This window comes from Lynx rufus, unplaced genomic scaffold, assembly GCF_022079265.1.
Source record: "Lynx rufus isolate CCGP_SWC_20201006 ecotype Redwood Valley unplaced genomic scaffold, mLynRuf1.p SCAF_8, whole genome shotgun sequence".
Classification (NCBI taxonomy): domain Eukaryota; kingdom Metazoa; phylum Chordata; class Mammalia; order Carnivora; family Felidae; genus Lynx; species Lynx rufus.
The window spans coordinates 16,292,114-16,420,195 of record NW_025814896.1 but is presented as its reverse complement, the minus strand read 5'-3'; the positions used below and the strand labels follow the sequence as shown (position 1 = coordinate 16,420,195).

Genomic DNA, 128,082 nt, shown 5'->3' with positions numbered 1-128,082 from the left:
ATTCTGGAAGATAGAGCAAATCTGAGTCCAGGGCTCACGCACAACCTCCAGTCCCCCTCTGCACCCCTGGGAACACCTTGCAAAGAGCGCAGAAAAGGCACCGATGGCTCCCTTTCTCTCTTCTCTGAGGGGCGAGGAGCCTGTCTTTATCTCTGAGACACAGGGTTGCTGATTATTTGGAATGAGGTTGTCTTAGCAGTAGTCAAAGATCATGATTTTTTAAAAATATCCCCTTTCCAAGCTTTCTTTCTCTGGTGTCCTCAGGGCCTGTGAGGCCAGACTTCAGAAAGCTCTTGGGGCAGAGTCAGGAGCAAAGGGCCTGCGTGGATTCCTAGCACTCAGGTTCCCACCAAACTCCAGTGAAAGGGACAAATAAATCTCCATGACATGAAGCTGTGGCCAGGATTAATGATTGGAAATCCCAACTGAGCCCAGGGTTAACAGGAGTATAGAGTAATTCTGGGAAAGGTAGGAGACACCAAGAACAGGAAGTGGGCGGGGCGTGGGGGGGGGTGGGGAGATGTAGAGATATGGAGAGGGGGAGGATAGAAATCACTTAAAAAGGAAGCCCAGAAGGCATTTGAGAACTACTGGACTATTATCTAACTTCAGACTTATCTGACATACTCCAAATCCCACGATGACTCAGGCCACTTGAAGTCACTGTGGAAGATTTGTCCTTGTTTCAGAAATGGACAGAACATGATGTCTCCCTTCATCCCAGCTGACTCCAGTTCTTACTGGTTCCTTCGCTGTTAAAGAGCCCCATCTGGGCCCACGTTTCACCCCCAGGCAGAAACACCCAGCCTCTGAGCTCACCAACACCGGCAGCTTGCCGAGCTGACGGGCAGCAAGTAGCAGTGGATAAAGACTGCATCGTCTAGGTGTTTGACTCACCATCCAGCCAGTGAATGGATTTGACTGACAGATTTTAAGAATGCCTCGCTGCCGGCCCGAGAGAGCTCTGCTTTTGCCACTTATCACCAAGGTCACTGGAGAATCACACGTTTCTTCCCAACTCTGCTCTCAAGGGGAGAGGGGAGAACCGCTCAAAGTGGAAGTTAGAGGGGTCTGAATTGCCCAAGTTAATACTCTTTGTAGTTAAACACTAGGCAAATCACCACAATCCTGTTCTACGACTGGGGGGCTGCTGTGTCCTACTGTGCTGTTCCACCTGATAAATTCAGCCACTGTTCATCCGTGCAGCTCCCTACGGTGGTTCCCTACCAAGGGTGGGTACACTTAAGATTTAAATTCAACTCCTGTTGAACTTAAAAACATAAACAGATTCCAGAGCCCTCTCCCCCAACCCCAAATCAATGATAGATTGTTCCGGGAAAAACCTCAGGTAGTTTTATTCTTTTTAAAACTCCTCAGATAAACCCTTATCAGTCAGTTAAGCGTCCAACTTCAGCTCAGGTCATGATCTTGCCTTTTTTGAGTTTGAGCCCCACGTCGGTCTCTGTGCTGACAGCTCAGAGCCTGGAGCCTGCTTTAGATTCTGTCTCTCTCCTCTCTCTCTCTGCCCCTCCCCTGCTTGGGCTCTCTCTCAAAAATAAATAAACATTAAATTAAAAAAAAAAAAAAACTCAGACGGATCTGACTCATTTCTGGTTAAGAACCACTGTATGGAGGCACCTGGGTGGCTCAGTTGGTTAAGCATCTGACTTCAGCTCAGGTCATGATCTCACGGTTTGTGAGTTCAAGCTCTTCATCAGGCTCCGTTGCTGATGGTGTGGAGCCTGCTTGGGATTCTCACTCTCCTCTCTCCCTGCCCCTTCCCCACATGCATGTGTGCTCTCGCTCTCAAAATCAATAAATAAACAACAACAAAAAAGAATCACTGTATGTTTTTAAATTAAGAAACTCTTTCTTAATAGCATTTACACATTCACGAATCCAGTACCCTATAGGTACTGGATAAGTATATGGTAGGTAGTTGTGGATTTGTGTTCAAATCCCAGTTCTGCCCCTCACAAGGTGTGACCTTGGCCCAGTTGTTAATTTCCCTAAGCCACAAACCCTTCAACTGTAAAAGTACCTGTCTCAAAGGATTATTAGTATTCAGGATAACAGTATCTTCCTTCTTTGGTTGGGTGAGGATTATGTAGGTTGGTATCTAAAAAGGCTTAGAACACACTAACACCTAATAAACGTTAGCTAATTAAAAATTATCCTCACATGATAAGTTGCTCTTCAAATAGAATGCTTAATAAGATAGTCACCAATGAGGTAAGAGAGTCACTGCCTAAATACCAAACCCCTTGACACTGAGGCATTCCTTACTCTACACAGTCCATGTTTACTCAACCTTGTCCTGTGGTTTGTCACTTTTCAAACTGATAAACCATGTTATTGGTAAAGGGACACTTTGATTTCTTAAAAGGTTAAGGAAATTTTTTGCCCAGTTTGGTATTGGCCTTAGGTGATTAGTGTTGAACTTCTCACGTTTTTGCCCCTCCCTTTAAGCCAAATGCATTTCAGGGAAAGGGCGACCTCTTGAGGCCATCCGTGTCTGTCAACAGATTGTCATCAGGAAAACCAAGTTCCTCAGACAGAAGGGAATTTACTAAACTTGGAATGAATTCTAAACTGCTTTTAAAGGTAGCTGTCCCGTTCTTGCTTTTCCCCAGGTCTTTCCGTGCTCCGTGGTTCTGTTCTTTGATCAGAGAGGGTAATCATTCGCTTCCTGTTTCCTTCTCACTTCGCAGGTGGGACTGCTTCCTAGAGAGCCTGGAGGGGAGGGACCCGAAAATCCAGAAGAGAGAGAGAGGGTCTGCACCCAGAAATCCACTGGAGTACTTCTCAGCTGCAGAAGCCCCGCCTCCCCAGACAAGGTTGCTGGCTGGGTTAGGTGCCTTCGCACATTCGGGCTCTTCCTCCAAAGTAAGTTGTTTGAAGGATTAGCTTCATTTCAAAAAAAAAAAAAAAAAAGCACGAACCCCGTACTAAGTGCCCGGCACTCTGGCCCATCCGTGTCTGCCCAGCGCCTGCACATTGTAGGTGCTCACCTTTCCTTCTGTGCACCACTTGGCAGCTTACAACTCTCTTCTTAGTTAAATGCTTCTTCACCTGGCTGATAGGCCTGCTCTCTCTGTTCTGCTCCTGCCTCACTGGCTGCTCCTACTTAGTCTCTGGCTAGTTCCTTTTCATTCTGCCGACTTCTCTACCGTGGGAATGTCCCAGAGCTCGGTCCTCTGTCTGGTTCTTCATCTACGTTCACTTCCTAGGCGGTCTCCTCCCGTCTGAGCTTTAAATGTCCATAGGCTAACGACTCCTAAATTTGTGTCTCCAGCCTATGCCTGCCTCTCTGCTGATCTCTAGTCGTAGGTCCACCACCAACTCAGCATGGCCACAGGGTGTCTCATAAGCACCTCGGAAGACAGGAGCAAAATCAGACTCCCGACCTCTCCCGTATCTGCTCCTCGAGCCAACTCCCCGCTTCTGAAATCCTTTAGAGTCCTTAATTCCAGTCTTTCTCTCACACCCTGTATCCAATCCACTGACAAATCCCCTCAGCTCTACCTCCACCATACTTCCAGAATACACCTTTTCCTCTGCACTGCCAAGCGTCCAAGCCACCGAAAGCCATTGCCTGATTTACTGCAGTAGCCTCCTGCCTCCTGGCCTCCTCTTGCCTTGCTCCCCTGGGTCCACACAGAGCAGCCAGTGCCCTCTGTAAAGGCCAGTCTGATACCTCTCCTCCAAACTCCTCTCGCCTCTCCTCACCTCTCCTCCAAACCACCCAATGGCTCCTCACCTCGTTCAGGAGTCACAGCCTTTAAAATGGCCTGCGAGGCCCTCTGTGATATGCCCCTGCCCCATGCTTCTGTGACCTTGCCTGCCTCAAGCCTCCTTGTCATCTTTGCTGTTCGTCAGGAATGCCCTTCCCCCAAATATCCACGAGGCTCACTCCCTCACTTTCTTCAGGTCTCAGCTCAAGTGTCACCCACCTCATCACAGGAGCTTCTCTGACCACCCAAATAAAAGAACAACCCTGCCCCCTCCCCAAGCTCTTATGATCTCGGAATCCTCCTCTCTCCACTGAGGGCAAGGGTGTAGTTCTGCTTACTGTTCAATTCCCAGCATTTAGTATCACGTGCCTGATGCTGTAGGCACTCTAGGAATATTTGCTGAATAAATGGGATGAATGAATGTTCTATTATTAAAGGCACATGGTCAGGATGCTTCTTTTCAAAACATGAGAGTAAAATCCCTCAATCCACGATCTCGGTGCATTCAAGAAAGATTGCTTCAGTAAACTGCACTTGCAGAAGGTCAAGTGTTCCAATGTGCGACACTCATGTGAAAGCTGGCCCAACTGGGTCTAAGCAGAGTAATTTTTAGCCTCAAGATTCATATTTTGAGAAGATTTTGACCGAGGTGTAAATACTTAAAATTGATTCCCATGAATCTGGAATGCTTAGCCTTCGTCCAAGTTTGGATTTCTTCAACAGGTTACTCAGCCACTGGAACTTTGTCCTGACACCACTCCTCATGACAGCTGTGAAAGGAAGGTGCATCTTTCTTCATTCCCTGGTGACTGTTCTGTTAGCATACAGAATTAAGTAAACAACCAGGTCACCTGATTGGAAAGCAGACTAAAAAGGACTTGAGACTTAAAGATGAGGAACCATCTTTATTCAAGTAACACGCTAAGCCCGATTTGCTCCACTCTCACCAGTACAGAAGGTAAAGCAAGACACAGGTTGTGGAGGTGAGGGGGTGGGTGGTAGACACCTTTACAATAGAAACTATAATGGCCTCAATTAGTGGTTCTCAAAGTATGGTCTAGGGATCTACTCTTTCAGGTCTGTGAGGTCAAAACTACTTTCATATTAACATGTTAACCGCCTTTTTCATGCCCATTCCCCCAAAAGTGTAGTACAGAATTTTTTAGAGGTCACACAACATGCAATGTTCACAAGAGGCTGAATGCAGAAGCAGATAGGAGACTAGCTGTCTTCTGTTAAGCCAAACATGAAAGAAATTTGCAAAAATGTAAAACACTGCCACTCTTCTAAGATATTTTGTTAATTTTTCAACTAAAAATGTTAACGTGTAATAAAACCACTACTTCTAAATCGAGTAATACATTATTTTTTTTAATTTCTTAGTTTGAATTTCTGACATGGTAAATATTTTTAAGTATAACCCACATGAACAAAATCTCTTTGGCATCCTTAATTTGTAAATGAGTCATGAGGCCCAAAGGTTTCACAACTGCTGCCTTAGGGATGTGGAACAGCATTCTTTCGGCTTATCATTATTAAGAAATCTCTCCGCTTCCAGGGCTATGATGGCAAGGTATCATGCTCCCTTGCTTGAACCATAGCCTTCAGATGTCACTAAACTCATGCTAAACTAGGAACGAGCAGAGATCTCCCACTACTTATGTTCAGGGCTTTTCCAGGCAATACCCTTCCCACCTCACACAAGTACCAATCACATATGTGTGAAACCCAGACCTCACATTCTTGAACCAATTCCAGTCAGTGGGATGTTTTAGTAAAGAAGAAAACTTGTTTCGTAATCTACATAAAAATGAAACAAACTTTCTGTTAACATGATGTTAAAATGGCTGGACAGAGTCTCACTAAATCTGATGGGAATGCTTAGGATGGTTTGAATTAGAATGTTAAGTTATGTGGGGGGCACCTGGGTGGCTCAGTTGAGCGTCTGACTTCGGCTCATGATCTCCCATGCCTGAGTTTGAACCCTGCATCTGGCTCTGTGCTGATAGCTCAGAGCCTAGAGCCTGCTTTAGATTCTGTCTCCCTCTCTCTCTGCCCTTCCCCTGCTCTCTCTCAAAAAAAAAAAAAAAAAAAAAGGCGTTAAAAAAAATCAAAACATATATATGTGTGTATATATATATATGTGTGTATATATATATATATATATATACACACACACACACATTATCTGGTATATGTAAAATCCACTTGGAAGCCACCTGAAAAAGTGGGATTCATCCTCCAGCTGAAACTCAGGATTGTTTTTTTTAAACCAAATTTTGGAAGGAATCTTGGGATGGCCAACCAGAAATACAGGATATATAGCACGTACAAAATAGTTTCAGGGTTGCTGCCAGGGAGGAGGGCAGTGCGAAGAGATCATATGCATCCAGATGATTTGAAACTGAGGTATGAGATCCACATTACAACTCACTGAAACATGCCTCACGTGTTAAAATGCCAGAGCTGGAGAAGATGCACGCTAGTTTCAAACGTTACACCCCCTCCTTCCACTGAAGCAGCCCGCTCCCTGCTGCTGCCTACCTGAGGAACACGAAGGTAACACAGCCTCCAGGAGCCAAGCGCCAGCAGGGGTGTTTTGGTGATGGTTAATGATTCTCTCAAACAATACAGGGCAGGCCAGCTAGTTTATTCATATTGAATCTAAACCTTAGGTCTCTGGCTTAACAATAACATTAACAAACCTTGAAAGACACAATCAACTTGTGTTAACTCAGAGATGGTTTAAACCAGTCATATAAATTCTAAGATTCTGGGCTGGCGACTACAGCATGACGAATGTTCGGTCCCGTTACGAAACGTTTCATTTTCCTTGGCTAAAAAATCTTAAAGAGATCTGAAAAATGCACTGCTTTACAAAGGCCTTTACCATGTAACCACTGCTACCAGTCAAGCAATTATGGTTTCTTCAACTCCCAGAAACTTTTCTAAATGAGAGGGGTTTTCCTTTGATCTGCTCGCCTTGGTGCGTATGTAAGAACGCAGGGAGTAAGTTTAAAGAATGAAGATGAACTGAGATGCCAAGAAAAGTTTTTATTGCAAGCACAGTGAGCAGAAGGAGACGTCTTCTCACACAACGTGGCCGCAAGGTCTGCCATTAACTAAATCTCTCTGACAACCCTTCATTGGTTTAAAGCATATTATGAGCTTCTTGCTATCAGGTGTACATCATTTCTGCCATGTGGGACATTTTCTTGGGAATATACAAGTAATATTCCATGTAGCCTGACAAGTCCTCAATGGTCACATCATCCACATAGACTCGAGCTTGCTCAGAACAGGAGCGGGGGGAGCCAGACAGAGTTCTGGTGTGGAGCGACTGAGAGTAGTCCTCAAGCATGGATCTTCGTTCTGGGGCCAAGGGAGGGACACTCTGCAGGCCTGAAAAGGAATAAACTTCCATGTCCTGCCATCTCTTACACTGGCACTCCTTGCCTAAGCATGCACATGGCTTGCCCTGGTTTAGCTTGGAAACGGATTGAAAGTCAGAGAGATCATTGGCCTTGAGACTTGCTTGGGAGACTTGGGTAGCATCAGAGGAGTCTTCCTTCTTACTCTCTGATGGGAGCCTGGGAACCGAAGTTCTCAAAGGCTCAGCAACTGCCCCTGTATGATTAGTATCGAGAGAAGTAGAGCATTCTCCTGCATTGAACTCTTTAGGGGTGGAAATTCCCAGCCCACTGCTGCTATCAGGGGAGTCAGTCTGGCTTTTGTGCTTGAGCTGGCTGCTGGAAGCAGAAGCTATTGTACTGCAATGTATAAACTTTGGAGGATGAAGGACGGGAGACTTAGAACGTCGACGGCGCTGGGTCCTCACTGCTCCTCGTGAAGACTTCCTTGAAGACCTAAGAGGAAAACAACGCACAAGATGTTGGGATACACAGCTCCCCTAAACAGATTCTTTGCGATAGCTGGAAATTTACCTCCTCTCCTCTGGAGTCTAGGGTCATAAGTTTCCCCCAAAGAGACGTGCTTACCTCCATCTTCAAGCTGCCTAAGTCGGCATCTCAAAAACTTCAACATCTCCCTATCAGCAAGCTACAGAAATAGGAGAGGTAAAGGGTAGTTTTTAATTGCATTTCTTGGGCCAAACACTGGGTGCAGAACACCTGCCGTGTCCCAACCCTTGGCCTGGGAACCTTTGGCCACTGGGTCTGGGAAAGCACTCTGCACCAAACCACTAAATGCTGTAAAGTCCAACTGTTGTGCTCTATGCCGTGAACGTAGCAGCTTCCGGACCACTGTGTGAGGCTGATGGTGCAAATGGCCACTGTGTCATGACTACCAAACAGAGCAGCAGATTTAGGATTCATTTTTTTTTTTTTATAAATTTTTTTTTTTTTAACGTTTATTTATTTTTTTAAAATTTTTTTTTTTTTTCAACGTTTATTTATTTTTGGGACAGAGAGAGACAGAGCATGAACGGGGGAGGGGCAGAGAGAGAGGGAGACACAGAATCTGAAACAGGCTCCAGGCTCTGAGCTGTCAGCACAGAGCCCGACGCGGGGCTCGAACTCACGGACGGCGAGATCATGACCTGAGCCGAAGTCAGCCGCTTAACCGACTGAGCCACCCAGGCGCCCCAGGATTCATTTTTTTTTTTTAATGTTTTTATTTATTTTTGAGACAGAGAGAGCATGAGCAGGGGAGGCGCAGAGACACAGGGAGACACAGAATCTGAAACAGGCTCCCGGCTCTGAGCGGTCAGCACAGAGTCCGACGTGGGGCCCGAACTCACGAACCAAACTGTGAGATCATGACCTGAGCCGAAGTCGAATGCTTAACAGGCTGAGCCACCCAGACGCCCCTTTATTTTTCTTTTAAGAGAGAAAGAGAGAGGGAGAGAGGATCCCAAGCAGGCTCCATGCTCAGCATAGAGCCTGACACGGGGCTCAGTCCCATGTCCCTGGGATCATGACCTGAGTGGAAATCAAGAATCTGACACTCAACAAACTGAGCCACCCAGGTGACCCAGGATTCATTTCTATCACTAGTAACAGCTGACAAACAGATTTAGACTCCCTCAAGTTTTCAGATAGTGGGAATTACCAGACATTCTATATAACTTTTAATAAAATATTTAAATAAGAGAACTGAGCAAAGGCAAAAAAAAAAAAAAAAAAAAAAGAGAGAGAGACTCAAAACCGCCAAGCAAAACTGACAACAGAACCAAAAAGAACTTTAAGAAATAAAAAAACTGTATTTGAAATTAAACTAACTGGATGGGCCAAGCAGCAGAATACATAGAGCTAAGGAAAGAAACAGCGAACTGGAAGATAAATCTGAATTATTCGTAACAGGACTGAACCAGCTGTGGTCTGCAGGTCAAATCTGGCCCCCAGCTGACTCGCACTGTGAGCCACGGAGACCAGGCAGGGACACAGTCCACCCTGTCCTCTGCTCCCTGTGCCTGCCTTCCCGGCCAGGAGATGTGTCACACCACTGCCTGGTCCCACGCTGGCCGCCATCTACATGCTGGGGCTCTGCTGTCAGTAACTGCTGGGCCCTGAGAGGTGGAATCTCAGTTCCAGTCTGGCTTGTGCTGGGCTCTCTGGAGGAAAGAGGGGCATGCTGGAATCCAGGTAACACTGGGGCACAGGATAAAACTGACTCCAGTATTGCCAGGCTAGTCATTTCACGCAGACACTAAGCAACTGAACACAAAGTATGTCCACCAGCCAGGACAGTGTGCATCAGGCAAATGGGGCAGGGCAGGAATTTTCTTGCTTATGTAAGTACCTACGTAGTATCCTTAGATCTCACCTCTTGGCCTCCAAAACCTGAAATATTTACTATCTGGTGCTTTACAAAAAAAGTTTGCCTACCCCTGACATGAGAGGTAGTAGAGGCTTGAAGACTTGGAAAAATGTAAAAGAAGTTAAAGAGATATGTAAGGGGTGCCTGGGTGGCTCAGTCATTTAAGCATCCGACTCTTGGTTTAGGTTCAGGTCATGATCTCGCTATCTGTATGTTCAAGCTCCACCCACATCACGCTCTGTGTTGGCAATGCAGGGCCTGCTTGGGATTCTCTCTGTCTCCCTCTCTCTCTGCCCCTCCCCCACTTGCGCTATCTCTGCCTCTCTCAAAATAAATAAATAAACTTTAAAAAAAAAAAGAGAGAGAACTATTGGGACCTCATCAAAATATAAAGCTTCTGCACTGCAAAGGAAACAATCAACAAAACTAAAAGGCAACCGACAGAATGGGAGAAAATATTTACAAATGACATATCGGATAAAGGGTTAGTATCCAAAATCTATAAAGAACTGACCAAACGCAACACCCAAAAAACAAATAATCCAGTGAAGAAATGGGCATAAGACACTTTTCCAAAGAAGACATCCAGATGGCCAACAGACACATGAAAAGATGCTCAACATCACTCATCATCAAGGAAATACAAATCAAAACCACAACGAGAGACCACTTCACACTGGTCGGAGTGACTAAAATGAACAACTTAGGAAACTATAGATGCTGGTGAGGATGTGGAGAAACCGGAACCCTCTTGCACTGTTGGTGGGAATGCAAACTGGTGCAGCCGCTCTAGAAAACAGTGTGGAGGATCCTCAAAAAATTAAAAATAGCACAACCCAGCAATAGCACTACTAGGAATTTATCCAAAGGATACAGGAGTGCTGATTCATACGGGCACATGTACCCCTTGTTTATAGCAGCGCTTTCAACAATAGCCAAATCGTGGAAAGAGCCCAAATGTCCATCAACTGATGAACAGATAAAGAAGATGTGGTTTATATGTACAATGGAATACAAGTTGGCAATGAGAAAGAATGAAATCCTGCCATTTGCAACAATGTGGATGGAACTAGAGGGTATTATGCTAAGTGAAGTCAGTCAGGAAAAGACACAGATCATGTTTTCACTCATATGTGGAACTTGAGAAACTTAACAGAAGACCATGGGAGAAGGGAGAGGGGAAAAATAGTTACAAACAAAGAGGGAGGCAAACCATAAGAGACTCTTAAATACAAAGAACAAACTGAGGGTTGATGGGGGGACAGGAGGGAGGAATGGGTGACAGGCACTGAAGAGAGCACTTTTGGGATGAGCAATGGGTGTTGTATGTAAGTGATGAATCATGGAAATCTACCCCCAAAACCAAGAGTACACTGTATATACACTGTATGTTAGCTAACTTGACAATAAATTATATATTAAAAAAAAGAGAGAGAGGGGCGCCTGGGTGGCTCAGTCGGTTGGGCATCCGACTTCAGCTCAGGTCACCATCTCGCGGTCCGTGAGTTCGAGCCCCGCATCAGGCTCTGGGCTGATGGCTCAGAGCCTGGAGCCTGCTTCCGATTCTGTGTCTCCCTCTCTCCCTGCCCCTCCCCTGTTCATGCTCTGTCTCTCTCTGTCTCAAAAATAAATAAAAAACGTTAAAAATAAAAAAAAAATTAAAAAAAATTAAAAAAAGAGAGAGAGACATAAGATAGAACAAGAAGTCTGGAGTCTCTGAAGGTAAGAATACAAAGCATGGGAGACAAGTGATTTTTGAAGAGATAATGGCTGAGAAATTTTCTGAATTGATGAAAGAAGAGATCTACAGATACAGGCAGCACCCTGAAACAGGACAAATAAAGAGCAATCCACATCTAGACACACTGTAACAAAACTGTAGACTCTCCAAAACTGTAACATTTTAAAAGCAGCCAGAGACTAGACAGATTATTTCCAGAAAGAACAACAGTAAGACTGAAAGTAGACTTTTCAACATCAACAATGAATATCTTCCAGTGCTAAGAAAAAATAACTCAGAACTACAGCTTCAGCAAATCAGGTGTGTCTTTCAAGAACAAGCATGAAAAAAAGATTTTCAGATAAATCAAAGCAAGGTATATTTACCAATAGAACCTGATGTTATACAACAGGGAAGAAGGGTGAGGGGGACACCATTCAAATTTATTCTATGGGTAGTTCTATAAGAGGCCCTATTTACTAACAGACCTTTGCTAAAGGAATTTCTGAAGGAAATACTTCAAAAGAAAGGCACCCTGTATGGAAGGTCTGAGTTGCAAGAATGGTGAGCAAAGAAACTGTAAATGAGATAAAACTAAGCAAACACTGCTTATTTAAATAATAAAACCTAATTTGTGAGATTAAAAAGAAGCAAGAAAACTAAAATATTGGGAAACTACACATGGACATCAGGAGGTCAAAATGAAAAGATTACAAGGAGGAGGATTAAAATATAGTTGGACCCTTGAATAAGACAGGTTTGAATTCCATGGACTCACTTATACATGGATTTTTTTACAGTACTTGTAAATGTATTTTTTATTCCTCATGATTTTCTTAGTAACATTTTGTTTTCTCTAGCTTACTTTAAGAATGCACTATATAATATATAAAATATCCAAAATATGTGTTAGTTGACGGTTTACGTTATCTGTAAGGCTTTGGGTCAACAGTGGGCTATTAGTAAAGTCTGGGGGAGTCAGAAGTGATACATGGATTTTTGACCTGCAGAGAGATTGGTGCCCCAACCCCCATGCTGTTCAAGGGTCACTGTAATAACTTTTGTCTTTGTTAAGTATGTATGGTGGAATTTCAAGGCGAATTACTAAAAGAATAGAAACACAGCATATAATTTGTAAGCCAGTAGAAGGAAAAGTGGTAGAGGGGGGAAAAAAACACCCATTTCAAACAATTTTTTAAAAGGTGAGAAGAGGGAAGGTATAGGAAGAGTAAAAAACTAACAAACACAAAAACAGAGAGCAGGACAAACAGCATAAAGTAAAATGGCAGAAACAAGTCTAAATTTATCAACAATCAAAATAAATAAATGCACTGAACTGAGCAGTTAAAAAGATTATCAGATTGAATAAAACAAAACAAAATAAGCCATATGTATATGAGACACACACATCTAAAATTTTAAAACACATAGTGGTTGAAAATAAAAGATTAAAAAAAGATGCAACAGGCAAATACCAACCAAAATATGACTGGATTAACTATATTAATTCTGGACAAAATAGACTTTAAACAAAAGCCATTAGGAGGAATTAAGAATGTCACTATATAATTAAAAATCTCAATTCATCAGGAAAGAAAACATTCTAAGCTGGTATGAACCTACAGTGTAAAAACCTAACAAAACAGCTTCAAGATACATAAAGCAAAAATACAGAATTTAAGGGGAAAATAGACAAATTCACTCCCATGGGGAAGATTTCAACATATATGTCTCAATTACTGATAGACTGAAAAAAACCTATTGAAAAAAAATTACTGGAAAAAGATTCAAATACATTTAAAAGCTTGATTTAATGGACATAAAGAAAACCCAAGAATGATGACAGAAGACCCATTCTACTCAAATACACATAGGACATTTAAAAAAACTGACTATGGACCAAGCCATATAGCAAGTCTTAGCAAATTCTCCATTAAGAACAGCTCTTCTCTAATCACTGGGTCTTGGGTTCTGTATCTAACATACTCTTTTCTGGATATTCAGGGAAGAAAGTCCAATACTAATTTAAAGTATTTGGGATCGGGGTGCCTGAATGGCCCAGTCGGTTAAGCATCTGACTGGCTCAGGTCATGATCTCGTGGTTGGTGAGTCTGAGCTCGGTGTTGGACTCTGTGCAGTTTGGAGCCTGGAGTCTGCTTCGGATTCTGGGTCTCCCTCTGTCTCTCTTCCCCTCCCCAGGTCACACTCTGTCTCTGTCTCTCAAAAATAAACAAACATTAAACTTAGAAAAAAAATAAAATAAAGGATTTGGGACAAACGCCATCTGCAGTAAGACGCTCTCACCCATGCCAACTGTCTTTCGATGCACATGTGGTTTTCAGTTTGGCATCATCTGCTGCTGTTCTGACCGATGCTCTGGCATTTGTGCCTTCTCCAACAGACAGAGATGCTATGGACCTGAAGAGGAGAACAAAGTTTACCGCTTACAAAAAACCGAAAGGAGGAGAACTTACTGCTGTCACCAACTTAAACACAACTTGTATTAATACCTTTCTTCCTTCTCATTTGGGTTTCTCAAAAAAGTGCTGCTTTTATAGCAAATTTTCCTCTAAAACCAAATTTAGGGGATGATAAAAGCCCACGGTTGCAAAATCACAAACCAAATAGTAATTCCTAAGTATGACTAGCAACAGGATATAAACAGACTTTTAGGCTGTTTATCTGGGGCAGATAAGGCCTTATGTCCACAGAGAATGCTCATGACACTGACCACTTATTGTAGGTAGAGGCCAATCAGAGCCAGGAAAACTAAGCTGACGGGCAAAACCTTCAGGGGACTAACTTAAAAATGAGTATTTTTCACAACCAATAAACTTGAAATATTACTGACAGTTCAATCTTTGCAGTTTAAAACTACACAAGTAATATGGGTTCCCAGTAAAGAAGATGAAAAAATTTGAAAGAAAATAATACCTATAATCTCACAACCCAGAGATTAAAAACATTAATATTTTGGTATAAATCCTTCCAGACCTTTTCAATGCACACACACATACATACACACTGGGCTCCTGCTACACATGCTGTGGTAGTAATAAAAATCCTTTAGAAGGAAATATTAATCTACTAAAGTAAAAAGATGTTCACTGAAATAATCTAAAATAAAAAGTAACTAGGAATAACTTAAATTCCCAGTAGAAAATAGAAAATACTACATTATATAAGTGATAACACATCTATTCAATGGAATATTAGGAATTTTAAAAAATTAGGTGTACAAAGAACTTCTAATGACAGGAGAATGCTAATAACATTAAGAGAAAATAGCGTAGATAAACAACTACACGTGTATTATGATCTCAACTATGTAAATATACTGTATGATATTACATACTGATGGTCTAGATGTTAACAATATAAACTGTGATTTTTACTTCCTTTTTGTTTTTGTGAATTTTTATAATAGAATGCATTATTTTATAATCAGATAAAAAAGATTATGTTGTTTTATAATATATATATATAGAAATTTGTCCTGATAAAACAAATACCATTGGGAATCAAAACCTGTTGAACAGGATAGTGCTAAATTCCTGGCAAGGCTTGGTTAGTTTATGAGTCAGGACCTCAGATGTCCCATTTGTAAATCAGCAACAATATGAAACAACTAGAAACATATGATACATTACACAAGTCCTATTCTGCTTAGTCATGGTAATGACTCACCCCTTCTACTCTTATTTGATTTTCTCAAATGTTCTCCATCGCTCCTTCCCTTTCTGTAATTTTACTCCAGGCAGATCACACACTACAAAGATATAATATTTGACCACAGGCTTGAAGAGAGATATCTTCAAAGGTTTTTGTTGTTTTTTTTTTTAAATGTTCCATGTCCCAGGTAATTTTTAGGGGTAATGAAATAGCTTAATTTTATGTTCTAACTTCCTAAAACACCAGGAAAGAAATCTGTGTATGAAGAGTAACTCATATGAATTGATATATTAAGGGATTTATAAGTATATGTGTGTGTGTACATTACCAGCATTATTCCTATACCAGATATCACAAAGGAACGTGACCATAATCTGGAACTCCGTGTTTCTCTGCTTTTTGTTTCCCAAAATGACTTAAAAGGTACTGTTCAATTTTAACGGCAGATGACCATATTGGAAAAGCTACTGGGTGGAGAAAGAGATTTATTTGAAGTGTCAGGGAAGCAAATGTGAGCACCTTTAGCAGTTCTTGTGCAAATCCATTAGCACAAATCTTCTCACTTGGCAGGCCAAACCCAAAACAAATAGTATTAGCAGTAAGCAAACAGCTCTAACAACAACAATTTCATTTTTACTGTGTGCCAAGTACTGTATACAACTTCATGTTGTCTTCAAAGCAGCATATAAAGGAAGCTTGTTAAAAGCACTGGTTCTGGAGACAAACTGTCTGGGTTCAAATCCTGACTCTACCACTTCTCACCAAAGTGACCTTTGGCAAGTGACCTATCATCTATAGCTCATCAGTAACCTGGAATAAGAGCAGAACCCATCTTCTAAGTCAGTAGTGAGGATTAAGTAACGTGTACAGATGCTTAAACCAGTGTCTAGGGCACAGTAGGTGAGTGATAAATCTCAGTGATTATTACTTGTTGGGAAGTGTTCTACTCTCAGCTTCCAGTGTTTATTTTCCATTGTGAAAAGAAATATTCCTTATCTATCAAAGATTTGAGATTTTTTTTCTGGCCTGGGGTGAAGAATGGGGATGAAAAGAGTCCGGCACAGAACATTTTGCAAAGAGTGAAATATTAACATTCAGACAGCAGCTGGTCTGCAGGTGCTCTAATTAGTTTGGCCAAAGAGTCCGAGATTATTGATCTCAGTGACAGAACCCTAATGAATAGAGGTTTCCATAGTGATAGGCTCAGCAATCAGAGCCCATGAAATCAAGAATGTCTGCAGATTTCTATCGAGCCAATTCACTTTTAGGAAAAAAAAAATTATGGTGATTCCCTAGAGACGTATGAGGAAATTCCCGATGGGACACTGCTTGATAATTTTGATGAAAGACAGAGGTGGGGAACCCTCCTCAAAGCTAAGGGAAACCAAAACACCCAACTTGGAGTACAAATGAGCTGCTATTTTTTCAAAATTTAACATTGAGTTTCTTTAAAAAAAAAAAAAAAAAGTTTCTTGTATAAGTAAAATAATGTTGTCCAAAATTAATTTGGTAGAATGTCACACCATTAATGTTTTTATCTTCTATGAATAATGAGAAATTTCAGAAGAAAACAAGATCTTCTTCAGAGGAAAAGGCTATTTAAATCGAGTAAACAATCCCCAAATAATATATTACATATTTAATTACCCTGAGGCATCCACTCTTAATTTCTTGAAAGCAGTCTGTAGACTCTCCTCCTCTCCATCCTTGGCTTCAGATTTCATTGTGAAAGTTTTTACGCTACTATGGATGTTGCTGTTAATACTAAAAAATAAAATAAAAATAAAATGAGCAAGATGAAAACAGGCAGGTTCAAAAGTATACCTTTTGTTAAAGTCTATATTCCTGATACTATTACTGCTTGTTGGGGGGGAAAAAGCAAATTTCTATTTCTAAAAGGAAAAGTTTCAGTATAGACAACAGGGGACTGTAGGTTTTATTTGTTAAGAAAAGAAAAATGAAATGATACAGAAACATATATTTATTAGAACAGATTTTTTTATTGTAGTTGACACGTTATATTAACAGTTTCAGGTGTACAACACAGTGATTCAACAATTCTGTATCTTACTCAATTATTATCATAGAATTTAAACTGTCCAAAAATACTTGATGCCAATATTCTATTACACAGTTTTGGAAACTACATCACCTGAAATCTGTTTAAGTACACTTTTTAACAGGAAAGTAAAAAATCTGGTTGTAGAGGTCTAGAAACCCACAAACAAAATGTCCTTTGCATCAGAAATATGGTAAAAGTGAAAACCTCAACCTATATAGCACTTCTGATTCTTTAAGATGATACTGAGTATTTGTGTAGTCCAACCCTAAGTATATCCCGTTAAGTGTAACTTCATGACACACAATAGCATTTCTCTAAAGCAATACTGACCCAGACATCAATATTCACATTCATTTAAGTATCCATATTCAGATATCAAGATGTTACCATTGTGAAAGCAGCATTACAAATATGTTTCAATGATTACTGATTATTCCAGACTACCAATAAGGCTGATCCCTTCATTTTTATTAGCTTTGAAGCATTTTAATTATTATACAAGAAAGAGAAAAAAAATGAACTATGCTTGCAACTCAAAAAGATAAATAGAACAAAGTTAGCCAAAAGATAAAGGTGGGAAATAAATATATATAATAAAAATAATAATTTATATATATGTAATTATAATAAAAAATAATTTATATGTATAAATTTATATGTATATTTATATGTATATGCATGTATACATATATATTTATATGTATGTCATTTTTCTGATATATATATATATATATACACACATATATACACATATACACACACATATATATGTATATAAATTATTTTTCTGTAGAGGCACCATTAAATGACCTCCACTTAATCAACCAGTTTGATTAGTGAGAATTCTCCATTCTTCCACCTTGATTTTTATATTTAAAGAAAGAAAAGGGGAACAGGGCCCAACCAAAGCAATAAGAGACACAACAGAGAAGTCTGTTAATAAATCCTTCGAAATCTAGTTTCCTGACTTTTTCACTCAAGACAATAAATTAGCTAATATCAAATCTGAACAAAAAAATAAACAAGTTAGTATCTATGAACATACCACAAAGATCAAAAAGAAAAAAAAGGTAAAACAAAAAAAGATGGCAGATTTGTGAATTAAAGGATTAACTTTACCTCTTCCTTATTTCTAACCTGCTAACCCCATCAAACCTCCCCCCACCCCCCAACCTCCCTACGGCGCTCTCAGAAGGAGCAGTGCCTCTCTGTGGACCCTTGTAACTTCTCTGATTCCTTATCTGCTCATTTCTCAGGAGTTTGAGGTTATTGTGAGACCTCTAATATTCCAAAGGTCAGGGTGTCATAATATGTTTGATATAATGTAATCATGTAGTGCCAGTGGTAGAATAAAGAAGCAAGAAATTAAGACTATTCCTTTCATTTCACTTTTTTATTTACTTACATGTAGAAGAAAGTATTTTAGGCAGATCTCTCTGGCGTATATTGAAAAGTCTCCAAAGAATTCAGCTAGCTTTTACTGTAACTTCTTAAGTCAAAAAATTTAAACACACTCCCCACATATTTGGCTGATTTATTTAATCAGTATATGAACTTGAGGAAACATTATCAATTCCCTATTTCACTGATTTCTAATTCTTTTGGATTTAGAGCAGGATCTTCCCCCAAATACGCAATAATATCCTACATATCTGGGGAGGGAGGTGAGCAAAGATCACAGATCCCAATATTTTTGAAGCTCCACAGAACCTAAAAGCGTGCTACTGTAGATTGTAAACAAATTCTTCCTGCTGGCAGAACTAAATTAAAGTTTGGCTTATAGTTTTCCTCAATTATTTTATGACCAGTCAGTCAATGCTCAGACTATTGGCCCTGACAGAATCAAACAATCTGAGACAGTCTCCCCATCTCCTAAGACCCCACACAAAACCTCTTCTAGGACTCTCTGGAAATCAGTACACATCACATCTAAATATACACTGCTGAATTCCACAGGCAGAAATGTATTCTGTCCACAAATATTTACAGAATTCCCACCATGTGCTTTAACACCAGACTAGATGTTAAAACAGAAGGATAACCTGACACATAACAGGGCTGTGAACGCCATTCCTGTAAGGACTGGACTCTCATTCCTGCCCTAACATTGTGCTAAAAAGCTCTGCACCCAGATATGTAATTTTTAATTATATAGTGCTAACTTAATTGCACTGCAGGTGACCTCTAGATGTTAATACAAACTTAGTTAACATTCTTGTCGACACACTAAAAGATTATTTGAAAATAAAAGTTGGCTATAGACTAAAATTTTAGGAATGAAGCTCTAAGCTATTTCCAATATTCTGACTAGGCATCTTTTCCCTAAGTTATATTAACCCAGAGCAAAAGTGAGTCTTAGACATGATCTTAAGAGCTAAATCAGAGCATGTTTGTAATTACAAAAGGCTCATAATGCTCCTCTGTATTCCTAGCTTCCCATTCACTCAAAACTAACGCCGGGACACTTATAATTGGTTTGGCCTTTTTTCATTAATATTAAATTTGTGAAGACATTCTTGCCGTTTTCACTGCGCTGACTTCTTGAAAACGGAACAATCCCCAAAGAGATCAAAGGCCTATTAGAAGTTACTTTGTATTGTTTTAAGTTAAATCACAAGGGGCAATTTAACTTTGCCTCGGATTTTCCCAAACCTTTCAAAAATGACAAATAAAAATTTTCTAAGTTCCTCCATCAAAAGGGCAAATTCCTGGTTTTCTCTGACTTTCAACGAATAGCATGTGTCACAATCTTATTTACATCTTGTAGTTTTAACCAAGACCTCTTTGAACCTCAAAGCCTAGGTCCAAACATCCAGGACCCTGAAAAGACCGGAGATCGATCAATAAAGGATCCCCGCGTAAGCGTGTCATCACAATGTTAAAGATTTAGAAACTTTCCCAGCCTCCGGGTAAGCGTGGAGTGCGGGAAATAAAACCCTGTACAGCAACTCCCTAAGACGCAAACAAGTCTCGGTAGAAACAATTGGCCCCCAGATCAAAACACACATCTCTCTCTACCCACTCTCTCACCCCTTACACTCTCGGTGCTAGAGTCAAAGCACGAGGTTAATTTTGTCTCCCTCCCCCCCGCCCCGAAACTGGGTCGGTCGCGATTAAACGCGATCTGGGGAAAGGTCAGAACTGGGGTGGAGGGGAGGCTCGGGAAGTGGGGAGCGAAGGCCCAAGCTATGTCCGCTCGGGATCTCCAGCTGGAAAGGTGCCCCTGCTGGATACTCCCCGAGCCAGGATGGGAGGCTGGAGTGGCGCCGAGGCGCAAGGGATGCAGGAGGAGGCGGGAGCTGAGCCGAAGAGGCAGCCAACGAGGCTGGGTCTCGGAAACAAGCAAGAAAGGGCGGGAAGGGGCAAAGGGCGGCCAAGGAAGGCGAAAAGGGGAAGCTACTGCCGGACGGGAGCGAGCGGAGGGGCGGGACGCTGCGGGGTCCACGGGGGCGCGGGAACGGGAGAGACAGCGGAGCTCGAGCCGGGCCAGGCCGCGGCGGCCAAGGGGGCGCGGAGAGGCCCAGGCCCGGCCGGGCCCAGGCAGTCAGCGCCGGGGGACGACGCGACGACAGGCGGGCGGGCCCAGAGGAAGCCGCCAGCGTCCAGGCCGGGCGACCAGGGCGAAACGGGGTGCCGCGGCCCCTCCCGATCACCTCCAGGTACTCACCTCCTCGCAGCTGGGGCACTCCGGGGATCCACTCCGTCGGTTCAGATCGTCTCTCCCCGATCTCTGCGCCTGACTGACCCGGATCCAAACCCGCGGAGGGGGCAGCCCGCGCCTCCGGGGTCGCACTGCGCCTGCGTCACTCAGGCACACGCCCCGCCTCCAGTTCATGCTCCACCTAGCCTAGTGACTCGGCAGCGCGGTAGGCGGTGGCTGCGCAAGCGCGAGGCGGCGGCCTAGCCTCTCAAACACCTCGCACCCGCCCCTCTCGGAAGCACGTGCATCTTACGTCATTTCCTGTTATTCTCTTCTCTGATTCCTCGGTCCTAGGAGGATTCGCTGGGGACCGCGTTTGGGGCGTGCCCGCTTCCTCCTCTGTCAGGTGAGTGAGTAGGCGCTGTTCTTCGCTGTCGCCCAGCAGCCTCACTTCCCGGGGTCTCCCTGCGCTTGGTGCTCGCCTTGGAGTCACGAAGGCAACGGAAATTCCGGTGCCTGAACCAGGGTGGGGAATCTTCGCGGCACCGGAGCCCCGCTGAGCTCTTGGCCTGAGTCTCCTTGGTGCTAAGGAACCGGACCGCCTGCGACATCTCCAGAGCTCGGACGATAGCCCTCGTGCCCTGGACATCTTTCAAGGCCTGCAGAGATGAGGGGAGGTATCAGACACGGCCAGGGCTATGGATGTGAGGCTGGAATTGGAATGGCTCTCGTGCCCCTGTTGTTTGACTTGAGACATCTGCTTTTACCTGGTTGGGCCTCGGTTTCTCCAACTGTTAAGTGAGGAGGAAGTTAGACTATATATCAGCGAATCTCTCTCTCTCTCTCTCCCGCCCTCCCCCTCTCTCCCCCCTCCCCCTCTCTCCCCCTCCTCTTTCTCTCCCTCTTTTTCAGGCATGGACTCCTTTAAAAATCTACTGAGAACTCGACGGAGAAATGCACACATACACACACACACAGACACTAAATTTTGCAAAAAGGTTTATAGGGCATTCACCCAAGTAAGTGATTTTTCAGGGATCTTTCCATTTGTATGACTCTGACAGTTGCTCAAATGAAAGGCAGAGAAGGGGTGATGTGTGCAACAGTTGCAACCACCCCCCGCCACCCCCCCCCACCACCGGGACTGGTTACACTGAAGCAGCTGTGCCTCTCTCATCACTCGCCATGGCACGGTTCCACGTCTGTATTTCCCTGGGCTTTGTGGAAAATATCGCTTTCCTGTATAAAATTGGCTAGAATTGGTTAGAATTGGTTGTGGCCCAGCACTAGGGTGAGGGTTGTTACCTGAACCAAAATGGGACCCTTCCACCCCCACGCACTGATCCTTAGGTATAGTCACCTAACTAGAGAGGCTGTGAGAAGTAGTTCAGTCTGTCCAGCTTAACCACAGCCAGACTTTGGAATGCCTGATCCACGTCTAGGAATTGAATCGACAGGTCATTGTACAAGGTTGTTGAGCATAAAGTGTGTAGTGGGCCTTGGGTATAACATTTTAAATTCTCCTTGTTCATACCAAAGGTTTAATAATTGACAGGGGATGAAAAAACTTGCTAACTGTAAAGTTCCAACATCAGGTCTAATGATGCTGATAATAATGGCTCCCCTGTACCATGCAGCAGCTATGTGCATATTCTCTCATTTAATATTCCTGGAATTTTATCCATCTTACAGATGAGGATGCCTGGGACTCAGATCACTTGTTCTAGCTCCCCTTGTCCTGTCACCCAGTGCTAGAAGTAACTGAGTCAGCATTTAATATGTCTCAAAAGCCTGTCTGTATACTGCTGTCCCTTTTTCAACATCTCTTAGGAAAGAAGAAAGGAGAGGGAAATGTGGTGCATTTTTTTCTCAGAAGTTGTGAGGTGAGTTGCATCAAGGCTAAATATGTGGTATTAAGCTATCATACGTGAGGACAAGAACTGTGTCTAGGTCAGTAATGAATCTCCAAAGCCAAACACAATTCCTGAGGTTAGTATGTGCTAAATACAATTTTGGTGAATTCTTCCTTCTACCTTAGTTCCATCCATTATGGCATTAAATACTAACAACCAAAAAAGTTTTAAGCGCTTCATGTAAGCATAGCTCCATCATAAAGTCAGATGCTTTCTGAGAATGTGGCTCATTACTCAGGGAGTATTTGGAAGGTGAGCGCCTCTTGGGAATACCAAAGTCTGTTAACTCACACCACTTGCTATGGCCTGAGATCTCAAGTCATTACATACAGGCCTGACTCATTGTGTGGTACCTCATGACCGAATGAGAGAAGCTACGAAACATGTGATCGAGGAAACAAAAAGCCAGATATGCCTCCTGTTTTAGCAACACAGGGTCTTTCTAGCCATGGAGAAACCTCTGGGCTTATTTGCAGACTTTATATGTATTTAAGAAATTGACTTGGTATTAACGTAATATACATAGCAATGTCACTTAATCAGAAAGCTATAGCAGCTATAAAATTCCTTTAGCAGTACTTCTTATTTCATGTATCTTCTAACTGATTGAATAGAGGAGACTTAATTTCATCAAATTATACTGCAAAAACAATCTGTCTACATAGGAAGATAGCTTTCAATTCTAAAAAATAACTTTGGGGGTGCCTGGATGGCTCAGTCTGCTAAGCATCCAACTCTTGATTTTGGCTCAGGTCATGATCTCATGGTCATGATAGCCTGCTTAAGATTCTCCCCCACCCTCTCTTTTTCTCTCTCTGCCTATCCCTGCGTGTGCATGCACTTCCTCTCAAATAAATAAATAAATAAATAAATGACTTTGGAGAAGGCAAGTTCAAAACCTTAAAAAAAATTATTTTCTCAACAATGTGGCTGCCATCCTACCAGTTGGTAATCTGGAATCAGGGTCTTAAACATTTTATTTTATTTTTTTAATTTTTTTAATGTTTATTTATTTTAGAGGCAGAGAGAGCACAAGTGGGGGAGGGGCAGAGAGAGAGGGAGACACAGAATCTGAAGCAGGCTCCAGGCTCTGAGATGTCAGAACAGAGCCCAATGCGGGGCTCAAACCCACGAACCGTGAGGTCATGACCTGAGCTGAAGTCGGACGCTCAACCGACTGAGCCACCCAGGCGCCCTGGTCTTAAACATTTTAACGCTCAAATAAGTTTATTTGTTCCTTACCTTGATGTAATTTTTAAGATGACTTTGGAGTAGGTGATGGTGATGATAATGATCATATGTATTCTGATTTACAAGGACTGTTTCATTTAAACTTCATAATCAATTTGCAAAGCAGTTGCTATTTGTTTCCGCATTTTACAGCTGAGGAAACTTAACGATCAGAGCAGTTAAATAATTTGTCCAAGGTTACACAGCTTGTAAGTGGTAGAATTGTGATTCAAATCTAGGCCACCTGACTGTACACCCAACTTACTGATCACTGAGTTACACCACTTTTCTTAGCTTCAACCCATCTCCCCTTTATACACCCTAAGTAGATCAGGCATACTTACCTTCACCTAGAAAATACACTGGGCTTGAGGAAATTGGCTGCCCAGGGTCTGGGACTGTGCCAGCTACACTTGACTTGCCTGTCCTTGAACTCACCAGGCACATTTCCCTCTTAAGTGTTTTGTATTTGATGTTCCCTCTGCTTGGAACGTGGTTTACCCATAACTTTTCTCTTCATTCAAGTCTCTGCTCATATTAGTTCCCCAGCAGGACTTTCTTGGCTACCCCAGAATGCCTCTTCATTTGTATCCCTTCAGCTGGCTTTATTTTTCATTATAGCACCTAACACCTCCTGACGATATATATTCATTACCACTCCCCTCACTACAATAGAAGGGACCTGAGAACAGAGACTTTGTCTCTTTTGTTTATCACTACTTTTGTCATTGAATCTAAGATGATCTTTCCCACAGTTTAGCACTCTAAAAATCTGGATGTGTCTTATAATTGACAGTGGTGACCTGATAGCATTTGGTTTTTTTCTTAATTATACCTACAAAAGATAGTGAGGGTTTAAAATGACGGTGTCTTAGAGTTGATGAAAATACAGTGTATTCTCAGGGCCCAAACTCTTGCCTGGCACAGAGTTGGCATGCAGTAATTACTGGTCAAGTGAAATCATTGACTGCTCACTATGTGCCAGAAACTATTTAAATATTTTTAATCTCCCCCATCATGCTGTTATGAAATATTTCTGTTACCAAAGCAACTTGGTAGTGGGTAGTAAATATGTGGTGTCATTTTGGAAGTCTGGGAAAGAGAGCTGCATCCTGGTCTCTGCTGTGGGACTGCAGTGTGTTACGTTTCCTTGTTTGTCCTCTGTCCCCACTCTTCTTTCACAGACTTTAGTGACTGCCTGCTGCTTGCCCAGTGCTGTGTATAAGCAGAGGCATAGGGTGCTGTGTGTAAGCAGAGGCACAGGGTGCTGTGTGGGCACCCAGAAGGGTTGCCTAGCCTGGTCTGGAGGTGCAGAGGGATGTCTCCAGGCTTCCTGGAGGAAGTTCTGTCTAAACTGGGTTCTGAAAGGCAGGCATTGACCTCGAATGTGAGAAGGGACTGGGATGAGAATGGAGAGCATCCAAGCCAACTCCAGGAGAGAATCGTGTTAAATAGCTTGCATTTTGTCCTTAAGCAAAGAAGTGATGTGCCAATGAGCCATATATATCACTCTGGCAGCCTCTTAGAAAGCAGATGAGGAAGGAGGGGGATGTAAGGCCAGTTTGAAGACATTTGAAATAATGTAAATGAAGGCCAGAACTGGAACAATGGCTAAAGCGGGAAGAAGCATCTAAGGAGCCCTGGCATTTAAAATTAGCGCATTTGGCTGGGTATGCTGGTCAGAGAGCCGTCTGGCCTGAGTGAATGAGTGGCCAGTAGGTGGCACCATTCACCAGGGAGGGAGATCCATGAAGTCAGTAAGCTTGGGGAATGGGTGAATTTAGTTTTGGGCATAAGGGGTTTAATGTGCAGATCTAAAGCAGACCCATAACCAGGGGTCTTCATCTTAGAGGCCATGTCAAAGGGTTTATTTTCAGAATCGGGGAGACTATGGAAGAGAAGAGAAAGGACCACTTTATTTTAGAATGATTACTCTGGTTTCAGCCTGAATGTCACAGTGATCCCATCCTGAGTTGGCAGTGATCTAAAGAGCAGGTGGCTATAAGAATGGAGAGCATGTTAGCAGATTGAAAGTTGTATACATTAGGCTTTGGTGAGAGATTAAATGTGAGCAAAAGTGGACAATGAAAAGCTGCTTTCTGGATTGAGCCACTGAATGGGTATTATTGCCTATTTCTAATGTAATCCTACTGAATCCATTTGACGGGGAACAGATGAAAAATGATATTTAGATGGAGGATAATAATAAAAGCTAGTACTTTTACAGTCTGCAAACCCCGTCTGATCCTCCCAACAATCTTACGAGATTACCTTTATCATCTTCATTTTCCAGATGAGGAAACTGAAAGCAAAGTACAGTAACTTGCCTGAGGTCACAAAGTTAGTACGTGCTGAGCTAGAATTTGAACCCAGGCAGTCTGGCTAAAGTCTACTCTCACCACCTGACTGGAGTGAGATGCCTCTACATGAGGAGCTCCCTTTAGTCACACTGAACTTGAGAGATCTTGGGGCAGCCCTTTGGAGACCTGGGTTGGGGTGGAGACAGCCTGGACCTTGTGTTCTGAGTTTTGGATCCTGGCAATGTATTACTTAGGCAAAATAACAGCCAAAAATGTAAAGAGCCCCTGCTCCAAGGCTGTTGAGCTAAGCATTTATTTAGGCGTTCATACTTTACCGCATCTGCCAATTGACTAGGCAATGGCAGGTTGAGTTTTTTAACTTAAGTCTTGATAAGTCTTCAACTTATTCTGCATTTGAACTGTTGGATTATGGTTTCCTGGCTCCAAGAATTCTTTCCTTGCCCTGCATGGTCTCTTAACCAATCTTCCCTCTCAGGCATTGATGCATAGCTATAATTTGTCAAAATATTTCTTCATTCTCTGCTTATACTTTCATGAACATCTAGTTCTGCCTGAGGGAAAAAGAAAAGGTTTCACTAGAAAGGTGCACCTGTGTCCTGAGAAGCTTTGGATATGAGGTCTGTTTCTGTCTGGGCCCGTCTCTAGAGCCATGCCTTCCCCTTTTCTCTTAAGACCGGTCCCTACTCTGACACCACTTTGCTTCCCATCTTGCCCCCGTTCTCAGGAGACTCACTCCATTTTTCCATACGTGCAAACACATACCGTGTCTTCCCCCATCCTTTAAAAAACAAAATCAATGGGAAAAAACCCACAAAACCCAAGCCCACAAAGCCCCCTACTACTCAGATCCCCCCTAAGGCTCCTGTCCTATTCTCCCCCTTAGAACCATAGTCAGTATCCCTACTTCTTCAGTTCTCTCTCTCTTCAGCCCACTGCAGCCCGACTTCCATCCCTACTGAAACACTTCTTGCCAAGGTCATGAGTAACTTTCTTCTTGCCGAAACTAGTGTCTCTTTCTCAGTTTTTAATGTTGCTTGAGTTCTGAACATTGTCTGACACTAGTCATGACCTCCCTCTTAACTCCACTTCCCTTCTAGCTCTTAGCTGCTCCTCCTCTGTCCAGCTGCTGGTCCTCAAGGGCCTTGCCCTGCCACCCTTCCCATCTCACATCCTTGTCATCCTGGGATGACGCTGTGACTCTCTTGGAGAGGCTACCAGAAAGCTCACTCTGTAAAAGGGAGTGCTGAACAACCAGGCTTTCTCAGACTGGAGACCAGAGCTTCTCCAGATGCCAGGAGTTCACAGGCAGCCTCTCTGGGGCATCGTGTTCAGAGTGATTTGGTCACACACATTTTTCATTCTTCTGTGTCCCCCTGTACAGTAGTCGGGTTCCTCGTTTGGCCCCTTAGCAGCATCACATTTTGCCTGCTGCTCCTTGGGTGCGAAACCACACAACTTCATGTTTCATGCAGTGTCACCTTGCTCAGACTTCCATCCTCCCCCAGTCCTGGGGGGCTTCCCTCCCTTCTGGTTCATACACAGTTTTGCACAAATATGCAGTATTTTAGAGTTTTCTTCCCTCTCCTTCTCCTTCCGCCCTCTCCCCGCCCCCCCCCCCCCCCCGCCACACACACACACACACACACAGTGGCATCTGGGCAGGAGAAGGGGGCAGCAGATGAGCTTTGTGGTTCAGATGCGTTCCCTCCCCTTTGCTGGTCTCCACTGCCATGTGGCTGCCCTAGACTTGTCCCTAGGCATTATGGATTCTGGTGGGGCCCACCAAGATGGGGCTGGCCTGATTTCGTTTCTGAGCAAAATCATGGAAAGTGCTAGTGTTTGTAGTCATGAGGTCCTCGTGTGCCGCAGTTCTCACAACTTGTCTCCTGACCTTTCCTCGTCTGCTCTGCACGGCACTGGGACAGGTGTGCACTTCCAAGTCATTCACATGGCACACTGGTGAAGGGGAAGGGAGAACTGCTCTTGTCCCCCACATCCTCTCCTGGGGCTACTTGTGTAGCCTGGGTGCCAACCTGGTGCCACGACCAACCAGCGTGGGTCTTCTCTGAGCGGCCCGTGCTTGCCCCTCGGCTGTGCTCAGAGAATGGGGCACCAGTGTCCTCCAAGCCTGTCTAGATGCTTCTAAGCCCCATCTTCTAAGGCAAGGGATCTGGCCTTAGAGAAAGGTGGACCAGAACACTTGTATCTGGTTCTTGTCCTCCTTTTTCTCCTGAGCAAGCCTAGAAGGCCTTTTATGGGAACTTCTCTTTATCTTAGTGTGTCACCTCCACACTGTAACTTCTAGAAAGTCTATCCTCTCACCCTCAGTTTGTTCTCTTGATCTATAAAGAGTTTGGAAATTAAAAAACCCTTTTTCCTCCCCACAAAAGCCAGATTTTAAGACTCTTATCTCATTATGGACTCAAGAAAATGGAATTTCAGACTCAAAACCGAGCAATGGCTTCCCAAGCAGCGAAGGCCATTCACTAAATGGCTGGGGGCACTGCAGGCTTACTAGGAATCGTGAATTACCTGCAACAGAAGTACAGGTTTTGACCTCAAGAAAAGTTCTCCGTTAGCTTGATAGATGTGCCCACTTCTTGGATAGCCAGGCACTTTGATTGCCAATCTCTCCAGCACTACAGAGAACAGGTAGGGTACTTCTCCAAAGGAAAAGATGGGTTGTTGTCACCCAAAGAAAGGGATCGGGGGCAGGCGAACAGAGAGTTTATGTACAGGGAATCTACACAGACAGCAGAATAAATACATATGTCATTCTGAACTAAGGAGAAGGGAGCAGGAGCCTGGGACTTCAGAAGAAAGGAATGCGTTTCCCAGAGTGATAAAAAAAAGTAGATGTTGGTAATTAGATGTTTGTCCTGCCATGCAGATGGGTCACTCAGATAAAGTTTATCTCTGCTAATAACCCATATTCTGGGAAAGATCCCCAATTTAGATTCTTTTGTATAGTTAAAGGGAGGGGCAAAAGTTTCTCTTGAGCTCACAGGGTCTCTGTTGCCTTCAGCTCACAATAATCTTCATGTCAAAATGGCCATCTTGGGACAACCTGCCCTTGGCCCCTGCACCCCTCACCACACTTCTGTGTCCCGTGTCCTGCTGGTTGTCTCTACATGGATGTTCCACAACGCCTAGTGAAGCGAGATGTGTTCAGAATCTAACAGGTTATCTTTCCCGCTGAGCCTATTCTTCTGGCCTTTCCTGATCCTTTCCCACTGTACTGGATCAAATTGGATCTGATTCACCACCTCCCATCCATCTGGCTCCTAAGTTATTTAATACCCTTTGTACTTTGGAAGTATTTTTAATGTATTTATATATTATTTTTAATAAGGCATAATTTTCACAAAAGAAAAATGTACCTATATAGAAAATTTGGAAAATATAAAGAAGAAAATTGTATGTCCCTCAGCCCCAGCACTTGGGGACGACCACTACGAGCATTTTTGTCATGGGGCTGCAGAGTGCCTGAGAGCCGGACCAGCTCTGTTCACACTCTGGCTTCACCACCCCCACCCCTGTGTGTGGCCCTGGACGTGCTGCCCAAGCCCCTGTGCTTCCATGTACTTTTCTGAAAAATGGGGATAATGATAGTACCCACTTTAGAAGGCTTGGGGAGAGTTGAGTGAATAATGGGCTAGGACACTCCCTGACTCATAGTACCTCGTAGCTGCTATTATTAATATTACTATTATTTTAAATGTATATATTTTAATTGCTGATAAACTGTATATACGGTTTAATATTCTGCTTCTTTTCATTATCTATTGTACGCATTTTCCAGGTCACACATATTCCCCAGAAACATGACTTACATGACTGTATAATGGTCCATCACTTAAATACATTCATAATTTCCTCTGTAGTTGACGATTCCTCTATGTTTGGACAGTTGGTGTGTGTATGTTTGCTATAATAAAGAACTCTGATCTGAAAATCTTTGTTTATGTGTGTATGTACATATAAAAATGTTTGCGTTTGTGTCTGTATCTACATCTGACCATAAGCCTGATTATTTTCTTAGAATAGGATTTTACACCTGAAGAAGGTATGGGCTGTCTAAAGTCTCCAGTAATGTGCTTAGAAATTACATAAAGGCAAGGTTATCAACCACTCACACACTCAGGGTCCCCCCCCCACACCCCCTCCAGCATGAGATGAGCTCCTTTAAGTCTGCCCATTGTTGCTGCCATATTCTTCACAAGGCTTTGCTGCATTTCACTGGAATGGTAGGAAATGGAATTTTGCCCCATGTGCTTCTGCATACCTTACTTTTTATAATGTTAATAAATTGGGGTACCTGGGTGGCTCAGTAAGTTAAGCGTCTGACTTCGGCTCAGGTCATGATCTCGCTGTCCGTGAGTTCGAGCCCCGCGTCGGGCTCTGTGCTGACAGCTCAGAGCCTGGAGCCTGCTTCTGATTCTGTGTCCCTCTCTCGCTTTGCCCCTCCCCCGCTCATGCTTTCTCTCTCTCTCTCTCTCTCTCTCTCTCTCTCTCTCTCTCTCTCATAAATAAACATTAAAAATATATATACATAATGTTCATAAATTAACTGAATACTCCCATAAATCCTGGATGGACTATTAACTTGCTTACTGCCCAGTCCATTTTCCTGTGAGTAGAAATACAATCCATGGTGCTGGCAATACTCTTCACTTGTTTCCTTGTTCCTCTGCCCTAAGATGTTTAGCATTTTGGCATCTATCCCTGGTGACAGCACAGGTCCCAGAGCCCTGTAAAAGGTTCTGTGAGAACCTGGCTCAGGTAAGGTACTAGCTTAGGTGGACTGACCCATTTTCTGAACTCTGTATGGCCTTCTCAGCACATTGCAATATATTGCAAATCATTGTACGGTGTTTCAGATTCCAGTTTCCATTTAATGCCTTCTCCCTTGCAGTCACCCCAGCAGTGTTCATTCTAACCAACCCCATGGGAAGAGAGCTAGAGTTTTATTTTGCTAAAATAAAATCAACTGGGAGTGCCTGGGTGGCTGAGTCGGTTGTGTCCAACTTCGGTTCAGGTCATGATCTCACGGTTCATGGATTTGAGCCCCACGTTGAGCTCTGTGCTGACAGCTCAGAGCCTGGAGTCTGCTTTGGATTCCGTGTCTCCCTCTCTCTCTGCCCCTCCCCCTCTTGCACTCTTTCTCTCAAAAATAAACATTAAAAAATAAATCAACTAATATCTTTAAGAGCTTTATATTTTACAAGATGCATTCACAAATGTGATTGCTTTGAGTCTCAAAACAATTCTGGGAGTTAGGTACATTTATCTCCATTTTACAGATGAGGCCCAGAGAAGTGAAGCCACTAGTTGAACTGGTGAGTGACAGGGACAGATCTCAAACCAGCCTCTTCCTAAAAACTGACCTTTGCCTGCAGCAAAGGAGAGCCAGAAGGAGGAAAATGCCCTTGGGGGCAGGAATATGAGCTCTGCTGGAGTGGATTGAAGGGGCCACAAGTAGGAGCACTGGAAGAGGGCAGACTTGTTGGGCCCATGGTTATGAGAGCCTGTGGCCAGACCTGCGCCTGTGACTTTGGAGTCTCTGGGACTGCTCCCTGGTATGGACCCTTGGGCAAATACTGCACTTCCCTGAGCTTCAGTTTCCCCATTTGCAGGATGAAAATAACTACTCCTCTGCCAACTAGAAGAATCGCTTTGATGATCTGGTGCCGTGGTGCCTATGATGCTGCTGTGGGATCTTCAAAGTGCAGGGCACGAGGAGTCCTTTAAGCCAGGTTTACTTACTCCAGGTGAGAGCAGGTGGGACTCCAATGAGGGTTCCTTTCTTTCTCTCCTTTTTTCCTTTTCGACTTCTTATTTTTACCTTCGTTATTTTATAATGTCCTTGTAAAACGATGCAAGTGATTATGAGATTAAAAAAAAACTTTTTTTTAATGTTTCACTTAATTTTTGAGATGGGCGGGGGGGAGAGGGGCAGAAAGAGAGGGAGACACAGAAACCGAAGCAGGCTCCAGGCTTTGAGCTATCAGCACAGAGCCCAACGTGGGGCTCAAACCCACGAGCCATGAGATCATGGCCTGAGCCAAAATCCAACTTAACGGACTGAGCCACCCAGGTGCTCTGATTATGAGATATTTAAAGTAGAAATAGAAAACCCCAGTTACTCCCTCACCATCCCCCCCACCCAGGCCCCTCACCCCTACATCCTGCTCTGCAGAGAGATAGCCAGTTTGTGGTTTAGTGCACCTCCTTCCAGGCTTTAAAACCATATATCCATACATATTTTTATGCATATCTTTATATATATACATATATATGTATATATACGTGTATATATGTATATATATGTGTGTATATATATACATATATACACATATACATACACACACACACTTATTCATACAATTTTGTTCTTTAAATTTAAAAAAACTGTTCTCTACACTGTTCTGCACCTTGCTTTTTTCCCCTATAACAATTTTATCTTGAAGACCTCTATATCAGAGCTGCCTAATTCAGTTGTATGTCTGGGCATTTTGTAGATAGATAGATAGATAGATAGATAGATAGATAGATAGATAGATAGATAGATATTTAACCAATTTCCTACCAATGTTATTTAGATCATTGCTAATTTTTAAAATATTACCAATAGTACTGTATTAACCATTAGTGCCATTAACCATTGTTACCATGAGTGCTTGATGGACAAGTTTGTGCCCCTGTAAATATATTTTGAAGGGTTATCCTTGTGATACACATTTTAATACCTGATAGGTATGTTCAACTGCCAGATTCCACTCCCACCGGTGGTGTTTGGGGTGTCTTTTTGTCTTCAGTGGCTCTGTGGGAGAGAGGGTGATTTTGTACCCCTTCAGGGGACATTTGACAGGCATTGGAGACATTCTTTGTTGTCACAGCCTGGGAGGTAGTGCTGGATGCTACTGGTGTCTAGGGGACTGAGGCATCCAAGGATAAACAGGACAGCTCCCGCTGCAAAGAATTATGTCAGTAGTGCTGAGGTTAAAATACCCTGGCCTACACCTGTGCCAGTGCCAGATATTACCAGTTTTTTAAGCTGGCTATTTCTGATAGTTTGAAAAAATGATACCTTATTTTGTTTTGTACCTCTTAAAGAGAATGGAGTTATATTTACTGCTTATGTTATATATTATTTGAATTTGTTATGACGAATGTGTATTAATTTTGTAATTTTCTAGTAAAGCCACCGAAGATTTTTTAAGCAACACCTCTTTGATTATTACTATGCAATCTGTCCTTAAGATTTTGTCATGTAGGGGCACCTGGGTGGCTCAGTTGGTTAAATGTCCAACTCTTGATTTCAGTTCAGGTCATGATCTCACGGTTTGCGAGTTCGAGCCCCGTGTCAGGCTCCGCGCTGATGTGCAGAGCCTGCTTGGGATTCTCTCTATCCCTCTCTCTCTGCCCCTTCCCTTCTCCCTCATGCTCTCTCTTTATCAATAAACATTAAAAAAAAAAAGAGTCATGTAAGTGCCTGTTTGTCTTTCCCTGAGAAGGTGTAGAAAGAATCCCTCAGTGTAGGCCTTGAGAACTTGTCAATGCTCACATCCTCTGGCCTTCAGAATTTCTCTACTGCACTTCCAAGGCACCTTCTCCCCGTGAACACCAGACCCAGGAGCCAAGTCCAAGAATTATATTAGCACAGAGATATTCTTTATCACAGACCAGGGCCCCAAAATGAAATGTATTCTGCAGCTGACTTCAGGACACCTAGAATACCCACCATGGACTCATCTGCCCAAATGCCAGGAGAAAAAAACAACAACAATAAAAAATCCTCATGCTTATTTCTCAGCTGTGAAACCTGAGATCCATTCACCCTGTGAATTGTCCAGCCTGTCACAGCTGAGCCAAGCCCGTGGTGCTTCTGCAGAGCCTGAAGCTGCTGGCATAGGTTCTGATGCAGCATGAATGCTTTCACCTTCCCTCTGCTGGGTCCTATCAAATGGAAAAGGAGTGGAGCCCAGTCCTAAGTGCTGCTCAGCATGTCAAGGACTCCTGGAGAAGTGCCTACACCTTTCACTTAGCTCAGAGAAGCTGGAGCCATCCTGGAGGAAGTGTGCATGGACAACCTCTCAATAATCCCGGATACTCCCAAGAAAGTGTCCCACGTGGCAGAAATGGCACAGACTTGCCTGCAGCCTTTGAAGATCACCCAATAGCAGACTTTCAAAGTGGGAAGATCGCTCCTGGCCTAGTGCCAGGTCCAGGACTTCTGCCAGAAATTCTGTGCCTTTGATCTGCAACCTGTTATGGTTATCCAGTAAGCAAACGCATATGCGGAGGCTGCCTGGTCTGATGGCTCTCTCTACTCTGAAAGCCACACAAGTCGTGTCAGTGAAATGAAGCATCCAACCTGTGAGGCCAAGAATGCCTGGGACACCCCTGCATTGCTATCTTCATGAGAGAAAACATTTAGAGGTTCAACATGGGAAGGGAGGGGAGTGATCTATGAGAAAGAACACCCATCTGCAAATCAGGGGCTGAGTTCTGCTCTTATCTCATGTACCCTGGGACAGATAACTGTTTTTCTCTAAGGGCCTCAGCTTCCTTGTTAAGTGGTTATTGGAAGCATTCACTCTGTATTTCAATGTGCAATTTTCTCAAATAATAACATTGCCAACTAGATAAAGCTGGCTAAAATAAAGGAGAGATCTAAAATAGAGTTTAAAACCAGTCCAATATCTGCTGGTTGGTTTTTCTCATTCAAAAGTAATAGATGTTCAGAACAGAAAAAACAAAACAGAACAAAACAAAACAAAAAACCAAGATATGGCCAAGCACAAAGTAGTTCATAGAGAACATTGCCCTGGAGATCATGCTGTTGGCATCTTTCTGGGATCCTTCCAGATAAGAGGTTCTTAACTTGGATTGTTTGGATGGGCTTTGTGGGAAGAGAGCCCCTGAGTGATTCAACAACCCCCTTTTGTGGTCCACTTAGGATATTTGAGTTGTTTTGCCATTACAAAGAATACCATGCACATACAAGCTGGATGAAAAAGAATTAGCACTTAATGAGAAAGCAAGCAGAAAAAATGGACAATGTGAACACCTGACAAAGGTGCTTTAAAGGGCACAAAAAGATGCCAAATTGTCCCACAGTGCACAGAAATGACCAATAAGAGACAAATAGATCAATGCTCACTTTAAGCCATTTACATTTAAGTTAACACATACTGGACAGGTGCTGCTGTATCTGTGCCAGGTGCTGTGGACTCTACAGGCAGCCCAGCCACTGACCTCACAGCTTTCAAACTGGTGGAGACCGACACGGAAATTATTTCATGCAGAAACCGTCATTTGTGTTTAAGCAAACTACCTTCATGCATGATTGGCACAGTAAAACCCTGAATCATTTTGTTCCCCAAGCTCTTCCTGACCCAGCCTCCCAGCCTCTGAGGGCCTGTGTGTTTCAGGTTTCAGCCTTGAGGAGAGTTCTCCTTCCAGCTCACATCCAATCCAGAGGTTCCCTCTAGGTGCCCCTGAATGGAGGCCATTCAACATTTATTTGTCCTCTTCAGAGAACAGGAAGTTTACTACCCTGGATTTGAACTCTACTCGTTTGAAACTTTTCCCTCTATTGAACTACATCCTCCCTCCCTGTAGGCTCCTCTGATTGGTCCCAGAACCTCACAAAACAAGTCTGCCTTTATCTCCAACCTGCAGGTCTAAAGAGCTTTTAGATCTTCGGGGGAGGCACCCAATCCCATGGTCTGCCCCCAAGACAGTACCCAGCATCTGTGATGTCCTTCCCTCTCAGAATAGGCCTGCACATCCCCTGTTGATTCATCAAACCATGCGCATGCCCAGACTAAACAAAGTATCCATGAACAGATGGTCACGGCATGGGGGCAGCAAGGCCCAGACCTTTGAGGACAGATTATGCTAGTGACACTAGAAAACTTCCTGCAGCTTCAGGAGGGTGGATGGGGACAGAGAGAAGATGAGCCAGCCCTGATTGGAGGACCTAATTGGCTGTCCTCCCAAAAAGAGCCTGTGTGCCTGGAACAGTGCCTCCCACACTAATGTGTGTGCTAATCTCCTGGGGGTTTAATTCAGCAGGTCTGGCGTAGAACCTGAGATTCTGCATTTTTTCCAAGCTCCCAGAGGTATGCTGATACTTCAGGGGATACTTTGAGAAGCAGAGCCCTAGGGCAGTGGTATCATAATACCCTGGAGGAGCTTTAAAAATACAGAAAGTTTGGCCTACCCCAAATTGACTGATTCAGTCTTCTGGTCCATTTATTGACAAGGTCTCAACCTAGACTGCACATTAGAATCATGGGAAGAGTTTTTAAAATGTTGATTCTCAGGGTAGAGACTCACTTGTCTTTCTCTCTCTCTCTCTCCCTCTCTCTCTCTCCCCCCCCCCCTCTCTCTCTGTCTCTGTCTCTGTCTCTTGCTGCTTTAGTTTGAAAACCTGACCGGCCTAATTTGTTGTGGGAGCAGAGGTTCCCAGCCCTAGCTGCACATCACCTGGGAGAATAATAAAATGTCAGTGTCAGGTCACCTCCCTGCAGACCCACTGAATCAGAATTTCTAGGGGTTAGAGCCAAGAGATGAGCATTCCACAAAGCTCCCTAGATGATTCTGAGGTGAAGCCCCTGGTGTGGAGTCTGAGGGAAGAATATTCTGGGATTCCTGATACAGATACAGGTTACCACATGCTCCCCTGAACATTCAGGGACTTGAGTGTTTAACAAATGCCATGGATGACATATGAAATGGCAACTTTGGGAAACACTGGGGTAGAGGAAAGATCCCTGGATCAGAGTCAGAAAGACCGTGCTCCTGGTTCGAGACTTCTCACAGGTCACAGGCTCATTTCCTCATCTGTAGAATGGAGGTGATGGTAATTGCATGGGGCAGAGATGGATAACTACCCCAGAGGTCTACATACGCAGTCTATAGGACAGTTTGTGTTGAAAACTGGCTGTCACAGGCTGTCACAGAGACTACATTTCCCAGCTCCCCTTTACATTTAGGTGAGGCGGCCACATGACTGAGTTCTGGCCAATGGAACAAGGGCATAAGTGAGGAGGGCTGCTACCCATAAAAACCTCCCACAATGTCCTCTGCTCTCTCTCTCCACTGTCTGCCCATTGGATATTAAATGCCCACTGGATAGCAATGCCTGGGTGATCTTGGAAGCCACATGGGAGGGTTAACAGAACTCTCTGCCCTTTTCCTAACTTGCTGCTAATTGGACCTCATGTGAGTGAAAAATAAACTAGTGTGTAAAGTCACTGTGATTTGGCAATCTATCTCTTAGAGTAGCTAGTGCTTTGTTAACTAACATACTGCCCCTAGGATTGTGGCAAAAATGATCTCATGCAGAGGCTGCAAACTGACAATGCGAGGGCTTGATCTAACCCACAAATATGTTTTGTTATTTCTGTGCCAGCCAGTGTTTTTGTTTTTGTTTTTTTCTCACCACATTTTAAAAGGAGAGATTTCATGTGATCATCTGGATCTCCAGGTTCCTGAAAACCTGGGATAGCTGGCAGCCATGTTGCAATCCACCGTGGGAGTAATTGGCTGGAACAAGGAGCAGCTGTGCACCAGGTGGAGCATGTGCCCTCCCAGCCCGCCATGTCTCCGCCACACCCTTAGGGCATTACTGGGACCCTGGTAGCTTCCTGAGTCAGCAGGCCCTGATGTAATAGATGCAGATATTAGATGCATTCACTGTTAGGATTTTTTTTTTAAGAAAAAAATCTTGGGGCGCCTGGGTGGCGCAGTCGGTTAAGCGTCCGACTTCAGCCAGGTCACGATCTCGCGGTCCGTGAGTTCGAGCCCCGCGTCGGGCTCTGGGCTGATGGCTCAGAGCCTGGAGCCTGTTTCCGATTCTGTGTCTCCCTCTCTCTCTGCCCCTCCCCCGTTCATGCTCTGTCTCTCTCTGTCCCAAAAATAAATAAACGTTGAAGAAAAAATTAAAAAAAAAAAAGAAAAAAATCTGTGTATTTATTTTGAGAGAGAGGGAGAGAGAGCATGTGCGCTTGAGTGGGGGAGGGGCGGAGAGAGAATCCCAAGTAGGCTCGACACTGTCAGCCAAGGGCCCAACTCAGGGCTTGATCCCATGAACCGTGAGATCATGACCTGAGCCCAAATCAAGAGTCGATGCTTAACCGACTGAGCCACCCAGGCGCCCCTCACTGTTGGGATTTTTCACAGCACATTTCTTCAGGTGACTTCTAACTCCCAGGAAAACCATTCATCCTGCCCAAAACTTGGAAGCAAAATCTCCCGAGGGATCTTTACAGGCTGAAAGGATGTGCTCCACCCCCATCCCACCCCACCCCGCCCATAGCCAGGGCCCTTTCAGCATCTGCTATATGTGGAGGCAGTGGTGTGTGGAGAAAAGGGCTCAGGTATATCTGGGGATAGATCAGACAGACCTGCATCCTGACCCCAGCTCTGCTTCATCCTAGATGGTGACTGGGGTCAGGCAGTTCGTGTTTCCGGAACCTCTGTGATCCCATCTGTCAGGTGTGGACATTAGAACTCTTCTCATAGGATTTCTGTAAAGTGTCCGGTGAAAGGACACTTAGACCATGTTAATTCCTTCTCCTTTCCCAGGCCTGGCTTGCCCCCGGGAGTGAGGGAGAAATCAACCAGTATCTTTAGAAACAAAAAAAAAAAAACCCAAACCAACTTCAAATTATTTTTAAAAGATATAAATAAAGTACTTCTATTGTAGCTGTATTAGTCTGCTCGGGCTGCCACCAATTAGGGTGGCTTAAACAATAGAAGTGTACTTTCTCACAGTTCTGGAAGCTGGAGTCCAAGATCAAGGTCCCTGTAGAGTTGGATTCTACCTCTCTTCTGGCTTATAGACAGCCCCCTTCTCACCATGTCCTCACAGGGCCTTCCCTTGGTGCTTGCTTGAGGAGATTGTGATCCCTGGTGTCTCTTGCTCTTGTAAAGGATTGGGGCCCTACCCCTATGACCTCCTTTAGCCTTAATAAGCCCCTTCATCACCAAATACAGTTACATGGGGATTTTGTGGGGGGGACAATTCAGTCCATAATAGAAGGAAGACTGGAAGATCCAACAAAGAAAAAAAGAAGCACGTGTGATCTCCTCTTGCCCGTCTCCACTCACGGTGATGTAAACCACTTTTACTGACTATCCTTCTATAATTTATATACTTTAAAATTTAATTGTATGTATTTTTTGGCAACCTGCTTTTTCTTCTTTTTGTGTTTTAAATATTATAGTAAGCTAAACTAAATAGAGTTTTTAGAGTAGCTTATATAATTATAACCTGTTTTTAATTGTAACCTTTAAGTTGTAACCTTCCTCATTTGGTAGATATAAATTATTCCATGGCATGAATATACTCTAAGTTATCTAATCCCCTATTGTGTGGACACTTAGAACTCCATTTTCTATGGACTTGGATGTTAGCTCTTGACCTGGGCTAATAACCTCATTCACCTGAGCATCAATGTCCCCATCTGTGTTGTCAAGATAGTAACGATACCCCTCAACTGAGATAATGACTAAAAAGTGCTTAGCACAGTGTCTGGCACATGGAAAACCCTCAAAGCTGTTACTATAATAACATACATATTATAATACCAGTGGTAGACCCAAGTGAAAAAGTTCCGTCAGGCTCTCCTTCTCGCTGTGCACTGAGTTCACATTCAATGGCAACCCCTTGACGGCTGAGTCCATCCCTAGTTCTCACGGAAGAAGGGCAGAAGCAATCCCATCACTGACAAGGAACAGCTAGTCTCCAGTGTGAATTCATGCACTAGACGTCAGTATATGTATTTCAGGGTTTTTCAGATTCCCGGCACCCAAACTGAATGTTATTTTCCTGATTCAAACTCTCCAGTGACACCCCAGTGCCCTTAGCATGATGTGATAACTCCTAAATGTGGCTTACCAGGCCTGGCATGACTACTGAGCCTCAACTGTGACCCCTGTCTCCAGCCAGATGAACAGCCACGGGTCCCTGGAACACCCCACCCTCTCTCTCACCTCTGGGCTTTGTCCCTGCTCTTCTCTCTGCCTGGAACACGCATCCCTTTCCCCATCTTCTTGTATCTGGCTAATTCCTCCTCATTCTTAAATTCTCTACTTAGACGTCCTGAGTAGATGCTGATAGTGACCTATCTGTGTCCCCTACTTTCACCATTTCTGTGCACACCAGCTGACCCCCAGGTGGCAGCACCCACATTTATGGCCTGAGGGCTTTTCATAGACACGGTAACCCACTCTGCCGACTGCGGGGCAGGCCTGAAGTGCTGGGGAATCAACACTCCCTGCAAGGAACAGCCTTCTAACAACGGACTGGCAGGACTCGGTGCGTAAATACCCTGGCTCTCTTCCTCCTCGGGAGGGGCTTTACACCAGCCTCAGAATTTCGCTGCGGGATTAAGTTCCAGGCGCCTATGGTGCTAACTTGCTTGAACATATACCTTCCAAGGCCGCCTTTCTTGTCTGTGTCATCCTGCCATTGCCCTCCCAGAGTTTCCTTCTCCCAAATTAACTGCTTGTCCTTGCATTCTTGTCTCAGGATCTGCTTCAGAGAAACCCATACTGAGAGCCATGGCTCCTGAGAGCCTTTCTTGGCAAGTGGGACAAACAGATGTCCCTCCCTGACTCTACCACAGCCCCAGTCCTTACCTTAGCACAGCACTCGTCACATTGTGGTATAATTGCCCGGGTCCCCACAGAAACACAGACAATTCACTGGGACAAGTTAAAATGGATGGGAAACATTTGAAAAGATGGTCAACTTCACTTATAACTTAATGAAACTCAAAGAAAGAATGCCAGCTGATAAATACACATAGAAGGGCAAAGTAGAAAATATTTTTACAGCCTCTCATAACTGATTCAGCCAAGGACCATCAATGGAGGAGAAACCGGATACCCATAAGGTCCTGGTGAGAAGAGGCAAAATGGGCATTTAAACATGGAGAGGGGTGGTCACCACCTCAAATCCAACTTGGCGTCATTAATAGCGGGACAACAAGACATCGTGGAGCTCCTGACACAAGGCAAAATGAAGCACATGGCACCACCCACGAAGGAATGATTAAATGTTTGCCCCCAAAATGCTTCACCCGAATCTAGTCTTCCCTTTAGACCCAAGTACTAGTTTATAGGAAATACAAGGGAGAGTATGACAAGTTAAAGGGCAGAACAGTGACCAATCAGACCCCCAAGTGGAACATTCTACAGGACACCTGGCCTAGTCTCTCTGTGAGTTAACACCGTGGGGAAAAAAAATAAAAAGAAATAAGAACATTCTCCAAAAAGAGACTTGAGAAGTAACAACAGAATTCATGGCATGATCCTTGACTGGATCCTGGGTCAAACAAACTATGAAGATCATTCTGGTACAACTGGAGAAATATGAGTATGAACTAGATATCAGGGCCTTATTGTGAATTTTTTTAATGTGAAAAATGTGTTGTTTATGTGAGAAAATGACCTATGCTAGATATAAATTATGTAATACTGAAGTATTTCACCAATGAAGTATCATGATGCCTATAATTTGTTTCAAAATACTTCAAACCCTCCTCCCTTAATTAAACAAACATGGCAAGCTTTAACCAATGATTATATTCAGGTGATGGATATATGGGTGTTCATTGAGCTGTCTTGTTTGCTATGTCATATGTTTGAAAAAAATTTTTTTTAATTTTTTTTTCAACATTTATTTATTTTTGCGACAGAGAGAGACAGAGCATGAACGGGGGAGGGGCAGAGAGAGAGGGAGACACAGAATCGGAAACAGGCTCCAGGCTCTGAGCCATCAGCCCAGAGCCCGACGCAGGGCTCGAACTCACGGACCGCGAGATCGTGACCTGGCTGAAGTCGGACGCTTAACCGACTGCGCCACCCAGGCGCCCCATGAAAATTTTTTATAATAAAAACTCAAAAAGGAAAAGCAAATAAAAACCGTGATACACCATTTTTTACCCAGAGATTCAAAAAGAAACAAAAAAGTTTAACAGTATGCTGGGTTGGAAAAGTGCAGGTAAATGGCCCTTTTGTGGATTCTTAGTGGGGAGCATAACATGGAATAGCCTCTTCCGAGGGAACTTTGACAGAGGCAAATTCTTTTTTTTTTTAATTTTTTATTGTTTTTTTTAATGTTTATTTATTTTTGACAGAGAGACAGAGCATGAGCGGGGAAGGGGCAGAGAGAGAGGGCGACACAGAATTCGAAGCAGGCTCCAGGCTCTGAGCTGTCAGCACAGAGCCCAACATGGGACTCGAACCCATAGACTACGAGATCATGACCCGAGCCGAAGTCAGACACTTAACCAACTGAGCCACCCAGGCGCCCTAAGAGACAAATTCTTTGGTCTAGCAATTCCACTTATCAGAATTTGTCGTATAAATTATACTCAAACATGTGCACAAATCTGTATGAATAAGGATTTTTACTGCAGCATTGTTTTTTGTGTGTGTGGTTTTTATGTGTGTGTGTTTTGTAAGTTGGCTTTACCCCCAGCGCAGAGGCCAACTCAGGGCTTAAACTCTAGACTCTAAAGTCAGACCTGAGCTGAAACCAAGAGTCAGAGGCTTAACTGACTGAGCCACCCAGGTGTCCCTGCAACATTGTTTTTATAACAAAAGATTTGAAACAGCACATGTGGCATAGGAGTTGTTACATTTATTCTGGCGCATTCATACAATGCAGACTGTTAGTATGGGCTAGATCTGTGTTGATAGGAAACTCTTTCCAGATATGTTGCTAAGTGAAAAATGCAAAGAGCAGGTCAGTGTCTGTCTTATTTTTCACTGTATTTCTGATACCACTGAAGTGACTAGCACACAATGGGTGCACAATGAATATTTGTTGAGGGAAGGAATACACATTTGAGGTGTAACTGCTGTGGCATGGGCACCTGTATGCATTCATGTTGAAGACCCAGATAGGGACTGTGGGGCATCCCAATAGGGTGGGGGCTCATGGCTCTGGTGGTATAAGAATTCACCCAAGGCAGAACAAAAGAGATAAAAGTTTATTGAATACACTGCAAGGCAGCACTTGTGAGACAGCAAAGGGGAGACTGCTGAGAGGTGGTGGCGAGGGGCTAAAGTTATAGGGTGGAGTAAAAGAGTTATGGGGATGTATGCAATTGTCCTTTTTGGGTAACCTTAGGAACTGTGCCTGGTTGCTATTGGTCTCTTAGGGCCTATGGCTATTTCAAGGTGGCTTGTTTAATGAACCTGTTTGCATCAGCTGGGTGGTCACTCTTTTTGTGATCCTTTTGCCTTGCTCTACATTCCATTGCTCTAGTCTGTTGCCTAAAAGCAGCCTCTACAGGGACCAGATTTTTCACCTTGATGGAATATCTAAGGTCTTACTTCCCTGAATTCAGACATTTGAATTTTCCCTCAAGACACACCATATCCTTGGAGGAAACATGAACAACAATATACTTGGAGGAAAAAGAAGGAATAAAAATTTCCTGAAAGGGTGACAAAGAAGTTGCCGAACCAGGGAGGCTAATGTGGCAACTGGGAGTTAATAGAAAATGTAGCTCCAAGCCTCCTGGCAGCCAAAGCAAAAAAGGGAAACCCATGGACCACATAACTTCTGTTGTCTGATAGAAGGAAGGACACTGATTCCTCAAGAGCCATGCTCATCAATCTGAAAGGATGATGTGCTAAGGAGTCCTTGCTTGGTAGCATCACATGAGGGAGGGAGGGCAAATGAGAAGCCTATCTCCCTGGTGCATCTATTTGTTCAATGGTAAATAAATTAAAACAATATTTATATCAAGGGAAGCACGGGTGTATTAGGGAACTTTCTATGAAACTCCCATGAATATTAAGCATAAACTAAGTGACAGCAGGGCATTACAGGCTTTCTTGGGCTCCTGTAGTTGTGCCTCAGTCTTCTGGGTGAAGATGTGACCTTGGACCAATGACTTGACATTTCTGAGCCTCACCTTCCTCCTCTAGTAAAAATGATTATTGTGCAGATGAATGAGATGATGCGTATAAAGTGCTTGGGTTGATAAAAAGCTTGCTGTGCTGTTGTTTATATCATTATTGTAGTATCATGACCTTATCACTAAGAGCATATATTCTGGAGCCAGACAGGCTGGGTTCGAATCTAGGCTCCACCGCTTACTAGTTAGGGGACCTTGGGCAAGGTCACTTAGCTTCTCTGTGCCTCAGTTTCCTCTTCTGTAAAATGAGGCTCATAGGATTATTGTGAGGACTCAGTGAGTTGATGGTTGTAAAGCCTGGGCACACGGCAAGTGCTATGTAAGCGTTTGCTCTATATTTCATAGTTTGTTCCCCTCTGCCCTTAGAGATCCTTCAGGAGAAATGCTAGGAAACAACAGCTCCAAAGAGAGAAAAGCTATTTCCAGACACTGATTTATACAAGGAATGGGTCTCTATAACACCAGGTGTCCTAAGAGGTATTTGCTTCTTGGAAGACTGAGAGTCAGAATGCGTTAACAATGGTGGAGTCTTGGCAGGTGGCTGGCCAGATATGAGCTATTTGGGGGACATGGCCCATTCTCCTGTGGCTCCTCCACCCCTTCTGACGGAGGGGACTGGTAGCTTTTCTAGCAGGGGCCAGGGGCGTCCCTAGGGGAGGAGGAGGGAAGGAGATCCCGGGATCCCCCGCGCCCCTCCCCCACTTGCCCAGCGAGTAATGACATTCACGGAGAGGGGAGGGAGGGAGCGAAGCAGAGGGGCAGGCTCGGCGAGGCCATGTGATGCTGGGCGAGAGAGAGCCGCCGCCGCGGAGCCTCCTTCTTTCCTCCCTCTGATTCCGGGCTGTCATGGCGACCCCCAACAACCTGACCCCCACCAACTGCAGCTGGTGGCCCATCTCGGCGCTGGAGAGCGATGCGGGCAAGCCGGTGGAGGCCCCCGACGCGCCCGAGGCGGCCAGCCCCGCCCATTGGCCCAAGGAGAGCCTGGTTCTGTACCACTGGACCCAGTCCTTCAGCTCTCAGAAGGTAGAGCCCAAGGGAGCAGGGGAGCCGGATGCACCCAGTAGCGAGGAGGCTTGGGGGAGGGGATTCAGGAGGAGGAAGGGGTCCGAGGACCTGGTGAGAGGCTGGAGGGTGGGATGTGGGGGTTCGGGGACCCGGAGGATGGAGGATGCTGGGCCGCTCTCCAGGGAGGTGACTGGCGCTGTCTTGGGCCCCAGGAGCACCGTCCCGAATTCTGGGAACATCCATTCTGCCTCTTTCCCTCCCAGAAAGACCTGGTCTGTTGGAGGGCTGAGAAGAGAGACAAAGGCAAGGGGAAGGGAATGGGCACTGCTGGGAAGGCGGCCTGTTGGAGGGGGCGGCTGCTGCGGGAAGGGAGGAGGAGCGCTTCCTGGGATCCAGCCTCCAGCCCCGGTAGCCCGGTTGTGGGCCTCCCTCCACGCTGCTGTCCTGGATACGACAGGCCCTCCAGATCACAGCTTCTGCCCAGCTGGGAGCCTTCCTCTGGCTGGGGCTTGAAGGGTCTGTCCCTGGTCCTCTCCCGCACCCCCACTTATTTTGAGCTGAGAAAGGAGTTAACCCATCTCCTGAGGCAAGCTCAGTTCGGCCCCTAAAATCTGTTTTGCTCTTAAAGACAGAGAGGGCCCCTCAGCGCCTTCGCAGACCCAGTTGAGCTGGGTCGCAGTTGGGAATCCAGCCTGATGCTGAGTTATCAGGGTTCCCGCTTCCTGGGGGCGAGGGCCAGGCACAGCGCCTGTGACAGGGGCGCCTCTAGGGGCGCAATCTCCCACCCTAGGCGGCTGTCCGTCAGTGGGGCACGAATTCAGCACCATGGCCAGGGCCCAACAACGTGTGCTGCTGGGTTCCAAGTGGTACCCATTGTCAGACCCTGGGATTCCTCTTCTCCCTGGGAGATCCTTTTGTTCCATTCACTCATTTTCCAGATAGAGAAACAGGTTCCGTAAGGAGAAAGGGCCTTGGAGCCAAAAGACTTGGGTTTAGAGTCTTGGTCCAGGCTCAGTTCATCATCTGGAAAATGAGGTAACAATAATTATAATAATAGCAGCTACTTCTAATTCCCAGCCCTTCTCAGAGTTGCTGAGAGAGTTGTTGAAAAGGCAGTATAACTTCATGTTCTAGACTGGCAGTACTCAAACTTGAGCATACATTGGAATCACTGCATGGTCCTGGTTAAAACACAGACTGCTGGGTCCCACCCCAGATGTTCTGATTCAGCAAGTCTAGAGTGGGGCTCAAGATGCTGCATATGTCCAGCCAGCTACCAGTGATGCTGATAAAGCTGGTCCACTGATCCCCCTTTGAGTAGCTCCAGTTTAGAGTATAGACTGAGACCAGACAGTCTCCAGTGGAAGAGCCATCCTCCCCAGTAATTCATTGTAAAACTTTAGACAGGTCACCTTGCCACTCCAAAGCCTCAGTTTTATAATCTGTAAAATGGAGCTAATGGCAGTACCTTTCTCAGAGGGCTATTTTGAGGGTGAAATAAGGTGACACAAAAGAAGTGCTGATGGCAGTGCCTGGCACAGGGTCAAGTTTCTGATAATTATAGGTGTGATATCACCACAGTGCTAGGTGAAGGAGGGGTCAAGTTAACCAGGGCCACTCTGGGACTCATCCATAAATTTTACAAATGCCTGCTGAGCACCTACTGCATGCCAGGCTCCGTGCAAGTTGCTGGGAGTTTGGAGATGTATTGGACTGACATCCAGATTTCAGAATACCTTCCTATCCAGAACCTCAGGATCCAGACCCCAGTGATTGGGACTGGACAGGGGACAGAGGGATGGTACCTTCCATTACCATTCCCAAAGGGAGCTTCCTGCTCCTCCCCTTGCCCCCATGGAAGATTTCCTATTCAGCCTGCACTCAGGGCTCAGGTAGCCCCTTATTCAGGCATGGGACTGCTCACTGCAACCTCATTTGTGACCAGGCCAGCCTGGGAATCCTTCTGCCTCCCCATCCATGGACTTCCCGTTGCCTAGGGGCCTGTGGTGGGTTCTATAGACAGTGTATCCTGGTGGAAAGGGCATGGGCTCTGCAGTCAGATGATCTTGGATTCCATTCTCATCTTGAGTGCTTACTGGCTGTTTAACCTTGGACAAGTCACTTAACCCCTCTGTGCCTCAATATCCTCATCTGGCAAAAGGGAATTTTGCATCCAACCCTGCAGAATTCCTGAGGGTTTGAGAGGACATGGACACATGTTAAGTGTCTGGCACATAGTAGGAGTTTAGCAGGTGAGTTTCCTTCCTTTCAGTCCCAAAGGGCCCTGCCTGCATTCGGGGAGCAGTTCCCCTTTGTGGAGCATCTGAGAAGCCTGTCCTTAATGGTACATGAATAGCAGAAAATAGCCTACCCCCAAGAATGGCGGTGGCTCCATGGGACATCTGGGGACTATTCCAGAGCTAGAGGGCAGCAGGACAGTGAGGGGAGCCAGAGCCCAGACTCTGGGGCCAGACAGCCCAGGGTTCAGTCTCAACTCTGCCACTGACCAACTGAGTAATTCTGGGTAGGTTGCTCAGCCTCTCATGCCTCAGGCATCACGTCTGTAAATTGAGAATAATAACAGCACCTCCGGGATAGGGCTGTTGTGAGGATTCAGCAAATGTATCCATTAAGTCACCTAGAGCAGCACCTGGCACACAGAAAGTGCCCAGTAAGCGCACTTCATTTACTAGACAGGAGAGCAAATCCTGACTGTGCCACTTCCCACTGCGTGACTGTGCACGTGTCTTCACTTCTGTAAGTCTCCGCTTCCTCCTGTGCTCAAGAGGAACGGTTCCTACCTCAGAGGGCTGTGAAGACTGAGATCATGCATGGTCACACACTTCGCACAATGCTTTAAAAACGACACGCTAACAGTGAACTTTCAGGCACCATCATAAGTGATCATTTGAGGCCACAGGGTTCAAAGGGGGTTCTAAATGCAAAGTGTAGATGTTAGCTTGCTTCTGAAGCTGTTTCTGGCCCCCCAGCCACCTTCTCCTTGGCTTGGGGGTGGGGAGGGAGCAGAAGGGTGAGACTGGAAGGGGCAAGAGTCAAGACACCAGCATCCAGTGCTGGCATTCTCATTCACTAGCTTGTGGCCTCAGGTAGTTCCTGATCCCCTTTGGTCCTCAGTTTCTTCCACATGAAAATGGACTACATGTTGATACAACTTGAATTTCTCCCTCCCCAGGCGGGAAGAATTACCCTGTCTCTGTGTGTCCCCATCCCTCTGAGCATCTTTCTGTCCTCACACCAGGCAGTTTTTCAAAAACCAAGATTGCTATTTACTGGCTGTGTGACTTGGGACAACTTAGCGCTGTCTCTGTGGCTATTTCCTCTTTTATAAAATGGGCGTGATACTAGTACCTACCTCATTAGCCTTTTTGTGAGGATTAAATTAATTAATACACATAAATGTCTTAGAGTAGCGCCTGGTACAGAGAAAGCCCTTTTTGGGAGTTAGCTATATTGTTGTGATTTCCACCAAGGTGAGCCTCTGAGAGCCGTCCTTGGCTTCCTGCAACAAACTTGGTTCAAGTTTCCCTTATTCCATCCTCTCAGGGTCTGCCCTTTTCTTGGAGGTAGCTTTGAGGAGAACCTGGCCCAGCCTTCTGCCCCCAGGAGTGAGAGGCCCAGGTCAGGGTCCTGTCAGAAGACAGTCCTGACACCCAAGACTGAGCAGGTCTTCCAGAGGCCCCTCTCAGATATGGCAGGAGAAAGTGAGAATGGAGGGTGATCTCTACCTCCTACCCGGGCCTTGCCTTTCAAGCTCTTGGGCACTGGCTCCTAGCCCTGTCCACGCTGCCCTTGACAATTTGCCCCACCCCCACCCCCAGAGGCTCACAGGTGGCAACTGCCGACCTCCCCATTCTTCCCAGAAGCCTGCAGTGGCTCACCAGGTGCCTCCAGGAAAGAGCCAGAATCCTCCTCATGGCCTCAGGCTCTACCTCAGGATCCTAACCTTCCTTGGGTCACAGACCCCTTCATCAATAGAGGGGAGCCTGTGAACCTTTCTCAGAATAATGCTTTTAATGAAATAAAGTAAAATACATAACATTATTAGAAGGGAAGCCAATCGAAGTATAGCTGTTGACATCCTTTTAAAACAAATTCATTATGTAATAATATATGTTTCTGGATTAACCCATTCTATAACCTTACCTGGTGGCAGGACTGATCACTGTAGTGTCGAAGTCGTGATGAGTGTAACCGTAGCAATGTGAAGTGATGAAAGTATCTGATGCCTTGTGGTGACAATATTTCAGGCACTGCGAACGCTACCATGCTTTGTCGCCTACGCTCATAATTGAAGAAAATGATAACTGTCAGTATGAGATTATTGAAAGTAAACATGTGATTTCCCCATCTTAGTTCAAGGAGCCACGGAATTTATTCACGGAATCTGGGGTCTTGATTAAAATGCCCTGTGCAGGGCCTCATCCCCTCTCATCTCCCCACCCACCCTGTTCCAGCCACACTGGCCTCCTCATTGTGTTTCAAACATGCCAGACACGCTCCTGCCTCAGGACTTTTGTGCTGACTGTTCCCTCTGCCTGGAACTCTTTTTTCTCAGATCCCTGTGTGGACCCCTCCTTCACCTTTATTAATTAAAAAAAAAAAAAAAAAAGGATGTTTGAGATAAATACACTGAAGCTCAGAGACTCTTAAGTGTCTTTTACAAAGTCATACAACAACTAAATGGTTGGGCACAGACTCCAAGCCAGCCCATTGCAATTGCCTGGTGAGGAGGGACAGTCCCGACTCTGAAGCACCAGTGAGCTAATTCCATGCACCCGCGGAGAAGATGGTTTGCCCAGGGCTGGCTGATGTCTGGTCACACTGAGTGGCGACCACCAAGGCTGGTCCAGCCTCCAGGGTGCAGAGAGGCAGATGGCCTTGGTGACTGCATGCCCTTCCCCTGGACCTGGCTTCCTCCCACACTCCCCTCCCCCGCAGGATGGCACATGGTTCTGGCCTGCAGCTCCGCTAAAGGAGAAAGTCTCCTTGGCCGCCTGCCGGCCTGACCCTGAGGCAGCTCCAAGCAAAACTGTTACATCTCTAAAGATAGTCCCCTCCCCAGGCACTAGCCCCATCTGGCACCCTCACTAGAGTTCCAGGGCAGGACCTGGGAGTGGTCCCTGGGAGCAGGTGCCCTGCCAGGATGCAAGGCCAAATGTCCGGACCTGTCAAGGACAGAGGCCTGGTTTGGTTTCTGTTTCCACCCATTCAGCGGTCCCAGCTTGGCCTGGAGGCTGGATGGCTCGGCAGAGCGCGATGGTTCAGGGCCAAGGATGCCAGGATGGGCCGGAGGAAGGGAATGGGCAGTTCCGCTCCAGCCAAACTCCAGCCTTGATGGCTCTGGGGCTCCTCCTGGACTCAGGCAGAACATACACATGCACACTCACCTACACATACACACAAGGACACACACTCACATGTGCATATGCACACTCATATCCACACTAATGCACACGCACTCACACAATGCTTTAATACTCACTCAGACACTCATCCATACACACCCACACTCATGAACACATGCACACACACACACACACACTTGCACACTCATGCAGTTGCTACTCACGTTCAGGCTCACACACGTATACACTCACACACCCAGACCCAACAGATGCCACCCCCGGTGCTCTCTCTCTGCCACAACTCCTCCGCCTCTCTTAGAATCAGCCATTCCTCCCACTGTCTCCTGCGTGGTCCGAATGTAGCGTCAGCTGGCAGCAAGGCGCTCCTCCAACGTGGAGTCCAGCCCTCATTCTACTCATGATTAAAAGGAGGCTCGGGAAGGGGCAGTGACACTCTAACATCACATAATAGCATTGCTGTGGCAGAGCCAGGGCGAGGACCTCCCAGCCCCATCTGTAGGACCTGCTTTTGGCTAACGGAGCAAATGAATCTGTGAATGAGCATTGGGGGTTCAGGGGCTAGTTACTTCTTCCTCCCCACATGGAAAGAGGTGTTCATGTTAGCTGTGAGGGTTGGGCATGAAGTACTCTAGGACACCAATCATGATGGTGACTGTGTGTGTGTGTGTGTGTGTGTGTGTGTGTGTGTGTAATAATGATGGTAGAATCCATGTATTAACCTCCCGTGCTGGGACTTTATCCATATGATCCCATCTCAACCTCATGTCAAGCTTGAAGGAGTGGATTACATTCCTCATCTCATAGAACCTAAGATTAGAGAAATCAAGTAACTCGTCCAAGATCACACAGCAAATAAGCACAGAGCCAGGCTTCAAGTCTCGATCTGTCTGCTTCCAGAACCTGATCTCATGCAAGTAGCTAAGACACAATATGCCTATGGGGTGCCAGGCACTGTTCTGTAGGGACTAATGTATCTAATCCTCACGGCAGCCCTCTGCGGGAACTGCTAGTGGGACTCTCATTGGACAGATGAGGAAACTGAGGCACACAGATGTAAAGCCAAGTCACCCAGCAAGTAGGTGCCAGAGCTGGGATTTGAACTGACAGTCTGGCACCGAGTCCAAGGTCTGACTATGACACCATGCTGACCCTTCTGAGTGCTTAACTCCTGGCATCTGGGAGGGAGGCTGCGGACATCCAGTCCCAAGAGCTACCAACCGAGTGTGTGTGGGGACACTGATGCTCAAGGAGAACCACTTTTGCTAGGCTCAGGGATGCCCTCCCTTCCCCCTGCGCTGGAGCCTTTGGTAGAGTCGCTTGCCATCTTTTTGGTGGGGAATTTGGACAAAAGTCATCTTTCTGAGTCTCAGTCCACAAGCAGGGGACAGTTGGACCAGGTGATCTCTAATTATCTTCCAACTCAGAAATGTTGGGCTGGGTCAGGAGCAGGCCCCAGCCTCAAGGCTCTCCATTAACTTCTACCAGCTCAAATATTCGTCTGGGACCCCCTAGAGACATAGGGAAAGACTAAGGAGGGGGCAGGTCCAGGATTCCCTGAAGGTGCCCGCAGGAGTCAGGACCCACTGTTTCCGGTTTCAGGTCTACTGCTAAATTGCTGTGTGACTTTGGGTAAGTTACTTGCCCTCTCTGGGCTTTGGTTTTCTCATCAAGAAAAACAGGGAGATAGCCTCTATTCTACCCTCTTTGGGGAAGCTGTTGTGAACAACAACCAGATGGGAAAGTGTCTGGGGGCAATAAAAGGCTCAGCTGATATTGGCAAATTATTTTCCACCTTGCTTTGTTTCCTAAATAATTTGAGAAATATTGCTACCGATCATGTTGATGATAAGAATTCCTATGAATTTCCTGGCCAGATGTACCCCTGGAGGCCAGGCTGAGTGTCCAGTCATAATAGTGAAACCATGACTTGAGTGCCATCTATGTGCCAGACACTGGGGTGGTACTTTTAATACTTCCGTTTTGCAAATAAGGAAACTGAGGCTCAGGAAGTTTAAGGAATCTGCCCAAACACACACAGCAGAGCCAGGAATCCTATCCCAGGTATGTCCAGCTGTGAAACCCAGTCCCATAACTATGAGGGAGCCCTGCCCCTTGGCCCCAGATAGGGCTGTGTTCCTCCCACCAAGAGGCGCCAGGGCCCTGGGAGAGTCCACCTGCCCAAAGAATGAGCAGGAAGCAACAGTGCCCCCTCCTGTGTGTGACCTCTGACCTCCCTTCCCACATGCCCCACCCCACCTGGGCAGAGTGTCCCCCGTGCGTCCGCCCGCCTTCCCCGCTCTGACCCTGGCGCCTGCAGGTGCGGCTGGTGATTGCCGAGAAGGGCCTGGCGTGTGAGGAGAGGGACGTGAGCCTGCCGCAGAGTGAGCACAAGGAGCCGTGGTTCATGCGGCTCAACCTGGGGGAGGAGGTGCCCGTCATTATCCACCGGGACAACATCATCAGTGACTATGACCAGATCATCGACTACGTGGAGCGGACCTTCACAGGAGGTACGACCGCCACACCCACCAGGGGCTCAGCCACAGACCCCAGGGACCCCACAGAACCTTGGGGAGCCTGAGGAAGCTCACTGGGACTGTGGACAAGGCCCAGTCTCCCCCAAAAGGAACAGTGGGATGGCAGACAGGGCTCAGATGCCCACCGCCCCCAGGGACCACAGGGCCACAGGTATGGCCACGATCCTTGGGATGCTACAAACCCTATCCCCAGGACTCCAGGGAATGGGCTGGCCCAGACATGGCCCTAGGAGCAAGGGGGCTACAACCTCCGTCCCCAGGAGCTCTGGAGTCAGAAGCATGGCCACAGGCCCTCCGAGCCCCCAGGCAGGAGCTGGACCCAGACCATCCTAGTCACCAGGAGGGACTCAGGCCTTCTGGGGATGCCAGGGCACAGGCAGGGCCCAGCCCTCTGAATCCCTATAAGCATAGTTAGGGCCATGGACTCCCCAGGAACCCCACAGACCTGGCCCCAGGTGCCCCGGAACACTGCAGATGTGAGCAGGGCCCAGATACCCTGGAACACCACAGGACCCTATGTCCTCTCCTGCCCTCCAGCCTTCTTCAGGTTCAGAAGCCCACTGCCTATAGCAGGTGCTGCAAACCACAGCTGAGAGGGGTCCAGGGCCCAGACATGCACTGTGGAGAAAGAATACGAATTAGTTGCCAACAGTTAAGAATTAAGGAGAGTTCAGTTTTAAACATCCAGGTTTCTGGCTTCTCTTGAAGCCTGCCAACACTGGGCCTAGACTCCCATCGGGCAGCTCCTCAGCAGACAGCTTGGCAGGACTCCAGGGAGGTGAGGTAGGCAGGCAAGACCACTAGGGTCCCCTGTCAGCTGGGGGGAAACTTTATCACAAGAGCCTGGGGAAAGGGGTGGCACCTGGGCCATGACGATTGGGGTTCCAGCACACCGGGGTTGAAGGACAGGGTGCCAGAGCCTGGTCTGTCTGAATGAGAGGGGTAGGGGGCTGGGGCAGGACCCGTTGCCCCCCAGCCCAGCCCCAGCTGTGCCCCACAGAGCACGTGGTGGCCCTGATGCCTGAGGCGGGCAGCCCACAGCACGCGAGGGTCCTGCAGTACCGGGAGCTACTGGACGCGCTGCCCATGGACGCCTACACGCACGGCTGCATCCTACACCCCGAGCTCACCACGGACTCCATGATCCCCAAGTATGCCACGGCTGAGATCCGCAGTGAGTGCCATGGGTGACCCCTCAACGGGAGTCCTTCCCCTCCTCCACATCTTCTCCCCACTGTGTGTCTGTAACTCCCCCTCTTCCTCTTATCCTTCCTGGTCTCCCTCTTCCCGTCCCTGCCTCTGTCTCCACCCCCTTTCTCTCTGTCTCTGTTCATCTCTCTGGCCCTCGCTCTGGGTGTCTCGTGCTCCATCCTCTGTCTCTCTCCCTTCCTCCCTCCTACTTGCCTTCTCTCCACCACTCTCCCTGGCCATCCATCTCATTTACCCGCTTTCAAACCAAAATGTCTCTCCCTCTCTGGCCGTCTCATTCCCCTCTCCTGCCCCTCCTCTTGTCCTGCCATCCCGTACAGAGGCTGTGGGCTGTCTGCCCTCCCAGAGGCTTGTCTTGTCCGTGGAGAGCTGGAGCACATTTGTACTGGAGGAGTCCCAGCCCCAGACACCTGGGGTCAGGGCCCAAGGAGGTCAGGACTATAGCTGGTGATCCAGGGCAATGAGTGACTTCAGGGTTGGTGTCACCAAGGAAGGCTGCCCAGATATGCAAGACCCCTGTGAGGTCTCTTGTTTGTGATTGAAGCATCAGCCACGTCCTGTCCTAGCTGCTAGTCTGGACATGCCCATAGCCTGGTTCATCTTTTTGTTTCTAGCACCTGGTCAATGGGGGTTAGATTAAATCAGATTATCCATCAACAGTTATTTACAGACTTTGGTCCAGGCCCTGTGCAGACACCATGGGATCCTATAGACAGATGAAGTGTGATGATTCTAAGTAGATACTAGGTACTTAGTTAATGGTCACTTCCTCTCAAAGGAGTGAGCTGTTGTTTAAAGTGGGAAGGGGCAGGTTGTGGAACTTGATATTGTCCCTTTAGAGTACCCTTGAATAAGACCTGGAATCTATCAGTATCATCTTGTCTCCATTCAGTCAACACTTATGAGGTCTCCTACGACCCAGGCGCTGGGCAGGGGTCTGGGGACTGATGGGGACAGACACAGCTTCTACCATCCCAGGGTCACAGTTCCATCACAGATAAGCAGAAAGACAAGTGGCCAGGTAATTGCAGTGTGGGACTAAACACATTTGAACAACTTCTCAGGAGGACAGTCTGGCACCCTATATCAAACACAAAAAGGCCCACACCATGGAGATTATCCTGCAGTCACACTTGGATGTGTGCACCAAGAATCACCATTGCAGCATAGGTGGTAATAGCAAGAAGTTGGAAATAACTCAGCAGTGCATGAGTTGGGAACTGGGCAAAAAAATTCTAGTATTCCCACAATAGAATACTGTACAGCTGTTTTAAAAAATGAGTATAAGGGATGCTCCCTAAGATATGTTAGGAAGTAAGAATAAAGGAAGGCAAAACAAATGCATCTAGTGTGCTATCATTACTATATTTAAAAGGGCGTTAAATGGATACCCAGGTGCTTGCAAACACAAAGATACACGAGAAGCTGCCAATAGGGTTTGCTTTCAGGAAGCAGAACTAAGAGACCACAGACTGAGGGGGGAGAGATTTACTTTTCACTGCACATTCTTTAATATTTGAATTTTTAAATTTTTTTAATGTTTATTTATTTTTGACAGAGAAAGAGAGAGAGAGACAGAGCATGAGTGAGGGAGGGGCAGAGAGAGAGGGAGACACAGAATCCAAAGCAGGCTCCAGGCTCTGAGCTGTCAGCACAGAGCCTGACGCAGGGCTCAGACTCAAACCACAAGATCATGACTGAGCCAAAGTCGGATGGATGCTCAACCGACTGAGCCACCTGGGCGCCCCTAATATTTGAAGTTTTAAACAAGTATACGTGTATAACCTGTTCAAAAACTAATTGGTTAAAAATTTTTTAACCAAAACCAATCAGTGTTATGGTAAAGGAAGCATGGAGGCTATGGGAAGATGCCCATTCCAGCCTCTGGGGGCCTGGACGGCTTCTGAAATGCAGCAACATCCAAGGATGACCAGGAGGTAGAGGGGGAGGGAGAACCCTTTCAGGTTGAGGGGGAGGAGAGGGTGTAGTGTGCTCAGGGAACTGAAGGAAGTTCAATGTGGATGAAGTGTAGTCCGAAGCAGGTATGAGTGGCCATGCTGTGAGTCTGGGGAGTAGGCCTGACAGAATTGGAATTTTGCCCAAAGAGCAGTGGAGAGACAGGGATAGACAGTGACATGATCTGATGTGCATTTTACAAAGTTCCCTCACTGAGTTAGGAGGTCCTGGCTGTCATCTAGGTGAGCAATGACGGTGGCCAGGACTGGATGGAGGCAGTCCCTAAATGCTTCTGGGGGCTGGAGGCACTTCCTCATTCCACCCTGAGTCATTTAAAGGAGCCTAGAAGGCAGTGAGGGGTCCAGAGAAGGCCTACCCTGCTCCTTCCTTTGAGAAGAGACAAGAACTCAGGGCCCCAGCCCAGCTGGGAGAGGAGAGGGATCAAACAGAATGTAGCAGTCATCCTGCAATGACCCCTCCAATCAGTCCAAGGTCTTTCCTTGGCTTGGGTTGCCCTTCTAGAGTCTAAAGAGAGCCACGTGTACAGCCCTGGATGACTGGCAAGAGAGAAAATGCTATACTTGACCTTCACGTTCATAAAATATCAATGAGATTTAATATAGCCCCAAAGCTGGAAGGTCTGGGAGGGTATTTACTGTTTTTTCTAGCAGGCCAGGAGATAGGGTGGTAGATGGTGAGACGTCAGAGGGCAGTAGCTGAACACCTGCAGTCACTCATTCACTCACTCATTTTATTCATTCTATTCTATTCATTCATTCATTCATTCATTCATTCAACACTCACTAAACTCTTGTTCTGTGCCAGGCCTGTACTGTGTTTTAAGGAAATGGGTGAATCTGACATAGCCACAGGTATCCAGAAACTCAAATTCTAGTGGGAGACATATACATTCAGAGAGAAGGACATCAGAATCTCTGTGGATAGCATTACAGGGTGTGAGCTGCACAAGTCCAGGGGGCACTTTTCGCACAGATTGGAATGTGAATGGATTGGTGCAATGGCATCTCTGATTACTATATTTGCATTTTTTGGCAGAAATCTGCACCATGGACACTGAAGGACAAAGGCATTGAATGGTCAGACCTCTCAAAGGATCAGGATGGGATTTTTGGAGGAGGTGATCTTGTGCTGGATCTAGAAGGGGATTTTCAGGAATACAGGAGGAAGCTATTCCAGAAGGTAGAAGTAGTGTGAGCAGAGGCCCTGAGGTTTGGAATGGTCTGGCACATTCAGGCCAAGCATTTGGGTGGATGAAATGTTTCCTCAGTGAAAGGTGGAGTTGGTGAGAAGAGAGGAGAGGGATCCTGCTGGTCTTTTAAGGCACATTGAAGAGTTTGGAGGTTATCCGAGGTCAGTGAGGAGCCAGAGTGGGTTTTAAGCAGGGAATGGCATGGACAAGTGTGTGTTTGAGGAAGACCTCTTCAGTGTGAGTGGGAAGAAGGGCACAGAGTGGAGAGAATGCCAGTGCCTGGGGCCAGGTCAGAATCATCCAGTCTGAACTAAGGGAGTCAGAGGGTTGAAAAGGAGATGTTAAGTATGGGAAAGAATAAGAAGGAGGAATCAATAGGACCTGGAACTGATTTTGTTCAGGGAGGAGGTGAAGGAGGAATTGAAGGCAACCCCCAGGCATCTGGCTTAACTTGGTGTGGGGGAGGGGTGCTGCAGTTAGGGGAGAATGCAGGCGAGGAGCAGGGGGAGCAGGGAAGATGGTGAGGTCTGTTGGGTGAGGTTCAAGGAGCCTAAGAGATGGCTAAGTGGAGTTGGGGCCCAAGGAAAAGGACCAGGCAGGACTGGGGCACCACTCTCCACCTGACTCACCACACCCCAGACTCATTGGCCAAGAATTCTGGAGAAACCCCACCCCAATCACAGAACAGACCCTAGGATCTTATCCTGCTTATCGTTTACTAGTGTGGGATATTTAGCCTCTCCGAACCCATTTCCTTAACCACAAGAAAGAGTAGGGGGTGGCATGCACTGAAGCATGAGTCTGTCCAGGTTTATAACCTATCCATTTCTGGCAAGCTCCCACTCATTCCCGAGTAGTCCCCTCCTCAGTGGGGTTTCTTGATGCCTTGTGCCCCAGGCAGGTGACCCTCTATCCCACAGCATTCTGTTCACCCTTCATTGCAGATTGATGGTGCTGTATCCTAGAGATTTCTTTGTTTGTCTGTCTCTCCCACTAGCCTGAGCCTAGGGCAGGATGGCATCTCATCCATCCCCGGGTTCCAGCCTGTTGTGCCTACCAAGTGTTGGCTGTCCATATTGTTACTTTTCAGACCAACGTTTGAATGGAACCTACTCACAAGTTTGTGGAAGAAGGGCTGGGGGTGGCATTGGCTATCAGAAAGATGGGACCTTCCTTATTCTCTCCCCAGGACATTTAGCCAATGCCACCACAGACCTCATGAAATTGGACCATGAAGAGGAGCCCCAGCTCTCTGAGCCCTACCTTTCCAAACAGAAGAAGCTCATGGTGAGTGCTTCCAGACCTGCTCAGTTCCACTCCCCACTATCTTTCCCATGGAAAAGAACAAAGGCACGAGGCTGGTTCAAAGTAGAGGATCAGCTGATGACATGAAATGAAAACAACACTGGCTTGTTTTTCCAATTCTGTCTCCTCTTGTCATTTACTGGCTACTTGACCTTGGGCAAGCCACTGTCCCCCTGGAGCCTTGGTCTCCTCATGTCTTAGGTTGTGTCCCTAAGAGCAGAGCATTGGACGGAGGTTCTTGGATAAGAGTGACATTGAGGGAGTGTTCTGAGGAGAACCCTGTAAGGGTGGGAGGGATAGGAAAGAGGGAGGGGCCAAGTTCACCTCTGCAGCATGAGTGGCACCACAAAGTTGATCCACCCCAAGGCAAGGGGCAAGCCTTTTATACTTCTGTATCTGTCAGTCAGTGGTTACATATTGCCTGGCGGGGGCTTGAGGGGCCTGTATCTCCAGGCAGCTTTTCTTTGGCTGAGAGTAATTCTCAGGAGAAGGGGCAGCAATGTACTCCTATCAATGAACCCTTACAGCAGTTGGTATATGAGAGTGTCAGTCCTGTGAAAGAGGTCTGGCCAGGACAGCTGAGCTCAAGGGGCACTGAGCACCAGATGCGGGTGCTTCGTAACCATGGGGCACCCTCTACACTGAAGGGGATGTTTGGAGGCTGGGTTTGCCAAAGAGTGTCTGGGTCAAGCTCCTTCAATCCCTGGTCACCCAGGCTCAATGGAAGCCAACTCAACTCCTCTGGCTCCTGCCTGTCCTGTCCCCAGGCCAAGATCCTGGAGCACGATGATGTGAGCTACTTGAAGAAGATCCTCGGGGAGCTGGCCATGGTGCTGGACCAGATAGAGGCGGAGCTGGAGAAGAGGAAGCTGGAGAATGAGGGTGGGTGCCAGCTCTGTCTGGGGTAGGTGGGTGCTGGAGCCCATCCGGCCCACCTGACCCTGTTTAGTTCCAGCCCCTTTATCCCAAAGATGTCAGAGGACCTCCTAGGTCATTAGAATCACGGGCCATGGAGTCAGATACACTTAGGTTTAAGTCCTAGCTTGACCACTTGGTAGTTAAGTGATCATGGGTCAGGTACTTCACCTCCCTGGACCTCAGTTTCTCATCTGTATAATAGGGGTAATAAGAAGACCTGCCAAAAGTGTTGAAATGTTACATGAAATAATACACGAAGAATGTTTAGGTTAATGCTTAGCACACAGTAGATGCTTAACAAAGATTGATGAAGATGATAATGCTGGTGGTAGTTGGTGATCAACATGACCCACCACATCCTCTTGCCTTCCCCTGCTCAAGGATGTGTTATGGCTCTTTCTGACCTTGATCTTTCTGTTTAAGCGGCTCTCTGGACCCTAAGTGTGCAGCCTCTTTCCCATCTCCACAACTTTGCTCCTGCAGCTCTTGCAGCCAGGAGTACAGTCTCCATGCCACTCTGCTCCTTTCTCCTTTTATGTGCTGTCTTTGCTACTTCTCTTCTTCAAATTTGATTCCAGACCTTCTCGTCTTGCTCTGTTTTAGGCGACCTGTTAGTCTTGTCTCCTCAGCTGTGCTAATTTATGGAGCCTATGCAACATGGAGTGCTACACTCACAGCTTCACATGTACACCCCATCTAAATGGGAAAACTGTGGGGCACAGTGCTGTAACAGATGGGTTTAGGAGCGCCTGGCTGTCTCAGTTGGTAGAGCATGCAACTCTTAACTCAGGGTTCAAGCCCCACGTTAGGTGTAGAGATTACTTAAAATAAAATCTTAAAAAGAAAAAAAAAAAGAGAGATGGGTTTAGAGTCAGGCAGGTTTAAGTTAGAGTTCCAGCTTTGCTGCCTGTACTGTGTGACTTGGACAAGTTGTTTTCCCTATTGGAGCCTCAGTTTCTTCATCTGTAGAATGGGATGGTAAGAACACAACTTTACGCCATCTTGTTGGACTCTTATAAAAAGTAAATGCACTTTGCACATTGCCTGGAACATGCTAGTTTAAACATATAACAGCTAACGGCATGCACATTCTCCATTTGAGAAAAATGAGGCTCAGAGAGATACGTGGACATGCTCAACATCACACCACTCATAAATGGCACGGTTAGGGCAAGAACATGTTCCCTCTTGACAGGTCCAGTGCTCTTCCAGCATCTCGTAACTGAGGCAAGCACAAGGTACACATAGATACCTAGAGTCCTGAATAGGGACATTGCCATGAGTCCTAAAGTCAGGGCCCTAAATCCTCTGTAGAAAAAAGCATGGCAAGGCTTAGTAATGAAACTAATATACACATCTCAAGAAGGGACTTTCTCCTTCCTGTCAGGGAAGGTGCTTAAGGGAGCCCTTACAGAAGAGTGCTCAGAGGCCAGAAGGCATGGTGTTTCTAAGACTGCCTTTGGGGTCAGACAGAATTCTAGCTCTGCCATTCTCTCATTGGTCGACCTTAATTCTCAGGCACATCTTATATATTCATGGGTTAATTTGCTTGGCTGCCATAACAAAATCCCATAGACTGGATGAGTTAAACCACAGAGATCTATTTTCTCACAGTTGTGGACTCTGGAAGTCTAAGTTCAAGGGGCTGGCAGGTTTGATTCTTCTAAGGCCTCTCTTGGGCTTACAGAGGCTTTCTTCTGTGTACACACCCCTGGTGTCTGTGTGGCAAAATGTCCTCTTCTTACAAGGACACCTCGGATTGGTTAGGGCCCGCCCTGATGGCCTCATTTTAACTTACCTCTTTAAAGGCCCTTTCTCCAAATATAGTCACATTCTGAGATACTGGGGATTAGAGCTTCAACATATGAATTTTGGAAGGACACCATTCAACCCATACTGCTTTCATCTTTAACAACACTTACTGTGTGTCGAGTACTATTCTGTTTCACATAGTTTAACCCCATAGCAACTTTAGGAGATAATATGAGTAACTACGATGAAGAAACTAAGGCACAGAGAGGTTCAGTAACCTTCCCAAGGTCACACAGATAGAAATGGGGGAGCCTAGATTTAAACCCTGGCTTCCAGAGTCTGAGTTTTTAAGCTCGAGCTCTGCCACTTCTTCTGTGATAAAATGAAAGCCTATTCACAGGGCTGTTGTGTGGCTCAATGAGAAAGTACGTGAAAGGGAATAAACACCTGGCCTGACACACAGTATGGAAATGTCCACAAATATTAGCTGCTGATATGATCAAGGGAGACACAGAGTGTGGCCTAGATGGAGAGCAGGGTTGATAGTCCTGGAGAACAGCTTTGGATGCTCAGGTGATCCCTAGATTGGAAGCCTCCTGACCTCAGTCTCTGTGTTCGTCATGAGCTCTTCCAAGAGGAGGCAACATTGTACTGCTCCATGGCAAGATGACGGGGGCTGTTCCAGATGGGGATGTTGGACAGTCCTGTGTCCCTCCATGGCTGGGGGAGGCAGCAAAGGTCCAGGAAGTAGCTGGGCCCACATGGTCTCTCACTCATTCACCCACTGGGGCATCCCCAAACTTCCCTGGGGGGATCACTCATGCCCTCCACTTGTCCCCTCGTGAGGCAGAGCCCAGGGTTGGGAGGTATTATAACGTCACAGCTAAGACCCCTAGCGTGGAGCCAGCTGACACTGATGTGGGTTCTTGATCAGCTGACTCCTAGTTCTGTGACCTTATGGAATTCACTTCACTTCTCTGAGCTCTTCTACAAAATGTGGGTAATAATAGAATCCAACTCACAGGGAGGTTGTGAGGGTTCATAAAGATAATGAGTACTGGTCACTCTCCACATTACCTGGCTAAAAGTAAAATGTCCTAGAAATAGCAGTTTCAAAAATAATTACCATTACCATTCTTTTCATTCATTTATTGTAATATTTCTTGGACACCTACTGTGTGCCAGGTCCTGGGGATAAAAATGCAAGAAAAAACAAGATATTGTTCTTGCTCTCATGGAGTTTACAGTCGTATGGAGAAGAAAGACATTAATCAAATAATCCCATCAGTAAAAACAGAATTGTACACAGTGGTAAGTGTTAAGATTGATAATGAAAAGAGCAGGGAAAATCTGATAAAGCTTCTCTGAAGAGGTGACATTTCAAATAAGATTTGAAGGATATGGAGGGGCCAGCCTTGTGAAGAAGCAGGACAGGTGTGTCCCACACTGAGGGGATACAATTGCAGTGGGTGGGGGCGGGGGGGAGAGCTGGGAGCTCTCCAGTACTTGGCTACTGTGTGCTGAGTAATGGGGAGAGTGGCATGAGTGAGGTTGGAGAGAGCCAGAGAGATGCAGGATAATGGACCTGTATTTAGAATTTAGAATGTACCCATATTTATATTTTATTCATATTTAGAATTTAGATTTTATACTATATACAAATCCATCCAATGGGGAATCCTTGGAGGGTTTTGAGAAAGGGATTGTATCAGTTAGCTTTTGCTGCATAACGAATAAACTCTAAATCTGAGTGACTTAAAAGAACCTTTTATTTGTTCATGATTTGTGCTTTGGCAGTTTGGGCTGGGCTCAGCTGGGATCGCTTGTCTCTGTCCCACATGCTGGTGGTGGTATCACTCAGGTATTTGTGGCCAGCTGGCAGTCATTGACCTCCCTGGCATGTCTAGTGGCTGGCTCGCTGTTGGCAGGGCCAATGGGAGTAAGTGGGCTACATGTTGCTCATAGCCCAGAGGCTAACCCAGGCTCATTCGTATGGTGGTGGTCAAAGCCATTTCTGAGCAGCGAGGGAGCAAAGGCTCAGCACATAAACCCTTTTCCAGCTTCTATTTGTGTGGAATTTACTAGAACCCCGTTGGCTAGAGCAAATCTTGATTAAAGTGGTGAAGACTCTGCCTCTTGCTGGCAGAAGCAGCAAAGCCACATGCACACAGGATGGGGGAAATTGGTGGCCATTGTTGCAATCCACCAATGGTGAGGTGTTCTGACTTTAAGGGCACTCTGGTTGCTGTGAGAATGGATTTCAAGGGAGACTGATGGAAGGTTGTCACAGCAGCCCAGGAGGGATGATATTGGCCTGGACTGAGGAAGTGGCAGGGGTGATTGGGAGGCGTGGATGGACTTGAGAGGCATGTTGGAGACAGAATGAACTGGAACTTGCTGAATGGTTGAGTGAGGTGGGAAGAGTAAGGAAAAGGATGACTACTGGGTTTTGGTCTGAGCTACTGAGTGGTGCCATTTCCTGATACGGGCAAAGGAGGCTGAGTGTTCAGTTTGAGGCACAGTGAGTTCAAGATGCCTTTCAGACACCCAAGAGGGGGTGTCACATAGCCATTGGTATTCTAGTCTGCCTTGTAATGGAGAGGTCAGAATCTGAAGAGAGATTGGTGAGACTCCAGCATATATGTGGTATTTAAAGCCATAGAACTGGGCAATTCATCCAGGGAGACAGTGGAGAGAGACAAAACAGAGGAGTCAAGGGCTGATGTGTCCTTTTGCTGCACAGCAAATTTCCCCTGAATTAGGGGCTGAAACAGGAACAAAACCCACATGTTTTACATCACACATTTTCTGTGGCTCAGGAATTCTGGAGCAGGGTAGATGCTGGTTCTAATTTATGGTTGCATGATGCAGGTTGCACTCAAGCTTGGCTGGGGCTGCAGTCATTTGAGCTGGAGACTCCACTTCCCAGATGGCTCAGTCACGTGGTTCTTTTTTTAAATGTTTATTTACTTTAGAGAGAGAGAGCGCGCGAGAGCGAGGGGAGGGGCAGAGAGAAGGGGGACAGAGGATCCAAAGCAGACTCCATACTGACAGCAGCGAGCCCAATGTGGGGCTCGAACTCATGAACCGTGAGATCAGAACCTGAGCCCAAGTCAGACCAGGCGCCCCTCGTTCACATGGTTCTTAACTAAAGGTCTCAGTTCCCCGCTGGCCATTGGCAGGAGGCCTCAGTTCCTCATTACCTAAGCTTCAGTGGGGCTGTTTGAGATTCCTTACAACATGGCTGATCGCTTTCCCCTGAATGGGTGAATGCAGAAAGAGAGAGAAGCAGCCACTATGCCTTTTATGACCTACTGTTGGAAGTCACTGTCACTTCTGTCACATTCTATTCATTAGAAGCAAGTCACAAAATACAGTCCATATTCAAGGGGAGGGAAATTGGGTTCCATCGGAGAAGTATTGAGTAGTTCATGAGCGTATACTTTTTTTAAAGTTCACATGCTTATTTTTGAAAGTGAGCATTTGCACGCAAGCAGGGGAAGGACAGAGAGAATCCCAAGCAGGCTCCAGACCAGGGGCTTGAACCCACGAACCGCGAGACCATGTCCCAAGCTGAAATCAAGAGTTGGATGCCCAACCGACCCAGCCACCCAGGTGCCCTTTGTGAGCATATTTTTAAAACTACCACACCTGCCCTGAGATCCCCCCACATCGAGGAGAGGGTAGAGGCAGAGGAGCCAGCAAAGCCGACAGAGAGAGGAGCCAGTGATGTAGGACCCTTGTGTGAATGGAACCCAGAAAGGATTGTGCTTTAAGGAAAGAACAGTGTCAAGCCATGAATTTTGTCTCATGGCTGTTGGCTGTGACCTTGCCAAGGGCAGTTTAGTTGGAATGTGGGGGCTGAAGGCTAAAGAGTAAACACGAGGTGAAGAATGAAGACACCTCTTTTGCGACGTTTAGCTGTGGGAGTAGAGAGATGGGATGGTGCCTGAAGAAGGATGCAGGGTGAAGAGAGGAATCTTTTTTAAGATAGGTGATCCAAGGGGCACCTAGGTGGCTCAGTTGCTTGAGCGTCCGACTTTGGCTCGGGTCATGATCTCGCAGTCTGTGAGTTCGAGCCCCGTGTCGGGCTCTGTGCTGACAGCTCGGAGCCTGGAGCCTGCTTCGGATTCTGTGTCTCCCTCTCTCTCTGCCCCTCCCCAGCTCATGCTCTCTCTCTCTCTCTCTGTCAAAAATAAATAAACATTAAAAAAAATGTAAGATAGGACATCCAAGAGCATATTTCCAAGCTGGTAGAAGTAACCCAGTGGGAGGGAGAAATCAGTGTTGCAGGATGGATGGCACCCAGTCCAGGAGGGGACACTAGGGACCTGCTTCAAGGCAGGGGCCCCATAGGAAACAGGGCACCTCGAATCAGGTAAAGTTGAAAAGCACTTAATCAAAGGACTATTTACAAATATGTGGGCAGGATGCAGGAAGAGCACAGGGACAAATGCAGTGCCCTGGTCCTGAGGTCGCGAGGTCGTGAGACGTGGGAGCAGCTTCAGGAACCTGGACAGAGAGGCTGTGTGGAGAGGGGGACCCCCTGGCAGGAGCTGTGACCTTCAGTCTGTGGACACACCCAGTCCGTGGCGATGCACAGAGAGGACACTGAGGGAAGCAAGACTCTGACCTCACTCTCGCCCACCCTCCCATCTCCTGCCTCTGCTCCCCAGTGGCTGGAGCCAGAGGGCATGGAGCCCCACCGGTTTTTCCATCAAGTCATTCTCCTGTGGCACAGAGCCGCGCGGAGAAGGGAGGAGAGTAGGTCTGGAAGGCAAAGGGAAGATGTGTGGCCTCGGACGGGGGGTGGGGGGCAGAGACCCACAGAGGACCTGGCCACGAGAGGAGGTGGCTGGCGCCCTCCACCGCGGGGTGGCCCAAGGTAGTGTGCATGTAGGTGATTGGCTTTGTAGGTTTCCTGGTTGGAGTGAGGGCTTTTCTGGCTGAAGGTTCCTATTTTCTTTTAATTTTTTTAATGTTTATTTATTTTTGAGAGAGAGAGAGAGACAGACAGACAGACAGAGTGTGAGCAGGGGAGGGGCAGAGAGAGGGAGACACAGAATCCAAAGCAGGCTCCAGGCTCTGAGCTGATAGCAGTGAGCACAACACGGGGCTCGAACTCATGAACTGTGAGGTCATGACCTGAGCTGAAGTTGGACGCTTAACTGACTGACCCACCCAGGCACCCCCGAAGTCTCCTGTTTTCTGAATGAAGCACGCGGTGGCATCATCAGCTGAGTGAGGACTGGGGACAGAGTGTGAGGAGAGGAGTGTGGTTGTCTTTGCAGGGCGTGGGGAAGCCAGCCTACTCCAGAACTATCAGAGGCCCAGGCATGGCTGAGTGCTGTCTTGGGCTTTGTGGTTATGAATCTGAGGCATAGCCGGTGAGCGTCACTGTCTCCAGCACACTCAGCTGGCAGACTCGGAGAAGGCACAAGACAGAGTTTGTCCAGGGCTGGGGGCTTTCCGAAGGGAATGCATAGCTGGAGGGGAGGGAAAACCCAATGGGTCCGGCCCTCTGGTGACATACCAGATGTCTACATACGTGGTGGTCATGGCTATCAGAATTTGCCCACAGACGTAAACACAGGCATGGCCACACTTAGCGACATGCACATACATGCTCGTGAGCATCTGTCTGCAGGCCAACAGCCAAGTGGATGTGGGCAGGCACTTCACGTATACACACGGGGATTCCACACCACACGGACACAGATGCCCAGGTGTGCAGATATCCACGTGTGCACACACAATCAGCTGCGGGGACTTGAGCAGGCAAACACATAGGCCAACAGACACATAGATCTGCACACAGACCCAACAAAGAATACACCTCTTTGTTTCTCTTTTTAGAGTTTATTTATTTATTTTGAGGGAGAGAGAGAGAGAGTGAGTGTGAGTAGGGGAGGGGCAGAGAGAGAGAGAATCCCAAGCAGGCTGTGCACCGTCGGCACAGAGCCCAACTCGGGACTCAGTCTCACAAAGCATACGATCATGACCTGAGCTGAAACCAAGAGTCGGATGCTTGACTGAGCCACCCAGGGGCCCCGAGTGTATGTGGAGATACATGCACACGCGCTTTTTCATCCGCACACGGAAAGAAGCAGTGTTATGTAGTGGTTGTAAGCACAGACTCTGCAACCAGATGGCCTGGGTTCAAATCCAGGCTCTGCTCTGCCGTGAACTAGCTGTGTGGCTTTGACCAAGTTACTTATCCTCTCTGTGCCTCGGTTGCCTCATGTGTAAAGTGGGGATAATAATCCCTACTTGATAGAGTTGTCATGAGGATTAAGGAAATTACAGCATGTGCTCTGGTTCATCTCCCACCTCACAGGCTGTTCCTTCTCATGTGCCTTTGCTGGTTTCTCCTCATTCACTGGAGAACCTTGGAGTGCCCCAGCGCTCAGTCCTTGGTCCTGTTCTCAAACCTGTCTGTCTCCTCCAGTCTGTCACTGGGGTCTACAGGCCCCTTGGTCCTGCCTCCTTTCACTGCCCCTCGCCCCCATCCTGATCTCACCCTGCTCCGGACCTAGTGGTAACTCCCTTGTCCACCAGCAAGAGCACTCCTTGGCCTGCACCGTCGGCTTCCGTGCCCTTCTCTTGCTTTATCATACTTTGCAAAACCTCAAACATGGTTACATCCGACTCTTGACCTAGTCAGCACCGGCACCTGTGAACCCAAGTTAGAGGCTAGAGAAATACACATGCATGCAGGCTGGTCTCACTTTGGATTCAAGACCACTAGCCTTAGATGGCTCTCCGGCTGCCCTGGGCCACCCCTGTCCCCCTCCCCAGGTGACTACTTAATAATACTTTCTTCTTCCTCCTCAACCTTCTAACCACTGCCTCCACCCCTCCCCTCACTGACTGTTTCTATATCACTGAGAAAATGGAAATTTTAGGAGGAGACCCTCAGATCTCTGACCCCAAAACCTCTCCCGACCAGCATCAGTGCCCATACACACACCATGTTTTAGCAGCTCAAAGGTGCACCTCTCTTATGTCACATCTCAGCATCTCTGAAATTGCAGTGTTTCTCACAAAGTTTAATTGGCACCATTGTTCTCTCCAGGGTGGATGTCTTACGTTTGACAGCAACTTAGATTTGATGAAACGTAGTACCGCACACTCCCTTGTATTCCCAAGAGTGAACTGTCCTTCAACTAGTAACTCTTCCCCGTGAATACTAGCCATCCTGTTCAAGGACTCACGTCAGTAATTCCCTCCACTGTCTTTTGTAGTGTCATCCCCTCTCTGCTAGATCATTCCCATCAACATCCTGGGTTTCCTCTCCCAACTTGCAAAGACACTCTGGACCTGTCTCTCATATTGGCATATCCTTCCCATTACAGCGAAATTCCCTGAAAGAGTGATCTTCGCTCACCGTCTCCAGTTCCTCTCCTCCATTTCTCTCTTGAACTCCTTCCAACCAGGCTTTCAGCATCAGCATCTACTCTTGTCATGGTCACCAGTCACCAAATGCCACCACAGTTCTCAGCCTCCTACTTGACCTCTCTGCAGCGTTTGAACACAGCCGGGCACTCCCTTCTCCTTGGGACACTTCCTAACCTTGACTTCCAGGATAACACAGTCTCCTGGTTCATCTCCCACCTCCCAGGTGCTCCTTTTTATGCTCCTCTGCTGGTTTCTCCTTGCTGCCCAATATCTAAATCTTAAAACCCCCAAGCTCAGTCCTTGGTCCTATTCTCAGATCTGTCTGCACTCACTTTCTCGCTGATGTCCCCCCACCTCCATGCTGATTATGTACACCTGAACTAGGTACATGTACCTCTAACTGCCGACTCATCGTCTCCCTTTGGCTATCCAACGGGCATCTTGAAGGTTATGTTGTTCAAGAACAAACTTCAGATTATTAGGGCCTTCATTACACTTTACCTCCTCGTTCCATGAAACCATCAACCCCTCAAGACACTGTCTTGTCCTGTGTCATGTCAGGTCAGGTCTTCATGTCCAGCACATACATAAACATGTGTTGGATTAATGAATAAATGAATGAACAAGAAGATACAGAGTGAAAGGGATGGAAGGGATCAGGCTTTGATGGTGGAGGGCATCAGATTCAGGAAATTTCTGAGCTGAAAGGGACACCTGCTCAAAGATGCAGAAGCAAGCTTCCTAGGACAGCAGACCTCACAGGAAGTGGAGGCAGAGAGGAGGCAGAGGGGAGTCTCCAGGCATGAGACACAGCAGGGGCAAAGGCCTGGAGGTGGACAGGCAGCTCCTCTGGTCTCCTACATCACCTTTGTTCAAAACCCCGCCATTCTCCCCACTGACCATGTCAATGTCCAAATTCCTTTGCCTGGTTTTTAAGCCTTTTCACTAGTTTATCTGCATCCACTTCTCCAATCTTGACTTCTCATGAATCATCCACTTATCCACTGGGTCCCCCAGGCAAGCCATGCCCATTTTCAGTCCCTCCAGCTGCTATGTTGAGAACACACTCTAGGAAGTCCAGGGCAGAATCAAGAAGACCTTGTAAGAGGACATGATGATAACCCAGGTAGGAGAGAATGTTTGTTTGGACTAGGATGGTAACAATGGAGGTAACATCACACTCTGGATGTATTTTGAAGAGAAGTCGATGGGAATTGTTGACATACTGTACATGAGGAATGAAAGAAAGAGGACTCGATGTGGCATGGGGCTGTGGCCTGAGCAACTGACAGGGTAGGCATGTGGCTGCTGACATGGGGAAAACTGTGGTGGGTTTGGAAGTGACTATCAGGAATTCTATTTTGGACATACTGAGCTTGAAATGCATAGTGGACATCCAAATGGAGCTGTAAAATGGGAAGTTAGACATAGGAGGCTAGAGTTTATTTAAAAAATTTTTTTTTTTCAACGTTTATTTATTTTTGGGACAGAGAGAGACAGAGCATGAACGGGGGAGGGGCAGAGAGAGAGGGAGACACAGAATCGGAAACAGGCTCCAGGCTCTGAGCCATCAGCCCAGAGCCTGACGCGGGGCTCGAACTCACGGACCGCAAGATCGTGACCTGGCTGAAGTCGGACGCTTAACCGACTGCGCCACCCAGGCGCCCCTAGGAGGCTAGAGTTTAAATACATATATTTGCACTTAAAAAAGTCAGTTGGTTCAAAGAAAAAATAGTAATAGAGGTAGTATAAGCATAAGGCAAACATCATGAAAGCTGTATAGAAGTGAGTGACCTCGGGGCAGTGCTGTGGCGGGCAGGCAGAGGCTGGAGGAGTCCAAGGGAGAGAAGTCCCATCAGCTTGATGGGACGAAGCTGACCTGTCCACCCCCATCTCCTCTCCCTTCCCCCCAGGGCAGAAATGTGAGCTGTGGCTCTGTGGCTGTGCCTTCACCCTCGCCGATGTCCTCCTGGGAGCCACCCTGCACCGTCTCAAGTTCCTGGGACTGTCCAAGAAATACTGGGAAGATGGGAGCCGGCCCAACCTGCAGTCCTTCTTTGAGAGGGTCCAGAGGCGCTTGGCCTTCCGGAAAGTCCTTGGAGACATCCACACCACCCTGCTGTCGGCCGTCATCCCCAACGCGTTCCGGCTGGTCAAGCGGAAACCCCCATCTTTCTTTGGGGCGTCCTTCCTCATGGGTTCCCTGGGGGGGATGGGCTACTTTGCCTACTGGTACCTCAAGAAAAAATACATCTAGAGCCAGGCCCGGGCTCAGCGCCTGTCGGTGTCTCTGTACTGTGTGATTCCCAGCAAGCTCTCAGTAACGCACTGTCTCATGAACACTTGGACAGCCAGCCACTCCCCACCCCGTTTGGAGTAATTCTATCGTCAATGTGAAAACATTCCATAGTTTAGAAGTAGACGTTGCCAATGCCGTGAGTTGAGGCCACGGCTCTACTAAAGGAGAGAAAGAGTGAGCGTGAGTGTGAAAGAGAGAGAGAACAGAAAACACGAATGCCTTTTCTTTTGATTCAAGGTCTCAAGATGGAACTGTGGGGACTGGTTAGGATCTGAGGTGAGTCCCAGGCTGTTTGATCCACCAGGGCCCAGATTCTGGGAGGTGCTGGGGGTTCAGAGGGCCTGATCCCCTCGCCTCCCCTTCCCTCTTGCCCAGGGAACTCTTCCACAGGACAAAGCCAACATCAACACTTGACTCTTCCAAGTGGTGCCTCCGGCTGGGGCTGGGGCTGGAGACCGCGGACCCTGGGGAGGCTCCTGAAGACCCCAAGGGGCTCCACTCTTCTCCTGCACGTGGACTGAGACAGCACTGGCACAAGCCAAGACAGTGGCACCCAACCACCAGGCCATGCCTGGGACCGACACCATGAGCACGCCCTCTCGTCCCCTCCTGATTTGGCCAATGTGTTTGCTTTACCAGAAGTCCCTGGAAGAGCACCCACCCATCACCTCTTCCCGCTGGGGGTTGACTTCCCACCATGGGAGGTGGACTTGCAGCGAAAGCCATGTTGACCTTCTCTCAGAAGGTCAGTCCTGGCCTGCGTGCAGGGGTGGGTCTGGAGGTGGATGGACTCAGGTCCTTCCCTCTGCCTCTGCCAAAGCCACCTCCTTTACTGCCCACCTTCCCCATCACACGTGGGGCTTCCCCTGTGCCCCATCATGCCACATGGAGCAGGGGAGTGTGGTGTCTCTGCATCCCTGCTGCCCTCCCTGGTCGTGTCTCACTTTCCTGTGCCTTTTGCATGTTGGGAGAAGGTCTGGGTGTCACTGCCGCTCATGCTTAGAAACCACCGAAAGCCCCCAATAAAGCATTCAGGAGGAGCAGTTGCTTTTCATTTCTAGACCTGTGTTGTCCATCCATCTCTCCTTTCCAAAGTTTGGGGCAGAGAGGCAGAGACTCGAGGTTCAGATTCAGCGGTTCGCAAGAGCAAGCAAGAATAAAGTCTGGGTCTCAAGTTGCTGGTTGTGGGGATGGCTTCTGGGTGGACTTTGCAATGTCCTGACCTTGGCATAAACCCACCTCACTTGGACACAGGGCTTCTCAGTTTACAGAGCATGTTCACAACCATCTGCTTGTGTTAACCTGGACATAGACCGGGGTATACCCAGGTCACATTCCCAGAGGGGAAAATGAGTTAAAATGTCTGAAGAACATTAAACCAGGGATATACCTTATAGAACATAAAGCATAGTTTATTGATTTTGCAAAAAATGTATAAGAATTTGCCCTTTTTTGTGTGTGTGATGAAAAGAAAAAAATAACCAGGGCCCTGATAGGACAAGAATGGGACATAATAGAGTCACCATCTGGCACTGTCCACCCCTTAGGCTACTCAAACATCTCCACAGACTCTCCACGTAATTAAACTCCACTTAAGAACAATGACATCATGCCTAATCCCGATGAGGTTGATGGGTCTGCTTGCACCTTCTCTCCAAAATGAGACTCACAAAGCCTCATCAGTAACATCACTCTGGATGATATTGGCTTCTACTTCTGGAGGGCACAGGCACTCCTCAGTATACTGTAATCTACATATTAAAATGTTAATTTATCCATCACTAGCATTCCTTGTATACAATGTAAACACACACGTAACAAGCGAGGAAGAAAATCCGCATAGCTGCCAGAGTCCTCATGTCTGTTATTGATCCCAAGGCCATTGTTGATACTTATAATTTCTCCTTTTTCCACTAGCTATCCCATATTCTCTTTGTCTGAGGACCAGCACCTCATGGTTGGGGTATTTTATCTGACTCAGGCTTTGGTGGTCTTGAGTTGCTGTGGTCGTCCATTAATCTTTTACTATTGGCCATGGAAATACCACGGGACACCCCAGGGAATCCTCTACTTCCTATACATAGTTTTCCATGCCACCATTGCAGCAGCAACCCCATTTACCCTCGATGACCAGGACCAATCACCCTAGTCTGTAAACTTTTTGCATGTAGTTTCAATGGTAGGAGATCAAAATGGCCAAATTATAATCTCAGCTTCTACTAATTTAGTTGAACCATTGACGTATTCCCCAACAGAAGCATTCCTTCCTTGGGAATTATAATCTCTAAACCATAAAAGTCCAAAGATTCAGGAATGGATAGCAACATTTTTGTGAATGGGCTATTATGTGCAATAGTGAGAGCTAGTCTCCCATTCCCACCTCAGCACTGCTGAACCTATGTTTTCTGTATGGGGAAGGGACAGCACTGTGGGCCATACAAAGTTTATACTGTATCCTATAGGACATCACCTCAACATTGCAGTGTCTCCTGGCTGGTGCTGTAATGGAGTCTTTAATAGGCCATTTCAATGTTCTGTAAGCATAGCTGCTTCTAGATAATAGAGCACATGGTAAGACCAGAAAGTTCCACAGGGATAATTACGCCGTTGCATTTCTTTTGCAGTGATATCAACCCCTTGGTCAGAAGCAATATTGTATGGAATACCAGGACTGGAGCCAAGGTGTCCGTGGATGTTGTGGTCAAAGAAGGCAAATCCATATATAGGATATACAAATTGCTGCTCGCTGCTCTCTCCATGATGGAAGGGGTCAATGTGACCAGTTTGCCACTAGGTGGCTAGTTCCTACAGGGAATGGCTCCATATCAGGAATTCTGTGCATGTTGGGTACTTGATGCTGGTATTACCTAGATCAGTCTTGCTGAGAGGGAGTCCATGTTGTGTCCACCTAGAACCTCTAGCTCGATCACCATGGCCATTTTGTATGTGAGCCCACTGAGCGAGCACTAGGGTGGCTGGGGGAAGGGAATGACTTGTATCTACAAAACAAGTCATTTTGTCCAAATATTTGTTAACACGCTCCTCTACAATGAGTACTTTTGGGGGAGATACAAACATTCTCTTTCTGTGCCCATTGCTACAGATTCGCCCACATTCTTTCTTTCACAGATACCCTTGTTACCAATCCTCCATTCTTGCTCTCTCCATGCTCTTGATCATCCAGCCAGACCATCCATTCCATGAATATGTGTAGATCCGTCTTTCTGGACTTCTGTCTCCATCTAGATATAGTGGACAACCACAGTTACTGCTTGAAGTCCTGTTCACAGTGAGGATTCTCCTTCTCCAATGTCTTTGAGGGCATTCCCCGTGGTGCTGCAACCACCCACTTCCAGCTGGTACCAGGATTGAGATTTTTCTTCCTCCATCATTTGATCAGAGTGAGTTCGTCACAAGGCCTTAGGTGTTGGATGAGGAAGAGGTGGTGATGTGGCAGGAATAGTTGACATCCTCTGAGCTGTTCCACTTCCAATTGATAGAATGCTGCTCTACGTACCCAGCCTTATGGCTTGATCAATCAGATGGCATCCAGTTCATGACAGGCAGCTCAGGTTGCTTAGTCATTTGGTGTCTCATGGTCAGGTGTTCAGTCTCTTCCAGGGCCCAGTAGCAGGCCAGAAATGAATTTTCAGAAGGACAGTTGTTATATGCAGAAGAGGACAGGACTTTGTTCCAAGAGCGTGGGGGTATGTGCTGAGAGTTTCTTATTAGGGCTGGCTGGAGGCTCCACCCACCATGTCTAAACCACAGACAATTTCAACACCATTGGATCTGCTGGGTCATTCCGAGCATCTGAACTGCAGCCTGCATCTACTTTGGGATCCACCCAAAACCAGAAGTCTTATGGGTTACCCTGTAAATGGTTTGGAGCAACACACACAAAGGGGGGTACGTTGCCTCTCAAATCCAAACAGGGCTACCAATTGCAGTGCTTCCATCTTAGTGGCAGGCATAGCAACTTCTTCACTTGGAAGGCATAGCCTGACATTTCCTAACCCCCGGGTCCCTAGAAATTTTAACAAGGCTACAGGTTCCTGAATGTTCCTGAGGTTTATATACCACCCTCTGGCATGTGTGGGTCTTTCTAAAGCATCTGGTGCACTTGCCATTTCCTTTTCACTGGGAACAACATGATGTCATCAACGTGGTGGGTCAGTGTCTTATTATGGGGACATCGGGGTAATCAAGGTCTCTATACATGAGATTACAACAGAGAACAAAAAAGCTGACATAGCCCCACAGTAAGAAGCTACTCCTCTGCCCAATAACAGCAAATGGCTTTTGGTGGTCCTCACCAAATGGTAGAGAGAACAACAGTTTCCAGACCACATGTTGCATTAAAAGTGCTAGACACTGTGTTGATTTTCTTTAGCAAAGAAGTCACATCTGAAAAAACGGCAGTTTGAGTCACCACCTGAAGGAGTTCATGATGAAACATGACCCTTCTCCAGACCCACCCATTTTCCAGTGTTGTAACTAGTCTAGTGTGTGGGGCCGTGGGGAGTTCCAGGAACTTTCCCTGGTCTACCCGAATAGCTCTTCTACCTAGTTGGAGAGGTAGAAATGTTGGGATGGCCTTAACACATGACTTTGCCTCGGGTGATGAGTGGAGGCTTAGCCTGGGATGGGGGAAGGCAGTGACTGACCAGCAGGAAGAGGTGGAGGTCTGTCTGGTCCTGCTGAGACTGTAAGGTGACTGCCCACAGCAAAGACTGAGAAGCAGTCAATCTCAGTTTGGAGACAGGGCCTTCAGCTGTTAGAAGAGCTGGCAGAGAGGCTGATGCCCAACTGAGCTGTGTCTCCACCAAACACCTAACACATTAGGGCATCTCCCAGGGCATCTGCCTGGAGAGCAAGGAAGCCAGGCCTGAAGAAGTGGGAAAAAGGAGATGGAGTACAGCAGGCAGGGAAGGCAGAATTATTACAATGACCAAGTGAGTTTTTTGTTGTTGTTTTGTTTCGTTTGGTTTTTTATTACAAAAAATTTTTTAATGTTTATTATTTATTTTTTTCTTGAGAGAGAGAGTGAGAGAGAGAGAGAGACAGAGAGAGAGAGACAGCACGTGAGCGGGGGAGGGGCAGAGAGAGAGGGAGACACAGAATCCAAAGCAGGCTCCAGGCTCTGAGCTGTCAGCACACAGCCCGATGCGGGGCTTGAATTCATGAACTATGAGATCATGACCTGAGCCGAAGTCGGACACTTAACCACCTGAGCCACCCAGGCGCCCCCCCACAAGCAATTTTTAACAAGAGGGGGAAAAAAAACCATCAAGACTTAGGAGAGTGGAAATTCAGTTTTGTCCCATTAATGAGGGGAGTGGTATAAACTGGCCTGGAGTCTGTCTCCTGTCTTTGTTCAGGGACCCAGACTCCTTCCATGCTGTTTCCCCTCCTTCCTCCTGTGCATTGTCCTCATTCACAGGGCACGCGAGGCCCAGGTTTTATCTGATCAGAAGGGAAAGAGAGGCTGGAAGAGTGTGTGTCCAGTATTTTAAGGCCTACACTTGAAAGAGGGTCACATCACTTCCACTCACATTGCATAGGTAAGAATTTAATCGCACGGCCTTGCCCAGCTGCACAGGAGACTGAGACTGGAAAATGTCTGTGGTTGCACAGCATTGCTAAGGAAGGAGAGAACAGATCTTGGTGCACAGCTAGCAGACTCTCACACAAGGAATAACTGAATGAGATGAGGCACAGGCAGGTGGTTAGAGAAAATCATAGACTCAAAGTCCAGGCTGGAAGACACCATGAACGTCCGCCCACCTGTTCTGCATATGGGGAAACTGAGGCCCTAGATGGGCTGGTTTCTGGTTTGGTCAGGATCCCACTATGAGTGAGCTAAAGCCAAGAGTCTTTTCGCTGGTCCCATTCTGTCTCTTGGAATGTCATGGAGAGAACCTAGGGTGGAGGACAAGAAGCATCAATATGCAAACATTTGCTCAGAATCCATCGGTTGCTGAGCCTTCTGTGAGGTGCCATGGAGGGAAGCAGAGAGGAGGAGGGTGTGGGGCTATCAGAGTTCAGTCACCACCACCACCCAGACGTGGTAATGGCATCCCCAAAGTTTACACTGTTGCAAAATGTCTCTCCATCATTCACAGATCTGTAGCGGGGAGGACAATAAGGCCCTATTTTCTTCAGCTCACAGCTTTTACTCCCAAAGCCACAATACTTGTCCAGGTCACTTCAACATATCTCCAAAGACCTGTTTCATCTTTCCCTCGCAATCTAAGACCACACTGCCTAGAGGCCTCAGTTTTCTCATTTCTAAAATGGAGTTGATAATAATAATAGCTGTCATCCATTGAATACTAACTATGCCCTAGGAAATTCACATACATTATTTCTGACTCTGCAAAACATAGACTTTTATGTTTCACTGATGAAGAAACAGAGGCTTAGAGAGTTAAGCACCCAAGGCACAAGGGGTAGATTGGGTTGCTGGATTTCCTAACAGGATTATACATCCACAGCCTTTGCCATATAATTTTGTAGCATGTCCCACTGTGGGTGGAGTTTTCTTTATTTCCTTTCCTGCAGATGCCAGGCTTGCCCATATGACCACCTTGAGCCAGTGGAATGTTAATGGAAGGATGTGACACAAGCAGCGGCTTGCATGTACTGTTCAATTTGTCTTAGGCTTTCGTGCCCCAGGGATCATCACAAGAAGAACACGCCCCACGTAGTTGCTGCCCTTTTAGTCTGGACCCCAGAATGAAAGTAGAACAGACCTGAGCCCAGCTGTGGCCTGGAGCAGAGCTCACTAGTTAAGACCCGCCCACGTCAGTGAGTTGCAGTTACCTGTGAGCATCTGTGGTCATAAGCCATCACGCTGGGGGAGGTTTGTTACAAAGCATTATCACAGCAATAGTTGACTAATACAGTGGCAGAGCTGGGATATGAAACCAACTGTGTTAGAAGCCAAAGACCTTCCTGTTTTCTCTATGGCCTAGGTTGAGATAATACAATAAAAACGTCAGGCACCAGATTTAAAACATTAGAACAAATGCTAGCTGTTACTAATTTAATTCAATGTTGCATTCTTAAAATTATATTGATGACACCAGCTCATTTTAGGGTTCCTGGGGCCATGCAGGGGTTACAGGGCCCAGGCTTCTGAGAAAGACAAAGCTCTAGCTTTAGCTCTAGCTTCACTAGACAAAGGTGAATCTCTTCAGTAATAAGCAGCCCTCGTGGGTGCCTGACATTTTAAAACTTATAAAATATTTTCCCATCCATGATATTCATTAAGCCACCCAAAGACTAGTGAGGTAGAAAAAAAGTCCTATCCCCATTTCACAAGCCCAGAGAGGCTAAGTGACTTGCCTAAGGTCACACAGCCATGGACAGGCAGGAGTGGACAGGCAGGATTTGAATGCAGTCTGCTTGCTCTAATCCAAAGCTTCTACTAACTCCAGATGAGAGTCACCATTCACCCCTGCATTAGTCCCCAGGAACAGGGGAGTATCTGGCAGACACAAAGCAGACACAGAACCCTCAGGCAATTGGAGCAGAAGTCAAAAAGGGATGGAAGGCTGGGGGTGGGGTGGGGCAGTGGGTGGTAGCAGCTTGTTTGGGCAGGACCTGAACAACACTGCTCCAGAAATTAAGATGCTTATGAGGGGTGGCTCCCAGGCTTCTCCACCTGCTTATCTCCTAAGCACTCAGACACCTCAGCCACGCCCTGGCAGAGAAGACGAAGGAAGACAGGCTCCATGATAAGGCACCCAGCCCAGTTCCCCAAAATAAGCAGCCTGGAAAGCCGGGTCAGCCAGCCTTTAGCTTGCCTGTGAGTGGACAACACCTCAAACAGGGAGACCTACTTTTCCTTGCCCCCAAATCCCCACGGATAAACAGATGGCCTTTCCTTTCGGCTCTCCTGGATAACACCTCTCTTGCTTTCCCTCATCCTTCCGTGAGCCCTGAAAGCAGACCGCAGACTCTCAGAGGCCCCATTCCCACGCTAGGTCACTGGGACATGGCCTTCTACATTCATTACCTGTCCATTTTAATTACTTCTGAGTTGATCAAAATTAAAGTGCTGACATGTATGGGGTTCCTTTCTTCTGATTTTAAAGTAAGTTATGGTAATGATGGCACGTTAGACTTACTGTGCCCTTGAAGACATGTGTATGGTACTTCCAATACACTAGGTCCTCTTCTAATCCACTTGAGATACACTTTACAGGTATCTATTCATTTAATCCTCATGACAACCCTATGAGCTAGGTACTTATATCGTCCCCATTGTACAGATGAGGAAACCGAGGCCAGAAGATTAAGGAACTCGCTCAAGGTCACAAAGCCAGAGTGTGTGTGGCAGAGCCAGGATTTGAACCCAGGCAGTCTGGCTGGAGTCCACGTTAATCTCCTCCCTCTTTTGCTTTTCTAAGCGCTTTATACAAACCATTTCTGCCTGGGCTGTGACAAGGTCAGAGTAGGCTGGGGGCACACCGTGCTTTAGAATCTCAGCACAGCTTGGGAGTTGCTCAATTCACTGCCTGCACCCAGCTGGACGAATCCCCCCAAAGGCACCGTGTCTCTTTGAATTAACACTGGACCTCGCGCAGTGCCTGGTTCCCTCAGTGTGCCTTGAACACTGAAGCCCTGAATGTTGGGTGAGGGAAGCCACCATCATCCCGACCTTACACTCCCAGGAGGAGAGGCTCGGAGAGAATGACTGGAGAGAGGACACACAGCTGTAAGTTCCAGGCAGTGCAAATCCGAGTCTGCCTGCCTCCAGATTCCATGCTGATACATCACTGATTCTTTGTAGTGACTGCACTGTTATTTTTGATATAGTTACCGTAATTTGGTTAGACAACAGATCGTGACAACTTCTCGCTGTTACAAGTTGCCGCAATGAGGTCTTTATACTCGTTTGCCCGCTTCTACACCCCTTTCCACAGCCCACGGCCCGAGACAGAGGTTGCTGGGTCCGCACATTTTAAGTTTGGACACTACTAGGTTACCTTCTAAAGACGTGGTACCAATCTACTACCTCTCCTCTCCCCAGGGAAGGAGGGCACCTATTTTCTGTGCTGTGTGTTCAACTTTCAAAACTCAGCGACTGTATTAGGGGCTTTGGGGACAATTTCTGAAGGTGACTACACTGCACAGGGTTTCTCTGAACAGAACCTACCCCTTCCCTGGTCAAAAGTGATCTGTCAAAAATGGCTTGAGTTTAGAGACTTCTTTTGGTAAGGCCTCTGGAGTTCATCCCTCTGGGAATGAGGCTCAGCTCCCCATGTCCAGTAAGTCCGGATGAATGCATACAAATCAGGTCTGAACTACATTAGGCTATGGATGCACAGAAAAGCGGGGGGTGACAAAGAGCACCCAGAGGTGGGCTTCTCCATCACTCACTAGAAAACCAGCTGCCACCTCAGCTCTGAGTAGGAGTTTCTTTTCACGTTGTTTCCTAAAATAGGATCATAACCAGCTTGGGAAGCAGAACAGAGAAAGGGAATAGAGCAGACGCGTTGGTGAGATTACTCAGTCCACCCCCCTCTTTTATCAGGTAAGGAATTGACGGCCAGGGATGGTGACTGACGAATCCAGAGTCACACAGGAAAGCAGAATCAGCAGTGGAAGAATCCAGCACAAAGCCAGGTATCCTCACCTCTAGCTGCGGGCTCTCCATGTTATAGCAGGGCACATCCATCACCCCTGCAGTCCTTTGTGCCTTTCTTCATGCTCCGTTGCTCTGGAAAATGGGGGGAATGTTATGTTCCTTGAGAAGGGATGTCTGGATAAAAGTCACTGTAGCATATCTTTGTGCCTTTGTGCGTCCTGTTCTCACTTGCTTGGATTCCCTTCTCTAACTGCCTGAACTCCTCCCCACCTTCAAGACCCAAAAGAGTGGTTATGTTCTGTGACAATATTTTCTAATTTCCCAGGGCATCTGATTGTCTCCTGCTCTATGTTCCCAGGCCCTGACCTTGCCCCAGCACTCAGAACATTTCAGGGGCGCTGGAGTGGCTTAGCCTGTTAAGCGTCCGACTTTGGCTCAGGTCATGGTCTCGAGGTTCGTGAGTTCAAGCCCCACAACCGGCCACTGGGCTCCGTGCTGACAGCTCACAGCCTGGAGCCTGCTTCAGATTCTGTGTCTCCCTCTCTCTCTGCTCCTCCCCTGCTCTCTCTCTCTGTCAAAAATAAATAAACATTAAAAAAAAAAAACACTTGATGGTGGTTGTTGATTCCTTTTGTGTCTCGTCCACAAGACTGAAAATTCCTCTAACGCACAGATGTATCAAGTTCTCTGCAACCCCAGCACCTGCCTGAAGCTCTGAGCGGACAGACTTTGGACCACAAACTCCAGCGGGGAGGGAGTTTATGCTGACCATCAGCTCCTGGCTCACAGTACAAACTCAGGAAGCTTGGTGCTGCTGACGAAATCTGCAGAGGGAAGTACAGCAGTCTAAGGAGCTTTTAATCCTACAGCCGTACAGCTTTCTAGAGCTTTCAACAGACACTACCTGGAGGTGCCAACCAGGTGAGGCTGACAAACGAGTAGGCAGGCACTAAGAGGTCTAGGCCTCCAGTGCACAGGGCACTCTCAATAGCAGACCTCATTGGAGTGGACTTTGTACCCGCTCGTCAGTGTTACTCCCATGAGGCTCAACTCCTCTCCTTCTGCCCAGAAAACTCCCAAATCTGGTTGATTCAGACCTCAGGACTCTCAGACATAGCTATGACACAAAGGGAAGGAGTAAATCAAGCTAAGAAATGTATGACTGAAAAACAAAACCAAAAAAAGAAATAATATGACTGAACATATACTTGGTTATAGAATTGAGGAGGAAAAAAAAAAAAGAGTAACCATAGTCATGAAACACCCTGTATCTAACGAGTAGCTCAAGTAAGAACTATACCATTTTCATAAAGTAGGCTGCGCTTTCCTCGTTCTGGACTTTCTTAAGGGTTTTAGAAAGGAACACATGAAACACGGAACGTGGGATTTCATTATCTCCGGTTTACTTAATTTGCTTGTTTATACACACGATCTGTGTGTATGTAACAGTGGCAGGAGCCAAACTCTAAATACAATCTGGTACTCAGACTATGACAGATGCACATGGAAAATGAGGTGTCAGTGAATGAACCTCAGTGTGGAGACGCCAAACAAGCATGGTGGTATTCTGGGATCACAGATGCCCTTCAAAGCCTCTTGCTCAGCACCTGGGGACAACAGACACTTTTCAAAAGATGATACAAGACTATTTCAACAGGAGACGCAGACCCCAAATGGTACTCAAAAGTAGATGTTAGTTTCCCTGCCTCCTCTAAGGAGCCAAGAAGTTCTAAAGGCTTTAGGTGAGGAAAAAGGAGATGAGGGATTTTGGTCCGCTAAGCGCATGTGCTGGGTGTTTTACATACATCATTTCCCGTAATCCTAACGTATCATCTCCACTGTCCAGGTGTGGACACAAAACTTGCCTGTGGTCAGACACCTCTCAGTGGTGGTGCCAATATTTGAACCCACATCTCGCATTTTCCTAAGCCCAAACTCTTTCACCAAACCACGCTGCCTCACAGAGGGGTAGGGAGCACGTTCCCAAGGAAAAGGCGAGGGTGCTAAGACTGAACAGGAAGTGATAGAAGACTGCTCAGTACACAAGGGTCGGTAACTGACACTTTCCACAGAGTTAATTTTAATGCTGAGCCTGAATCAGATCTGCCAGGGGGAAACGTCTGGGTATTTAAGTGTGACAAATAGACACATAGAGTCACCTTGTGTCTGTTGCCTTTTGGTGCTGAACATGAAACTCAGGAGAGACTTCAACCCCTTCAACAAGCCCCCCCCCACCCCGCCTACTCTACCTCCCCGTTTACAGACGAAAACTCCAAAGGGCAAAAAAAATCTCATGGGGCCCGTCATATCTTGCCAATGCTCCCAACGTCCCAAAGCACCACGGGTGACACCTCCAAAATCTCAGAGCCAGCATTTCTGCCACCTTTCGGTACAACGTATATACCTCACATTTTGATCGATACAAATTAACATGCAGCCTGGTGGGATACCAAATATATATTTTAAATACATCTTTATAAGAAATACAATTTACCCTGAAGGTTTTTCAGGCCTCAAGCTCCTAACACGTAAGCTTGAGTTAAGGCAGTTAAGTGTAGTGCTTGTCAGGCTTAGCTTTGAGGGAGAGAAGGAGCATCAAGGAAGCTTCCAGGATGATTATCCAAAATGCGAAGGGCTGGGTACAAAAGGCCTAAGGACACAGTAAATAGACAGCCTGCAACCTGTGGAGATGACGGGTGGCGAGGGAGTGTCTTATCACAGAGATGTAAACGTACCTTTGCGGGTGAAGGTGACAGGCCACAGAAGGACAGGTTGGACACTGAGAAGTGTGCAAAGGGGAAAGGAAAGACCGATTTCAAGGCCAGCTGAGCAGGCCCAGTTTGGGTCTGGTGGAGGGTAGGGCCAAAGTCGTGCCGACATTTAACAGGAACATTTTTGCAAACAGTAGGCTTCCTGCCATCAGAGACAATGGAAGACGTTTTCCTTCACCTCCAATTTATCATAATCTTGTCCAAAATGTAAAAATTCCTTGGGCCACAGCAGACTGGTCATTGTACTTATCAGCCGAGTCTGAAGGACACCGTTCAGCTTACACCACTGATGCGTGGTCAGGAAAGTTTCAGTGCAAGTATGCATTTTGCAAAGTTACTCTGACTCAGCTTAAATTTCATCAAGTTAGTATTAAAATGTCTGCTTTCAGGTTTTATTCTTAATAGAGAAAACAGCCCCATGAAGCGAGGGGGAGTTTAATACCATAATCCAGGAGTCCGGTTTATAAAAAGTAAATTAGTGTTCTAAGAAAACCCTCAAAGTTATCCACACACGTGCCAAAGTGCAGCATTGAGGTTGTGGGTTATCGTCAGGAGTTTTGTCAACACAGAACAAATGCCATAGTTGTTATTGAAAACAATAAAGCGTTTGCTCAAAATAGTAGGGAAAAAAGGTAACCTTATTGCTCCAAAAGCCAGTAAAACTGGGCAACACAGACAGAAAACTGGCAATGTTCGTTACACAAAAATCATCCAATACTCAGCCACAGAGGCACTCCAGTTGAACTGTTTTGGTAGGTAATCACAAGCCAGTTGTGATACAGAACATTCTGAGGATAAACAAATACCACCACCAGAGAGTATCTTCAGGCAGGTGGTTGTTTTATAAAGAACCCTGCTGGAAATAAATGCTTACGCAAAGCTGACCAGAGGGCAATATTATTAAATAACAGCGTTAAGTCAGCCATTAAAATACAAGATGACTAGAATCAGGGAGAGAATGACAGTGGCAGAGAAGGGTGCTGAGGCCCTGGCCTCCCCTCCAGCCACACAGTGGAGGCCTTCCTGATTCTGTCGTCTCTCTGAGCCTTAGCTCTGCCCTCTAGGGACAAAAGGGACATTCCAGATTAAGGTGAAGTCTTGCCAGGGACAAAAAGTGCCCGACTGGGAAGGGTGGTTGGTGTTTGTGACACAAGATGACATGGCCAAGAAGTGTGGGGATTCAAGTCCCTCCCCAGACTCCACCACCACTCACCAAAACCGCCTGGTGAGCAACCTCGCTGAAGGAGGACTGATACTTTAGTCAAGTAGCCAAGAAAAATCATGAAAAATACATTAGCCATTGCCCTGCTATCTATCACCCCTTTTGTTTCTCTTTTATTCCTTGTAACTGTCTTGCTTCAAATTCAAACTAGAGCTCTGGGGAGGAAGTCCTGGGGAAAAGGGTTTCAGATACCAAAACCCATAGGTCCCGTACCAGCCCAGCAAACCGAACAGGGTGCCAAACAGTTTCTGGGACAAGTCGTGGAAGTAAACGGCCGTGCACAGAAACATCCACACCCAGATGAAGGTGAGGAAGCCCAGGGCCACCACCAGGGTGGTGATGGCGGTGTGGAGGCAGTGGCTTCGGTCCGTCTTCACCCCATGCAGCACAGCCATCTCCTCCACAATCATGAGGGCACAGAAGGTCAGCAGGAAGGAGTGGCCTGAGATGTCAAAGCCGTGCCAAAAGCCTCCTTCCCCGTGGCACTGCTTCTTACTCTGGTGCTCCTTTCTGACCCCCTCCAGGGCCGGCGACTGGTAGCAGCTGCCCGTGTAGTGTTCGATGTTGGAGAAGAGAGCTGTGCAGACATACCAGATGGCCGTGCCCACAAGCAGGGTGCTCAGCCGCCGCAGGACCAGGCCGGCCTTGCCTGTCAGGTGGTAGTTGGTGAGGGCAATGAAAGGCAGGAGGAGACAGAAGGTCCAGGCCCAGGCCAGTTTGACAAAATACCTGGCAGAGGAGGAAAGTGGAAGTGAAGAGAGGGGACATGGTGGAGAGGAAACAATGTCATGACTCAGGTCTCCAGACTCTCAAGGGAGGGGAAATAAGAAAAGCTGATAACAGCTACTGATAGCTACTTCACTTACTAAGTTCTTTAAATGTAATCTTTAAACAACTCTAGGAGCTGGCTACCGTTACTATCCCCATTTCACAGATCAGAAAACTGAGGTACACAAGTATTGTGCCCAAAGCAGAGGTCATAAGTGGTGCAGCTGGGATTCAAATCCAGGGCCTGGGATCTTAGTCTGTGATCCAGGCTCTGGGAAAGTGAACACAAAGAACACTCCCACTTACCCTGGGAAGAAAGTCTCACTTGCCCCGTTTTATAAAGAATGTGAGGCTCAGAAAAGTTCAATAACCTGTCCAGGGTCACAATCAAACCTCCAGCAAACCCAGAGTAAACCAAGGTCTGGCCAGCCCAAAGCCCATGTCTTTTCTCCCCCACACTGTGGCTCTTTCCTACATGGCAGAAATGATCTCAGAACAGAGCCTGAGTTCAAGTCAGAAGATCAGGTTCAAATCCTGACTCCGACTCAACTTGTTACTACACTTCTCCAGGCCTCAGTTTCCCCAGCTGTAAAGATAGAGCTGAGGAGGCCAAGTGAGTTTTGAAATCCCTCCCAGAGCCAATGATTCACTGGTTCCCTCCAATTAGCAGAGGCTTGGAACCAAACATCAGAACCTATGGTTACCCACACACAACAGGGACTCGTCTGCCAGGCTGCTTGGCTCCCAGCTCACCCAGGCCAGATAAGGTGGCAGCTGCCTGCCTGTCCCCCCTTGCTCATCAAAGGTGGCTGACCTGGGGACCGGCCACAGGAAACACACACGCAAGAGACTTGGGGCTAACAACCACACTCATCATCCATCTATTCTTAGCCCAGCCTCCATGGAGGCGTGAGGAAGGAAGGGGGGCCAAGGACAGGATGACTTTCTCCTGGGTTCCAAAGGCTTCTCACACACCACCCAAGAGCCTGACACTCACTTCTTCCCTGGGACTGATATGCAAGGATCTTGCCAGAGCCAAGATCTGTCAGGCATTTGACAAAACTGCTGCGGAGAGAAACCGGGGTTTTATGCAGGTAACGAAAGTTAGGTTGACTTTTGGGAGATGCTGCTGACACTGTAATTCTAAGGGAGAATCGAAGTTCACTTCAAGGGCCAAGTCTTATCTTCCAGAGTTTCCCTTTAAGACCGCAACAGTGTTTTTGTGCAATAAACTTAAAATCCAGTCGTTAAACAAACAAACAAACAAAAAGGCGTGAGTGGGTGGAGTTAAGGAGATGTCTCGAAGAGCCCCACTGGGCTTACTTCCCTGGGCCACTGCCATGAACTCAGTGGCTGAGAAGGTCCCAGGAGATCCAGGGGAAAGGTCAGAGGCTGGAGGGTTCCACTCCTCGGGGACTGTCTTGGAGCGGGAGTTGGGTCAGAGGCCGGGGCAAGGCTCGCAAAGGTTGCAGGGTCAGCAGGGGAAGGCAGGTCTTTCACAGGTGGTGACGGGATTCTGTCACAAGCTGGGACGGGGGGGACTTAGCGTGGGGTCTGATACAGGCAGGCAGGAGAGAGGTGGCATCTCCCAAGCAGGTCCAGGGCTGACTCCGGACTCCACGGGGAGGTGGGGGCGCAGCGACAGAGGCTAATTCAACGCCCCATCCCACCCCACACCCCGACAGGCGCACACAGACACGCACACAGCCCTGCAAGTCACTCCCTGCCCAGTCAACTCAGGCTGGCTCGTCTGGGCGTGCAAACGCCAACTGCTAGTGACACTAGCTATTCGGGGGATCCCTCGGTCGCGACACGCGTGCAGATGCACCTGTCACGACGGGGAAGGCCTCCCCTTCCGCTGACTCGTCCATCAGGGCAGCTAAGCCCCGGCTCTCTGGACGAGGCGACGGCGGGTCGGCTATGGCGGGGACAGGGGAGGACCCGGGACGCACTCACACGTTGAGGACGTTGCGCTTGTTGCTGAGGTAGCTCTCGGGCAGCGGGGAGAGCTCCTTGAGGAGGGAGCCCGCCAGCATGGAGGCCGCCAGCGCCCAGGGCAGGTAGCGCCGCACCGCCGCTCGCACCAGCGTCCCCCGGAGGAACCTCGCGCAGCACTCCAGATGCTCCATGCCCGACCTCGTCGGCCACCGTCCGCCTCCCGGTGTCCTCCCGGCTACCGTCTTGCCCTTCGCTCGGGAAGGCGCCGTGCCTCCTCTTGGGCGCATGCGCGCCTCCCGTGAGCCCCACCCCTCGCGGGGCGCTCGCGCTCCCCCTCCTGGCCACTGGCGGCCTCTGCAGGGCGTCCGCTGCGGAACGCCGCGGTCCTTCTCTCACTTCTCCCAGTCCCGCCGCCACGTGGCAGCCTCGGAATCTTCTCTGGGTCTGGGGAAAAGCGCTCCGGGAGTATTTGCTGGATACCGGAAAGAGTTAAGTGCAGTGTTGTAGGGATTGGAGCAGTGGTCACAGCATCATTTAGTCTCTTTTGGAAGCTTGGAGACACCTCGTCCATCTGCGCGTTAGTTTTCTCATCCGTAAATGGGGAGCCAAGAGGAGCTCAACCCTTCCCAAGAGTTAGTTTATGACCCCGAGGTCATTACGGTGATCCAGGTATAGGGACATGAGATTTCATTTCATTAGGAAAGAAGTGCAGAAAATAATTATTCAATTCAAATGTTAAGTTCCTGAATTTCTAGAAACTTTTTAAACAACTAGTGTATTGAGTGAAAATGCTGGACTCTGGGGTTAAGGTCAGATGAGAGTGTTGGTGACTCAGTTGCTCAGTTTATCACAGAGCTAAATCCTCTCACCCCCATCATGGCTGGGTGCCCAATTCAGTGTTTCTCAAACTTGTGGCTTTTTTTGTTTTTGTTTTTGTTTTTTGTTTTTTTCTTTTTTTGGGTTTTTTTTTTTTTTTTTGCTGCTGTATCAGTTTCCTCGGACTGCTGTAACAAATTACTACAAACTGCTTAGCTTAGAGCAACAGAAATTTATTTTCTCACAGTTCTGGAAGCCGGAAGTGCCAAGCTGTTGGCAAGGATGGTTCCTTCCGGAGGCTCTGAGGGAGACTCCTGTCCAGGCCTCTCTCCCAGCTTCCGGTGACTGCCTGCAATCCTGGGCCTTGCTTGGCTTGTAGCTGTGTAACTCCGGTCTCTGCCTCCATCCGCCCACAGCCTTCTCCCCTCTGTGTGTCTTTCTCCTTCTGTCTCTAACCAGGGTAATAGTCCTTGGATTTCGGGTCCACCGTAAATCCGGGATAATCTCATCTTGAGACCCTTGATTATATCTGCAAGGATCCCATTCCAAATAAGGTCACATTCCCAGGTACTGGGGGTTAAGACACATCTTTTTGAGGATCACCATTTAGGCCATTACGGCTACCTTAGCTGCCTTTGCTAGGTCCACATACCACCAATACTAATATTTATTTAAAGCTTTTCTTTAAACAACACACATTTCAAACTTAAATACCTCCCGAATAGCTTCCCGAGCAAAAATATCCTTGAGATTATGGATTATGTGTGCCAATTGTATTTATCACAAATAAACATTTATATTGAAATATTCATTATCACTAGCTGTCTAAAATATTCTCATGCCCCTAAATCAAGGATTCATCATCACTAGCTGTCTAAAATATTCTCATGCCCCAAACTTGGGAAGCACTGACCTGATCTATGCCTATAATGGACTGACATTTAAAATCCCTTGGGGCGCCTGGGTGGCGCAGTCGGTTGAGCGTCCGACTTCAGCCAGGTCACGATCTCGCGGTCCGTGAGTTCGAGCCCCGCGTCGGGCACTGGGCTGATGGCTCAGAGCCTGGAGCCTGCTTCCGATTCTGTGTCTCCCTCTCTCTCTGCCCCTCCCCCGTTCATGCTCTGTCTCTCTCTGTCCTAAAAATAAAATAAACGTTGAAAAAAAAAAAATTTTAAAATCCCTCATGCAGAAGGGCGCCTGGGTGGCTCAGTTGGTTAAGCGTCTGATTCTTGATTTCGGCTCAGGTCATAACTCATGGTCTTGAGATTGGGCCCCACATCTGGCTCTGTGCTGACAGTGTGGAGCCTGTTCCGGAGTCTCTCTCTCTCCCTGTCTCTGTCTCTCTCTCTCTCAAAAAATAAAAACAAAATTAAAAAAAACCTCTCATGCAGGGAATTAATAAACTAATGAGAACAACAGCATTAATTCCTTAGAACCATCTCAAGATGATCTTCATATCTGAAAATCACATTTATCTAATTGGGGTTCTTCTGTAACAAGATATCTCTGGGCCTTCAAAAAGTTACATTCTTAAAAGTATATATGTATAATAATGGTGATCACACCAGCTTGGCTTTTCATGGTTGGGAATGGGAAGTACACAGCTAGAAAGATGCCATTTGTGAAGGCAGCTTGTAAATAGTATCTGAAACCATCTCTATCTCCTGAAGGTTGCCGGATGCTCAACCATTGTTACTTTCCATGGCAAACTGCATAATGGTCAAGAACAGGGAGGTAATTGGATATTATTAAAGCAATTCCATTAGTGAAAATCCAGATGCTCATCCCCCACTCCAAGAAAAGGTGAAAGAGCTCTGCGTGAACAGAAACTCTAGACATCACCCAAATGAACTTTCAAAAATGTACCTCCTGAAACTTTCAGGATTTGTATTTCTGTACAAAGGATATGGGTTTGTTCCATTTAAGACTATGTAGTTTTATCCCTGGAGAATTTTGCAGACTAGGTTAAACCCAGACTTGAAAAATTATATGCCTTTAGAGCAGTTTTCCTTCCTTCCTTCCTTCCTTCCTTCCTTCCTTCCTTCCTTCCTTTCTTCTTTCTCTCCCTCCCTCTCTTTCCCTCCGTTTCTTTCTCCCTCTCCCTCTCCCTCTCTCTCTTTCTTTCTTTCTTTCTTTCTTTGTTTCTTTCTTTCTTCCTACCTCAACCCATATTAAGAAATATATGTTTATGTTGTGAACTCAGTGGTGTCCTGGAGCCAACTATACAGGCCTGTGACAGCAGATTGTTACATTTTCAGGACTTTGGCAAGATGATTGTTAAACATGGCCATTATTAAAAATTACATTATCTAAACTAACAATGAAACTCAACGTTAATATTCAAAACCCATTGGTTCCTAATTACCTATCCTTACATATTCTAATTACCTGTGCTTATTATCTATGCTCTTGGGGTTACTTATATCTGTTGTAGCTGTATGGCATGTTACTGCGCAATTTTCCCAACTGCATGTTCAGTGACATCAGACTGGTAGCTCAAAACCATCCATGGTGGGAGTCTTTTCACCAGTTACTACAAATCAGGGCTTTATTTGGTTTGTTGATTGTGTAGATTGAGATACAACTCCATTTGTCAAGTACGGTTGAACTGAAACTATAAATTGTCTACAGATACAAGAGTCCAGCAAAAAGCAATGAAAGTGTTCTGTGAGAATCGATCCACTATATGAAATTTACAGTGAAGAATACTTGTATATTTTATTATTTGTAAATTATGTGCTACACATTCTGTATGTTGAGAAAACTTTATGAAAAACCTATGTATATATATACTTATACATTTTCTTAGAGAGCTAGTTGTTAAACATTTATCAACAAATCACTGGCTGTAATCCAGTAAACACACAAAAATAGTATGTAACATATGAATGAATATACATGCTAACAGATAAATAGACATAGCTATAAATACAGCTTCATGACAGTTCATGACAGAATTTGCCTCTGCTGGGTGTGAGGCGCTCTCATATTTTCTGTTTAGTCATAAATTCAATTTTTAGAAATGCTGGTCATGCCCCCTGAATTATTTTACAACTCACTAATAGGTGGGGATCTATAGTTTGAAAAACACAGAAGATTTTAAGGCACTGGAGGACAATGCCCTGCCCTTCCCCACCAGAGGGTGATAGAAGGCCACAATTTCCAGAGTTCTTCCCTTCCTGCCGCTTCCATGGTACCACCTAATTGCCGATTTTCATTCCTTCTTTATCTAGTCAGCAACTACTTAAAATCTAGTGGTCTCTGACCTCAAGGAACTTAAAATCCAGTGAAGGTGATCATCATTCATTTACTCAGCCAAGCAACATTTATTAAGTTACTAATGAACCAAGCATTGGGTTAGATGTTAGCACTTCCAGTGTGTTGAATAGGTGAGTTTCCTTGATAACCAAAGATTTATCACCCTTTGAAAACACAATCTGTTCTAGTTGGAAGCAGAATCACTAAGTGTGGAATGGTTGCGTGGAAATCATCAGACGTTACCATTCATTATGCTGTAGCCAGCTTGGACAGGCATATATATACATATATATACACACACATATATGTATACATATATACACATATATACATATATATAAACACACATATGTATACATATATACACATATATACATATAGATATATACATATATATGTATACATATATACACATATATACATATATATACACACATATATATATAGAAGCTCAAGATTAAATAAAAGGAAATATAGGGGGCACCTGGGTGGCTCAGTCAGTTAAGCATCCGACCTTGGCTCAAGTCATGATCTCACAGTTCGTGGGTTTGAGCCCGGCATTGGGCTCTGTGCTGAGAGCTCAGAGCCTGGGACCTGCTTCGGATTCTGTGTCTCCCTCTCTCTCTCTGCCCCTCCACTGCTCACACTCTGTCTCTCTCTCTCTCTCAAAAATAAACTTAAAAAAAATTTTTTTAAAGGAAATATAAGTTTGTGCTGCCTTTTCATAAAGAATTTTTCTTCCTTATAACATTATACTGTAGTGCCACTGATTTATAAGGAGATTACATTCTGCCTGAGTAGAATAAAAAAAAAATCTGAGTGTTTTCATTGGAAAAGAGATCTTTATTTTGACAATGATCTTGGTCTGTTTTAAAGTATATTGGTCTGAATCGCTTGATGAAATGGCAAAGACTAGAAGGCCTTTATGAATCAGGAGTATCATTAAGGATCTTTTAAAAAAATACACTTTAGGGGCACCTGATTGGCTCAGTTGGTTAAGAGCCTGACTCTTAACCTGGGCTCTGATTATGAACTCTTGTGGGATTGAGCCCCAAGTCAGGATCTCGAGTCGTGCTGTCATGGCAAAACCTGCTTGGGATTCTCTCTCTCCTTCTCTCTTCCCCTCTCTCTCTTGCAAAATAAATAAATAGACTTTAAAAAATACACTTTATAATTTACTTATTCATTTGTTAAAATTTCTGTCTCCCCTACTTGAATGTCAATTCCAGAGAGCGGGGAACATTGCCTTTTTTGTTCACTGATGCACCCCAAGTGTCTAGGACCATGGCTGGCACCTACTAAGCACTCTTTTTGTTGTTAAATAAATTAATGAATCCTTATTAATATGCTTATGTAAAGGAAGTTATTTTAAACTTAAATTGCTTTTTTACAAACTGAGGAGAGATGACAGAGAATAATAGTTATAAAATTATTATTATTTATCTTAAGATCAAAAAGATTATAAATCACCAGGAAAGAGATTTTCTGGTCCATAAAGTCTGAACAAAGCTGCAGCAGAATGACAATGGATTAAGTAGAGGATGCTCGAGGCCACTGAGGAAAAGACCACATAGGGCCAGGGAAGGGTCAGGGAAGAGTTCTTGTTCTAAGTGGACATCTGAAGAAGAACCCCTGATGGGGTTCGACCCCTGTTGTCCAGAAGAACAGTGGGAAGCGATCATTCCAGGAAGAGCAACCAGCAGGTGCCCTTTAGTTGGCTGGTGTGTGGGAAATAATTCACTCTGGGTTGGGGGAGGGGGTAGGCAGCCGGGTAATTCTCCCAGTGGGCAGCTGGCTCTGTCCACAGCTCCTGGCCAGCCAGGACCAATTCCTTCCTTCTGAACTCTCCTCTGCAATGCCTCCCCCATTCCTAACCTCTGGCCACCTCTTTCTGGCCGGAGGGGACAACCAGCCACTCCCTGGGGTGAGGCAGCTGAGCAAAGCCTGTGTCTGCCAGAGGCCAGACTGCTAACTCGGAGGGGATGGTGTCCTCTGGCTGTGCCCCCAACACACACAACCCCCGACTGCTCATCATGTGGGCACAGAGTCAGAAGGGCTTTGCAGGAGGACAGGGATCTGGCTTTGCTCATCTACGGGCCACAGACACAGCAGTGGGAGGAGCTGCCTGGGACCTACCCCACCCCCAGCAACCCCACTCCCTCCACTGGCCACAGACTCCTGCAGACCCCAGACCCTCCTGTCTCAGGTGGCCACAGGGCTGAGGTTTGGGGTTCTGAAAGAACGTTGGTAAAACTAGAAAGAAAAGAAAGGAACCAAGTATCCCAGTGTTGTTGAGCAGTTACCTATAGGATGAAGGGAGGGCACTGGGATCACAGAGAGTATGGGCAGTTTTCTAGTTCTTTACCTGGGGGTTGTCAGATGTTCACTTTTAAAAATGGATTAGGGGCCCTTGGGTGGCTCGATAGGTTAAGCGCCGACTTCGGCTCAGGTCATGATCTCATGGTTTGTGAGTTCAAGTCCCTCATCGGGCTCTGTGCTGACAGTTAGGAGCCTGGAGCCTGTTTCAGATTCTGTGTCTCCCTCTCTCCCTGTCCTTCCCCCACTCACGCTCTGTCTCTCAAGAATAAATAAACATTAAAAAATTTTTTTTAAAAAATAAAAATGGAATAAACTGTATATTTGTATTTTATAAATCTAGTGCCTATGTTATATTTCACAATTTATGAGAAGGTATACATTTCAAAAAGGAACACCAAACTGGGAATAAAATACTTAGGTTCTAAGAAGAACCCGTTTTCTTGAAACTTAACTAAGTGTCTGGCACTAAATGCTTTACTGTATTTGGCTGTTATTACTTCATTCTGCAAAGACTGAGGCACAGAGAGGCCAAGAAACTTAGCCAAGGTCACACAGCCAGCAGGCCATCAGAGCTGGGATTCAGACCAGGGTAAAGTATGCCTCACAGGGTGAAGCGCTTAACCAGTAGCCACCACTGTCCCCTAGGTCTGGGGGTTGTCGCTCTGACCTCACCGGCCTGCCAAAGAAAAGACGACTCACAGGGTCACAGCACTCTGCAAAGCTTACCGCTGGCGCAGTTGGGAAGATTTAGCAGCCATGTGGTATGTTGGTTAAGAACACAGCCAGGCAGACACAGGGTCAAGTCTAGACTCAGGATTTATTACCTATGTGTCCTAGGACAAGTCATTTATCTCTGTTTCTTCATCTGAAAAATGACAACGCTGGAGTGCCAGCCTTGTTGCGGGGATAAATAAGTGAAACCTTATTGTACTAGGTGTGCATACAGTAGGCACACAAGAGATGGTCACCCCTGAAATAAAGACGCTCATCTTTGCTCATAGTAACTTGTCAGACAGGCACAGCAAAGTGTCACTGTCCTCACTGAACAGATGAGAAGTCTGACTCAGTTTTCAGGCCACAGAGTCTCCCCCTGGTCCCTTCCCGCCCCCGCCCTGCTGAATTCTTAGGGTCCGGAGATGGAGCCGGGATGTGGCCGCGGGGCTCGAGCTCCGCGCCCGAAGCAGGAATGTGGGGCGCCTCGGTGGTGGTGGCGAGGGGGGGTTGGGGGGGGGGAGCTGACACAGAGGCTTTTCCGCTCCAGCTGCAGCGGCCGGCGACACAGCAAATTCCGCGACCACACCTGGCCATGCAGCTGTCCAGGCTGGACCCGGAGGAGGATTCCCCAGTCCTCTCGCCGCCGGCCCCCAAGCCGCGGCCTCAGGCAGGGACGGCGCGCCAGCGCGCAGGATCACTGGGCGCCCCCTCCCCCAGCTGGATCGCCCCTGGCCAGCCTCTTCTTCTAGCTTCCCCCATCTCTTTTGGAGGGGAAAGTCCTCTCTGACACCCTCACCCAGGCGGTGAGGGGCTCTCTGGTACCAGCACTCTCTCTCTGCCCCTCCCCTGCTCTGGACTAGGGTGAGGTGCCCCCTTTCCCTAAAGGGCTACGCCCTGGTCTGCTCTCCCTGCCCCCCTCACACTCCCCAACCCCCACCGGCAGGACTGGGCACAGGGCAAAGCAGAAAAGGAGGCCCTCAGGTCATCGCCCACCCTGTGGCTGGCATGGCCTCCAAGGTCTCCAACCTGTAAGATGTGCTCCCATCTCTCAACCTAACCCCTTACACACTCTTACCCCCGGAGTCTTCCCTAACCTGCCTTTTTTTTTAGTTCTTCACACCCACCAAATTCCTGCCTGCCTCAGAGCCTTTGCCCACGCCCGTCCAGTGCTTGTACTGGTGTCCCTGTCCCGACCCTGTGTCCCAGCTTCACCCCCAACTCATGTCTCTGCTTCTCCTTAATCATCACCTGTTACTCACGTTTCAACTGGTAGAATGTCTTGAAAACTCTTAGGCCGTGACTCTTCTATTCAAAGCTTAGAATCAGCTTGCCAACTTCCTCCAAAATAACTTGGAATTTTGGTTAAGTGCGTCCTGAAACTAGGGGTGCCTGGGCGGTCCAGTTAGTTAAGTGCCTGACTCTTGATTTCAGCTCAGGTCATGATCTCAGGATTCGGGGCTCTGGGCTGACAGCGCGAGGCCTGCTTGGGATTCTCTTTCTCCGCCCCTTCCCCACTTATGTTTTCTATCTCTCAAAAATAAATAAGTAAACTTTTTTTAAAAAGCTACATAAATTGCATAAAATAACTACGTAAAGGCTATTAAAATCATGTCCTTAAAAAAAAAAAAAGATCCTTTTGAATCTAAAGTGTAATTTGGTGAGAACGGACAACATACTCAAGTTCACTAATAATGGCGTGATGTGCGTCACTGAAGATAGAGACACAAAACACACAGCTCCTTCCCTCAAAGCGCTTATTTGCCCATTGTCTTCCTTTTTATTGTATTTTATTTCATGAGAGAAGATCTTATTGGGCCCATTCTGCGGATGAGGAAACTGAGGCGCAGAGGAATTACATGACTTGCCTTGGGTCCTATGGTGAGGAAGTGGTGGAGTCTGACTCACGAATCTACTCACTGAATCAGTTTGGTCTATGGGTTTGGCGTGTTTGTGTGTGTCTGTTTGTGTGTTTGCACGGAGGGTGTGTTTCCATGGGCCTGGAGTGAAAAGCATCTATATTTGAATATGGATGTGCTACGGGGTTGAGTGGGAATTTGCAGATGTGTCTGCTCTGTTGGATGGTGACTTCTGTCTGTGTTGATATTGGGGTCTTTGGTTATGTGTGTAGACTGCTGGGGATTTAGGTTGGGTGTATGGGGGAGAATGGATGTGTTGTTGGGGAGACAAGAATGGGATATTTCTGTTGGTATGTGTTTTTTCTTACGTAGGACTTTCATGTTATACTTGTTGAAAGAACTCTTTTACGTTAAACAAAGACTTTTTTAACCATATATAAGTCCAACTTTTAAAATTAAAGCATAATGGGGCGCCTGGGTGGCGCAGTCGGTTAAGCGTCCGACTTCAGCCAGGTCACGATCTTGCGGTCTGTGAGTTCGAGCCCCGCGTCAGGCTCTGGGCTGATGGCTCAGAGCCTGGAGCCTGTTTCCGATTCTGTGTCTCCCTCTCTCTCTGCCCCTCGCCCGTTCATGCTCTGTCTCTCTCTGTCCCAAAAATAAATAAACGTTGAAAAAATTTAAAAAAAAAAAAAATAAAAAAAAAAAAATAAAATAAAATTAAAGCATAACTTAATTTTAAGTGCTGAAATCTCAAGTATACAACTAGATGAAGTTTTACATACACACACCCTTGGATCCACCACTTGGATCAAAATAAAAGACAGGTGCAGCCCCTCAGTGGGAGCCCCCTCCTGCCCCCCTCGGTCAGTACCCCTCAGCGTAGCCTCTGTTCCGACTTCTGTTATCTTCCATTAGTGTTACCTGCTTTTGCGCAGTGTGTCAATGGAATCACACCGTGTTTCTGTTTGGGGAGGTTAACGGCTAACGTTGAACAAACTTTGGCTTGTGTGCTAACATGTATCACTCTGAATTTCTCCTAATAGCCAAATAAGGTAGTGTCTATTTATTGTTCCCATTTTATAGATGAGGAAACTAAGGTTTAGAAAGGGCTCAGAGCCAGGTCACGTGTCTGAAACCACAGCTCTGCTCCTTACCCACTGCTAGACCATCCTGCCCCCTCTTGGGTAAACTGCCAAGGAGGTGACACGGCTATCGGGCTGCAGAGAGAGCAGGAGGCCGACCTGGGAGCCCAGAGGTGCTTCTGAGTGTGATTTATTTTCTAAGGCGTGAGTTTCTCTGCATCTGTCATGAGGCCTTTCCGATTCTCCTTGCTGGGCCAGGAACTACCACCGGCAGCCGAACCACCGCTGTGCTGCAGAGACAAACCATGCCACAGGGGTCGAGTCCCAGCTCCCAGACTTATTTGCTGTGTGACTGTGGGCAAGTTGCCTCCCTCTTTGAGCCTCGCATCCTCTAACTATTAAAAGGAGATTAAAATCCTCATGCATGGTTAAGGTGGTAACAGATGGAGGATGTCATTGTATAAATGACTCCTGCTGTTATGTTTTTAAAAGCCTGTTTTATTGTAAAATAAAATGAATACAGAAAGTCACACAAAACAGAGAGGGAACCCAATAAAGCAAACCACTTGTAACCACCAGTCAGACCAAGAAATAGGAACCCCTCAAATGTCCCAGCCTGATCACAGTCTGACTTTGACAGTATTTCTTTGTGTTTCTTTATAGTTTTATTGCCCAAGTACACATCCCTAAAGACTATAGGTTAGCCTTGTCCATATTAAAAAATGTGTATCTTTTAAATCTCTACTGAGTCCTCCCTGGTCCCTTGCATTTTCTTAATTTATCTTTTGGAAGAATCTGGAGCATTTGACCTGAAAAGTTTTGAAGAGTCTGGATCATCGCTATTATTTTTCACATGCATTGCCCTCCTTCTAGCTTCCTCCCTCTCCTCCTTGGATTTGGAGTGATGCGGATCTGGGTTCCAGTCCCGAGTCTGCCAGTTGCCGTGTGACTTTAGACAAGTCACTGAACCTCTCTGAACCTCTTTCCTCAACTGGCAGGTGAGGGACCTAGAAGCTCTCAGCCTCCTTCCTCGAACACCAGACTTCTGTCCTGCAGTCTACTCAAAAGCAACTTTACAGGGTGAGGGATCAGAGACCTGGCTCTGGAATCCAGTTTCCACTGGCACTAGCTGTGTGAACTTGGGCAAATTACTTGACCTCTCTGAGTTTTCACTTCCTAGTCTATAGAATGGGGATTCTGATACCTCACCCAAGAAACTGGAGCCCGGCTTAGATAAGATCAGGCCCCTAAAGCATTTAGTGCCCAGCACCTAGTATGTGCTAATCACGGTTGACGGCTGTTGCTATTGTTGTTAGCTGCTCTTAGGGCTACCGTATATTGACAGCTTACTCTGTGTCAAGTGTCTTCAGATGTGCTAACTCATTTTATCCTCACAACAGTGCTGTGAGGCAGCCCCATTTTACTGATGAGGAAACTGGGGCACAGAAAGGTTAAGTAACTTGCCCACCGTCGCACAGATGGTAAGCCACGAACCTGGGTGTCTAGATCCAGAGCTGTGCTGGTAGCCACTGAGCCCTACTGCCTCAAATACGACTACTCTCTGGAAGAATTTCCCTTTGCTTGCCCAAGCCCGGAGAGAATTCCGACAGGGAGGAGGGTGACGTAGTAGCTGAATCCAGCTGGTAAAATCCAGAGGTGAGAAGGTGTTCTTACCCTAAAATGAGATCCCGGCCCAGGACGTTAATCTGGGCCATCCCTGGTTATTTCCTGCCCCACCCCTACTGTTTTGATCTACTGAAAACCTGCCGAAGGGGGCGCGGGAACAGGTTCAGACCAGGAGGACAGCAGAGACGTACCCACCTGGAGGAGTGGCCTGGGGGTGTTGCTGTGTGTTTGCCCGGTGCAATTTTCTGGGTTTCTGTGGATGTGTGAATGTGTGTGGTAGGAGATGATGCTTTTGTATGTGGAGCTGTCTGTCTGTGTCTCTGTGCGGAGGCAGCGTGGCCAGCCTGCCCGGGCACCTGACCCATCCCTGCCATCCACTGGATGTGTGACCCCAGGCAAGTGACTCACCTCTTTGTGACTTAGCTGCCATGTGCATATAAAAGTGGATATGATGACAATATTAGTACCTACCTGATAGAGTTTTTCTGAAGATTCAATGAGCTCATCCAAGTAAGTGCTTAAAATAGTGCCGAGCACTGAGATAGGAGCAAGTATGGATGGCTTATATGTTATCACAGGATTAAATGTGTAAAGGGTGGGTTCCTGTATATTTATGCAAGGGCACCCTAGGGGGCACAGTAGAAAGGATCTAAGGGGATGGGGAATTGAGCCATCTCTGTGGTTTGTAGGAGGAGGATGCGCTTGCGGGAGTGTGTATATGCAGGTGCGTGTGGTGTGTGCCCAGGGGAGGCATGTGCATTCTGTAAACGTGTGAGGATGTTCACTGCAGAGTCCCCATTACCACACAAATAAGCTCCCGGCCCTAGGACAAGTCCCTGAGGCTCTGTGTGCCTCAGTCTCCCCAGCTGTGCCATGGGTGGGGTTACTGCCTCAAAGGCTGCTGTGAAAACCAGTGAACCGTGGATGTGAAGCTCCACTTGTGTGCAAGCCATAGAAGAAGGTCCGTTGAGCGTGCTGACAGAGGGGGGCATAATCGTTGGCACTCCTGGGTCTGTAAGGGCCAAGGCTGTTCGCGTGTGCCTACCCTGGGCTGCAGAGTTCCCCCTGGGTGCTGTGGGTCCCAGCCTGCCATAGGCGGGTAAGCCCTCAGTCCAGCTTTTTTCGTGGGACATCTGAGGCCCAGAGAAGGATAGGACCTTACTTCAGGACACACAGCACTCTGGAGGCAGAGATGGGGCTAGATTGGAGCCCAGCCCCCTTGTCTTTCTGGCACGGTGGTGAAAGCCTGTCCCAGACAGGGCCAGCACCCCCAGCCCTCACTGCCTCGGCCTGCCCCACCTCCCCCAGCGTCCAGCAGGCAGCCACTCCAGCAGGAAGATGTGTGCTTTGGCAGCAGGCATGGTCTGGGCCGGGAGGCTGAGGCTGGGTGGCTGCCGAGGGCAGGAATGCCATGTGTCTGGGGAGAACCCCAGCCCCCAGCGCTCCATTGCCACCTGGCTCAGCTGGGGACCCCAACACTGAGTTCTGGGGATTCTCAGAGGTCACTGGAAGAGGAGGCTGAAGGCTTACAAATGCTTCGACTTTGGGTGTTTTTATAGAACCTCTTTCCTGTAAGTCTACTGTCTCCATTACAAAAGTATTGCTTGTTATTTGTGAAGAATACAAGTAATCAGAGAGGAGAAATTAAACTCCTGTCTTAACCTAGAAATACAGCAACTCAGAGACCAAAGGGGCTTTGACAACACACACGTGCACATGCCTGTATAGACATCTGCATGCTGGTGCATGTGTCTGTGCAAGCACACACACACGCATACGTGCGCGCACACACATACACACACGCACACGCACAGAGCACACGCTGTGTACCGGCATAGTTCTGAGCGCTCCACAATGTTAATTTGTTTTATCTTCACAACAGTGCTAGAAGGTAGGTACCATTATTACTCCCATTTTACAGACGAGGCACAGAATGACTGAGTAACTTGCTCAAGGACACCCAGTTAGTGAGCGAAATAATGGGGATTTGAACCCAGATCCATCGCTTAATTCATTAGGCTGCATGGTGCTCCGTTCGAGTGGCATGCTAGTGAACATCCTCCTGGGCTCTTTCTCTGGGCTTCGATGTTGGTTTGGTTTAAAAAAAATAGCATCCTTAGAAACAAACAAAGAAACCCAGAAAATGGCATCCTTTTTACATACTAACAGGGCTCTGGGGTCAGACTTGGATTTGAATCCTGTCTCTGTTGCAGACGGCTGGCTTGGCTTTGGGCTCATCCCTTCATCTCTTGGGCTCAGTTTCTTCACCTGTTAAATGGGGAGCTATAGTATCTGCTTCTGAGGGTTGGCTGAACTTGTGTGTGTAAAGCACTCAGCCCAGGCCTGGCATATAGTAGGTACTCACTAGATGGGACCAAGTTAATTGCCTACTCTGAGGCTGGACGGCTTCGTAGGGAAAACAGTCAAAGAATACTCTCCCAAAGCAAGGTGGCCTTAATGTTGGGGTCTGGAAGACAGAGAAAAGCCTCTGTCTCTGGGGTTTCCAAGGTAGGAGTGCTATTTCCTCCTGGAGTCCCTGCAATTGTCACATCCCTACCCCAACCAGCAGCTCAGCCCAGCCCTGCACACCCCAGGTGGAAGCAGGAAGAGCAGAGGCGCCAGAGGGCGGGAGAGGAAAGCCCACAAACGGGCAGGCGGAGCCTCGGTCCAAGCCTGGCCTGGCTGGAAGGGGAGGGGGCTGTGGGGCCCGGACGTCAGATGCCATCAGCTCCCAGGGGACCGTTAAAGTCGCCGCGCTGCCAGGCGGGCCAGGGTGTCTGCAGAGGTCCCTGCCTCCTCGACGCCCGCTGCAACCCGCCTGGGCTGCCCGGCCTGGGTACGCGCCCCTGGGAAGCCTGCTGCGTGGTCGCCCGCACGCACGCCTCTCTCTGGCTGTCTTCTCTTTAACTGTTTTCTCCCTCGTCTTCTCTGTTCTTCTTTCCCCTGTCAGAATTTCTCCCTCTGCTTCTGTCTCTCCCATGCTCTTTCTCTTTTTCCCCCGTCACTGTCTCCCATTCTCTCCTTATCTTTCCACCTTCCAATTTCCTTCACCCCGTTCTCTGTCTTTTTTTCAGACGGCTCTTGGGTCTCTTCTCGTTTTTCTTCCTCTCTGCTTCTCTTTTTCTCTGCCTCATCCTCCTCCATCTCCTCTGCCACCCGATTCTTCCTGTGTCTCACTCTCAACCCCCAAAACACAGCAATTCAGGGATGACAGGGCCTGGCAGTATGCCCCGGGGAAGGTTGGCCCTGCCCTCTGAGGGCATCGATGGAGCCCACTGGGAGCAGGATTGGTGAAGAGGGTGTCCGGGCTGGAGAGGACAGGTGTCGGTCTCCTGGGCTCGTGGGATGGGACCCTGGCTTTGATGCCAGCTCCATCCGTATCACACGGCCTGATCAGGATTAGCTGCTGTCCGGGCATGTCCCTCCATCGCCCGATCCACTGAGTCCACTGGGGTGGGAAGGACAGGGTGTGGGGGCATCAGGACTAGAGCTGAGTCAGGAGATCTTTGCCAAGTTCCCAGGGGTTAGTTAGCACCCTCGGGGTGGCAGTGCTGGAGAACGCTCAGGGTTTGGTGCCCTCATGCCCACCCCCTCCAGGCAGCCGGCGCTGACTGCACGAGGTGACGCGTGACCCTTCCAGCCAGCTATGCCCCTGCTGCCCAGCACCGTGGGCCTGGCAGGCCTGCTCTTCTGGGCAGGCCAGGCAGTGAACGCCTTGATGCCCAATGCCACCCTGGCACTGGCCAGGACCGAGGGCACAGCCGTGTGGCCCCTGAGTGGCCTGGGGGTGCCCCGGTACCGGCGGAAGCGCCACATCTCTGCCCGGGACATGAGTGCCTTATTGGATTATCACAACCACATCCGGGCCAGTGTGCACCCACCTGCGGCCAACATGGAGTATATGGTGAGTTCCCGTGCCTTCCCCTGTGCCCTTTCCAGCAAATGTCAGTCAACTCATCGTGTTCTGGAAGGGCTGGACCACTTGCCAGCCTGGCACCACTAGCCAGTATCTCGGTGTCTGGGTCCTGTGCAAAGGGCAGGAATTACTCTCCCCATTTGATAGATGAGGACACTAAGGCCATGCGCACAGGTTGTCTTGGGAAGTGGGGTCAGCAGACTGCTGTTTATGGGGCATCCACTGTGTGCCTGCACCTCACCTACACATAACCCTGAGGGTTCTCCTCTGCCTTCGACGTGGAGATTGCAGTCTCCTTTATCCAAATAAAGAAACCGAGAGGCAGAGATTTGCCAAAGGTCATCTGGTTGGGATTCTAACCCAGGTCAGCCTGCTGCGAAGGTTGTGGTCTTAACCAACACAATACCTTGCCCAAGGATTTTGGCTCCCTGCTGGGGTCTGCAGGGGGTGGGTGGCTGGAGGGGTCCATGCTATTGTCTCTTTGCGGTAGGGGTCTGATGGACACTCACAGACTGTACTCAGCAGGCCTGTGGGGGGAGAGTTTGGAGCAGCGGGGACTGGTACCTGGGGTCTCAAGCTGAAGAAAACTGGCAGCTGAGCGGCTGAAGAAGCTGAGAGATGTTCCCTTAAGGAGGCAGGACCAGGGGCTGTCACCCCAGCCCCACAGAAGCCAGACTCTCAGAGTGGAGGAGGGGACTTTCTCTTTATCACAGTCCCTCCCCCAGGACCTTTGTCTCAAACCAGCCTGGAGAGATAGGCTTCTAGCCCACCCACAGATTTCTTTACAGAAAGAGATGGCCAGTCTCCCCGCTCCAAGACAAACATGTGCTTCTCAACAGCCTGCAAATCCCTATGCTTTTGCAATGTGTCCATTCACTTAGGTAGTAACCGCTGCTCAGAGGTAGGCAGTACGCTAAGCCTCATGGAGATGCTGAGAACAGGACGGAAAAGGTGTCTTCCCTCATGGGGATGATAGAAAACAAACATCCACAACATAACAAATGGGTAATACAATGTCAAGTAGGCATAAGGTGTTGGGGAAGGGCGGGGATAGGAACCAGAACGGCAAGCAGCTAGAGGTGGGGGAGTCATTTATTTGTTCATTGACTGACTCATTCATTTATTAGCACAGGGGCTGGCACACGGAAGGTCCTCCATTTTTCAAACAATGACACATTTATTGTGCACCAGCGTGTGTGTAAGGCACTCATCCCAACGAGTGTTTAATTGTTGTATGCGTGGTGGAACAGAGAGAGTGAAACAGCTCGCCATGGACCCCAGCAGGGTCAATGAATGTGGGTTTGATGTTAGCATGCTCTTTCCCTCATTTTACTCCTTTGGTGCACGAAGGAAACATTCCTCTGCATTCCCTAAGAGTGCCCGTTGGACAACCCTGGAAACATGTTTGGACCCCTCTCTTGCTATCCCTGTGGCTTCTTCACTAGCTGCTTTCTGCCCGCAGGACAGGCATCTGACTAAGCATCCTTTGCCCAAGGAATCCTTTCTCTCCCACAGCCTCCCCAAAAGTTCCCGTCGCCTGTTTCACATGCTCACACCCACCGGGATCGTAGTGATTGTTTAATGTCTCATTTCCTTGCTAGACTGTCGGTTCTGGGTGCCTAGAAATATTGTTCAGTATTTGCTGAGTGAACAAATATGATGAATGGATGAATAGTATTCTCAGAGAATCCTAGGAAGTCAGAGTGGAAGGAAACTGGTATTTTTCTAAAAAAGTGGTCCTTTTTCAAGTTATAAAACTTGCGGCAGTCACACATTGGAAAATTATGAAGCTGTTGGGAGGGAGGAGGGGGTTATTCTTTATGTGTTGATGTGGAATAGCCACTAAGATAACCTGTTTGGTTGAGCAAAAGCAGCCAGGAACCTGAGAGAAGGTCTGGTTAGCTGCCATTTGTCAACAAAATGTATAACTTTTATATTAAATACAATTATATATTTATATACACTTATATAATTATATATACTTATATAATTATATGTATTATATATAATCATATATTTTACATATACTTATATAATTATATGTATGCATGTATATTCATGTATATATACTTGTACAGGTATAGAGTGTTTCTGGAGGAGGATGCCTCTGTGGGGCAGGACAGGTGGGGGAGGAAGTCGAGGATTAAGATGAGAAACTTTCGGGGCGCCTGGGTGGCTCAGTCAGTTAAGCGTCCGACTTCAGCTCAGGTCATGATCTCGCGGTCCGTGAGTTCGAGCCCTGCGTCGGGCTCTGTGCTGACAGCTCAGAGCCTGGAGCCTGTTTCCGATTCTGTGTCTCCCTCTCTCTCTGACCCTCCCCCATTCATGCTCTGTCTCTCTCTGTCTCAAAAATAAATAAACGTTAAAAAAAATTAAAAAAAAAAAGATGAGAAACTTTCTACTTTTCCTCCTTTAGGCATCTCACATATTAAATTTGTGCATGTTTTCACTATTCAGGAAAAAAAAAACCTTTTGAACTCAAAATGCTTAATGTTAAAATAAACACATTTTAAAAATACAATAAATAAAATAATAAACCGGTTCCCTCCCCGTCACCCTGGGCTCAGTCACTTCCAGGGACTGCTAGGAACTCCCACACAAACACCACAGAGCCCGCTCAGAGCCGAGAGCCCCCAGCCTGAAGTCCAGTAGCGGGAGTGGGGGTGGGTACCAGACGAGGAGTGGGAGGTCAGGGTGGATCTTGGCTCTGGTGTGGACTTGCTGTTGACCTTGACGTCATAGGCCTTCTCTGACTCTTAGTTTTCTGATTTGTCCAGTGGATTTGGTGCAGGGTTCCAAGCAGATGGAGGAGAAACAGGACCAGGACAATGCCCATCTCAGGACACCGCTGGGATAGCGGTTCCCCCTCCTCCCCACCCACGCCAGTGCCGGCCCCAGGGAAGTTCATGGCCTTTCTTTCCCCAGGTCTGGGACGAGCGGCTGGCCAGGTCTGCCGAGGCCTGGGCTACCCAGTGCATCTGGGCCCACGGGCCCTCACAGCTGATGAGACACGTGGGCCAGAACCTGTCCATCCATTCTGGCCGGTGAGTGACCTTTTTCCCTTCGTCCTCTCGGTCACTCGATGAGGTCACGGAGCACGGTGGTGGTGGCAGGGTAGCTCCTCCATTCCCCAGCCAGTGTGCCTTCCATCTGCTCTGCCTCCCCAGGTACCGCTCGGTGGTGGACCTCGTCAAGTCTTGGTCTGAGGAGAAGCGGCATTACTCGTTTCCGGCCCCCAGGGACTGTCGCCCACATTGCCCCTGGCGCTGCAGCGGCCCTGTCTGCTCCCACTATACCCAGGTACCCCTTTGTTGGGAGGAAGGGCCGAGGGAAAACAAATCCTGGGAGCTTAGAAGAAGAAGAATGTGGTGGGACAGAAATTAGAAATAGACCAGAGGGGGTGCCTGGGTGGCTCAGGTGGTTAAGTGTCTGACTTCAGCTCAGGTCATGATCTCTGGGTTCGTGAGTTCGAGCCCCCGTGTTGGGCTCTGTGCTGACAGCTTGGAGCCTGGAGCCTGCTTCAGATTCTGCCTCCCTCTCTCTCTGCTCCTTGCCTGCTTGTATTCTCTCTCTCTCAAAAATAAATAAATAAACATGAAAAAAATAAATAAATAGAACAGAGGCTCTATGGACTTCCTCTCACACAATAAGCATATTCCTGGAAGGTTGTGTGTATGTTGAACTGAGCTAATTGCATCTTGCGTTGAGTGTCTTGTGTGGGCCCGACCAGATTGTTTGACCCCCAAAATGGAGATGTGTGGTCTGACGAGTTCAAGAATGCTTTTGAATTCAATAGGTCCAAACACTTTCTAGTATATTCTAAGAACCCCACTATCTTAAAAAAGTGGTAAAATAAAATGACAAAATTGTAGTATATTTTGAGTGCTAATATTGAATATGTTACCACTTGTTACACATAAAAATATAATGCCATGTAATGTAGGAAATGGGACCGAAAATTCCCATCACAGGACCAATATTTTCTTTTTCTTCTTTTTTCTTTTCTTTTCTTTTTGAGAGAGAGAGAAAGAGAGGGAGAGAGAGAGTATGCATGAGTGGGGGAGAAGGGCAGAGGGAGAGAGAGAAAGAATCTTAAGCAGGCTTGATCGGGGCTTGATCCCACAACCCTGGGGTCATGCCCTGAGCTGGAATCATGAGTCAGACGTTCAACTGACTGAGCCACCCAGGTGCCCCAGGACTAATATTTTCTTTCAGTCTGTCTATCTCTCTGTGACTCATTTGGAATTAATGTCAAAACTCTACATTGGAGACCCTCTAGGAAATATGGGGCCTAGGCAATGTCTTTCCTGATATCCCAGAGAACATTATTGCCTTCACTTTACCAAAGAAACTGAGGTGCGGAGTGGTGAAATGACTTGCTCAAAGCCACACACTAGTGATGCTGAGATTCTGATCCAAGGCTGTTTAACTCTAAAGTTTGTGTTTTAACTGTAACACAATAATGATTTTCAAGCGGTAGTCACTAGGAAACAAAGAAAGAAAGAAAATTAATAGAACGGTATAGAAAATATTAGCATATGTCACACATGAAAATATTAAATATGGGTTCACAAAACTTGTGTTCCAGTTGTGTGTGTGTGTGTGTGTATTTTGTGCACTAACAATTCGAAATTCATTCCTTACTGTTGGTTGTAGTAAAAAAACAAAAACCTTGAGAAACATTATAGCACAATGTGTCTCCAGGAACAGGAGGCAGACGGCTTCCCAGAAAGACTTCACGTAATGCCCACACCCTGAACCACAGCCAGGAGCCTCCCCGTGCCAAGGGGCCTGGGCCCCCCTGAGTTCTTCTCAAAGCCTCCCCTGTCATTGTCCTTCCTCAGATGGTGTGGGCATCCTCCAATCGGCTGGGCTGTGCCCTCCACACCTGTGGCAGCATCAACGTCTGGGGCAACACCTGGCGTCAGGCAGTGTACCTGGTCTGCAACTACGCCATTAAGTAAGTGCAGCCCCCAGGCAGGGGGCCGTGGGGCACAGGGGTGGACCCTGAAGGTGGAATGGGCAGAATTCAAAGAAACCTCAATACCATACAACTTGGTAGTTTTAGAGTCAATTGATAATTCTTTTTCTTTACCCAAATTGCAAAAGTGATTGGGAGACAGAGGACCAAGTCAGGTGGATAGGCAGCTGCGCTGATGAAGTCAATAGCAGAGAAAGTGGTTGAGATGTGCCAGGCAAGCAGGCTTGCAAATAGCTCACTCTCAAATTGGACCTGCACACCGATTGACTGGGGACACCTGAAAACCGCAGTCCTCTTCCAGTAAGTGCATTGCTGGCCCCTCCAAGCTTGTCACAGGAACAGAGCAACTGAGAACACACGCTCCCTGCGGCCAGGCAGATCCCAAGGGAAAGAAAGGAAGGCTAGAACGAGCACATTCAGTTCCTTCCTCCAGACTCTCCAATCAGCTTGGTGGGAGGGAGGTCACGAGTGGCCTTCGTATGTAAGCCTCTTGGAAACATGGAGAAAGAGGAATGGAAGTTACAGCCGACTTACACTATACAAATTTGCCAACATTATAGACTCTCATATAAAAACAAGAACAGGGGCACCTGGGTGGCTCAGTTGGTTAAGCATCTGACTTTGGCTCAGGTCCTGATCTCATGGCTTGTGAGTTTGAGCCCTGAGTCAGGCTCTGTGCTCACAGCTCGGAGCCTGAAGCCTGGTTCCGATTCTGTGTCTCCTTCCCTCTCTGCCCTCCCCGGCTCATGCTCTGTCTCTCTCTCTTTCAAAAAACTAAGTAAACATTAACTAACTAAATAAACAAAAACAAGAACAAATTCTAAGTAAACATAATATTTAGAATTTCAAAATCACATGCTGATAATCACCTTTTACTCTCAAGTAGTCCTTAGCCATTTACAAAATATTTTCATCTCGTTATCTCATTGAAGAGATGAAAGAGAAAGAAGGAAGAAAAAATGAGAGTGATACTGGGAAACTTTTTTCCTTTTTTTAAATTTTTTTTTCAACGTTTATTTATTTTTTGGGGGGACAGAGAGAGACAGAGCATGAACGGGGGAGGGGCAGAGAGAGAGGGAGACACAGCGGAAACAGGCTCCAGGCTCCGAGCCATCAGCCCAGAGCCTGACGCGGGGCTCGAACTCACGGACCGCGAGATCGTGACCTGGCTGAAGTCGGACGCTTAACCGACCGCCCCTCCTTTTTTAAAAGAGTAAGAAATTGAGGATCAGGGAGGTTAAGTAACTTACAAAAGTCACAAAGCCAGGAGGTAGCAAAGCTGTTTGAAACACAAGTCTTGATTTCAAGTCCTATGTTCTTTTTTGTTTTTCAGTTTATTTTTGAGAGAGAGAGAGTTAGAGAACAAGCTGCAGAGAGAGAGGGAGACAGAATCCCAAGCAGGCTCCATGCTGCCAGCACAGAGCCCAAAGCAGGGCTCAAACTCACACAACATGATATCACGACCTGAGCCGAAATCAAGTCGGAAGCCCAACCAACTGGGCTACCCAGGTGCTCCTCAAGTCCTATGTTCTGTCTACTACATTATTCTGATATTCTGGAAGTCATTGGTAGCCTGAACACAAATTCTCAAGCCCTTTACCTGTTAATGGTGACATCTATTAACAAAGTATCAGCCCAGCTTTATCAGACACAAAAACACAAAGCAAATTTCGTTACAAATGGCCTAAGGGGCTATTCCAATTTGCTGATACATCAAACTTTTGCAGCATTAACAGCATAATTGTTAAGATTTTTATTATCTGGAGTCAAGACTGTCAGGGTTCAAATTTGTGATTTAACTTCACTTCTCCATGCCTGTTTCTCCACTTGCAAAATGAGAATAAAATAGTACCTACTCATTATTACTGAGAGAAGTAAATGATTTGACCCAGGTAACACCCCCGGGCTCATGATAATGTCAGAATATATGTTAATGCTTACTGCTGCGACCACATCTGGGTTTAATGTCCAGCTCTACCACGTGCATATGAAGACTTTGGAGAAGGCATTTCATCTCTACAGGCCTCACTCTCCTCTTTTAAAAGAGGGCTAATCCTGGGGGAAGTTGGGTAGCTCAGTTGATTGAGAATCTGACTTCGGCTCAGGTCATGGTCTCACATCTCATGAGTTTGAGCCCCACATCGGGCTCTCCACTCTCATCGCAGAGTCTGCTTTGAATCCTCTGTCTCCCTGTCTCTCTCTCTCTCTGCCCCTAAATAAAATAGGACTAATCCTACTTACCTCACAGAGCATCACAGCACATAGTTGCCCACAGTACATGCTTAGTAAATGGTGGCCACGATTATAACTAGGTTATAAACTCTTCGAAATAGACCTAATTCATTTCTATATCCTTTTACTACAATGATTTCAACCCCCTTTTTTAAAAGCAGAAATTTTTCCCCAGTGGTTAAATTAAATAAAAAAAAAAAGAATGACTTTTGTTCCATCACCCTCAGGTGTCCCCACCGCCCCCCCCACCGCCCCCAAACTTCCAGAAGCACCTTTTGAAAACTATGGACTCACAGCATCTGGCACAAGTCTTGGTGCCCTATAGCTGCTCCTGAAGTGTTTGTTGAATGAATAAGTGAGTGAACTCCATATAAAACCAGAAATGCATACTTTACTAAGCACTTTGGCTGACTTTATTTACAGTCGTTCAACAATCACTTTTGGAGGTAAAAGGTATCCTTTCTGCCCACAATGAGTATTCATATGAAGTGCGAGAAAATAAGGCAAAGTTAACTAACAGTGGTGAGATGACGAGGCAGTCATGAGCAAGAGCTAGGGAATGATTTTAGCCCTTGAGAAGAGGAGGGAGAAAAAAATCTGTGGGCTGGGATGGGGAAGAGCGGGTATGTAAGTTGGATCTGTTGGAGCAGTCTGGAACACCTGCCCAAAAGCTGCACATGTGCTTCTGTGAGCTGGGGGTCAGCCAACTATGGCTCATGGCCAAAATCTTGCGTGCTGCTAGTTTTTGTAAATAAAGTTTTATTGAAACACAGCCACACCATTTATTTACATATTATCCAGGGCTGGTTTCAATGCAGTAGAGATAGACGGCCCACAAACCCTAACATATTTACTATCTGGCCCTTTACATGAAAAAAATTGCCAACCCTGGGGCACCTGGGTGGGTCAGTTGGTTAAGTGTTTGACTCTTGATTTCAGCTCAGGTCATGATCTCACAGTCATGAGATCAAGCCCCACATGGAGCTCTGCACTGACAATGCAAAGCCTGCTTGGGATTCTCTCTCTCTCTACTGCTTCTTGGCTCATGCATGCCCACATGTGCGCATTCTCTCTCTTTCTCAAAATAAATAAATAAACATTAAAAAAAAAATTGTCGACCCCTGCACAGTCAATGGGAAGCCACTAAAAGTTTTTGAGCAGGAGAAAGTGATGAAAGTGGTTTGTTTGTTTTTAACAGCTTTATTGAGATACAATTCACATACCATACAACTCACCCATTTGAAGTGTACAATTCAATGGGTTTTGGTATATTGTTACATTATTAATTTTTTTAAAATATGTGTAACATAAGATTTGCCATTTACCATTTATCATTTTTAAGCATACAGCTCAGTGGCATTAGTTACATTCACAATGCTGTGCAACCATAACCATTATCTGCTTCCCAAACTTTTTCATCATCCCAAAGAGAAATTCTGTAAACACCAAACAATCAACTCCCTATCCCACTTCCTCCAAAAAGCCATCATGGTCTCTTGAAAGGACTAACTCAGGAGCACGTAGGATGGATTTGGGATCCGGCTGTTGAAGAAACGGACAGCAGTGGCCATGATGAGGCTTCAAGGGCATGTGCCCCCATGATTGAATTATACTCGTCATCTGATTATTCTAGCTTCTATTTGCACAGCACTTTTGAAGGTCATAAAGTGTTCACACATTTTTGCAGATATCATTTTATTTATTTATTTATTTATTCATTCATTCATTCATTCATTTTGAGAGAGAAGGAGGGGCGGGGAGGGGCAGAGAGAGAGAGAGAGAGAAATCTCATGCAGGCACTGTCAATGCAGAGCCTGACGCAGGGCTTGCTCTCACCATGGCGAGATCCTGACCTGACCCGAAATCAAGAGTCGGACACTCAACCGACTGAGCCACCCGGGTGCCCCTCATTTCTTTATTTCATTCAGAAGAAACGAGGTGGTTTATTCTGTTACCAGCTGGGCAGAATCCCGGACCAGAACTCAGAGCTGCCTGAGTCAGGGATGGGAGGTGGGGTGGAGGAAATAAGAAACCCAACACTTACTGAAGAGTCGCTTATTCGCCAGGCATGGTGCTGGGTGCATGCACACAGAGCTCCCTTATTTGATCTTTGCTGCATCCCAGTGAGACAGAGGAGTCTTCTCTTGGTTTTATAGATGAAGAGACCAAGGCTTACAGACGTGACTTGCCCAAGGTCGCATAGCCAGTCAGTGGCGGTACTGGGATTTGGAAACCTGTGTGAACGTTGCCCCCATAACTCTCTGTCCCCATCTCCTTGGGACCTTTTCTCTTCCAGGGGCAACTGGATCGGCGAGGCACCATACAAGATGGGGCGGCCGTGTTCTGCCTGTCCCCCAAGTTACCAAGGCACCTGCAGTAGCAACATGTGTTTCTCTGGACTCAAATCCAATAAGCTTCTGTGGTTCTAAATTTCCCCCAGGCCCTGGCGGCGCCTCTGGCCTCCTCCAGAGGATCGCTTTCCAAAGACCAGGTCAAAGAATAATTGTTTTTTTAAAGGACATAATTGGGCTCACTCCACTGATCTGAATTTTCCCTCCTGACTCCTTCCATTCCCAAAATGTCCAGCATGTGCCTGAAGAAAACAACCTTTTCTTTCTTTCTTTTCTTTCTTTCTTTCTTTCTTTCTTTCTTTCTTTCTTACAGCTTTCTTCTCTCCAACTTCTGGGAAAGAGGCCCATATCTTTCATTGACTCAGTGCTCAGAGAGCCAGGGCTAGATGGGGCTGCCTGGCCAACTCTCAGGTCCCAAACCCACAGGTCTTTGTCCATCCAGTGAAGGGTATTTCTGAAACGATCTTTAGCCTGAAACCCACTTTCATCCACTCAGTAACAGCCAAACTTTGAGGACCTGTGGTTCACTCCCATTGTGTGTTACTGGAGCCACCTGTCAAGCTCCCCTTTTACAGATGGATACACTGAGGCTCAGAGGAGGGTGTGACCTACTGATGGCTTCACACTTTGTCTGCAAGGGCACCCAGCTGGGAGCTCAGGTCCTGACATGCCCTACAGGCTGTCTGACTCCTCTCTGAGTGCCCAGATGGAGTGCAAAACCAAAGCTCAGCCTATGCCGCCTGAGAGAATTGTCTTCTTCTGAGCCTGTCTTTTTCTCTACCACTCCACATGTTGGTCTGTCTATCTCTCTCTCTCTCTCCCCCACATCCCATAGAGCCTCATTCTCATTCCCATAAACCATTTCCCCTCTCCCCGCCCCACTCCACCCAGATATCATAACACACAAAAGTCCTTTTGTTTCCAGAGATAGTAAAATCTCCCCCACAGACCTTGCCCTCCAGCTGGGGACCACTCCCTGCCTGACCAGAGAACACTCCATTCAAAGACCTGGATGGAAAAAACAGCCCCTTTCCCTAGACTCCTTACATCGTGCTGAATGGAGTGAGTTTTCTTCCCACTGGTCATTCCCACCTAGGCCACGACCTGTGCATGCCAACACCTCTCCACCCTCTGTCCCGGGCCCCCAGTAAAGTCCTTTGAGATCTGATGTGGTGGCTCTTTCTGGTTCCTCCTTCTCTTAGGTCTCAGAAGGGGTCAAAAAAGGAAGGAAGGGAATTGAGGAGGGGGAGATGGAGTGAGGGCAAAACCAGCTCCAGAGGAAGACCAGGAGAGGGGGCTAACGGCCCCTCAGTCCCTGTTTCGTGCCAGGAACGATGAATAGATCAGCGTGCAACTGCATGTGTATGTATTACTGTTCCATTTTACTGGTGGGAAAAGTGAGGCTTAGGATGAGTGCCCATTTCCAAATGCGGGAAACAGGTGAAGGGGAACAAGTACACTGCTGTGAGTTTATTATTCGCAGATTATATCCCTCCTACTTTTTTTTTTTTTTTGGATGGAGTATTTTCATTTGTAAAACAGTGGTGATGATAAATGTTAGTTTTTTAAAAAAAATATTGGGGCGCCTGGGTGGCTCAGTCAGTTAAGCACCTGACTCTTGGTTTCAGCTCAGGTCATGATCTCACAGTTCATGAGTTCAAGTCCCGCATCAGGCTTTGTGCTGACAGTGTGAAGCTTGCTTGGGATTCTCTCTCTCTCTCTCTCTCTCTCTCTCTGCCTCTCCCCCATTCGTGCTGTGTCTGTCTCTCTCAAAGAAATAAATAAACTTAAAAAAATTATTAACGTCCTTATGTTGGGGGGAAAAGGCTTGCCACCCTATGCCAATTTCCCAAAATGTTCTGGAAATTTAAGTGGCATGAGATCCCCTGAATTAAAAGGTATGCACAAGGTTATATAGCTAGTAGGGAGCAGACGTAGGATTTGAATTCAGCTTCATCTGCTCTTAAAGCCTGTGTTGTTTTGACATTGCCTTCCTGTGTCCCAAGTACCAGAAGAATGGCAAGGACAATCACTGGCATCTATGAACTGTTTAGTCCACGCTCAATCTCATTGAATTATCACAGCTATCTTAAGTGATAAGCGCTGTTCCCATCTGCCCTTTACAGACATAAAAACTGAGGCTAAAGAAGCTGGATTTGAATATGTTCTATGTGACTCAAAACCCCAATGTCTTAACCCATTTGCTCTCTGCTTCTCAGCTAAGAAGGGAGAAACTCAGAGACTGGACAAAGGTAGGGACGATTAAGCAAAAAGTGACATTGTAGGGGCGGGAATTCCAGGTGACCTCCCGGGCTTCCCTCTCATGAAACTGCCCTTGAGCAGAGCCTACGCTGACCAAGAAATGAGCAGGTTGGGCTTGCTGATGCTAGCCAAGCCCTGGACCCTGCAGACCCAGGGTGAGGGCTCAGGGTGAGAGCTCAGGGTGAGAGGAGTTGCCATAGCATCCTGGTTTGTTACTTTGCTGTTCCCACTGAAGGGCAACAGTGCTTCCCACTTTCTCCTGCAAGAAATCTGCAGGAACATTGAAGCCTCTGTAGTATTTTACTTTTTGAAGATTTTCATACCCCAACCTCATTTGGTTGCTCATTCACCAGCTGAGATTGTTAAGAGCATAGACTCTGGAGCCGGACTGCCTAGGTTCAAATTTAACTTCAGGGCTAAGTGTGCTTGGGTAGGTTATTGTGAGCTCTCAGTGCCCGTCTCATCTGTAAATGGGGACACTAATAGTATCTGCCTCATGAGGTCCTTCAAAACATTAAATGAATGAACACATGGACAGCACTTAGAACAGTGTTTGGTATATAGTAAGTACTATAAAAGTGTCAGCTCTGAGCACAGTGGTCACTAATATACAGATCAAGGTGGAAAAACTATGGCTCACAAGCCATACCCGGCCCACTGCCTGTTTTTATAAATAAAGTTTTATTAGAACACAACCAAGCTCATTTGTTTTTATATTGTCTGTGGCTGATTTCATGCTCCCACAGCAGACAGGAGTAGTTGCAAGAGACCGCATATCTAAAACTCAAAATATTTACTCTCTGGCCCTTTATAGAAAATGTTTATTGACCCCTGAGATCTATAATGTTCCCAGGCTCCTAGAGCTTGTAATTCCAGTGTGACAGGGAGGCATTAAACAGAAGATGAATACAAATACTTTATTGTAATGGAAGTAAGTGCCATCTGGGAGAAGAACAGGGAATTACAGGCTCCCATAAGGACAAGGGGGCAGGAAGCTAGGGGAGAGAGCACAGGGCTTTGTCAGGTTCTAAAAGACGCCTGCTGGGTGAGAGGGAAAGGGAGTGAACTGATCCTGGGAAGAGAGGCAGGGCCAAGTCAGGCACAATCTTGGAGCTTCACTCAAGGACAAGGGGGAGGCACCACAAGATTCTAACAGTGGGAGGACATGTCAGATTTGCATTTGAAAAGATAATTCTGGCTGCATTCAAGGGGAATAGACTTGACAGGGTCAGAATGGATCCTGGGATCTGGGTGAAAGGTTATTTCAGTCATCCAGGTGAGAAATGAGGATGACTCCTACCAAGAGGATGGCACTGGAGACAGGGAGAAGTGGATGCCTTTGTGAGATGTTTAAGTGGAATGCAGGGGGATTTTGTAGTGGTTGGGTGTGGGTGTGAAGAAAGTGGAGTAGAGAAGGGTGCCATTTTATCAAGACGGGGAATTTAGGGGAAGGAGCTTCGATGGAAGTGAAGACCAGGAGTGCAATGATAGGGGCATATCATATTTGAGATTGTGAAACATACCAGTGGAGATATCTAGGAGATAGATGAGGCCAGTTGGATATATGAATCTGGCCTCCAGAGGAGAAATTTAGGTTGAAGATACATAATTGGGAGTCATGAGTATACAGTTGGCCTTGAGGCCATGGTAATGGATATGATTATGGGAGGAGAGATAACAGAATGAAAAACAAGAAGTAAATCTAGAATTAAGCTCCAGGTAACTTTAGTATTCAAAGACAGGTCGAGAAGCATGAAATGTCAAGAGACAGTCAAGAAGGAAGGAATCCAGAAAACTATAGTAGTGTGGATGCTAACGGAAGAGGAGTCAACTGTCAAATGCAGTAAAATGTCCTTTGAATGCTTCAGTAAGAAATCATCTCTTCCACCAAGGAAGACTCTGTGTGTGTGTGTGTGTGTGTGTGTGTGTGTGTGTGTGTGTAGGGGGCAGTTGGAACAGAAACCAGACTGAAGTGGGCTGTGCCACAGGAGATGGGAAAAAAAGAGAGCCCTGGTATAGGCAACTATTTTGAAAGTTCAGCAGTGAAGGGAGGAGAGAGGTGATACAGTGGCAGAGATGGGAAGGAAGTTATTAAGGGAGGATTATTTATTTATTTATTTATTTATTTATTAAAAATTTTTTTTTAACATTTTATTTTTTGAGAGACAGAGAGAGACAGAGCACGAGCAGGGGAGGGGCAGAAAGAGAGGGAGACACAGAATCCAAAGCAGGCTCCAGGCTCTGAGCTGTCAGCACAGAGCCCCACGTGGGGTCTGAACTCACAAATCATGACATCGTGACCTGAGCCAAAGTCAGACACTTAACCGACTGAGTCACCCAGGTGCCCTGGAAGCCTTTTTTATTTTTTTAATAAAAGAGATATTATAGCATATTTCAATATTGATAGGATTCTGCTTCTAGAAATTTCCTATAGATATACTCCCCACATGCAGCTCAAGACCCGTGCACTACAAACATTCACTGTTTGTAGTGACAAAAGCCTGGAAACATCCTAAATGTCTAGCAAGAGGACACTAGTCAAATCAATTATAGGACATTCACACAGCTGGATCAATACTCAAGTGAATGAGGTATTTATGCCAGGACAGACACAGCCCTTAGATACCAAGCGAGGAAAGGAGCAAGTGGCATTAAGAGTGTGTTTAACACGTTCCTGTGCATTTTATGCATTTACATTTGTGTCTATGCATTAGTCAGCTTGGGCTACCATAACAAAATACCATAGGTCAGGTGGCTTAAAAAACAGAAAACTATTTTCTCATGGTTCTGGAGACAGGAAGTCTGAGATCCAGGAGCCAGAATAGTTGGGTTGTGGGGAAAATGGTCTTTCTGGCTTGCAGATAGCCACCTTCTCACTGTGTCCTCCCACAGTCTTGGAAGGACACTTATCCTATCAAAGCAAGACCCCACCCTTATGACCTCATTTAACCTTACCTACTTCCTAAAGGTCTTATTTTCAAATACAATCACATTGGGAGGTTAGGGCTTCAACATAGGAATTGGGGAGGATACAATTCAGTCCACAGCAGTGTGTACGTGTGTGTATATGTTTAATTTCCGGAAATATAAACAAGAATTTGTATTATAGGAGATGGGCTTATTGTTCATCATATGCTGTTTGCACAATTTTCTTTTTCTTTTATATTTCTTTTAACGTTGATTTATTTTTAAGAGACAGACAGAGTGTGAGCAGGGGAGGGGCAGAGAGAGAGGGAAACAGAACTGGAAGCAGGCTCCAGGCTCAGAGCTGTCAGCGCAGAGCCCAGTGTGGGGCTTGAACCCACGAACCGCGAGATGATGACCTGAGCCGAAGTTGGACGCTCAACCGACTGAGCCACCCAGGCGCCCCTGCACAATTTTCATTTTTAATACGCGAACATATTACTTTTTTCATTAAAAAAAAAAACTAGTTTAAAACAAGTGAAAGCAAAAGGAAAGATCATCTCACGTGGTTAAAGTTAAAAAGACTGACAACAATAAACAGCGATAAGTGTATAGAGCAAACAGGAGCTCTCTTACCCCACTGGCAGGAATACAAAATGGTATTCATACAAAAGTCTGGCCACTTCGGTGAGTTTGAGAGTTTGAGAGTTTCTTATAAATTAAACATACACATACCTGATCAACCAGCAATTCCTTTCCTGGAAATTTAACCAAGGGAATGAAAACATATGCCTTGTTCATGACTAGATGTAGCTTTGTAATTCACAATAGCCCCAGACTGGCAACAACTTCAATGCCTGTGACTGGGTGAACCAGTTACAGAGTATCTATTCAGTGGAATACTAGGTAGTACCAGGGGACCTGAAAGTGGGTGAATCTCACCAACATTCTGAGCAAAGGAAGCCAGACACAAAAGAGTAAATGCTGTCTGATTCTATTTCTATGATATTCTAGAAAAGACAAATCTAATGTAGAGTGACAGAAAGCAGGTCAGTGTTGCGTGGAGAGGGAGGTGCTGGAGGATTAACAGCAGGGGAACAAAGAGAAGTTTTGGGGGTCGTGGAAATGTTCTGTATGGGTTCATACACTTATCGAAGCTCATGAAACTGTGTACCTAAAAAGAGTGCATTTGATTGTATGTAAATTATACTTTCAACAGAAAGTTGATTTAAAAAATTTTTTTTTTCAACGTTTATTTATTTTTTGGGACAGAGAGAGACAGAGCATGAACGGCGGAGGGGCAGAGAGAGAGAGACACACAGACTCGGAAACAGGCTCCAGGCTCTGAGCCATCAGCCCAGAGCCTGACGCGGGGCTCGAACTCACGGACCGCAAGTTCGTGACCTGGCTGAAGTCGGACGCTTAACCGACTGCGCCACCCAGGCGCCCCGAAAGTTGATTTTAAAAGTCTAAAGAGGGAGAGGTCAAATATGTAGGAGAAACCCCATGCGCTCACGGGGGGTTCCTGAGCAGGGGGAAGAGGCAGGTGCAGACCAGGTGGATCTGGGTGAAGGAGGTGCAGGTGAATTTGGGTGAGGCGTTTGGGCATGTCCAGGTTTAAGGCTTCTTCTCTGTGCAGAGGTAGTCTTGTCCTGCTGAGGATGAGAAAGGAAAAGTTGCGAGGAGTGAAAAGATTGGAAACAGAGGGGCGCCTGGGTGGCTCACTCGGTTAAGCATCTGACTCTCGATTTCAGCTCAGGTCATGATCTCGCGGTTTGTGAGTTCCAGCCCCATGTCGGGCTGGCTCTGCACTGACCTCACAGAGCCCGCTTCAGATTCTCTGTCCCCCCTCACCGCACCCCCCCCACTTGCTGTCTCTCAAAAATAAATAAACATTAAAAAAAAAAAAAAGATTGGAAATAGAGGTAGAGACTAGACAAGCCAGGAGAAAGGAAACAGTATAGAAGCTCAGGGTGGCATGGAGGGGTCTGTCGAAGCTGGTGATTTCAGAATCCCAAATCAAGCCACTGGGCACAGTGCTGGGACAAAAGAAAAGGGACTGCTCCAAAAGAAGCCAGGGAGCAGGTGTGCATGCAAGAGAGCTGAGATGCAGGAGGGCTCTGCCATCAGAGAACAGAATGCAGATTTCAGCAGTAGTTGCCTTTTGAGTAAGAAGGAGACCAGTGGACCAGGAGAGGGGGTGGGCAGAGTCTGCCATTTGGTTTGTGTTTCTCCGTCCCTCATCACACTCACCGGTTTGTAATCAGGTCTGTGTCATAATATCTTGGAATAATCTTTACTATCGTCTGATGAATGCCCATCTCCCCCAGTCGTCCACAAGTTCCATGGGTGCAGGGCTGATGCCTGCTTTGCTTGTTTCTGTATCCCTGGAGTCTAGCCCAGGACCTGGTATACAGTGGGTGCTCAGTAAATATATATTCGATGAAGGGGAGACTGTGGTTTGTAATGCTAACTCAACTCCTCTGTCACCAGCTGTGAGATTACAGGCAGGCCACGTCTCTCTGTGGCTCAAGTTTCCTCACAGAGGCTTAATTTAAATGTGGCAATACCTGTGTGCTACTCCCAGCATCCAGTAGGTGCTCAATAATACAGTCCTCCACTCCCCTCCTTTTCTCTGCTACCCCTCCCTCCTGCCACAATGCCACACCCATTATGAGGAGCCATAAAACCCAACCCAGGTTGGACTCTCACCTCCTCATCGCCTCCTGGCCAGTCCCTTACCTCAAGTTGGGGTGAGGGGCTGATGTCCCCTACATCTGGCTCCAGGTGCCCCCCAACCCCAGAGAGCAGGACTGGGGCCCAAGTGGACCTCGGATCTGGCCAGGTTGCCATTGCCATGGTAACAGTGACAGTCCTCAGCCGCAGGTTCCCTAAGTGACTGGTTACTCTTTAACATATCCACCCACCTTGGGTGATTAGAAGAATCAATAAGATAACCAGGCGGTGGCAGCTGGCTGTACTCACTGCCTTCCTGGTGGACTGGCTCCCGGTGGCCCTGCTGCCGCTGTGTGTGGGGCCCGGCCCCTCCATGCCCCCGCGTCTCTGGCTGGGTGGGCTCGGCCATGGTCAGCGTGAACGTGCCCCTCGGGGCTCCAGTGGAGAGTCCCTATGGTGAGTGGGACCAAGGGTCGGGTGGGGGGAGGACTGGACAGGGCAGGACCGTGGTCAAGTTTGGGAGGCCATGGGACGCCCCATTATGTGTTTCCGAGGAACGCAACGACTCTCTAGGGCCTCCTCCAGAATGGCAGGACCCTCAGGGGATGCATGTGGCTTGCTTCGCTAAGGTCCCAGAGGCATGGCAGATTTGGTCTGGGAAGGGCTGGGAGGGGCCGTAGGAGCCCCCCCGCAGGGGCTTGCTCCTTTCGCCTCCGCCAAGAGAGACTGCTTTCCTGGGCACGTGTCCCAAGGGTCTTTCCAAAATTCCACAGAGGGCGGGGCTGGAAATACCAACCCATTTGCCAGGGACGAGTGGAAGCCGACCGGAGCCTTGCTGGGCCTAGCACAGAGCTGGCTCAGGGTCTAGGCGGGATGGGACCCCGGGGGAGGGCGGGGCAGGCCGCTCTGATGAGCTCTGGATAATTCACCAAAGGGAAGCCAAGTCGAGCAACATAGCGTGGGGCGTGGGGCGTCGGAAAAGAATGGTCTCTTGCTAGATGTATGAAACTTAGGTGCAAGGCCAGGGAAAAACGTGTCACTGAAAGGTGAAAGCTTGGGCTCTGTGGCTGGGGTGACTCCATACTGGAGGTAACGCAGCAAACGTAGAGGATGGGTAAACACAGCGTGATGCATCTTTAGCAAGGAATGCTAGCCCATTGTTGAAGGAGCAAAAATGTAGATCTGTTTGCAGATAGGGAAGGACCTCCAGGTTACACTTAGTGAAAAAAACAAACTGAAGCACTGTGTGTAGCATTTTACATTTCTGATAACAGAACGGATATTCGCATGTATATGTACACACACGTTTGTATTTGCATAGAAAGCCAGTAGACAGACAGGAAGAGACTGGTAACAGAGTTGTGTTTCTGAGGACGGAGTTTCAATAAATTTTTTTTTTTAACTTTTTCTTGCACATTTTGGATTTTTAAAAATTAGGTGCGTTTTGTTAAGAGATTTAAATCACACAAACACACATAGGGTTTGGCCTCTGGAATCCAGGCTCTAGTTGTGTGACTTTAGACAAATTATTCAACATTTCTGTGTCTCAGTTGCCTTCTCTTTGAAGTGGAGATAGGATGTCTTACAGGCCCTCACAGAGGACTAAAGGAGACCAAGGGTGTAAGCCCTAGGCACCAGGCACATGATAAGGACTCAACAAATATTGTTTAATATTGTCATTAGCTGAGGACAGATGGCCTCAAGGAATCAAGGACTGGTCTCCTGACTGGTCCACTGGGATCTTCCACCAAACAGAAGTTTGTGCTATAGTGGAAGGAGCAGAGGCTAAGGAACCCAAAATAGCCTGGGGATCCATCCCGCATACCAGCTGTATGACCTTGGGCAAGTTACTTCCCCTCTCTGAATCTATTTCCTCACCTGGAAAATGGACCTATCTCACAGAGGGTGGTGCAGTGAGAGGATATAGCATAGTTGAAGGGCTAGGCATGTCTTAGGTGCTCCATCCAAGTTTGAAACACAATTATAAGACTTGGTTGACCCTGTAGCCAGAACAATTCTGTGTCTTGCATAGGGACCAGATAGTCAGCTGCTGCGGAAGGAGGGCCCCAGGCCACAAGCCAAGGCTAGGGATGAACAGAAGGCCCCCCACCTTTCTCCCAGGGGGGTACTATAATAATATAACCTGACAGCTTCTCACTGTATTCCAGGTCTATGTACTTTGTAGGGTGGCCTCATGCCCCTTCATCCCGACCTGTACGCAGTGCTCACCACAAAGCAAGTGTTCAACACACATTTGTTGGATGGTTGGATGGATAGATGGTTGGATGGATGGACGTTCTATGCCTATTACTTTAATTCCTACAACAGCTGTTCCAGATAATAATATTGTTATCTCCAAGGATAGAAGAGAAAACTAGAGCTCAGGATTGTTTTTTTAAAAAAAAAAATCATCTGACTTCAGTCCATTTGTGACTCTCTTGACTAAGCTACAGATCTGGGCTGGGCAGAGAAAGGAGAGCTCCTATGGCCAGATTTGTAGCAAGCACCAACAAAAGAACATTGCTGTCCTGGGACAGCTGGGCATTTGTTTGTGTGTGTGTGTGTGTGTGTGTGTGAGTGATGGTGGCTAAAAGACCTTGCTTTCGAGATAAAGTAAATCTGGGTTAGCATCCTGGATCTGCCCCCTCCTTTATTTTTTGAAGCTGTTTGGCCTATCCCTCTCTGAGCCCCACATGTTGAATGAACTAGGAAGCTCTAGGGAAAATGCACCTTCTGAAAAAAGAAATGAGTGTTTTGAGGAGAACCCCTTTTCCTAGGCTCTGTAATCAGGATAATACTAACCCCCCACCAAAGGCTGCAACTGCAGAGGTAAGCTGTAGGGGAAGGGACGAGGTCCACAGCAGAGCCTCAGGAGGGGCAATGGCAGGCAAGGCTGTGGAGAGGATAACGTGAGTTAACACACGTGAGTTAATACACAAGTGCTCAGCGTCGTGCCTGACACAAGGCAACCATGCAGTAAATGTCAGCTGCCGTCTCACATCTTTGAACCCCAGGAGGACAGTCTTTAGGGAGCTGATCTTTGGTGGGGTGATGCTGGGTGAACTTGACCTTCCCCTGGACTTGCAACACACTCGTGGCACACTGGCTTCTGGTTTGTAGCTCTCATCATGACTCTGATCAGACAGCATTGGTGTGCGTTGTGGCCTCTGTATCCCCCACTCGACTATAAACTCTGCGAGCCTTGCACGTCTCACACAGCGACTGGCACAGAATAAATGCTCAGTAAGCATCTGTTGGATGCATGGACTGAGGGAGGTTTTAAGAAACAACCCTATGACAACGGTCAACAATGTCAGCCAGACCCATGCTCTACCTTCCTGTCTCTCTCCATGCTCACCGTGCAGACCCAACGTGGCTGGCATGGTGCGGGGCATCACATCTGCCCTCAAGCACCTGAAGCTGGAGGGGATATTCCTTGAAGTACTTGTTTCTTTTATCAAAAAGCAAAATTTCCCCAGAAACCTCCCAGCAGACTTCCCTGGTTCAAGGAAAGCTGGGAATTCAAGGGTCTAGTGGAAAGAAATGGGAAAGCCAAGACTGGCTTCGACCAACGATACTGTTTTCTTGAGGTCTAGCACGATGCTGTTCCAAACAAAATCAGGGTTCTCTCATAAGAGGGTCTCTCAACTTCAGCACTATTGACATTTTGGCTCAGATGATTCTTTATTGTGGCAGCTGTCCTGTGCGTTGTAGGATATTTAGCAGCTTTCCAGACTTTGACTCATCAGATGCCAGGAGCATTCTTCCCCCATCAGCTGTGCCAACCAAATATGTCTCCAGATGTTTCTCGATGTGCCCTGGACACATATAACACTACTGTGGTATAAGGAAGCAGGGATAGCTTCTGCATGATGTCTGCCACAACTGAATATCCTGTGACTTTTCTGCTGTGGTTATTTGCTTCAGGTGCCAGGGTCTAGCTCAGAGGCAAATCTGGAGCTGCCCTTAGCAATTATGAGGATAAGATGCTATTGTGTGCTTATCTGTATGCTACCCAGACTTCTGGCTTCATTCTTTTCTTACCCTTTCCTATGCTTTTTCTTTTCACAAGTTCCCCTTAGCTTCCCTTAATTATCTGTCTTGGTCCTTTGGTAGTTTGTCATTTTTGTAAGCATTTCAAATCTCCTTGAGGGCAAGGTCTGTATTTGTATGATCTTTGTTGTTTTATTCTAGGATACTCTAGGACCTGGACTTATATTGACTTTGAGGGAGGTTTATTGAATGAATGAATGAATGAATGAATGAATCAGAAATGGATGGATGAATGAATGGATGTCTGCGTGGGTGAGTGGATGGGTGGGTATGGTGGATGATGGATAAATGGGTAAGTAGATGGATGGGACGGTGGAGAGATATGTAGATGAATGTGATAAGTGGATGAATAAGCAATTGGTTAGCTGGGTGTGTGGGTGGAGGCACAGATGGATTGGTGTTTGGATGGATGATATAGGTTGGGCTGGGCTGGGCTGGGCTAGCAGAATCTGCAAGTGCTGAGGACAGAACAAGTAAGGAGACTGGGTGCTTTGGCCACTGGTCGACAAACGTCAATTAGGCCAACGACATGAGCCTCAGGCCAGATCAGAGGCTGTTGTCAGGGGCAGTTTGGTTAAATGGCACTCCCACTGAAAACTGTATAAGTGGTTGACACTTTGCTTCGCCATCTGATTCTGAATTTCTTCCTCCATCAAATAAAGTTGGTTGTTGTAAGGATTCGATGAGGTAAGGAAGGAGAAAAATATCATAAACTAGAAGATGCTTCATTTCCTTGAAGGGCTGATGGGCCCAAAGTTGGGTAGGATGCCAGAGGCTGGCCAACTGTAGGACTGTGTCGGATGTCAGGCACGGCTGTTTCCCTATGTAGAGTCTCCCCCATCGTTTTCCCTTTTCTCACCTCTCCACATCTTTTCCCATTTCACCTCAATTTAATTTCAGCCTCTATGGTTCACTGGTTCACAAACCTGACTGCATATAGAAAACCTCCTTATCAATGACATATTTTGGGGCCCCACCCCAGACCTGGTGAATCAGGATCTCCTGGGATGAGTTCCAAGAATCTTTAATTTTTTATTAAGTCCTTACGTGATTTGGGATCCAGCATAGAAAACCATTGTCTTAATTTGTGCCATTTTATAAAGGGAGGATATGGGTACCCAGAATGGGTCCTGTCTTTACGCAGGAGGCTCCTGCATTCACTGTCACTGTTCACGTATTCACTTTTTCAACAAACCTCTACTGAGGACCTATGGAAAACAAAGCATTCTGTTAGGCACTGGGGGGATGGAGGAGAAAAAACCGTGGCTTCAGATCTTGGAGAGCACCCAGTCGGGTGGGGAAGACAGACAGCCCAGCCACAATGAAAACAGAGTGCCAGGATATGGATGGATAGGGCATGATGGGGACACAAAGGAACTTAGGAGGAGGGCAAGAGATCAGGGACCTCCTGACCCTGGAGGAGTGGACTGATATCTAAGCTAAAACCCAGAGGTTTAGTAGGAATCAACCAGGAGAAGAGAGGGGAGGGGACACCATATGCAAAGGCCTAGAGCCTGGCCTAATCTGTACAGATTTTACTTACACTTGACTGCAGCTCAGTCCATTCTTCTCTGAAAGTATTTTGGGACTTCTCTGATTGTTTCGTGAAAGATTCTGAGAGGCTTACGTGCAGGAACTATGCCTTCCCTTTCTTTTTGACTCACACTCCTCTTGCATGAGGGTGGGCCTGGGAAGAAGAAAGAAATCTGTCCCCATTTAAGCCCTTCCTATGTAACAGGCTGGACTCTGGTTACTTGAAGTGCTTTCTTCCTTTTATTTATTTTTTTACATCTATGTATTCATTTTTTTAACTTAAAAAATTTTTTTAACATTTATTTATTTATTATTGAGAGACAGAGAGAGAGCGTGAGCAGGGGAGGAGCAGGGAGAGGGAGACACAATCTGAGGCAGGTTCCAGGCTCTGAGCTGTCAGCACAGAGCCCAGTGCGGGGCTTGAACTCACAAACCGTGAAATCATGACCTGAGCTGAAGTGAGATGCTTAACCGACTGAGCCACCCAGGCGCCACTAACTTTACTTTTTAAATTTTTTTTTTTTCAACGTTTATTTATTTTTGGGACAGAGAGATACAGAGCATGAACGGGGGAGGGGCAGAGAGAGAGGGAGACACAGAATCGGAAACAGGCTCCAGGCTCCGAGCCATCAGCCCAGAGCCCGACGCGGGGCTCGAACTCACGGACCGCGAGATCGTGACCTGGCTGAAGTCGGACGCTTAACCGACTGCGCCACCCAGGCGCCCCTAACTTTACTTTTTAGAGAGAGACCGTGAGTTGGGAGGCAGGGGAGAAAGAGAGAGAGAGAGAGAGAGAGAGAGAGAATCTCAAGCAGGATCCACTCTCAGACAGAGCTTGATGTGGGACTTGATCCCATGACCCTGCGATCATGACCTGAGCCGAAATCAAGAGTCAGACCCTCAACCTACTAGGGTTGCTGTGAGAATCACAGGAGGTTTATATGTGGAACATGGGGAGTGTCTGGCTCATAGAAAGTGCTGTATACATTTTAATTATTATCATAATATCTGCAGAGTATATACCCACTACGTGAAAGGGACGGAATGCTTACTGTGTGTTAGGCATCTTTTAGCTGCTGTGAGACAAACTGAAATGAATGAGGGATATGTAACTGGTCATTCCAGGATGTAGTTGTCTGGGTGGAGAGTCAGAACGAAGCTTAGTTCCAAGCCTTCAGATACCCTCTGGAGCCTGTCAGGGGGGTATGCTCTTGGGGGCTCAGATCATGCACATAGGCCTGTGGGAGCAGATGGGAGGCGTGGAAATGGTGGGCACAGACCTGTCCTTGCCACAGATGTGGGAAATGGCTCTGGCCCCAGCCAGCTTTTTGTGATCCCACTCAAGTCCTTCTGTTGGGTCTCTGCCTCCTCTTCTGAGAAAAGGAGGCATGTTCCTTATTCAGGGGTCATCATACATTATTCACTGGAGCCCTAGGAGTCCAGAAGCATGTCTCAGGGTTCACTTTTGAGGCCAATGTGGGTGTTCAAATGAACCAGGCTCCTAGCCTCCCCCAGCCACAACCTCTGGTTCAACCAGAGAAGCTCCATGTTGTCTTTGAATGAAACATGTGATGAAAGGAAAATTTATGGTTCATAAATTTTTGGAAAGCCAGAGAACCAGTGTGTTTCAAGCTGCGATCCTGACCCATTAAAGGCTCATGAAACTTATTGGGTTTATTATTCAGGGCAGCACTAGCTGATGTAACAAACCCAAAACGTAAGTTAGAAGTTTATTTGCCTCTGTCACATAGTCATCCAGGGATCCCAGAAGTGACCCTGACTCAGAATGACATTTATCATTTTTGCTCACATTCCATTGGCCAGAATTAGTCACATGACTTTGGCCAAATGCAGAGGAATCTGGGTTGTGTGGTCCCTAGTAGGCCAGCTGTTTTCCAGGAATAGCTCTATAAACTATGGAAGGGGGAACATGAATTTATTGCTACACAGCTGGCCACCTCTGGCTTGGGGTCATGCACACACACACACACACACACACGTGCACACACACGTACATGCACACACATGCATGTACACGCACACACAGTCATATATGTATCGCAAATGTGAATATACAATTTTTAACATCAAATATTTCAATAAAAAACACATGGATACACAGATAGTGATGAAGCAAATGTGACAGAATACTACCTACCAATTGGTGAATCTCAGTGAAGGATATGTTCGTGTTCACTGTACT

At 46.9% G+C, this 128,082-nt stretch overlaps 4 protein-coding genes across 8 annotated transcripts; 2 read left to right on the top strand and 2 right to left on the bottom strand.

The window, feature by feature from the left end:
- Positions 1-6,768: 6,768 nt before the first annotated feature.
- On the bottom strand, positions 6,769-20,737 carry OSER1 (oxidative stress responsive serine rich 1). The gene is made up of 4 exons (XM_047067596.1): positions 20,634-20,737; positions 16,552-16,668; positions 13,537-13,650; positions 6,769-7,600 (listed from the first exon to the last, which is right to left on the bottom strand). The coding sequence occupies exons 2-4, from the start codon at positions 16,626-16,628 to the stop codon at positions 6,913-6,915; spliced, it is 879 nt and encodes a 292-aa protein (XP_046923552.1). The 5' UTR covers positions 16,629-16,668; positions 20,634-20,737; the 3' UTR covers positions 6,769-6,912.
- A 44-nt stretch (positions 20,738-20,781) lies between these two features.
- Positions 20,782-72,043, top strand: GDAP1L1 (ganglioside induced differentiation associated protein 1 like 1). 5 transcript variants are annotated; one of them, XR_006960091.1, is made up of 8 exons: positions 20,782-21,012; positions 31,707-31,841; positions 52,737-52,929; positions 53,957-54,130; positions 58,521-58,618; positions 59,404-59,518; positions 70,618-71,279; positions 71,379-72,043. XR_006960091.1 is itself a non-coding variant. In XM_047067597.1 (7 exons), exons 3-7 carry the CDS (start codon positions 52,824-52,826, stop codon positions 70,959-70,961), a joined length of 837 nt encoding a protein of 278 aa, XP_046923553.1. In that variant the 5' UTR covers positions 20,782-21,012; positions 31,707-31,841; positions 52,737-52,823; the 3' UTR covers positions 70,962-72,043. The 5 variants fall into 5 exon arrangements, 4 of the variants coding, with proteins under 4 accessions (XP_046923553.1, XP_046923555.1, XP_046923554.1 ...); XM_047067597.1 differs by having other exon boundaries at positions 70,618-72,043; XM_047067599.1 differs by lacking the exon at positions 20,782-21,012 and adding an exon at positions 21,042-21,283 and having other exon boundaries at positions 70,618-72,043.
- Positions 72,044-82,859: 10,816 nt separating this feature from the next.
- Positions 82,860-87,491, bottom strand: FITM2 (fat storage inducing transmembrane protein 2). Its single transcript, XM_047068635.1, has 2 exons — positions 87,319-87,491; positions 82,860-85,323 (listed from the first exon to the last, which is right to left on the bottom strand). The coding sequence occupies exons 1-2, from the start codon at positions 87,489-87,491 to the stop codon at positions 84,708-84,710; spliced, it is 789 nt and encodes a 262-aa protein (XP_046924591.1). The 3' UTR covers positions 82,860-84,707.
- Positions 87,492-102,617: 15,126 nt separating this feature from the next.
- Positions 102,618-112,529, top strand: R3HDML (R3H domain containing like). Its single transcript, XM_047067703.1, has 5 exons — positions 102,618-102,875; positions 105,813-105,931; positions 106,055-106,187; positions 107,732-107,847; positions 112,397-112,529. Exons 1-5 carry the CDS (start codon positions 102,618-102,620, stop codon positions 112,527-112,529), a joined length of 759 nt encoding a protein of 252 aa, XP_046923659.1.
- Positions 112,530-128,082: the final 15,553 nt, after the last annotated feature.

Excerpts from the sequence above, each read along its gene's own strand:
- FITM2 (XM_047068635.1), bottom strand. The coding sequence starts at position 87,491 with ATGGAGCATCTGGAGTGCTGCGCGAGGTTCCTCCGGGGGACGCTGGTG. Across the intron at positions 85,324-87,318 it reads AAGCGCAACGTCCTCAACGT|GTATTTTGTCAAACTGGCCT; the intron begins GTGAGTGCGTCC and ends CTCCTCTGCCAG.
- OSER1 (XM_047067596.1), bottom strand. The coding sequence starts at position 16,628 with ATGAAATCTGAAGCCAAGGATGGAGAGGAGGAGAGTCTACAGACTGCT. Across the intron at positions 13,651-16,551 it reads TTAAGAGTGGATGCCTCAGG|GTCCATAGCATCTCTGTCTG; the intron begins GTAATTAAATAT and ends TCTCCTCTTCAG. Across the intron at positions 7,601-13,536 it reads TCGAAAGACAGTTGGCATGG|GTCTTCAAGGAAGTCTTCAC; the intron begins GTGAGAGCGTCT and ends TTTTCCTCTTAG.
- GDAP1L1 (XM_047067600.1), top strand. The coding sequence starts at position 44,871 with ATGGCGACCCCCAACAACCTGACCCCCACCAACTGCAGCTGGTGGCCC. Across the intron at positions 58,619-59,403 it reads CCAAACAGAAGAAGCTCATG|GCCAAGATCCTGGAGCACGA; the intron begins GTGAGTGCTTCC and ends TCCTGTCCCCAG. Across the intron at positions 59,519-70,617 it reads GAGGAAGCTGGAGAATGAGG|GGCAGAAATGTGAGCTGTGG; the intron begins GTGGGTGCCAGC and ends CCTTCCCCCCAG.
- R3HDML (XM_047067703.1), top strand. The coding sequence starts at position 102,618 with ATGCCCCTGCTGCCCAGCACCGTGGGCCTGGCAGGCCTGCTCTTCTGG. Across the intron at positions 102,876-105,812 it reads CGGCCAACATGGAGTATATG|GTCTGGGACGAGCGGCTGGC; the intron begins GTGAGTTCCCGT and ends TTCTTTCCCCAG. Across the intron at positions 105,932-106,054 it reads CTGTCCATCCATTCTGGCCG|GTACCGCTCGGTGGTGGACC; the intron begins GTGAGTGACCTT and ends CTGCCTCCCCAG.